Source organism: Oncorhynchus nerka, linkage group LG17 (assembly GCF_034236695.1).
Source record: "Oncorhynchus nerka isolate Pitt River linkage group LG17, Oner_Uvic_2.0, whole genome shotgun sequence".
In the NCBI taxonomy this organism is placed as follows: Eukaryota; Metazoa; Chordata; class Actinopteri; order Salmoniformes; family Salmonidae; genus Oncorhynchus; species Oncorhynchus nerka.
Window position 1 is genome coordinate 51,601,320 of NC_088412.1, and position 140,989 is coordinate 51,742,308.

Consider the following 140,989-nt stretch of genomic DNA (forward strand, 5'->3'; position numbering starts at 1 on the left):
AGAAGCTATACTGTTACACTAGCAACATCAAGCTAGCTAAATAGAACAAATTAGCTAGCGACCTCAAGCTAGCTAGCTAAATTGCCATACATGTTTATTGCTCTTTGAGCTGTCCCCAAATTATATAATTGGTTCAGAGTTTGTTTTGATATTTAAACCTGCGTGTCCTGATCACGTTTGGTGTGGGAGGACAAAATGCACGATGGTGCACGCAGACTCAAGTACGTGTCCGGTTTGGGTGTAAGAAAGATGTTTTCCTCCCTTGTGTGACCGGAGGAGTGGAAACGTCTCTACTGTTTCCTGCCAGTAATCTCAATGGCCGACCCATTAGCCAGATAGCCAGTGACTCAGGAGTCTAGGATGGCATAGGCTCACTGGTGAAGGAACTAATAAATACAGAAAATACTTTGTATGTGTGTGTCCATATTTGGTCCAGGAAGGATCGTCCCACGTAGGAGGTTGAGAGCAAAGTCATGGTCTTCAGGACCACAGAGAGGATGTGGTGGTGAGGGTCAAGAGTGGGAGAGACACAGAGACTAGTCTTCTCTCTCTCTCTGTGTCTCTAGCTGTGTCCAGATGACAAGCATAGGAGTGAAAGCAATATAACGAGTAACGGGGTACAGTGTGCTTTTCTCTCAGCCTTGTTCACTTTCTCTCTTTCTCTCCCATACACAAACAGAGACCCCCACACACACCACAGGCACAGTGTATACACACTTCACTTTATTTCCCACACATACAGGCACAGAGAGAGTGGTTCTTTGTGTTGTCCAGATCCCAGTGAGGCTGCAGAGGCAGACAGGAGGTGGAGGCATTACACAGGGATCTCCAGGGATCCACTGGAGGAGATTGCCAACAAAAGGGACATTGTGTCACAGACACAAACACAGACACACACACACACATCCAAGAACCACAGCATCCTGCCTCATCCACCCCAATATCCTCTACAGCACCGATTCCCAATGTATATGTTCTTATCTACACATGTAGCAGTCAATAGAAACTGAAGAAATCTGAGTTATAGTAAATCTAATTCACAAAGGGAATCTGAATGCACCACGCCAAAATTCAGGCCTATTTGTACTGTGCTCGAACAAACGTGAGGAATGTTTCAGCATCTTTTACCAAAGACTACAGCAGAGAACATCCTCTTCCTACCCTCTTCCTACCCTCTTCCTACCCTCTTCCTATCCTCTTCCTACCCTCTTCCTACCCTCTTCCTACCCTCTTCCCACCCTCTTCCCACCCTCTTCCTACCCTCTTCCTACCCTCTTCCCACCCTCTTCCTACCCTCTTCCTACCCTCTTCCTATCCTCTTCCTACCCTCTTCCTACCCTCTTCCCACCCTCTTCCTACCCTCTTCCTATCCTCTTCCTACCCTCTTCCTACCCTCTTCCTACCCTCTTCCTACCATCTTCCTACCCTCCTCCTACCCTCTTCCTACCATCTTCCTACCATCTTCCTACCCTCTTCCCACCCTCTTCCTACCCTCTTCCTATCCTCTTCCTACCCTCTTCCTACCCTCTTCCCACCCTCTTCCTACCCTCTTCCTACCCTCTTCCTACCCTCTTCCCACCCTCTTCCTACCCTCTTCCTATCCTCTTCCTACCCTCTTCCTACCCTCTTCCTACCCTCTTCCCACCATCTTCCTACCCTCTTCCTACCCTCTTCCTACCCCGTGCTGAACACACACTTATTACACATAGAATGAGTCCATGCAACTTATGTGACTTGGGAAGCACATTTTTACCAGTGATCTTATTTAGGCTTGCAATAACAAGTGGGATGATTACTTATTGACTTAAGACATTTCAGCTTTTCATTCATAAATCATTTGTACAAAATGTCTAAAAAGTTAATTCCACTTTGGCATTATGAGGTGTTGTGTGTAGGCCTGTGACACAAATCTCATTTTAACACATTTTAAATTCAGGCTATAACACGACAAAATCTGGAAAAAGTCCATTCCTTTCTGAAGGCACTGTTTATAGGGATATGGGAGATGGGGAAGGATCATTTTTGGAGATGGTATTGGACCTAATGAATCAAGACTGAAACAGGAAAATGAGAGTCTGAACAGTAGCCTCCACTATGGCTACTTTGATTATACCAATCTTTTCAGTTTGTCTCTAGTTTCTGGTGTTGATGCTGTGTCTCATTCACTGTAATACTGACTTTGTTTCAAATTGAATGGTGAAAAATGCCATTTTTGTGTTTATATTGAGATAAATGTCACATTAACATAAAAAAAACAGACATTGAGTTTGGCTTTATAGCGCCAGCTGTGTGTAGATACTTTTAAGGTGAAGAGCCGTTTTCCTCTCTGTGATCTCTCTGACAAGCATTCAGATTTCAGTTATTTCAAATCCTCAGAACACTCAGACAGAGGTGATTGGTGAAACCTGACAGCTGTTGATGATGTTACTATCCGCCATTTTATCTTCAGTTACTGTAACAAACATAACAAAAAAATTAAATTGACATCTGAAATCCCTCTCTCTGTCATGACTGTGCTCTTTTCATTTGGTTCATGGATTTGACCTACGGACTGTGTATTATCATCATAAACAGTATCTATTAATTATGTGAATCAGATCGGTGAGTATCAATAGTCTTTGCCCAGATCAGAAAAAACTCCATTGAGAAATGTTTCAATGTATCCAGTGCTTGAATCCAGTCTTAAAGGGATACTTTGGGAATTTGTCAATTAAGTCCTTTATCTACTCCCCCTCATGGATACCGTTTGTATTTGTCCTACATCCAGTATGAAGGAAGTTAGAGGTAGTTTCCCGAGCCAATGTTAACTAGCGTTAGCGCAATGACTATAAGTCTATGGTATCTACTAGCATTCTAGCAGTTACCAGGACTTCTAGTCATTGCGCTAATGCTAGTTATCAATTGCACTAACGCTAGTTAGTAACTTCCTTCAAACTGCAGGCAAATAAATGTTATCCACAAGTTCATCTGACTCTGGGGAAGTAGTTAAAGTGCCTCATTGCCAAAATCCTGAAGTATCCCTTTAATATAGACCACATGAATTATCCCTTCAATGTAAATGACAAGATTCGCTCACCACATTACCGTAACATCAAGCCCGAATGGCCACTCAAATGATCTTCCCGCAAGCATAATATCGTTTATAACCGACTTAAACTGTTGATCTTTTACTCAGGTGTGAGCCCAGAGCCACGTCAAGGTAGGATATCTATTATCTACAGACACAATGCTATACAGTAGACTTTATATACACCATGGCCATGAAGACCAGGGAGGTGTTCCATTGCTGCGCAAAGAAGGGCACCTATTGGTAGATGTGCATAAGAACTGACATTGTATATTTGAGGTGAAGTTTTTAATTAGACTTTGGATGGCGTTTCATAAACACAGTCACTACAAAGATACAGGCGTCCGTCCGTCCTTCCTAACTCAGTTGCCGGAGAGGAAGGAAACCGCTCAGGGATTTCACCGTGAGGCCAATGGTGACTTAAAAACAGTTACAGAGTTGGCAGTGACAGGAGTGGCTGTGAAAGGAGAAAACTGAGGCTGGATTAACAACTCCACAATACTAACCTAAATTCCAGAGTAAAAAGAAGGAAACCTGTACAGAATTTTTTAAATCCAAAACACTTATCCTGTTTGCAGTTCAGGCACTAAAGTAAAACTGCAGAAAATGTGGTGAGGAAATTCACTTTATGTCCTGAATACAGTGTTATGTTTGGGGCAAATCCAACACATCACTGAGTACCACTCTTTATATTTTCAAGCATGTTGGTGGCTGCATCATGTTATGGGTATGCTTGTCAATGGCAAGGACTAGGGAGGTTTTATGATAAAAAAGAAATGGAATAGAGCTAAGCACAGGCAAAATCGTAGAGGAAGACCTGGTTCAGTTGGCTTTACAACAGACACTGCTTACCAAGACAGCATTGAATATTCCTGAGTGGCCTAGTTACAGTTTTGACTTAAATCAGCTTGAAATTATATGGCAAGACTTGTGTCTCTCTATCAATGATCCACAACCAACTTGTGGACATTTTTAATAGAATAATGTGAAAATATTTTACAAGCCAGGTGTGCAAAGCTTTTAAAAGATTTAAAAGACTCACTGCTGCCAAAGGGGATTCCAACATGTATTGATTGAGGGGTGTGAACACTTAGATAAATGTGATATTTCTGTACTTTATTTTCAATTGATTTGCCCCCCCCCCAAAAAAAAAAAAAAACATGTTTTCACTTTGTCATTATGGGGTATTGTGTGTAGATGGGTAAGATTTTTTTTAAATCCATTTAGAATTCAGGCATGGACTTTACAAAGTGTCTAAAGTGTTCCACACGGACGCTGGCCCATGTTGACTCCAATGCTTCCCACAGTTATGTCAAGTTGGCTGGATGTCCTTTGGGTGGTGGACCATTCTTGATACATACGGGAAACTGAGCGTGAAAAACCCAGCAGCGCTGCAGTTCTTGACACAAAACCGGTGCGCCTGTCACCTACTACCATATCCCGTTCAAAGGCACTTACATTTTTGTCTTGCCCGTTCACCCTCTGAATGGCACACATACACAATCCATGTCTCAATTGTCTCAAGGCTTAAAAATCTGTATTGAACTTGTTCGTCAATACTCATCAAGTGACATAAATAAGGGCTCATAGCTTCACCTGGATTTACCTGGTCAGGCTATACCATGGAAAGAGCGGGTGTTCTTAATGTTTTGTATACTCAGTGTATATGTGAAGGTTGGGGTGTTGGCTTTGGGAACGGTCTGGTGTTCTGGGGCTGCATAAGAAGCACTGTTGTGAATGAGATAACTGGGGACCACTTTACTGAGAGGACACTGTGTCCTGACCTCCCTTCCTTTATTCACTCTCCACTTCCTGCCTGCCTGTCCAACCCTCTATCATCCCCCCTCCCAACGAGTCCCCAGTCTGAAGCCTGGAGCAGGGCCACCTTCTGTGGTGCCTGAAGGCACTTCCTGTCCACTGTGGGGGCAGCAGGGCTGGTATGACAGGGGCGAGTCTTTTCTTTCGAGCACTGATTGTGCAGACGTCGGCTATTTAGAAGAAGGATTTACTTGCAATGACGGTGATACTGGATGTGGTCTTAACCTCCCATCTGCTAAATGACTTATGTAAATGTAAAAAAAAAACACCCAGGGGAAATGAAATCATTAACATGGAGAGTGTGTGGGTATTTGTGTCTGTGTGATTGATGTAAATGCATTTTAAGAAGTCACAGAAGTCTCATTATATCACCACAAGAGTGTTAGCTACATACTCATATTCAGTCAGCAGCACCCTGTGGAAATGTGTGGCCATGTGGACTTCCTGATGGAGCTGTGCTTCTGTGTAGCAGCAGAGGGCGAAAGTGATGAATGACCTCACTCGGGGTCGTATAACACAGTGTTCATTTCGTCAACAAAAATTGTCACTGCCGATTACCAACATCACTATATAAATGACTAAACCCCCCCCCAAAAAAAAACTATAACTAAGGGAAGGATGTGGCACACCCAACACACACAACCTAGACTACATCAGCTGCAATGAGTGTGGGCAGAAGGGATAACCAGTCACCACCAGTACAACTAGTTAGATACCCTTTGGCTGGTTAAGAAACACAAGCTGCTTTATTTAATTAAAAACAATAGCAGCATTAAATGTAATAGTAAATCAACAGTCTATGGCTTTTCTCCCTTCAATATATCCTTTTTTTGACTTTGTAGTCTCGCTCAACCCTCGCACTTTCCCTACTGCATTTCATAGCCAGTGGTCTAACTGCATTCTGCCCCCTATCCACTTTCCCTACTGCATTTCATAGCCAGTGGTCTAACTGCATTCTGCCCCCTATCCACTTTCCCTACTGCATTTCATAGCCAGTGGTCTAACTGCATTCTGCCCCCTATCCACTTTCCCTACTGCATTTCATAGCCAGTGGTCTAACAGCATTCTGCCCCCTATCTATTTATTTAAAAACTTTTGGTGCCAGATAGAAGGACCCAAGAATGTAGTCAAGACGACTACCTTGAATAAGCTCCTCCATGTACAGTATATCTTAGTAGGTCAGGATTTTTATACCTCCATATATCCACCAGTTATAATGTGTCCATGATGGTCGTAATTTGTGTATGAGGGTGATACTTTGTATTGTGATTTTCTCAACGGTCCATTGAGGTATTTAAAACCTTATTATAATCTCCCACCGTAATAATTGTAGCTTGTGAGCTTGTTATACATATATGTGTGTGTGTGTGTGTGTGTGTGTGTGTGTGTGTGTGTGTGTGTGTGTGTGTGTGTGTGTGTGTGTGTGTGTGTGTGTGTGTGTGTGTGTGTGTGTGTGTGTGTGTGTGTGTGTGTGTGTGTGTGTGTGTGTGTGTGTGTGTGTGTGTGTGTGTGTGTGTGTTTGTGTGTGTGTGTGTGTGTGTGTGTATATATATATATTTTTTAAGAATTGTGGAATGTGGATCATTCCACATCATTATTTGGACTGCATAGATGAACTAGATCAATCTGTTTATGGTCCAATGGCAGACATGTTACCTCATTAGCTAGCTATAGCTAATAACCTGGTGCACGTTCAGCAGGACGCAATGTTTTGGAACGTTAAGATAGCATATTTCTATGTAGAACAAACATCATTTTTTTTGCACCTGAACGTGGCCGTGGTAACATTGCCAATAGCCTACAGTGCATTGCAAAAGTATTCACCCCCCTTGGCAATAGTCCAAATTAATGAAGTGAAATTTAAAAATGTACTTGTTTCAAAAAATTCAAACACAAAAGCGGTGCGTGCATATGTATTCACCCCCTTTGCTATGAAGTCCATAAATAAGATCAGGTGCAACCAAGTACCTTCAGAAGTCACATAATTAGTTAAAATAAAGTCCACCTGTGTGCAATCTAAGTGTCACAGTTTCTGTCACATGATCTCAGTATATATACACCTGTTCTGGGTTATAAAAAAATATCAGAAACTTTAAACATCCCACGGAGCACCATTAAATCCATTATAAAAAAAATTGAAGGAATATGGCACCACAACAAACCTGCCAAGAGAGGCCCTCCCACCAAAACTCACAGACCAGGCAAGGAGAGGCAACAAGAGAGGCAACAAGAGAGGCAACACAGAGGCAACAAAGAGACCAAAGATAACGCTGAAGGAGCTGCAAAGCTCCACAGCGGAGATTGGAGTAACTGTCTGTAGGACCACTTTAAGCCGTACCCTCCACAGAGCTGGGCTTTACTGAAGGGTGTCAAGAAAAAAGCAATTTCTTAAAGAAAATAAAAAGCAAACACGAGTGATGTTCACCAAAAGGCATGTGGGAGACTCCCCAAACATATGGAAGAATGCACTCTGGTTAGATGAGACGAAAATTGAGCTTTTTAGCCATCAAGGAAAACACTATGTCTGGCACAAACCCAACACCTTGATGGAATTATGGATGGCGCTAAATACAGGGAAATTCCTGAGAACCTGTTTCAGTCTTCAAGAAATTTGGGACTGGGCCGGAGGTTCACCTTCCAGCAGGACAATGACACGAAGAATACTGCTAAAGCAACAGGGGAAACATTTAAATGCCTTGGAATGGCCTAGTCAAAGCCCAGACGTCAATCCATTTGAGAGTCTGTGGTATGACTTAAAGATTGCTGTATACCAGCAAAACACATCCAACTTGAAGGAGCTGGAGCAGTTTTGCCTTGAAGAATGGGGAAAAAAGCCCAGTGGCTAGATGTGCCCCAAGATATGTGCAGCTACAATTGCTGCAAAAGGTGGCTCTACAAAGTATTGACTTTGGGGGGTGAACAGTTATGCACGCTCAAGTTTTCAGTTTTTATGTATTATTTCTTGTTTGTTTCACAATAAAACATTTTTTGCATCTTGATAGTGGTGGGCATGTTGTGTAAATCAAATGATACAAACCCCAAAAATCTATTTTAATTCCGGGTTGTAAGGCAACAAAATAGGAAAAATGCCAAGGGGGTGAATACTTTCGCAAGCCACTGTATATGCAAACATTTGGTGGCATAGAAAGAAAGGAACATGTATAGCAAACAATTTATTGGTTAAAACCCTCGTCACAACATTATATCTGACTGGGTAAATAACTTTATTTTGCGTTAATGTGGACCCAGTGACTCAAACTTGAGCACATGGACCAGGACTTGAGCACATGGACCAAGACTTGAGCACATGGACCAGGACTTGAGCACATGGACCAGGACTTGAGCACATGGACCAGGACTTGAGCACATGGACCAGGACTTGAGCACTGGGACTCAGACATGAGCCATAGGGACTCATGACTCGACTCAACCATTGATGACTCTGACTCAACCATTGATGACTCGACTCAACCATTGATGACTCTGACTCAACCATTGATGACTCGACTCAACCATTGATGACTCTGACTCAACCATTGATGACTCTGACTCAACCATTGATGACTCTGACTCAACCATTGATGAAACGACTCAACCATTGATGACTCTGACTCAACCATTGATGACTCTGACTCAACCATTGATGACTCTGACTCAACCATTGATGACTCTGACTCAACCATTGATGAAACGACTCAACCATTGATGACTCTGACTCAACCATTGATGAAACGACTCAACCATTGATGACTCTGACTCAACCATTGATGACTCTGACTCAAACACAGGGGTTTGCTGCTCCATTCGGACTTGAGGTTTAGTGACTAGACTACATCACTGGGCAAAACAGTCATCGGCTCCCGTTCAAAGTCATTAGCCCCCATTCTGCTTTTGGACATCAATGTGGCTGCTGCGACTGTGAAACGTTGATAAAGTGCAACCCTTACTACTACCATCTGGTGATTGTGCTTATCTCTCTCCCTGGCCCAGGAAGGATCATTCACATACTGGAGGAGGTTGAGAGCAAAGTCATGGTCTCTAGGACCACAGAGACTGTCTGTCTGTCTGTCTGTCTGTCTGTCTGTCTGTCTGTCTGTCTGTCTGTCTGTCTGTCTGTCTGTCTGTCTGTCTGTCTCTCTCCCTGGCCCAGGAAGGATCATTCACATACTGGAGGAGGTTGAGAGCAAAGTCATGGTCTCTAGGACCACAGAGACTCTGTCTGTCTGTCTGTCTGTCTGTCTGTCTGTCTGTCTGTCTGTCTGTCTGTCTGTCTGTCTGTCTGTCTGTCTGTCTGTCTGTCTGTCTGTCTGTCTGTCTGGAAGTCATTCTGTCTGGAGTCTGTCTGTCTGTCTGTCTGTCAAAGTCTGTCTGTCTGTCTGTCTCTAGTCTCTCTCCCTGGCCCAGGAAGGATCATTCACATCTGTCTGTCTGTCTGAGAGCAAAGTCATGTCTGTCTGTCTGTCTGTCTGTCTGACTCTTAGTCTCTCTCTCTCGGAATTTACATGGCCAGATAACTGTTATATATTCTTATATATGTTTGTCATATTTCTGCTGGTGGTAAGATAAAACACATGTTGGTAGAACAAGGCTATGTACTGTATGTTTGTGAAAATGAAAGCCAGTTATTTATGTTTACTATACTGTAGTTCAGTGGTCACCAAACTACGGCCCGCGGGCCGGATACGGCCCGTCAGCACATTTGGCCCGGCCCTCTGAACAATACCAGAGACGCTATCTAATTTTTTTCCTATTTGGCCTCCAGAAAAATAATCCTAGGCCCGGCCCTGTCAAAGAGAGAACGGAATAATGGCGAAAAGGTTAGGTAAGAGAAAAATTGATTCAGAATGCAGGGTATTTAACCTGCAGTGGACAAACAATTTTTTTTTTGTTCAATGCAAAGAAAAGGCTGTTTGTCTCATCTGTCAAGAGACGGTGGCGGTATTCAAAGAATACAATCTTCGCCGACACTATGAATCCCGTCACAAAGACAAGTACGATAGCTTGCAAGGCCAAATACGAGCAGACAAACTCTCAAAGCTAAAAAGTGGACTACTATCTCAGCAGAATACATTTGTACGCCAAGCTCAGCTGAACCAGGCATCCGTTCGGGCCAGCTTTCGGGTTGCTAAACTGATAGCAAGAAGCGGTAAGCCTTTCACTGACGGAGAGTTTGTTAAGAAATGTATGGATGCTGTCGCGGAGGAGGTGTGTCCCGAGAAGAAAGATGCATTTAATGCCGTAAGTCTGTCGGCGAGTACAATCACCAGACGCGTTGAAGAAATCGGGAGTAATGTATATGCCCAGCTGCAGCAGAAGACGAAAGAATTTGACTTTTTTTCATTAGCACTGGATGAGAGCACGGACGTGCAAGACACAGCGCAACTGCTCATTTTTATTCGTGGAGTTAGCGCAAACTTTGAGATATGCGAGGAGCTGGCAGCCCTCCAAAGTCTCAAAGGGACTACAACGGGAGAGGATATTTTTGACAAAGTGTGCCAAACCATGGAGAAGTTGGACCGGGACTGGTCAAAGCTAGCTAGCATCACGACTGACGGGGCTCCTAGCATGGTGGGCGAAACTCGCGGTCTAATAGGACGCATGAACCGGGAGTTGGAAAAAAGGGGTCTCACCGCCCCGCTACGAGTCCACTGCCTAATTCACCAGCAAGCACTGTGCTGCAAAGTGTTGAAGTGGGATTCTGTAATGAAGGTCGTGCATAAACTTCATCAGAGCAAAGGGACTTAAACACAGGCAGTTCCAAGAATTCCTGTCTGAACTGGAGTCTACGCACGGAGATGTGCTGTACTACACAGAGGTCCGATGGCTGAGCCGGGGCAGAGTTTTGAGGCGTTTTTACGAGCTGCTACCCGAAATTAACGCATTTCTTCATTTAAAAGACAAAACGGTCCCAGAGCTGATCGACCCAGAATGGAAATGGCACCTCGCATTTTTAACAGACGTGACAGAAATACTTAACAGCCTTAACTTGCAGCTACAAGGCGAGGGGAAACTCATTTGCGACATGTATTCACACATAAAAGCATTTGAGGTGAAATTAGCGCTGCTTTTGGAACAAGTGAAAAAGCGCAACTTCGTCCATCTTCCTGCTACCCAAAACCTGTCGACAGAGAACCCAGCGGTCCCGTTCCCAGCTGAAAAGTGCGTGGAAGCACTGGAAATGCTGAAGGCGGAGTTCGGTGTGCGATTCAGTGAACTACATGTTCATGCAAAAGAAATCCGTCTTTTTCAGAACCCCTTTGTTGCCGACATTGATGAAGCCCAGCCTTCATATCAGTTTGAGTTGGCTGAGTTACAGAACTGTGATGTTCTGAAAGACGCATTCAAGCCCAACAGTCTCATTGACTTCTATGCCGCCCTCCCAAACGACACATATCCAAACATCAAAAAACACGCAATGAAAATGTCCACAGTTTTTGGCAGCACGTATATCTGCGAGAAAACCTTTTCTCGCATGAAACTGCTGAAAACCCCGATGAGATCAAGATTGACAGATGTACATTTGCATCAGTGCTTGAGACTGGCTGTAACTAGAATGGAACCTGATATTCAACTTCTCACCAGCCAGATGCAGGCCCACAGTTCACACTGATGAACATACATAGGTAAGCTCACTTTTCTGACTTGAATGAGTCATTCTGAGCATAAACAAATATAATCATAATAAAATCTACTGGGATAAAATCCATCTTTACAACCATACTGGTAGTGAAATGTATTGTGCTGTGTAGGTGCTGTATCACTTAGTTCAGTTTCTCAACCTGCTTCTTTTGTGGTTTTCACAGGGAAGTTGATGAGAGAGCTGCAAACAGCGGTGTCTACAAGCCTACTGGAACCTACAAAAGGATTATAAGGAAGGAACACAAGAACTTTAAGAGACTGCTCATATGTGTCAGAGAGATTCTGCTCTGACAACTGAGCTGAACTTTTATCTGTTAAGATTGTGCATGGCACGACAGAAAGTTAATGTTCCATGGCTTTTTTTTCTATGAAGAACCCAGAGAGAGTTATTTAGTTATTATTTATTTCCTGTTTTTTCTGTGAAGAACTCAGAGAGGGTTATTTAGTTATTATTTATTTCATTAATAGTGTTATTATTTGTTTCCTGACTTTTTTTCTGTAAAGAACCTGGAAAGGGTTATTTGGTTATGTGTGGCTTTCTGGAAAACAATAAATTTTTTAAGCTCCCCTACGATCGTCACACTTTTTCTGTTACAAACTGACACCGGCCCCCCATCAGAGAAGGGAAAAGTTATGTGGCCCTCACAGGAAAAAGTTTGGGGACCCCTGCTGTAGTTTAATGAAGCAATACAAATGTGATGTGACTAAAAAAATAAAAATAAAAATTTCCCACTGTTTTCATAATTTTGACAATAACTAGACTAAATCCACATTCAAATGAATTTTTAGTAACTAAGACCTAATTATATTTGAGTCAAAATGACTAAGACTAGACTAAATCTAAAAAAGAGTGTCAAAGTTCATTAACATTAACAGCACTTTCCTGGTTAACACCGCTGGACCTCGATGGACTTCAAGCTAATTCTTTCTGCAACCTTCTAACAGTGTAATTATTATATTTCATATACAGTATACCATCACAAAAATAGTCATTTGGTTGTGTTTATTATTAAGGCCTTGGGTAACATTAGAATATTGATTTGATTTGATTTCAAATAACACAATAGCATTTTCATTAGTTTATGTTACTGTAGGCTATATGTAAAAAAATATATATATATTTTTTTTCTAAGAAAGAAATGCCAAAATTCAAGTGTTCAGTCAATTTTATTCGTGGAGTGCCTTTGTTACAACTATGAAACAGAAAGCATATGTGTTAAAACACGGTAACAGCTTATTTTTATAACAATTAAAATACCCCAATCACCAAGAAGAACGGTCAAAAGACATGTGGTCAAATGATGAAAACAGCAGTAGCCTAAACATCATTACAAGCACCAAGTGGCCTTGATAAATAGTGACACTCAGCACAATACCAATAACGGCACTATAATGAATATAAGTGTTGATATGACAGCAGTTAAAAATAGTCAAATATTGTCAGCTCATATATTGTGTGCATCATCACACAATGGCATCAGTTGGATTTCATTTAGCTATTATTCCTGGTCAAAAGAGTTCATTTCCATAACTTTCACTTGCTTGACACACTTTGACACACATTTGTTAGTGTCATGACTTTGGCCTGGGGGTAGGTTTATGAATACCTCTTCTCCCCTTTTTCCTCTGTCTACCCTACTGATGTTACATTTGCCAACCCCTTGGTTAACATAGAGATTCTGGGAACATCAGTAGGTGGGGGGAAATGAACTATATTCTGGTAATCCAACCAATTGAACATATGCAGTGGTACTTAATGAATATGATGTCAGTTCGGTTGTCATCTGAGACATTCTCATCAATGATAAGATGACATAAACTCTACAGTGGAAAGTCTACACATCAGAGTTATCGGATTCACATGGAATTGTTGTTCAATTTAAATGTTTGAATATGAAATTATTCGTGATGGGATGAAATGTGATTTTAGCTTCTAAAATGTGAGATTTGGGTTTTCATACGGTAGGGCTCTGCTCAATCTGTGGCCCGCCCCTGTGAAGGGACATGGGCTATAAAACTTTTCAAACACGCCTTCCTCTCCCTTCCTATATAAATCCTTGATGACAATATAACCTCCTGTTCCGAGGATGTGAGGACGACGGTCCGATGTCAGAATGGTTCAGATAATAACTTCTGAACGAAGCCAATGTCAGCGTGAGCTTTGGTTGCGAATGGTATGAACTTTGAACTCTTATTCACTACAGAAGTGATACCTCCTAGCCCGTTGTGTTAGCAACAGCAGCTGCAAACGCAGGTTAGGAAGGAACAGACAGAGTATCCCGTCTACCACACAACAACATTACTACAACGTATCCAATTTACCAGTAAAGACATTCTTCAAAGGACAAAGGACTCGGTTGGACAACACAGCCTTCCATCTACCACCAACCTACCGAAGCGCAGCTCAGAGTAAATATTTATTTTACTTTTACTTTTCCAAATGGGCGGTAATTTAGAATGCATAAGATACTGTATGATGAAAATTACAGGCCTCTCTCATCTTTTTAAGTGGGAGAACTTGCACAATTGGTGGCTGACTAAATACTTTTTTGCCCCACTGTATTTTACCTCTTGGTGATGTCATTTGGAAACATGTTAACTTTCACTGCTATGCAGACGACACACAGCTGTACATTTCAATGAAACATGGTGAAGCCCCAAAATTGCCTGAAGCCTGTGTTTCAGACATAAGGAAGTGGATGGCGGCAAATGTTCTACTTTTAAACTCAGACAAAAAAGAGATGCTAGTTCTAGGTCCCAAGAAACAAAGAGATATTCAGTTGAATCATACAATTAATCTTGATGGTTGTCTCGAATAAAACTGTTTCGCCGTTACTCTGGACCCTGATCTCTCTTTTAACGAACATATCAAGACTGTTTCAAGGACAGCTTTTTTTCCATCTACGTAAACATTGCAAAAATCTGAAACTTTCTGTCCAAAAATTATGCCAAAAAATGTATCCATGTATCCTTTGTCACTTCTAGGTTAGACTACTGCAATGCTCTACTTTCCTGGCTACCCAGATAAAGTGCTGAATAAACTTCAGTTAGTGCTAAACACATCTGCTAGAATCTTGACTAGAACCAAAAAATGTGATCATATTACTCCAGTGCTAGCCTCTCTACACTGGCTTCCTGTTAAGGCAAAGGCTGCTTTCAAGGTTTTACTGCTAACCTACAAAGCATTACATGGGCTTGCTCCTACCTCTCTTTCCGATGTTGTCCTGCTGTACATAACAAGACGCAGGCCTCCTTACTGTCCCTAGAATTTCTAAACAAACAGCTGGAGGCAGGGCTTTCTCCTTAGAGCTCAATTTTTTATGGAATGGTCTGCCTATCCATGTGAGAGACAGACTCGGTCTCGACCTTTAAGTCTTTATTGAAGACTCATCTCTTCAGGAGGTCCTATGATTGAGTATAATCTGGCCCAGGAGTGTGAAGAAGAATGGAAAGGCACTGGAGCAACGAAATGCCCTTGCTGTCCCTGCCTGACTGGTTCCCCTCTCCACTGGGATTCTCTGTCTCAAACCCTGTTACAGGAGCTGAGTCACTGGCTTTCTGGAGCTCTTCCATGCCATCCCTAGAAGGGATGCGTCACTTGATCGGGTTGAGTCATTGATGTGATCTTCCCCCCTTGGGTTTGTGCCATGGGGAGATCTTTGTGGGCTATACTCGGCCTTGTCTCAGGATGGTAAGTTGGTGGTTGAAGACATCCCTCTAGTGGTGTGGGGGCTGTGCTTTGGCAAAGTGGGTGGGGTTATAACCTGCCTGTTTGGTCCTGTCCGAGGGTATAGTCGGACAGGGCCACAGTATCTTCCAACCTCTCCTGGCTCAGCCTCCAGTATTTATGCTGCAATAGTTTATGTGTCGGGGGGCTAGGGTCAGTCTGTTGTATCTGGAGTGTTTCTCCTGTCTTATCCTGTGTCCTGTGTGAATTTAAGTATGCTCCCTTTAATTCTCTCTCTTTCTCTCTTTCTCTCTCTCTCTCTCTCTCTCTCTTTCTTTCTTTCTTTCTTTCTTTCTTTCTTTCTTTCTTTCTTTCTTTCGGAGGACCTGAGCCCTAGGACCATGCCTCAGGACTACCTGGCCTGATGACTCCTTGCTGTCCCCAGTCCACCTGGTTGTGCTGCTGCTCCAGTTTCAACTGGAACCCTAACCTGTTCACCGGACATGCTACCTGTCCCAGACCTGCTGTTTTCAACTCTCTAGAGACAGCAGGAGTGGTAGAGATACTCTGAATGATGGGCCGACCAACCAGTGCTCCTGCACATTGGCTAACCGGGCTATCTGCATTGTGTCCCACCCACCACCCACCAACCCCTCTTTAACACTACTGCTACTCTCTGTTCATCATATATGTATAGTCACTTTAACCATGTCTACATGTACATACTACCTCAATCAGCCTAACTGATGTGTCTGTATCTAGCCTCGCTACTTTTATAGCCTCGCTGCTGTCTTTTTACTGTTGTTTAATTTCTTTACTTACCTATTGTTCACATTTTTTGCACTATTGGTTAGAGCCTGTAAGTACGCATTTCACTGTAACACCTGTTGTATTCAACGCATATGACAAATAAACTTTGATTTGATTTGATTGGCTAACTGACATTTACTCCTGAGGTGCTGATCTGTTGCACCCTCTACAACCACTGTGATTATTATTATTTGACCCTGCTGGTCATCTATGAACATTTGAACATCTTGGCCATGTTCTGATGTTCTGTTATAATCTCCACCCGGCACAGCCAGAAGAGGACTGGCCACCCCTCATAGCCTGGTTCCTCTCTAGGTTTCTTCCTAGGTTCTGGCCTTGCTAGGGAGTTTTTCCTAGCCACTGTGCTTCTACACCTGCATTGCTTGCTGTTTGGGGTTTTAGGCTGGGTTTCTGTACAGCACTTTGTGACTTCAGCTGAAGGGCTTTATAAATAGATTTGATTGATTGATTCACCGACCCTGCCATGACTAACAAGGTGAAAAGGACGACAGAAAGGACCACTCTTTTACTGAAACACGTTCCTGTGGGCGTTGTGTGTGTGTGTGTGTGTGTGTGTGTGTGTGTGTGTGTGTGTGTGTGTGTGTGTGTGTGTGTGTGTGTGTGTGTGTGTGTGTGTGTGTGTGTGTGTGTGTGTGTGTGTGTGTGTGTGTGTGTGTGTGTGTGTGTGTGTGTGCGTGCGCACACATTTGCATGACTGTGTGTGTTTGGGAGTGTATGTGCACCCTCTCAATAAGGTCTTGTTCCCTCTCAACCATGTAGCCTAACTTCTCTTCTCTTTTTCCCCCCTCGGTCTTTTCCAACCGCACATTGTGGAACATTCCGAACCAGTCATGGCATTACCTTTCCCCAACCTCCACCCCATTCCCCTCCACCACCCCAACACTTCTTCTCCAGGTCTGGGGGTGATTTGGCCACAGATCTCCAGTTCTCCAGACCAGAAGGGGAACAAGGGAGACAGAAAGTGGGAAGAGACACATATTTCAGTCTACCAACTAAAGCCAAGCCTTGTTCGAGGAACCTGGTCCCAGATCAGTTTGTGCTGTCTTGCCAACTCCTAATGACAACACCTAAGCCATGTTCAGAACCCTGACCCTGTTAAAGCCTTGGCCTGTAGAAGAGATCTGACCATTATGCTGAGTGTCTGCTGTAGGCTATGCCTATTGGATGTGTTGCCTGTCTGCGCCCTACTGGCACGGGGGTGAGGGGTATATGAGGCAACGGCCTGATATAGACTCCATGGGAGAATGGACAGTATGAGGAGCTCTGACATAAGCGTAGAATTAGAATGAATGTACCGGTCAAACTGCTAAGGTCAGAGGTTCCAAGGCTGTTGTAACGGTTGTCGTCTGGAGGAAGAGAGGAGGACCAAAGCGCAGAATGGTAAGTGTTCATCATTATTTTAATAAACTGAACACTAAATACAACAAGAAACAAAAGAAACAACCGAAACAGCTCCGTCAGGTGCAAAACACACTAAACAGAAAATAACTACCCACAAAACCCATGTGGGCAAGAGCTACCTAAGTATGGTTCTCAATCCGAGACAACGACAGACAGCTGTCCCTGATTGAGAACCATACCCGGCCAAAACAAAGAAATACAAAAACATAGAAAATAGAACATAGAACGCCCACCCAAATCACACCCTGACCAAACCAAAATAGAGACATAAAAAGCCTCGCTATGGCCATGGCGTGACAGCTGTGCTATTCATTTCTATGGTCCACCACTCTAGTCAGAGGGATGTCTAGCTCATTCTACCATACTGTCCAAAGAGAGCCATATGGACCCTCATACTCATTGTGGGCCACCATAGTCCAGAATGAACCAGTATGGTAGAATAGAGTTCAGTTCAGTGGGGGCTCTAGTCAGAGGGATGTCTAGCTCATTCTACCATACTGTCCAAAGAGAGCCATATGAACCCACATACTCATTGTGGGCCACCATAGTCCAGAATGAACCCGTACGGTAGAATAGAGTTCAGTTCAGTGGGGGCTCAGTGAGGTTGCAAGTGCGTAAATCCATTTGAATTCAATCACCTTATTGACAGCATCCCTTTTGATTTAAACAAAACCTTCCGTACACTTTTAGCATTCGTAGAAGTGCTCAGAAAGTGACTTTTTGGACCTGAATGCCAAAATATTCAGTAGATAAAAGTGCTCAAAGTGGATGCCTTTTGCATACTCCACCATATCATGAGACATCCAGGTCTTCATTACTGGAAAAGATAACTGGTTGACATTTATCTCATTTAAAAGCTTACAAACAGGTTTGTTAAAACTATTTAATATTATCAACAAAAAAACTAAAAAAGATCTGTTTTACCATTAACGTAAATTATCTAAAAACGTGTTAACTCCGATTATTTTCCTATTCGCATATGTTGTGGCCATTTTTAGATAATTGGTTAAAGGTTGAAATACAGTAGTTTGAGAACTCTCTGTGCTTTTAAATTAAATCAAAATCAGCTGTTAATATTTTCCAGTGATGGGTGTATTCAAAATGTGTCAGCGTTGAGTACCTTTATCTACTGAATATTTTGGCATTCAGGTCCAAACAGTCACTTTCTGACAACTTCTTCCGTAGGCTAACATGTCCGGAAGGTTTTGTTTAAAACAAAGGGATGCTGTCAAAAAGTGATTGAATTCAAATTGATTTAACCAAGTGGCTCTGGTCACCACACAGCTGGAGTATGAGGGACTAGCTATATTAGCCCCCCTCTTGGGTAAGGAGGGTTCATTTAGGCTCAGGAAGTTGACTCTGGAGGTGGCTCTGGTCACCACAGAGCTGGAGTGTGAGGGACTAGCTATATTAGCCCCCCTCTTGGGTAAGGAGGGTTCATTTAGGCTCAGGAAGTTGACTCTGGAGGTGGCTCTGGTCACCACAGAGCTGGAGTATGAGGGACTAGCTATATTAGCCCCCCTCTTGGGTAAGGAGGGTTCATTTAGGCTCAGGAAGTTGACTCTGGAGGTGGCTCTGGTCACCACAGAGCTGGAGTATGAGGGACTAGTTATATTAGCCCCCCTCTTGGGTAAGGAGGGTTCATTTAGGCTCAGGAAGTTGACTCTGGAGGTGGCTCTGGTCACCACAGAGCTGGAGTATGAGGGACTAGCTATATTAGCCCCCCTCTTGGGTAAGGACGGTTCATTTAGGCTCAGGAAGTTGACTCTGGAGGTGGCTCTGGTCACCACAGAGCTGGAGTATGAGGGACTAGCTATATTAGCCCCCCTCTTGGGTAAGGACGGTTCATTTAGGCTCAGGAAGTTGACTCTGGAGGTGGCTCTGGTCACCACAGAGCTGGAGTATGAGGGACTAGCTATATTAGCCCCCCTCTTGGGTAAGGAGGGTTCATTTAGGCTCAGGAAGTTGACTCTGGAGGTGGCTCTGGTCACCACAGAGCTGGAGTATGAGGGACTAGCTATATTAGCCCCCCTCTTGGGTAAGGAGGGTTCATTTAGGCTCAGGAAGTTGACTCTGGAGGTGGCTCTGGTCACCACAGAGCTGGAGTATGAGGGACTAGCTATATTAGCCCCCCTCTTGGGTAAGGACGGTTCATTTAGGCTCAGGAAGTTGACTCTGGAGGTGGCTCTGTCTCTTCGGTTCTTTCTCTGGAGGAACTGAAGAACGACTGACACCAGCCTGACTGAGTCGGTCTTGGTACCAAGAGAGAGGTTAACACTGCCAGCCTGGTACTACACCATGTAGCCTCTCCCTCCCTGTTCAATGAGGCCCCGTCAAAAGTAGTGCACTATATATGGAATAGGGGGCCATTTGGGACATACCCCATAACTCCGTAACCTCACGGCATTCAAACCTCCGGCCCCTGGGTCCTGTCATATTTTCCTGCCCCAGTGCCAGGGTCAAACCTCGACGTGCCAAATTAATTATTGGAAAAAAACATAAAGACTTGGTTTTCTTTTTGAAAACAAGAGGCTCTTTTGAGGCTGTTTCAGCCCATAAACCCTGGCCTCACCTCTCTGTTTCCTGTTACGGGGAGCCAAGGGAGGGTGGGGAGACACAAACATGCATGCATGCACAAATCCAGGCACACGCACACAGACACAAGGACACACATGCTTCAGCAACTAAACTAAACAACAATTCCATTGGTCAGAGAGGTGACAGGTCAGAGCTAATGGGATTGGAGCATCTGACTGGTCTGTCACTGATATCTTTCCTTCCGGATTTGAAACTAAGGGAATAACAGATATGTATCTGTGGTAAGTCTGATTAGTTCATTACAATACAGTACATTCTGTTCTCGGGGTACAGTGTGTGAGATACACCTGCAGTAGGAGTCAGAGCCATGTAGAGCAACCCTAACCTAACCCTAACCCTAACTGAATGTTCAGACATGGGATTTGGCGCTCTCTAGATTTGGGGCCCTCTAGATGTCTGTAGACCAAGTTGAAGAGAGTAAGAATAGCATCAACTCCTTTGCAAACTGAAAGGGGTCTAGTAACTGCTTGGTGGCGCAGAAGATATGACTTTAAAACAATTTTATCAAAGCATTTCGTTACTAAGAATGCCAAGGCGACAGGACGGTAGTCATTCTGCACAGGGATTAGATCAAATCTAATTTAATTTCTTACATGCGGGAAATGCTTAATTACATACAAGCCCTTATTAACCAACAATGCAGTTCAAGAAATAGAGTTAAGAAAATATGTATTAAATAAACTAAAGTAAAAAAATAAGAGGCTATATACAGGGGGCACCGGTGCCGGGTACAGGATGCTTTAGGAATGGGCATAATTGTTGAGTTTTTCAACAACACTGATACGTGTTCCTGGCTGAGTAAGGGTTGAAAAATGTCTAACACCAGCTAATTGTTCAGCAGAGTGCTTTAACACAAATCCACTTATTTTGTCTGGGCCTGGGCTTTTGTGTACATTATACAACCCCTGAACAATTTCGAAACATCAGCCTGAGTATGGCTAATGAACAATGTATTCTTCTCACGATTTGAATCAGTCGACTTGGTTGGATGTACAACAAATGAAAGTGTCATTACAAATGTCAGAGGATTGTTGTGAAAAACAGGCTGATGTTTTGAAATTGTTCAGGGGTTGTAATGTTCATGATCCAGAGTTCACAGCAGGTCAAGGTGGGTCCCCACATGTCGGACAAATGCACCACCAACAGGGATGTATTTTGTCCCCACTCCTGCACATCTTGTACACCAACAGTTGTGCAAATTCCCATCCTGAAAGACATGTTCGCTGATGACACTGCCCTGATCAGCCTGTTGCATGATGATGAGGAAAACCATGGCCCAGTCTGAAATGACTTTGTAGAGTGGTGTGATGAATCACACTTGTTTCTCAGCACCAACAAATAGATGTGTATAGACTTCAGGGAGCAAAAAACTCAGACTTCTGCAACAGCTATCAGAGGTCAGAACATAGATTGTTGAGGAATACTAATATCTGGGTGTCCTCTTGGACAATACGCTTCAGTAGAGTAAATGTACAGACCTCATCTACAATAAGCGTCAGCAGAGACTGTACTTTGGCAAAAACCTGGGATATTTTAATTGTTGACTGTACGATACTGACTGTTTTACACATATTTTATTGAGAGTATTTAAACTTTTTGTTTGTTGGTTTGGTAATGCCGCTCTCAGCCAGAAAAATATTCTGGGGATTATCACCACAGCAAGCAAGGTACTTGGAGTCAAACAGACAGGCTTAGATTAGATATTTAAGGTCAGGGCCCTCTGTAATGCTCACAAGAAAATGTAAGACACCCCCTGTGCCTGGATTTTGAACTACTCACCTCTGGGTGCAGGTATAGGGCACTGCCCAGCAGATAAAAGAGAACTAGACAAGAATTTGTGCCAGGTGTGATATCTCTCAACAGCTCAGGTTAATATTCCTATGTCTCTACTACACAGTTCTTGTCTTTGTACAGTCGTGGCAAAAAGTTTTGAGAATGACACAAATATTAATTTTCACAAAGTCTGCTACCTCAGTGTCTTTAGATATTTTTGTCAGATCTTGACACCAGGCCATTCTCCAAAAGTCTTCGCCTCGCTATGCGTGCAGATGCACTCACACCTGCCTGCTGCCATTCCTGAGCAAGCTCTGTACTGGTCGTGCCCCGATCCCGCAGCTGAATCAACTTTAGGAGACGATCCTGGGGGGGGTTTCAGTTAATTTGCATGGCAAAGGGGAACTTTGCAATGAATTGCAATTAATCTGATCACTCTTCATAACATTCTAGAGTATATGCAAATTGCCATCATCCAAAATGAAGCAGCAGACTTTGTGAAAATTAATATTTGTGTAATTCTCAAAACCTTTGGCCATGACTGTACATGCTACTGCAAAAAAAAATCAAAACAGCGACAGTAGTCAATAAAGTAAGGATGTGACTGTCATGAATTTTGGATGACGCTAATAATTGCAGTGCGTTCAGTGTTCAGACTTTTTCCACATGTTGTTTTACGTTACAGCCTTATTCTTTTTCCTTCTCGTCAATTTACATACAGTACTCCATAAAAACATTTTTTTATAAATGTTTGCTAATTTATAAAAAAATAAATAAACATTTACGTAAGTAAATTGTCTTAAGGTGAACGCACCAATTTGTAAGTCGCTCTGGATAAGAGCGTCTGCTAAATGACTTAAATGTAAATGTATCAGACAGGTCCAGGTGAGATATACAGTGCCTCACCTCAAACTACACACCAGAGAAAGCAGCCAGCCAATCACAAGCCCCAGGTGTATGCTACTACGCACGTACAGTGACAATGAGACAATAATACATGTGAATGCTGAACTGAGGCTATTTTAGCACAGGGGGAGAGTAGACCTGCCAGATGTACTTTCCATGGTCCTCTGGCAGTGGAATCGAGGTCTACATCCCAAATGACAAACTATTCCCTACATAGTGCACTGCTTTTGACCAGAGCAATATGGACCCTGGTCAATAGTCGTGCAATATACTGTATATGAAATAGGGTGTAATTTGGGAGGAATCCTCCCTTTCTAGTCCAGGACCAGGGATATATAGTACATACCTGAACCTGATGATGTGTTATACACCTTCTACTGTCCAACAATGGGATACAGAGGAGCACGTTTCCCTTTACAGACACAGAGGCACATGTTCTATAGGGACAAGTTGTGAAGACGCGTGCCTGTGTGTGTTGTCCCACCAAAGATTCAACAGACCACCACAGCTTAACGAACAATCTCTGCCCTAACGAACAACGCCGAGGCTTGCTACACCAATCCAAATGTATTAAGTATGTTTGCTATGTTAGCTCATCAGAAACACCCCCAAGTCCATCATTAGATCCAATCATCAGAACCATCATCATCACCACATTGTATGGTTTCAGTTAGTGAAAGCATTGACTTGGCATCGATGGGCATAGTGAAGGTGAGTCAATCAATCAATCAATCAAATGTTTTTATAAAGCCCTTCTTACATCAGCTGATATCACAAAACCCCAAACAGCAAGCAGTGCAGTGGAAACGTTTGGTAAGAACAGACAAAACACACTACATTGTCTTCTAAAGGTTTCATATTATGGTAAAGCAATCCTTACTCCCATCTCCCGACATTCTTTCCAATAAGGTATCCAGTATCCACAACACTGCTTACATCTCAGTCTAGTGTTACTGTTGTACTGTGGGAAAATGTGACGTATCAGCAAGACACAGTGATTGTGTTTATTATTCCTATATAAGCATGGCCATGCCTCAGTAGAGAGAGAGAGAGAGAGCGAGAAAGGGGGGGGGGGGGGGAAGAACAATATGTGACAGAGCAGAACATTTGGGATGATAGACATAATAAGCGATGTGCCATAGAAAGCTAATCTGGCGCCCCCTGCTGGTCTAAAATTGAAATGACAGGGTATTATTGCATGCTCTCAGTGACTGGATTTTATTTCAAGTCGAGGGTATTTATTCACATGATATTTGTCTTTATGCTTGAGTGACACATATATTGGGGATGTAGAAGAACAATCTATACAGAGACAGCTGAAATGTGTGTGTGTGTGTGTGTGTGTGTGTGTGTGTGTGTGTGTGTGTGTGTGTGTGTGTGTGTGTGTGTGTGTGTGTGTGTGTGTGTGCATGCGTGCGTGCATGCGTGCGTGCGTGCGTGCGTGTGCGTGTGTGGGTGTGTGTGTGTGTGTGTGTATTAAAAACGCGATGCTTGTGTGTTTCAGAGTGTGTACGTACTGAGCGTGCTTATTTGTCAGTGTGTATAAATTAATCAATGTAATGTGCTTTCTTTAGACCACAGAGAGAGGATTCCAGGCACACAACTAGGCGTAATTAGAGCTGATAGAGTTTAACGAAGCCGCAATCAGAGACCACAGAATACATACAAACACATATACAGCGTAGCACACAACCACACACACACACACACACACACACACACACACACACACACACACACACAAGCTCAAAACCACACACACACACACACACACGCACACACACACACACACACACACAAACACACACACACACACACACACACACAAGCTCAAAACCACACAAACACACAACCACATACACATAGACTAAAATAACATTATAAGTATACAGCATTCTCTTGGAGTGAGCACTCGTAATCTAACCCTCTCCTTTAGCCCAAACCAGGCATGTCACTATAAAAAAAAGTGAATGACTGAGCATGTGCAGAATCCCTCACATATTCCAATGTGAGCTCTGAGGGGATTTCCTGTCCACACAGGAAATACATCACGACTTCTCACAGTGGAGAGTGACATCGCACACACACACAGCTACTGTTCACACACACCACCACACACACACACACACACACACACACACACACACACACACACACACACACACACACACACACACACACAGCTACTGTTCACACACATGTTTGTTTTACTATCCTTGTAAGGAACAAAAAATGTATTCCCATTCAAATTCCTATTTTCCCTAACCCCTAACCCTAAACCCTAACCTTAACCCTAAAACGAAACCTTAACCCTAACTCTTAACCTTGACCCCTAAGCCTAAAATATCATTTTTCCTTGTGGTGACCGGCTAAATGTCCCCACTTGTCTGAATGTTCCTTGTTTTACTATCCTTGTGAGGACTTCTGGTCTCCACAAGCATAATAAAACCAAACCACACACACAGAAGGCTCTATTTGAACAAAACCCTAAGCACTAGCAGTAGCGCTATAGGTCAGGGGTTGTGTTAGAAATTATTGTTTTGTGTTCACAGACATAATTATCAGTGCAAAAGCTGGCGGTGGCGTGAAAGCGCTGCGTTTGATGAATAAAGTTTTAGGTGTGAGGAGGACTTGGCCACTCACTGGCCAATCAATGTGTCCCATGGCTTAATACTACATGCGTTTGTCTCAGGTTCTGTAGGTTATTGACGGTCTTTGCATTGTTTGTCATCAACTCATATTCGGCTGCGGGCACTGAATATTCTCTTCCTGGTCCATTGTGGTTTGGAGTTGATTAAATCAGAGTATCTGTGGTTCCAGATTTTTTGGAACCCGACTTGCTGTTGCTAAAAATACGATGATTTCTGCACATGCGGGATCCACTACCCTTCCTCCTTTCAGCTGTTGCTCCGTTGAACAATGTGGTTATTTGTCTGTTGTAATAGTAGGCTATTGCAAACATAAGCGCAACACAAACAGGTTGTCTAGCAATTTGATGTTCTTTTTTCAGGAGGGGAGTTACATGCAGCTATTTAGGAATGCTATATGTAGCCTACACAGCATGTTTTTTTAAGGACACACCTCAAATATTCCCCCCCCCCCCCCCCCACCCACCTCAGCGCAAGTGAGCTGATGTCAGGCAGGTAAATTGCCAAACCTGGCATTAGGGCTAGAAAATGCCAGTGCACCATTTTTTTTAATGACGTAATTACAAAGTAATGTGCGTTTGACACTTGCGGGTCTCCTTAGCGGCAGCCGAAAATAGAGCCTACAGAATCTGCTACTGTTCACACACACAGTCTCTCTTATTTACAGTATACCTCTACTTTACAGGAGGTTGGTGGCACCCTAATCGGGGAGAACGGGCTCGTGGTAATTACTGGATCAGTGGAATGGTATCAAATACTTTCCAGGTGTTTAATGACATTTGCTCTGTTCCGGTCATTATTATCGGTCATTATTATCGGCCATTTGCTCTGTTCCCGGTCATTATTATCGGTCATTATTATCGGTCATTATTATCGGTCATTATTATCGGTCATTATTATCGGCCATTTGCTCTGTTCCGGTCATTATTATCGGTCATTATTATCGGCCATTTGCTCTGTTCCGGTCATTATTATCGGTCATTATTATCGGCCATTTGCTCTGTTCCGGTCATTATTATCGGTCATTATTATCGGTCATTATTATCGGCCATTTGCTCTGTTCCGGTCATTATTATCGGTCATTATTATCGGTCATTATTATCGGTCATTTGCTCTGTTCCGGTCATTATTATCGGTCATTATTATTGGTCATTTGCTCTGTTCCGGTCATTATTATCGGTCATTATTATCGGTCATTATTATCGGCCATTTGCTCTGTTCCGGTCATTATTATCGGTCATTATTATCGGTCATTATTATCGGTCATTATTATCGGCCATTTGCTCTGTTCCGGTCATTATTATCGGTCATTATTATCGGTCATTATTATCGGTCATTATTATCGGCCATTATTATGAGCTGTTCTCCCCTCAGCAGCCTCCTGTGGTCTACTTTTGTTTTATTACAGCTCAGATTCAGTAGGATATAGGAGCAGACACATATAGGGGCATTAGCTCATACTTGATTAGCTTAGCACTAGACTCACTACCATAGTAGTGATTAGCTTAGCACTAGACTCACTACCATAGTAGTGATTAGCTTAGCACTAGACTCACTACCATAGTAGTGATTAGCTTAGCACTAGACTCACTACCATAGTAGTGATTAGCTTAGCACTAGACTCACTACCATAGTAGTCTCACAGGGAAAATATCTGTCTGGGAGAGACTAGCGCCAGATTCACACTATACGGCCGACCCGAACCGTACTGTGCTGGCTCTGATGTTTTATTTTTACATCAAAAAGGGCTCGTAGGGCATTTAAGTCCTGAATGACACCTGACAGACAGCTCTGTCTCCAAGGCTCCATGTCGACCACAAGACCAGAGACAATTGCATGCAAGGAACAACACAACTGCAGGGTTGCTTAGCAAGCTGACCTAGCTAGCTAGTCTTTTGAGCTAGCTACTGTAGATACTCAGCTAGGTAGTCCTGTTAGCTAGCTAGCTAGTTATCTATGCTGGAGGTTAGAATTATACACATATCAGTTCTGGGACACTTCATGTTTTGTGGATAGTACTTAAAGCTCCATTGTTGACAGGCTGAACAGATGAAATTTCAACCACAGAGCTTGATCCTTACAAAAAAAAAGATCTCTGGCTGCAAAATCTGTTTTCATAAGGGGATTCAATAGCAGTCTCATGGTCTGATAAATCAGGATGCTGCAATCTGTTTTCATAAGGGGATTCAATAGCAGTCTCATGGTCTGATAAATCAGGATGCTGCAATCTGTTTTCATAAGGGGATTCAATAGCAGTCTCATGGTCTGATAAATCAGGATGCTGCATTGGTGCCTGTTTCATGAGCAAAGTTTCTTGCAAGCATAGTATCTCTCAAAGTGCCTTATAGGCTAATGCATATGATCCAGCTCTGCTATTGAATGTGCTCAGCCTGTCAGGAATGGAGCTCAACCACTCTGTAAATTGTAATATTATCCACAAAACAAGAAATGTCTCTTGTAATTATACACATATCAGTTAAGCAAGCAAACAACCAGCATACATAATTTGCTAGCTTGCTAGCTAACTAACTAGTTAGCTAGCTAACAAGAATAGCTAGCCAAGTTAGCATGGTAAGCAGCCCTGCAGTTGCCGCTGTTCATGAGATTTGCTCTGGTCTTGTTGTCGGCATGCAGCCTAGGAGGCAGGACTATGTCATGCCTCATTCAGGGCTGAAATACCCCACAAGCGTAAAAAGGTGATGCTATAACTTTCCACCAATATGAAGTTAAGGTTTAGCCTCTTTGGATCGGCTCCAAACAGAACCTTTTTCTTATTTATTGAGTCCTGTTGGATCTCCAGATAGATCTCATCTCAAGGCAGAATCAGCCTTGGAGGGGCGATCAGGAGCGATTACGAGCAACGGAGGAGAGATCACAGAGGATATGTGCACGGATTCTTAGTTTTATGATTATTATTCCTGGCATTCCAACAACTCTGTCTCCCTTGTGTGACCACTACTGAATGCAGTCTGTGGAACGGAGGGAGGGGGGAGCGGATAGGAGCAGTGTAGAACTCCAACAAAGAGTTAAGGAGAGAGGTTGTAGGTTGCACATCAAATAGGTTGGGGGTGTATCAAAACACAGTGTTGTTTTCCTAGCAAGACCAGTTAAAGAGAGCAGCGTAGTGGAGTAATACCCTAAAACAAAATAAAGGCCCATTTTACTGCTGACCAGAGAAGAGGGGGGCTGAATCAGGCCTTTTAAGTCCTCACCTTCCTCCCCCTCCCTGTCCTGATACTAAGACAGCCAGCAGAGAACAGAGCACAGAGTGGTCCCCCAGCTCTTTGACTCCTGCAGCTCAACCAACCACAGTAAGCGGATCCTGCAGCTCAACCAACCACAGTAAGCGGATCCTGCAGCTCAACCAACCACAGTAAGCGGATCCTGCAGCTCAACCAACCACAGTAAGCGGATCCTGCAGCTCAACCAACCACAGTAAGCGGATCCTGCAGCTCAACCAACCACAGTAAGCGGATCCTGAGGCCACCACAAGACAAGCAGCCTAACGGATCTGCCCAGTCACTATTTTTTAACGGTAGTTGGCCTGGCGATTTATGGTATCCCCTCTACCTATCGCCACGCTGGTGTTAGAGAGCCACCCCCTGAGTCTGAGATGGTATATCCAGATGGTATATTCCTGTATGGAAATTCAACAGCAGGGACTAGGGGCCTCAGCATTCTACTGCTTTGTTAGGGGGGAGATATATCAAAGAGACAGAAGGGCAAAATAAAAAATGTTATAACACTGGAGAGAGGGAGGGGGAAGAGGGAGAGGGAGAGAGCCAGTGGGGGGGGGCCACAGGAGTAATCTGGTGTTCCGAGCAGAGGGTGGCATGTGAGAGGTTGGAAATTACTTTTCAATATCAGGGAATGGTTAAAGGGATGGCTCTGTCTCCAGGGAGGGCTTCTAGGAAGGAATATCTGGGCCAGATGACATGTTCGTTTGTTCTCTCTCTCTCTCTCTCTCTCTCTCTCTGCTAATAACCCATCCGCAACTACCCGACTATATGTGAGGCCCACACCCGACCTTAACCAATAAATATAGAAAATGTGCTGTAGGCTACAATCAGAGAAGACATAACCATTTTTGGGGGGTGCCTAATTTAGATATTCTGTTTATAATATCCAACATCTTGCCCTAAGAACTGCAGGGGCCTTCGACTCTACAAGGTGCCAAAAGTGTTCCACAGGGATGCAGGACCTTGTTGACTCCAATGCTTTCCACGGTTCTGTCATGTTGACTGGATGTACACCACAGTTCAAACGTTTGAGGTCACTTAGAAATGTCTTTGTTTCTGAAAGAAAGCACATTTTTTCTCCATTAAAAGAACATCAAATTGATCATAAATACAGTGTAGACAATGTTAATGTTGTAAATTACTATTGTAGCTGGAAATGGCTGATTTTTAATGGAATATCTACATAGGAATACAAAGGCCCATAATCAGCAAACATCACTCCTGTGTTCCAATGGCACATTGTGTTAGCTAATCCAAGTTTATCATTTTAAAAGGCTAATTGATCATTAGAAAACCATTTTGCAATTATGTTAGCACAGCTGAAAATTGTTGTACTGATTAATTTTTAAAGAATCAATAAAACTGGCCTTCTTTAGACTTGTTGAGTATCTGGAGAATCAGCATTTGTGGGTTCGATTACAGGCTCAAGATGGCCTATTTTGAAACTCGTCAGTCTATTCTTGTTCTGAGAAAGGAATGCTATTCCATGCGAGAAATTGCCAAGAAACGGAATATCTCGTACAACGCTGTGTACTACTCCCTTCACAGAACAGGGCAAACTGGCTCTAACCAGAGCTTCTTTCACGGAGCAAAGATCTTTAAAGATTTTCTGTGCAAAATGTCCAAATTACATCCATTTGACTGATTGTAAGGGAGCGTGTAATTGGCATGCTGACTGCAGGAATGTCCACCAGAGCTGTTGCCAGAGAATTTGATGTTTAGATAATTTGGCATTATTTCCAACCGGCCTCACACGTGTATGGTATTGTGCGGGCGAATGGTTTGCTGATGTCAACGTTGAGAACAGAATGTCCCATTGTGGTGGTACGGTTATGGTATAGGCAGGCAGGCAATCAGGCAGGCAAGCAGGCAGGCAGGCAGGCAGGCAGGCAGGCAGGCAGGCAGGCATAACTTAGGGATAGTGGCATGTGTCAAGATCACAGATTTTAGAGAAACAAAAAATGTCGGTACATATAAGTGTCTTATATCGGCTGAAGGCTTAATTTCTTGTCCAATTTACAGTAGCTATTAGTGCAACATAATGCCATACTATTGTTTGAGGAGAGCTCAAAACAACAAAACACTTCATTCAACGCGACAGGTTTGATAAATTCACCTCTGAAGGTGAAATGTGAACTCTGAAATCTTGCTCTGATTTATCTTCCAAAGGGTCCCAGAGATAACATGAAGTGTCGTTTTGTTAGATAAAATCCTTTCTCATATCCTAAAAAGGTCCATATAGCATGCATGATCGATTTTGTATTTCCACTCGTTCAATTTGCAAAGAAAGGAATCTGTGAAAATCAAACCCTAAACGTTGTTTCAACCAGACAAATCACGTTCGTATGTATTCCTCAGAGATCCTAGAACGTAAGCAGACTTCACTATATCATTAGGGGTGTAGTATATCCTATAGGACACCATATCAGAGATCCTAGAAGGTAACCAGACTCCACTATATCATTAGGGGTGTAGTATATCCTATAGGACACCATATCAGAGATCCTAGAACGTAACCAGACTTCACTAGATCATTAGGGGTGTAGTATATCCTATAGGACACCATATCAGAGATCCTAGAACGTAACCAGACTTCACTAGATCATTAGGGGTGTAGTATATCCTATAGGACACCATATTTGGTCAGAGAGCGACGCCTCCATGGCACTCCGATGACACGGGCGGTCTTCACTTGATTGATTGTACCTTTGTCAAATAAGCACCAATCAGGATCAAACAAAGCTAGCTAGATAGCAAATGAGCTGGGAGTATCGGGAAACCCTGTGTCTGTCACAATATATAGCTGCTAACCTTGTGCGACAGCAAGCCTTTCCTTTTGGACAAAAATTGAGAGTTATGAAGTTATGAAAACAGGGTATTTTGCAAATGTTGAACTAATAACATGGCTACTTATACTGGAAAAGTTCAATCAAAGTCCAAGTGTACAGATTTGACTAAATTCTTCGAGAAAAATGTAATGTGAATGTAAATGTCTCCTTCACGATTTGCCCAAATGTACCTGGGTGACGTCACACTAAATGTCATGTAGTTCATTCATACTTCAAGTTATCCGTCTGAAACGTTGCACTGCTGCCATCTTGTGGACACCATCAGAATTACAACCAGAGTGATGGCTAAATTTGGGACCTTTCTGTTGCATTTCAAAGATGGTGGTGGAAAAACAATTGTTGTATTTTTCTTTGTATTTTCTTCAACCAGATATATTGTGTTATATTCTCCAACATTTAATTCACATTTCCACAACCGTCAAAATGTTTGCTTTCAAATGGTACCAAGAATATGCATGTCCTTGCTTCAGGGCCTGAGCTACAGGCAGTTAGATTTGGGTATGTCATTTTAGGTGAAAATTGAAAAAAAGAGGGCTATCCCTAAGGTATGGACAATGAACATAATTACATGTTATCGATGGCAATTTGAATGCACAGAGATACTGTGATGAGATTCTGAGGCCCATTGGCGTGCCATTCATCCACCGTTCATCATATTTCAGCATGATAATGCATGGCCCCATGTTGCAAGGACATGTCACTGACCCTGTACACAATTCCGGGATGCAGAAAAAGTCCCAGTTCTTCAATGGCCTACATACTCACCAGACATGTCACCCATTGAGCATGTTTGGGATGCTCTGGATCAACATGGACGACAGCGTGTTCCAGTTCCCGCCAATATCAAGAAACTTCCCACAGCCATTGAAGAGGAGTGGGAAAACATAACCATTCCAACTCTATACAAAGGATAAGATATATATATATATATCTGTACTCCCAGTCATGTGAAATCAATAGATTAGGGCCTAATGCATTTATTTCAATTGAATGATTTCCTTATATGAACTGTAACTTAGTAAAATCTGTTTTATATATGTATCACTATAATTTGCAAATAAATAAATTAAAAATCCTACAATGTGATTTAACCCTGGATTTTATTTCTAATTTTGTCTGTCATAGTTGAAGTGTACCTATGATGAAAATTACAGGCCTCTCTCATCTTTTTAAGTGAGAGAACTTGAACAATTGGTGGCTGACTAAATACTTTTTTGCTTCACTGTATACAGTACCAGACAAAAGTTTGAACATACCTACACATTCTGGGGTTTTCTACATTGTAGAATAATATTGAAGACATCAAAACAATGAAATAACACAAATGGAATCATGTAGTAACCAAAATAGTATTAAACAAATTAAAATATATTTAACATTTGAGATTCTTCCAAGTAGCCACCCTTTGCCTTGATGACAGCTTTGCACGCTCTTGGCATTCTCTCAGCCAGCTTCATGAGGTAGTCACCTGGAATACACTTCATTTAACTAGTGTGCCTTGTTAAAAGTTAATTTGCTGAATTTCTTTCCTTCTTAATCAGTGTGAGCCAATCAGTTGTGTTGTGACAAGGTAGGGGTGGTATACAGAAGATAGCCCTATTTGGAAAAAGACCAAGTCCATATTATGGCAGGAACATTTCAAATAAGCAAAGAGAAACGACAGTCCATCATTAATTTAAGACATGAAGGTCAGTCAATGCATAAAATTTCAAGAACTTTGAAAGTTTCTTCAAGTGCAGTTGAAAATACCATCAAGCGCTATGATGAAATTGTCTCTCAAATAAATGCTTCACAGAGTTCAGACATCAACTGTTCAGGGGAGACTGCGTGAATCAGGCCTTCATTGTCAAATTGCTGCAAAGAAACCACCACTAAACGACACCTATAAGAAGAATAGATGTGCTTGGGCCAAGAAACACGAGCAATGGACATTAGACTGGTGAAAATCTGTCCTTTGGTCTGATGAGTCCAAATTTGATATTTTTGGTTCCAACCTCCATGTCTTTGTGAGACGCAGAGTAGGTGAACGGATGATCTCAGCATGTGCAATTGGGTCCTGAACTTTCTGACGGGCCGCCCCCAGGTGGTGAAGGTAGGAAACAACATCTCCACTTCGCTGACCCTCAACACTGGGGCCCCACAAGGGTGCGTGCTCAGCCTCCTCCTGTGTTCCCTGTTCACCCACGACTGCGTGGCCATTCAATCCTCCAATTGTGAGAATCCTGTCGGGCTGTATCACAGCCTGGTTATCGGAAACTGCATCACCCTCAACCGTAAGGCTCTCCAGAAGGTAGTGAGGTCTGCACAATGCATCACCGGGGGAAAACTACCTGCCCTCCATGACACCTACACCACCCGAAGGAAGGCCAAAAAGATCATCAAGGACATCTACCACCCGAGCCACTGCCTGTTCACACCGCTACCATCTAGAAGGCGAGGTCAGTACAGGTGCATCAAAGCTGGGACTGAGAGACTGAAAAACAGCTTCTATCTCAAGGCCATCAGACTGCTAACCAGCAATCAGTAACTCAGAGAGGCTGCTGCCTACATTGAGACTCAATCACTGGCCACTTTAATAAATGGATCACTAGTCACTTTATACAATGCACTCTATGTAATGGCACTTTAATAATGTTTACATATCTTACATTACTCATATCACATGTATGTACTGTATTTTATACCATCTATTGCACATTGCCTATGCGTTTCGGAGGACGCATGGCTTTCGACTTTCGTCTCTCCCGAGCCCGAACGGGAGTTGTAGCGATGAGACAAGATACTAAAAATTGGATACCACAAAATTGGGGAGAAAAAGGGGTAACATTCTTTTTAAACATTGTTAAAAAAATAATTATGTTGATGGCGGTTAATTGTAGAGAAATAGACATTCAATTTTCTGGCAAGAGCTCTGGTGGACATTCCTGCAGTCAGCAAACCAATTGCTTCCTTGAGACTGTGGCATTGTGTTGTGTGACAAAACTGCGCATTTTTGGGCAGACTTTTACTGTCCCCAGCACAAGGTGTTATGATCATGCTGTTTAATCCCCTTCTTGATATGCCACACCTGTCAGGTGGATGGATTATTTTAGCAAAGGAGAAATGCTCACTAACAGGGATTTAAACAAATTTGTGCACAACATTTGAGATATATAAGCTTTTTGTGCGAATGGAAAATGTCTGTGATCTTTTTTTTTCAGCTCGTGAAACATGGGACCAACACTTTACATGTTCCATTTATATTTTTGTTCCGTATATATAGATTCCACAAAGGTCTCGGCTCCACGCCATTAGTGAAGTTCATCATAAACTTCCTTCACCATGGAGTGGAGTTTGGTCCTCTAGGTGTTAACACGACTAACCACCGAGCCACGGAGATTTGATGAAAAATGTCTGTATGAACATCAAACACTGCTTTTTATTGCTGACCAGCCAATGTCACTATTGTGCATTGAGTTTTTTTGATGTGGATACGCAGACCTGCAATCAACTGCGGCCCCTCATGATGAGTTCAGATTTTTTGTGGCCCCCACCCCCATCAAAGTTTCCCATCCCTGTTATAGATGGATATCCACTGATCTCCGAAGGCAGAGAGAAACCTGCTGGTGAATACACACACATGTATGCACACACACGCACACACACACAAACACTTATGGTGACTGTTCTCTAAAGGAGAGCCAAGTGTGTAGCTATGGCCAGTCATCTCACAGGGGATAGCAGCATGTGTGTGTGGCTAAAGTGCATGGATAGACGCAGGCCTACTCTAAATGAGCCAATGAAAGCCAATAGAGCCCAAAACCCCCCACTCTGGGAAGAATAGTGATGCACTGGAAATAATGCAAGTCAGTAAACGTCTTTTTGTGTGTGTGTGTGTGTGTGTGTGTGTGTGTGCGTGCGTGCGTGCGTGCGTGCGTGCGTGCGTGCGTGTGTGTGTGTGTAATGTGTCCGGTATTCAAATCCTGTAACAGTGTGTTCCCGGATGCGGCCACGGATTCAGAAACCTTGGCAATGGTAATTCCGTCTGACGACCCTCTTCTCGGCAAACCCTCTGGCACAACAATAGTTCCCGGCAGCGTTGAGCAAACATCTGGTCAGTTACGGAAACTACCCAGTAAGGGCCAGGCACGGCAATATTGACACAGTGCTTTATTGATCGAGATCAGGTATTCCCAAAATGGGGTACCCCCAAGGGGTGCACACAATGCCGTCGGGGGTACGAGCAATTCTGTCGGGGTTACGCCAAATAAAAATGTGATTCTCATTCGTTTTTTTTATTTGTACTTTTTTCACATTTCCAAACGGAGCTATACATCTGGGTGAGGTTTTTTCTCGCCTGAGTAGCGTCGTTTCACTGGCAAAAATAAAATTAAACCATCTAGTGTTCAGGGAAATAACAGCACAATGTCAAATTCAGGTAGCCTCGTCAAATAATGAACATCCAATCACATTAACCGTTACTCTCTCGCGGGAATTCCACTAAGTAGCCAAATGTAGCTGCTGTTCATGTTGGTATCTGTACTGATGGAGCAAAAGCCATGACAGGGAGACATAGTGGAGTGGTAATGCGAGTGCAAGCAGTTGCTCCCGACGCCACTTGGATACACTGCAGCATCCAGCGAGAGGCTCTTGGGTACACTGCAGCATGCACCGAGAGGCTCTTGCTGCCAAGGGAATGCCTGACAGCTTGAAATACGTTTTGGACACTACAGTGAAAATGGTTAACTTTGTTAAAGCAAGGGCTTTTAACTCTCGTGTATTTTCTACACTATGCAATGATATGGGCAGCGACCATGTAACACTTTTACCACATACAGAAGTGCGCTGGTTATCAAGGGGCAAAGTATTGACACGTTTTTTTGAATTAAGAGACGAGCTTAAAGTTTTCTTTACTGACCTTAATTTTCACTTGTCTGACCGCTTGCATGATGACAAGTTTCTCACACAACTGGGAAACTGGCCTCTCTGGGTGATGTTTTTTCTCCCCTGTATGAGCGTAATAAATGATTTCTGGGACTCTCTGCAACTATATTCAACGTTCGGGATGAAATTGAGTCTATGATTAAGAAGTTGGAGCTCTTCTCTGTCTGCATTAACATGGACAACACACAGGTCTTTCCATCATTGTATGATTTTTTTGTGTGCAAATGAACTCAAGCTTACGGACAATGTCAAATGTGATATATTAAAGCACCTGAGTGAGTTGAGTGCGCAATTACACACCCACTTTTCCGAAACGGATGACACAAACAATTGGATTCGTGCCCTGCCTCCTGTCCACTTACCGATATCTGAACAAGAGAGCCTCATCGAAATTGCAACAAGCGGTTCTGTCAAAACTGAATTCAATCAGAAGCCACTGCCAGATTTCTGGATTGGGCTGCGCTCAGAGTATCCTGCCTTGGCACATCCCGCTGATAAGAAACTGATGCCCTTTGCAACCACGTACCTATATGAGATGAAAACTAAATGCAGGCACTGGCTGTGTGTGGAAAATGATTTAAGACTGAGACTCTCTCCAACACAACCCAACATTGCAGAGTTATGTGCATCCTTTCATCACACCCTTCCCATTAACCTGTGGTGAGTTATTCACCATTTTTGATGAACAAATAGGGTTTTATATGTAAGATGGTTAAATAAAGAGAAACATTATTGATTATTATTATTTGTGCACTGGTCCTATAAGAGCTCTTTGTCACTTCCCACGAGCCGGGTTGTGACAAAAACTCACACTCCTGCTTATGTTTAATAAATGTATAAATGTACAGTGTGTGTGTGGCAGGCTTACAATTATGGCAAAAAAACAACAGTTGAGAGTACGCTGACTCTGGTGCTAGAGGGGGTACAGCTGACTCTGGTGCTAGAGGGGGTACAGCTGACCCTGGTGCTAGAGGGGGTACAGCTGACCCTGGTGCTAGAGGGGTACAGCTGACCCTGGTGCTAGAGGGGTACAGCTGACCCTGGTGCTAGAGGGGCTGACCCTGGTGCTAGAGGGGTACAGCTGACTCTGGTGCTAGAGGGGTACAGCTGACTCTGGTGCTAGAGGGGTACAGCTGACTCTGGTGCTAGAGGGGGTACAGCTGACCCTGGTGCTAGAGGGGGTACAGCTGACCCTGGTGCTAGAGGGGGTACAGCTGACCCTGGTGCTAGAGGGGGTACAGCTGACTCTGGTGCTAGAGGGGGTACAGCTGACCCTGGTGCTAGAGGGGGTACAGCTGACTCTGGTGCTAGAGGGGGTACAGCTGACTCTGGTGCTAGAGGGGGTACAGCTGACCCTGGTGCTAGAGGGAGTACAGCTGACCCTGGTGCTAGAGGGAGTACAGCTGACCCTGGTGCTAGAGGGGGTACAGCTGTCTCTGGTGCTAGAGGGAGTACAGCTGACCCTGGTGCTAGAGGGAGTACAGCTGACCCTGGTGCTAGAGGGAGTACAGCTGACCCTGGTGCTAGAGGGGGTACAGCTGACTCTGGTGCTAGAGGGAGTACAGCTGACTCTGGTGCTAGAGGGGGTACAGCTGACCCTGGTGCTAGAGGGAGTACAGCTGACTCTGGTGCTAGAGGGAGTACAGCTGACCCTGGTGCTAGAGGGGGTACAGCTGACCCTGGTGCTAGAGGGGGTACAGCTGACCCTGGTGCTAGAGGGGGTACAGCTGACCCTGGTGCTAGAGGGAGTACAGCTGACTCTGGTGCTAGAGGGGGTACAGCTGACTCTGGTGCTAGAGGGGGTACAGCTGACCCTGGTGCTAGAGGGAGTACAGCTGACCCTGGTGCTAGAGGGAGTACAGCTGACTCTGGTGCTAGAGGGGGTACAGCTGACCCTGGTGCTAGAGGGAGTACAGCTGACTCTGGTGCTAGAGGGGGTACAGCTGACCCTGGTGCTAGAGGGAGTACAGCTGACTCTGGTGCTAGAGGGAGTACAGCTGACCCTGGTGCTAGAGGGGGTACAGCTGACCCTGGTGCTAGAGGGGGTACAGCTGACCCTGGTGCTAGAGGGGGTACAGATGACCCTGGTGCTAGAGGGAGTACAGCTGACTCTGGTGCTAGAGGGGGTACAGCTGACTCTGGTGCTAGAGGGGGTACAGCTGACCCTGGTGCTAGAGGGGGTACAGCTGACTCTGGTGCTAGAGGGGTACAGCTGACCCTGGTGCTAGAGGGGTACAGCTGACTCTGGTGCTAGAGGGGGTACAGCTGACCCTGGTGCTAAAGGGGGTACAGCTGACCCTGGTGCTAGAGGGGGTACAGCTGACCCTGGTGCTAGAGGTGGTACAGCTGACCCTGGTGCTAGAGGGAGTACAGCTGACTCTGGTGCTAGAGGGGGTACAGCTGACCCTGGTGCTAGAGGAGTACAGCTGACTCTGGTGCTAGAGGGGGTACAGCTGACCCTGGTGCTAGAGGGAGTACAGCTGACTCTGGTGCTAGAGGGAGTACAGCTGACCCTGGTGCTAGAGGGGTACAGCTGACCCTGGTGCTAGAGGGGTACAGCTGACCCTGGTGCTAGAGGGGGTACAGATGACCCTGGTGCTAGAGGGAGTACAGCTGACTCTGGTGCTAGAGGGGTACAGCTGACTCTGGTGCTAGAGGGGGGGGTACAGCTGACCCTGGTGCTAGAGGGAGTACAGCTGACCCTGGTGCTAGAGGGGGTACAGCTGACTCTGGTGCTAGAGGGGTACAGCTGACCCTGGTGCTAGAGGGGGTACAGCTGACTCTGGTGCTAGAGGGGGTACAGCTGACCCTGGTGCTAGAGGGGGTACAGCTGACCCTGGTGCTAGAGGGAGTACAGCTGACTCTGGTGCTAGAGGGGGTACAGCTGACCCTGGTGCTAGAGGGGGTACAGCTGACTCTGCTAGAGTGCTGACCCTGGTGCTAGAGGGTACAGCTGACTCTGGTGCTAGAGGGGTACAGCTGACTCTGGTGCTAGAGGGGGTACAGCTGACTCTGGTGCTAGAGGGGGTACAGCTGACCCTGGTGCTAGAGGGGGTACAGCTGACCCTGGTGCTAGAGGGGGTACAGCTGACCCTGGTGCTAGAGGGGGTACAGCTGACTCTGGTGCTAGAGGGGGTACAGCTGACTCTGGTGCTAGAGGGGGTACAGCTGACCCTGGTGCTAGAGGGGTACAGCTGACCCTGGTGCTAGAGGGAGTACAGCTGACCCTGGTGCTAGAGGGGTACAGCTGTCTCTGGTGCTAGAGGGAGTACAGCTGACCCTGGTGCTAGAGGGAGTACAGCTGACCCTGGTGCTAGAGGGAGTACAGCTGACCCTGGTGCTAGAGGGGTACAGCTGACTCTGGTGCTAGAGGGAGTACAGCTGACTCTGGTGCTAGAGGGGGTACAGCTGACCCTGGTGCTAGAGGGAGTACAGCTGACTCTGGTGCTAGAGGGAGTACAGCTGACCCTGGTGCTAGAGGGGGTACAGCTGACCCTGGTGCTAGAGGGGTACAGCTGACCCTGGTGCTAGAGGGGTACAGCTGACCCTGGTGCTAGAGGGAGTACAGCTGACTCTGGTGCTAGAGGGGTACAGCTGACTCTGGTGCTAGAGGGGGTACAGCTGACCCTGGTGCTAGAGGGAGTACAGCTGACCCTGGTGCTAGAGGGAGTACAGCTGACTCTGGTGCTAGAGGGGTACAGCTGACCCTGGTGCTAGAGGGAGTACAGCTGACTCTGGTGCTAGAGGGGTACAGCTGACCCTGGTGCTAGAGGGAGTACAGCTGACTCTGGTGCTAGAGGGAGTACAGCTGACCCTGGTGCTAGAGGGGGTACAGCTGACCCTGGTGCTAGAGGGGGTACAGCTGACCCTGGTGCTAGAGGGGTACAGATGACCCTGGTGCTAGAGGGAGTACAGCTGACTCTGGTGCTAGAGGGGGTACAGCTGACTCTGGTGCTAGAGGGGGTACAGCTGACCCTGGTGCTAGAGGGGGTACAGCTGACTCTGGTGCTAGAGGGGGTACAGCTGACCCTGGTGCTAGAGGGGGTACAGCTGACTCTGGTGCTAGAGGGGGTACAGCTGACCCTGGTGCTAAAGGGGGTACAGCTGACCCTGGTGCTAGAGGGGGTACAGCTGACCCTGGTGCTAGAGGTGGTACAGCTGACCCTGGTGCTAGAGGGAGTACAGCTGACTCTGGTGCTAGAGGGGGTACAGCTGACCCTGGTGCTAGAGGGAGTACAGCTGACTCTGGTGCTAGAGGGGGTACAGCTGACCCTGGTGCTAGAGGGAGTACAGCTGACTCTGGTGCTAGAGGGAGTACAGCTGACCCTGGTGCTAGAGGGGGTACAGCTGACCCTGGTGCTAGAGGGGGTACAGCTGACCCTGGTGCTAGAGGGGGTACAGAAGACCCTGGTGCTAGAGGGAGTACAGCTGACTCTGGTGCTAGAGGGGGTACAGCTGACTCTGGTGCTAGAGGGGGTACAGCTGACCCTGGTGCTAGAGGGAGTACAGCTGACCCTGGTGCTAGAGGGGGTACAGCTGACTCTGGTGCTAGAGGGGGTACAGCTGACCCTGGTGCTAGAGGGGGTACAGCTGACTCTGGTGCTAGAGGGGGTACAGCTGACCCTGGTGCTAGAGGGGGTACAGCTGACCCTGGTGCTAGAGGGAGTACAGCTGACTCTGGTGCTAGAGGGAGTACAGCTGACCCTGGTGCTAGAGGGGGTACAGCTGACCCTGGTGCTAGAGGGGGTACAGCTGACCCTGGTGCTAGAGGGGGTACAGAGGGGGTACAGCTGACCCTGGTGCTAGAGGGGGTACAGCTGAACCTGGTGCTAGAGGGGGTACAGCTGACTCTGGTAAATAAATAAGTAAGGCCTATTCTACCCTTTTGTTATGGCAACTATGTTATAACTTGTTATGGCCTAAATAAGTTCAGGAGTATACGTTTGCTTAACAAGTCACATACTAAGTGTCATGGACTCACTCTGTGTACAATAATGGTGTTTAACATTTTAGTTTATCATTTTTGAATGACTACATCATCTCTGAACCCCACACATACAATTATCTGTAAGATAATTTCAAGTACAGATTCAACCACAAACACATGGTTTTCCAATGCCTCGCAAAGAAGGGCACTAATTAGCAGATGCTTAAAAGTAAAAAAGCAGACATTAAATATCCCTTTGAGCATGGTGAAGTTATTAATGGTGAAGTTATTAATTCCACTTTGGACGGTGTATAAATATACCCAGTCGCAACAAAGTTACAGGCCTCCTTCCTAACTCAGTTACCAGAGAGGAAGGAAGTGGCTGAGGGATTTCACCATGAGGCCAGTGGTGACTTTCAGTGTCGGAGTTTAATGGCTCAGATAACTGAGGATGGATCAACAAAATTGTACTTACCTCCGCAATACTAATTGACAGAGTGAAAAGAAGGAAGCCTGCACACAATACAAAATATTCCAAAACATGCATCCTGTTTTTCAATAAGCCACTAAAGTAAACAGCAAAAAATGTGGCAAAGAAATGAACTTTATGTCCTGAATACAAAGTGTTTTGTTCGGGGAAAACACAACACATCACTGAGTACCACTCTTCCTATTTTCAAGCATGATGGTGGCTGCATCATGGGTGTGCTTGTCATTGGCAAGGACTAGGGAGTTTTTTTTTATACATATATAAAGAGACGAAATAGAGCTAAACACAGGCAAAATCCTGGATGAAAACCTGGTTCAATCTGCTTTCCAACCGACACTGGGAGACAAATTCACATTTCAGCAGGTCAATAACCTAAAGCACAGCGGTGGAAAAGGTGGACTATTGTCATACCCAGCAAAATACTACTTGAGTAAAAGTCCAAAAGTATTTGGTTTTAAAAATACTTAAGTGTCAAAGGTAAATGCAATTGCTAAAATATCAAATGTAAAAGTATAAATCATATTGTATCCTTGAAATATTCACCTGAACTCCTTTACCACCCCACTAAATACAGGCGATAGGTTACCTCATTCACCTCATTCTGCATCAGAAAGTAGGCTGGCCCTCTCTTCTTGTAGATCAAATACAGGCGATAGGTTACCTCATTCACCTCATTCTGCATCAGAAAGTAGGCTGGCCCTCTCTTCTTGTGGATCAAATACAGGCGATAGGTTACCTCATTCACCTCATTCTGCATCAGAAAGTAGGCTGGCCCTCTCTTCTTGTAGATCAAATACAGGCGATAGGTTACCTCATTCACCTCATTCTGCATCAGAAAGTAGGCTGGCCCTCTCTTCTTGTAGATCAAATACAGGCGATAGGTTACCTCATTCACCTCATTCTGCATCAGAAAGTAGGCTGGCCCTCTCTTCTTGTAGATCAAATACAGGCGATAGGTTACCTCATTCACCTCATTCTGCATCAGAAAGTAGGCTGGCCCTCTCTTCTTGTAGATCAAATACAGGCGATAGGTTACCTCATTCACCTCATTCTGCATCAGAAAGTAGGCTGGCCCTCTCTTCTTGTAGATCAAATACAGGCGATAGGTTACCTCATTCACCTCATTCTGCATCAGAAAGTAGGCTGGCCCTCTCTTCTTGTAGATCAACGCACTGCTATTCATCTGAGTAAAATGTGATCTTGTCTGAAAACATCTATTCCCACAGTTAGTCGGTGTCTTGGACTGTGTCCAAAATGATAACCTATTTAGTGCACTGCTCTGGTCAAAAGTACCACATAGGGAATAGGGTGCAACAGTTGGCAGGATGCAACCTCAGTCTGTCGGTAATATTATGAAAGCGCTCACTCTGACTTCCCAGAGTGCATTGCACAGCGTGATGACCGATACAATTCCATTACACCTAAATGTAAATACCATCTCATTGGCTTTCCAAATAAAAACCACCTGCCTGGGGTCCTGAGAACCACCGAGGCTGTCCATCCACCCTTTTCCTGTGGTTTGATCTTTTCATCTCACTTCCTGCCTGTGTGTGTCTCACTGTGTGTGGCTAGGTATGTGAACCTCACTGTGTGTGTTTCATTGTATATCTGTTGGTATGTGAGTCTGTGTGTGTGTGTGTGTGTGTGTGTGTGTGTGTGTGTGTGTGTGTGTGTGTGTGTGTGTGTGTGTGTGTGTGTGTGTGTGTGTGTGTGTGTGTGTGTGTGTGTGTGTGTGTGTGTGTGTGTGTGTGTGTGTGTGTGTGTGTGTGGTGTGCGTGTCGTGTGTGTGTGTGTGTGTGTGTGTGTGTGTGTGTGTGTGTGTGTGTGTGTGTGTGTGTGTGTGTGTGCGTGCGTGCGTGTGTGCGTGTGTGTCGTGTGTGTGTGTGTGTGTGTGTGTGTGTGCGTGCGTGCGTGCGTGCGTGCGTGCGTGCGTGCGTGTGTGCGTGCGTGCGTGCGTGCGTGTGTGTGTGTGTCGGTGTGTGTGTGTGTGTGCGTGCGTGCGTGCGTGCGTGCGTGCGTGCGTGCGTGCGTGCGTGCGTGCGTGCGTGTGTGTGTGTGTGCGTGCGTGCATGTTTGTTTGTGTTTGTAACTGTGTTGGCCACCCAAGTCTTCAGGCAGATCCTCCTAACCGCCCTCAGCTGCTAAAATATTTACAACCCTCACCTCATATCAGACATATGATAAACTACCACGTATACTCACATTTTCAGCTCAAATCAATTCATGCTAACTTTAATGAACAAAATATCAATAGTTCTAATGCTAAAAATGTTACACAAGAGGGAGTGCTGCTATTGGTAATGACATGTGACAAGCACGCCCATGTTCTGTGGTGGTCTCTTTCTGTCTCCTTCAGAGAGAATCCCCATGCTCTCTGTTTGTTGTGCTAAGCTCCAGCAAGTCCAGCTGGTTTTGATTCCACTCTATAAGATCGCAGAGTAAAAGAGTGTGTGTGTGCACGTGCGTGTGTGTGGGGGTAGAGGATCTCTCTTTTTCTCTCGGGTCTCAAATGTAGTTTCTCACCAATTTGGCGTTGGGCCCCTGACAAGTGCTGGGTGTGGGTGTTCTGGGCGGCTGTCACACAGATATCCAGTAAGCCCTGCCCCCTAAAGCCTCAGACTCCTGAGGGCCGATGGGAGAAGAGAGGAGAGGGGAGGGGAGTAGATATGTGCTGGACTGACATGAATGCGTAATACCCCACTGTGCACTCCACATCAATTCAGCATGGAAATGTGGGTCATATTTGGTAGAGGCGTTGATCAATGAGATGTTTTATTCATTATGCACCAGATAGGTGCAGTAAAATGTGTTCTTTTACAGGGTAGTACGGGGCGCCCCTCCAGCAAATTAGGGTTAAGTGGCTTGCTCAAGGGCACATTGATCGATTTTTCACCTTTTTATTCACCCACTAAAAAAGACAGCGAGAGGAATGTTTTTGGTTTTAGTTGTCATCAACACGTGTTATCACTGCGCTTTCAACCAATACACTTTGATTTTAATTTGATTTAAAAGCTTAGCAAAGGCCTAGATCAGATCAAGAGTTAACAGACGATAGCCGACACCCGCATAGCTGGTACTTTGGTGGTGTGGGAGGTGTAACAGCTGTCAAATCAGAGCGGCTGCTCGTGTGGTCATTGCCATAAAGCCACGCCCGCCCCAATCCCAGCCACTTGTGTTAAAAGTTCAGAATGAGAAAGTGTAGGCTATGTGGAAATAATGATGCTCAAATTGGAAGTCATTAAACAAAATAATGAGGATTTCTGTCAGCCTAATCGGGGGTGTAGATTGATGTAGATCTGTTCGAACTTGCAAATAAAATCAAACAAAATCACATGTCACATGTGCCGAATACAACAGTGAAATGCTTACTTACAAGCCCTTAACCAACAATGCAGTTTTAAGAAGGAATAAGCGTTGGGACTTAATTAAACTGTAAACAATAAATTTACATTTAAATTTAAAAAATGCTTTTTGGGGGTAAAAATAACAAAAAACTAAAGAGCAACAATAAAATAATAGTAATGAGGCTATATACAGGGGGTACCGTTACAGAGTCAATGTGTGGGGGCACAGGTTAGTCGAGGTAATTGAGGTAATATGTGCATGTAAGTAGAGGTAGAGTAACTATGCATAGTTTTTGGACCATGACAGTTTGTTGGTGATGTGGACACCAAGGAACTTGAAACTCTCAACCTGCTCCACTACAGCCCCATCGGTGAGAATGGGGGAGTGCTCGGCCCACCTTTTCCTGTAGTCCACAATCATCTCCTTTGTCTTGATCACGTTGAGGTCTCTGACCTCCTCCCATTGGGCTGTCTCATCGTTGTCGGTGAACAGGCCTACCACTGTTGTGTCATCTGCAAACTTAATGATGGTGTTGGATTTGTGCTTGGCCACGCAGTCAAGGGTGAACAGGGAGTACAGGTAGGGACTGTGCACACACCCCCGAGGGACCCCATGTTGAGGATCAGCAAGGCAGATGTGTTGTTACATACCCTTACCACCTGGGGGCGGCCCGTCAGGAAGTCCAGGATCCAGTAGCAAAGAGAAGTGTTTAATCCCAGAGTCCTTAGCTTAGTGATGAGCTTTGAGGGCACTGTGGTGTTGAACGCTGAGCTGTAGTCAATGAAAACATTATCACATAGGTGTTCCTTTTGTCCAGGTGGGAAAGGGCAGTGTGGAGTGCAATAGAGATTGCACCATCTGTGGATCTGTTAGGGCGGTATGCAAATTGCAGTTGGTCTAGGTTTTCTGGGATAATGATAATGATAATGGTGTAAATAAGGCTGCATGGGATTTCTCTTAATACGATTCTGTGCAGCCAATGCCAATGTCTACATTAGGTATAATGCTGGCAGACTCTCTAAAGCAGTTCCCCCTCAGACACCCAGACTCTCTAAAGCAGTTCCCCCTCAGACACCTAGACTCTCTAAAGCAGTTCCCCCTCAGACACCCAGACTCTCTAAAGCAGTTCCCCCTCAGACACCCAGACTCTCTAAAGCAGTTCCACCTCAGACACCCAGACTCTCTAAAGCAGTTCCCCCTCAGACACCCAGACTCTCTAAAGCAGTTCCCCCTCAGACACCCAGACTCTCTAAAACAGTTCCAACTCAGACACCCAGACTCTCTAAAGCAGTTCCACCTCAGACATCCAGACTCTCTAAAGCAGTTCCCCCTCAGACACCCAGACTCTCTAAAGCAGTTCCCCTCAGACACCCAGACTCTCTAAAGCAGTTCCACCTCAGACACCCAGACTCTCTAAAGCTGTTCCCCTCAGACACCCAGACTCTCTAAAGCAGTTCCCCCTCAGACACCCAGACTCTCTAAAACAGTTCCAACTCAGACACCCAGACTCTCTAAAGCAGTTCCACCTCAGACATCCAGACTCTCTAAAGCAGTTCCCCTCAGACACCCAGACTCTCTAAAGCAGTTCCCCCTCAGACACCCAGACTCTCTAAAGCAGTTCCCCCTCAGACACCCAGACTCTCTAAAGCAGTTCCCCCTCAGACACCCAGACTCTCTAAAGCAGTTCCACCTCAGACACCCAGACTCTCTAAAGCAGTTCCCCCTCAGACACCCAGACTCTCTAAAGCAGTTCCCCCTCAGACACCCAGACTCTCTAAAGCAGTTCCCCTCAGACACCCAGACTCTCTAAAGCAGTTCCCCTCAGACACCCAGACTCTCTAAAGCAGTTCCCCCTCAGACACCCAGACTCTCTAAAGCAGTTCCCCCTCAGACACCCAGACTCTCTAAAGCAGTTCCCCCTCAGACACCATCACATCAACCGTTATTCGGGTGTCGGGTTAGCACGGATCTGATACAATCTAGCCCAAAGTTCAAATGGGAAGACAATGTCAGATATTTTGTATTTATACAACAACGTAATGCCATCACTGTACTTCATCTAATAGCACAACAAAACCCGGATTGCAGTTGAGATCACATGAAAAGTACATAGTGCAAGTGATCAATGCTGTTTGAGATTCTGGGCATATTATAATAGAAATGGTGGTGATCTCCACAGACCTGCAACTTTTGCATTCTATCTCGAACATGCTTTATATGATTACATAAGAAGACATTATAGTTACAGTAACCTCAAAATGTGAGTTTGTCACTATTTCTAAGGTTGAATAAATACTGTTACATTAGTTTGAGAGCCTTCATTTTACTGTATATCACAAGTAGTAATGAATTGTGTTTTGGTTGACATCACAACCAGCAATCTAAATGTAGAAAATAAGACAAAATCAAATTAAACTTCATTTAAAGTGAATTTAAAGTTTGATTTGATTTAGTGTTATTCTTTAACTTAGATTTTTGGTTGAGATGATGATGTGAATCCAACATACCAGACTGGGTCAGTAGCACAAATGGAACTATCCAAGCAGAAGATACATCTCCTTCAAATGTTGACATTTGGTTGTATTGACAACCAAACACAATTCAATACCCAGTTTGTCTACAAAAAAATAATAACTAATATGATGGATTGATGTCATATATAAATCTATTTTTTTTCTCCATCAATCTACACACAATACACCATAATGACAAAGCAAAAACTGTTGATTTTTTAGTTTTTGCTACAAGCTTAGCCATGCGTTATAACTGTTTATGCTTTGTCATTATGGGGTATTGTGTGTAGATTGATGAAAATAAAATAAAAAATCTAAACCATTTTTAGAACAAGGCTGTAACGTAACTAATGTGGAAAAAGTCAAAGGGTCTGAATACTTTCCGAATGCACTGTATGAGTTGTAAAGGATGGTAACATTTCATTTGGTCCATTAAACCGACCCTTTGGAATGACTTCAATAGCAACAGTGAATGTTATTACTATACTATTATTATAGTCAGTCACAGATTTCAAAGCTAAGCAAGGCTTGGTTAAAACCTTGGCTGGGAGATCAAATGAATAGATCTAGAAAGATCAACTCTGCAGTAGGCTGCCCAGCCTATTGTTTATTTTTCTGATATTGTATGTAACGTTGAAAATATGACTTTGTTTCAAAGGTACAAATTTAACATACACCTTACTGCTATTAACCCATACAACACATTGAATCACAGGTTGCAAGTTCAAACCCCCGAGCTGACAAGGTACAAATCTGTCGTTCTGCCCCTGAACAGGCAGTTAACCCACTGTTCCTAGGCCGTCATTGAAAATAAGAATTTGTTCTTAACTGACTTGCCTGGTTAAATAAAGGTAAAATAAAATAAATAAATAAACATGTTCACTGCAAGACATGTAAAAACAGATCGCACCATAGACAGTTAGTGAGTTTCACGTTTGGGGAAGCTTACAATTTATCCCACTATTTCAACCTATCTGCGTGCCAGTTACGATTATTGGTATATGCGTATGTCCATGGAACACCCATTTCAATATTAGCGTTTTCTTTTCTCTAAAGTATTAGTGTCTCGTGTAGGTAGTAGGCCTATAACTTCTCTCCTCATCTAAGTAAAATACATAGGCCTAAAGCTGACAAATTAAAAACAGTATAAAATATTCTGATCACATGAATCTCTCTAAGCCCCTTTCTATCGGCAACATTATATCAATTTAGCAGATTGGGGTGCTCACGCGCTCCCTCAACTGTATCAGGGCTGAGAAACCAGACACGTGCGCATCAATTTACTTTAGGGGAAGCCAGAATCCGAACAGTGCGCTGTGCACCCGCCAACTTTCCTTTCCAAATCGCAAAGGTCCGAAACCAAAGATCCTTATGTTATGACGAGATTGTTTATATTTCCACCCTAACAATGCGAGTCATTGTCCCAAAGCCAAGTGACAAGCTTAGGTCTGCATATTATGCCCATAGAAACACATTGGGCTCATTCAGGACAGAATTTGGCGAGAGTGAGAGCTCTTGATTCGCCTCTTCCTCTTTGCTGAAACTGTGGAGAAAAACAGCGCCCCTCTGTTTTACCATATGTAAGACATATATCTGATGCTTTCTGTCCAGAAAAAGTATGACACATACGGGAGGCGCTGTTTCGCTCACTCGGATGATTTATCTGATATTGATGCGTCTTTCTGTTGGTGCGCACCTCGGTCAAATGATCAATATTTCATTAAAGGAGTGGTGGTTCTTTTGTCCTACAGACCCTGGAACTAAATGTGAGTGTAGGTACAACATGTGATTTATTTTGCTTCTCCTGAGTCCTCTTCTCACCCTGAAGAAACTGCTGTGTGTAAAGCCCCGCTATATCAGGCTCTATGGACCGCTATGGACACTCATTATACGTCAATAAACACATCAGGTAGATTTCATTCAAATCAATTAGAGTTCATTTGTTTATGTTTCAAGAGACTGATTTCGTTTTTGATGTCGGTAGAAATAGATCAGATTCCACAGTTTAGCTATAGGCATATTGGAACCTCTCACACTGCTGGTTGACCACAGGGTGACCGACCAGCTCTGTTCTATTCTTTGACCTACCAAATACTCTCTCTCTCTCTCTCTCTCTCTCTCTCTCTCTCTCTCTCTCTCTCTCTCTCTCTCTCTCCCTCTCTCTCTCTCTCTCTCTCATCAAAACGCCCCCATCAATCCCGCCATCCCTTCAGAGTTTATTTGTTCAGGTGAGCGTAGTGAAGTGAATATATTGGCTTCTCAGTTGGAGGGCCTAATTACGTCTAGAACCTGCTGCTTTCATCTTGCTCTGCGTGACACGCATATCCCGCCGCCGCATCGCTCAGGGCCTGGTTTTAAGGTAAATACCTGGAGGCAGGGCACAAGGAGCACTAGCAGCACACCCATGGTAAGAAGTCAGGTCCTGCGGTCTAATCATGAGCCCACCACAGGCATCAAGCAGAGGTTAGACCTGTAGGTTTGTTGTCTAGGCTCATCAACCTTTGAATATTTGAACCAGTTGCGTAGTGCCAGGGCAAAAAAACTAAACGTGTACCCAGGAGTGGCCCCAGGACCGAGTTTGGGAAACTATATGTTTCACAATGATGACGTCTGTGGGGTGAATAAAAACATCTAAATAGGCATTGAAGAAGTAGTGTTAATGGTTTTGTTATAGCCCCTATCCAGAGAATATGTATAGGGTCCATAAACAGCCCATCCAACTACCTCATCCCCATACTGTATTTATTTATCTTGCTCCTTTGCACCCCAGTATCTCTACTTGCACATTCACCTTCTGCACATCTACCATTCCAGTGTCTAATTGCTATATTGTAATTTCTTCGCCACCATGGCCTATGTATTGCCCTAACTCCCTAATCTTACCTCATTTGCACTCACTGTATATAGATTTTTATTTGTTTCTACTGTATTATTCTGTATGTTTGTTTATTCCATGTGTAACTCTGTGTTGTTGTATGTGTCAAACTGCTTTGCTTTATCTTGGCCAGGTCACAGTTGTAAATGAGAACTTGTTCTCAACTGGCCTACCTGGTTAAATAAAGGTGAAATAAATCTCCATATTCAGGCAACTTGTCTTACTGTAGCCTATGTCGTCTTCAAAAAAGATATAAAATACTAGAAATATGGTGTTGATTCACCAGGGACTATCAAAGCAATATGATGTCAGTATGAGGGTTGATTGTTGCTGTCTAATACTGAAATATGGGGCTGCCTCAGTCAGTATGAGGGTTGGTTGTTGCCGTCAAATACTGAAATATGGGGCTGCCTCAGTCAGTATGAGGGTTGGATGTTGCCGTCTAATACTGAAATATGGGGCTGCCTCAGTCAGTATGAGGGTTGGTTGTTGCCGTCTAATACTGAAATATGGGGCTGCCTCAGTCAGTATGAGGGTTGGTTGTTGCCGTCTAATACTGAAATATGGGGCTGCCTCAGTCAGTATGAGGGTTGATTGTTGCCGTCTAATACTGAAATATGGGGCTGCCTCAGTCAGTATGAGGGTTGGTTGTTGCCGTCTAATACTGAAATATGGGGCTGCCTCAGTCAGTATGAGGGTTGGTTGTTGCCGTCTAATACTGAAATATGGGGCTGCCTCAGTCAGTATGAGGGTTGATTGTTGCCGTCTAATACTGAAATATGGGGCTGCCTCAGTCAGTATGAGGGTTGGTTGTTGCCGTCTAATACTGAAATATGGGGCTGCCTCAGTCAGTATGAGGGTTGGTTGTTGCCGTCTAATACTGAAATATGGGGCTGCCTCAGTCAGTATGAGGGTTGGTTGTTGCCGTCTAATACTGAAATATGGGGCTGCCTCAGTCAGTATGAGGGTTGGTTGTTGCCGTCTAATACTGCTCTCTGGTGGCCAGTATCAGACATAAACAAAAGTCTCCAAATTATTACTGATTGATATGCCCTGTCCAACAGGGATCCCACAGGGCTACAAAAGAGGGGAAATTTGGTTGTGATTCAGCAGTTTTTCTCTTGTTATTTCAGTCACTCAAATAGCCCATGTCAGCAAAACATTTTTAGATTCATAAATTAGTCTAGCGGCCAGCTATCTAAACTTGGTCAAATTACCGACCCCCCATTGATTTTTTTACTCACTCAAATATCCTATTAAAAACTGTAAACATTTCCCTCAACCCTATGGCAAAATTTGCAAAATTGCAGGAAATTAACTCTAAACCTATATTTTTTCTCTCCGCTGTTAAAAGGGGGATGCTAAAATGTTTTGCTCGCAAGGTGGGGGAAACACAAGTTGCCCATCCCTGTTGTAGACAATAGGAGGATTCTACTGCCTCACGGTTTTCCATAACTCATTTCAATTAACTTTCTCTATACTGTCAATTAAAGTATTGTTCACATTGTAGAGTAAAACCAGGAATAAATCATGTCAGGATTTTTATTTATTTATCTTTCTACATTTCTATCTAGGACTCATCACAGGAAAAACAATTCACATATTTTGTAACAATTCACAACGCTTTTCCACTTTGAAAGGGTATAAAGAGAACAACTTGATATCATGGAGGGCACATCTGACCAAGAAATAATCTGACAATCAATCAATATCTGACCAAATAATAATCAACCCACTATCCATAGTTTGAGAATAGCGAGGCAATAATACACACATCGTTATTTTATTTAGATCTACAGTCTCAAACACTTCAAATGTTATCAGTAGAACACAAATAAATAAATCAACTCTTCTTTTATGTGTTTTATTCTTTCCTGGGTCTTATATACTACTATATACCCTTCTCATGGACGCTAAGCCTTGCGTTTCAAGTCAAATCTGTTTAGGAACCAAGACAACTCATGAACATGAATTCTAACTTCATAGCCTGGTCCCAGATCAGTTTGTGCTCTTGCGAACTTCATTGCTGTCAGTGTCAAGCTAATTATAATTGACATGACAATGAGTGACAAGAAGTTGGTGTGAGAGCACAAATAGACTGGCACTGGTTGAATCAGCGTTGTTTCCATGTAATTTAAAACCCAAAAATCTATGTGATGATGTTGAATAAACATGTAAAACTATATGGAACAAAAACGTGCAAAAAAATGTCAACAATTTCACTGATTTACAGTTCATACAGGGAAATAAATTCATTGAAAATAATAAATTAAACCCTAATCTATGTATTTCACATGACTGGGCAGGGGGGCAGCCATGGGTGGGCCTGGGTGGGCATAGGCCCGCCCACTGGGGAGTCAGGCCCAGCCAATCAGAATGAGTTTTTCCCCACAAAAGGCCATTATTAAAGACAGAAATACTCCTTAGTTTCATCAGCTGTCTGTGTGGCTGTTCCCAAACAATCCCGCAGGTGAGGAAGCCAGATGTGGAGGTCCTTGACTGTTACATGTGGTCTGCGGTTTTGAGGCCGGTTGGACATACTGCCAAATTCTCTAAAATGACGTTGGATGTGGTTATGGTAGAGAAATTAACATTCAGTTCTCTGGCAACAGCTCTGGTGGACATTCCTGCACTCAGCATGCCAATTGCACGCTTCCTCAAAACGTGAGACATCTGTGGCATTGTGTTGTGTGACAAAACTGCATATTTTAGAGTGGCCATTTACTGTCCCTAGCACAAGGTGCACCTGTGTGATAATCTGGGATGTAACTTTGGTTTTAACAACAGCCTACCCGACCGCTCGGAGGCGTCTGCATGGTCCTAAAGCACACCGTTGCCTCGTTTAGTATCACATTCCAATGATAAAACTGAGGGGGGACAAAAATGCAATTTCAGAATGTGGGGGGGGGGGCCTGCCCCTTGTTTCAGCTCATGAAACATGGGACCAACACTTTACATGTTGTGTAAATATTTTTGTTCAGTATAATTGGATTTACGTTATCAACGTGAGGGCATTTCGTCTTTTTTCACCCAACTTTTAACATAAATCTTTTAACCTAAATAATTATTGAATTCACGTTAGTTGACAACTGAACCAAATGTAAATCAAAACTAGACGTCGAACTGACATCTGTGCCCAGTGGATGGCGACTAACTTCAGTGATAAACATGAATTATTCAATCATATAGGTAGTGTTCAGTAGTATGCCTTCATGGAAGGTGAGAGGGCTACTCCAAATGGCCAAAGCAAAGCAGGGTCAAAGGTCAAGCCAACAGCATGCAAGCACAGAGGTGGTTTTTATAGTAAATTCACACCTGTGGTGCCAGGAGAAAGTAACGTTAGCAGCAATGGGAAATACTAAGGAATAATCTGTTAATGTTCCAATTTCAATCAATTAATACAACCAACTTCAATGGGGCAAATGAAGAAGAAATGGTATTGTCAAATGTAAAGAAGAAAAAAAGCACTCCTAACTAGAAACTATGCTAGGAAAATACGAGGACAAGAAATGCTCCCACACCAGACTTCTAATTCAAAACCTCTGAAATAAATAAAAAAGCACTGGTATGACAAGACTTGGTAAACTAGACCTATGATAAGGTATTTCACATCCACAGTATGCTGAAAATGTACATAAATAACAGGATGGGGGTTCCGTTTGTACTCGATAGTGATCCATTAAAGTTCAGGGCATGATGCTTATAACATGTGACTGTGCAAAATACCTTTATTAATTACACAAAACTATTATGACGGTAGCCATCATATTAACACATACGTTTCTTTATCAAGTAATGTCAAGTTTTAGGTAACCGTTACTCCACATCCATTGCAATATAATAAATACTACATCAATACTGGATACAATTTCTACTGGGGGAAAACGGGCACTCCGCTATTTCACGCCACGCCTCATCTTTCATTCAGCAGGATGATGCCTTACTGGGTCCGAGGGGCTGTGCATGATGTCCTCTCAGACTAGAAGCCCTCCTCCTAAACCTCAGCTCGGGGGCTGCACATGTCCGCTCTGTCCCAACGGGGTTCTTTCAGTTACCCAACTGAAGCTAGGAGAGCAATACACTGGCCCATAAGGGACATTCAGCTGCTGAACAAACAGTTGTTGGCCACCCCACCTGCAATCCCCTCTTCCCTTGTCATGGCGAAGGTTCCTTCTTCTTGTGCTTGCTGGACTGAATGATCGCATGGTGAACCGCGCGCCACTGTGGACATTGTTAGCTGGGTTGTTAGCTGAGAGTCTTTGGTGATGTTGTGGCCAGAGTAACAGAGTGGGAGGGGGCTGGGTTTGGAGGTAGAAATGCAACCCATTAACTTCCTGCCGGCCTCACACCCTCCCATCTGTGGCGAGAGCTATAGCGAGCCGCGGTGCAAAGATAACGAATGCGAGGATGTGAGGCAGTGCAGAGAGTAGTGATCGAATAGCCATACAGGTACAGCAGTGTTGGTCCAGGTTGGGCCCCGCCCCTGGCCCCAGTGTCAACGATAGGCACCTGCCCGTGTCATCATAAGGTGCCCACAGGGTCTTGGGAGTCCTTTTGGAGGGGAGACTCATTCTGGATGGGGGACTAAACCAATAGAAAAGAAAGACTGAATAAGCCCCTAATGTTTGGCACCTACAGTATATTTGTGAATATAGATGAAAGGAAAGTCAAGAATGTTTGTGAGCTGGTTGGCTGGGTGGTTTTGAGGGCTTACCGGTCTAGATTTTCGGGGAGGGTGAGGATGCGTTGAGTGGCACTTATTTTTCTGTAAGAAAATGTACAGTGTGTTTACCATGTTAATGTACTGTGATACAAATGGGTTAAATGCATCATACCAAACAAATCTCAAGGATGGAAAGTAGTGTGTGTGTGTGTGTGTGTGTGTGTGTGTGTGTGTGTGTGTGTGTGTGTGTGTGTGTGTGTGTGTGTGTGTGTGTGTGTGCGTGCGTGCGTGCGTGCGTGCGTGCGTGCGTGCGTGCGCGTGCGTGCGTGCGTGCGTGCGTGTGTTTTACCTTCTGATGCAGGCGGTAGTGAAGATTACGGTCCGACAGCCAGGAATGTTTCAGTGACTGTGAGGCACTCATCCTCCAACTAGGGAACACACCCACAAACACATGATTGAAACACACACTATCACAGGGATACACAGGTCTACAACTGAATAATAATACAACCCTAGGCACAAAAAGTAACGCACAGTAACTTTTACCTATTGCTCTTGATCAGCAGGCGCGCAATGAAGTCTTTGGCCTCCTCAGAGATGTCGGTGAACTCCTCCTCCTCAAAGTTCCACTGACAGGCAAGGATGTTGTTCAGTGTCTCGTTGTCATCGTCACCAAGGAATGGAGACAGACCAGTCAGCCTGGAGGCACAGCGAGAGAGGTGAGCCACAGTGATGGCATTGAGGATAAGTGATCACAAAAGCTCTGACAAAGGCTAGGAGGCTGAAACGTTAGCTATTAATACCTTGTTCCCTTTCCCTTTGAATAGTGTTATTTAGGTGTCAGCACGTTGAATTAAATCCATGTCGCTGGAAATGTTATTGTTTATGAGGACTCACAGCATGTATGTGATGACCCCCAGACTCCACATGTCTGTGGGGAATGAGACAAATTCATAGTTGATGACTTCCGGAGCTAGGAATTCCGGCGTTCCAAAATTAACCCTCAACTTTTCCCTGGGCTTATACCTGAGACAGGGATAGAGGAGGGAATGAAGAGAGAAGAGTGTTAATAAGAACATGTAGAGAATGAGAGAGACAGAGAAATTGACCATATATACTGTAGATATGTGTATCGTACCTTCTTGCAAGCCCAAAGTCTATTATTTTGATTTTGTTTGTAGCTCTGCTCACACACAGAATGTTCTCCGGCTAGGAAAGGACACAAGAGAGTGAGACGAAGAAACTAGCTACCTATTCTAAGACAATGACCGAAAGGTGGCGATACAGGCAAGGTCTTCAATAAAGATAAATAGAGAGAAGTGCACAGGTGGAGGAGAAAATGGGAAAGAGATGGATCCTCAAAACGTTCTACAGCTGCACCATCGAGAACATCCTGACCGGTTGCATCACCGCCTGGTATGGCAACTGCTCGGCATCCGACCGTAAGGCGGGGCGGCAGGGTAGCCTAGTGGTTAGAGCGTTGGACTAGTAACCGGAAGGTTGCGAGTTCAAACCCCCGAGCTGACAAGGTACAAATCTGTCGTTCTGCCCCTGAACAGGCAGTTAACCCACTGTTCCTAGGCTGTCATTGAAAATAAGAATTTGTTCTTAACTGACTTGCCTAGTTAAATAAAGGTAAAAAAATAAAATAAATTAAAGGCACTACAGAGGGTAGTGCGTATAGCCCAGTACATCACTGGGGTCAAGCTTCCTGCCATCCAGAACCTATATACTAGGCGTGTCAGAGGAAGGCCCCAAAAAATTGTCAAAGACTCCAGTCACCCAAGTCATAGACTGTTCTCTCTGCTACCGCATGGCAAGCGGTACCGGAAAGCCAAGTTTAGGTCCAAAAAGCTCCTACCCACAAACCCATAAGACTGCTGAACAATTAATCAAATGGCCAGCCAGACTATTTACATTTACCCCCCTCCCCCATATATAGCCTCGCTATTGTAAATGTATTGTGTTACGTTTTATTTTAATTAGTACTTCAGTTTATTTAGTAAATATTTTCAAAACTATATTTCTTGAACTGCGTTGTTGGTTAAGGACTCGTAAGTAGGCAGTTCGCAGTAACTTCTACACCTGTTGCATTCGGGCGCATGTGACAAATAAAATGGGTTTCGATTTGAATGGCAAACGAAGACCTAAAGTGTGTGTCATATACCTTGAGGTCAAGATGTAAGATGTACATCTTGTGCATGTACTGTAATCCCTCACAGATCTGTTTGATGAACAGCACCGTATCCAGCTCTGTCAGGTTGTAGTTCTCGTCTATGATCCGGTCAAACAGCTCCCCTCCATCCACACTGTGTAGAGGTGAGAAATACAGTCACACACACATTCTGGGTGGTAGAGCGGAGAGAGATCCAGTCACAAACACATTCTGGGTGGTAGAGCGGAGAGAGATCCAGTCACACACACATTCTGGGTGGTAGAGCGGAGAGAGATCCAGTCACACACACATTCTGGGTGGTAGAGCGGAGAGAGATCCAGTCACACACACATTCTGGGTGGTAGAGCGGAGAGAGATCCAGTCACACACACATTCTGGGTGGTAGAGCGGAGAGAGATCCAGTCACACACACATTCTGGGTGGTAGAGCGGAGAGAGATCCCGTCACACACAGGAATATAGACCGGTGATATATGGTGTAGCGCAAAGAGGAGAAATACACACACTTTAGATACTTTATTTGAATCTTCAAAATCACACCACAAACGGAAGGATTCAAACATTTCAAAGGCCACAGATACAAACTCATACATATACCTGTATATATACAGAGAATAAGAGAGAGAGAGAGAGACCCACTATTCCATGACGAGGATGATGTCGTGGTGTGACTCGAAGGCAGCGTAGAGCTGGATCAGGTTGGCGTGATTGAGTTGGTTCATCACCTGGATCTCATTCTTCACCACGTCCTGGGAAACAGGACAATACTTTAGACAGACGGACGGACGGACGGACGGACGGACGGACGGACGGACGGACGGACGGACGGACGGACGGACGGACGGACGGACGGACAGACAGACAGACAGACAGACAGACAGACAGACAGACAGACAGACAGACAGACAGACAGACAGACAGACAGACAGACAGACAGACAGACAGACAGACAGACAGACAGACAGACAGACAGACAGACAGACAGACAGACAGACACCCAACAGGGTCCGTTTTTGAGACCTACAACACCAGACAGAAACTTGAGCCAGCTACGGCTTTGAGCCTGGTTAACTACACTTTATGAATATCTGAAATGACAACGTAGCCACTCAGCGATGCACTGCCACAGACATCTGATGGCTATCTCATCTCACATGTCACACTAAGCTGAGATGAGACTGACTCATGTGCCGTGAGTATTAGGGGGGGATTAAGCTTATATCTATTTAAAAATGTTTCTCTATTCTTCATGGCGTTGTGCTATTATAAAATATCTTTCCATCTTCATGGATGGGACATTGGACACATACTGTACAACTGACATAATGGCCCCTTTCCAAATGGCACTGTACTCCCTATGTAGAGCATTGCTTTTGACCAGGGCCCTGATCAAAAGTAGTGCACTAGATAGGGAATGGGGTGTCATTTGGGATATACGAATTCTTTACGACATATGCCATCGATGTGTGAAATATATACCTGGGAGGCCTCTATTAAAGTATCTGTTTCAGGTGTAATATTTAGATCAAGGTCTTTACCTTCTCTTTCTGGCTCCTGGCTTTGATAATCTTGGCAGCCAGCTTCAGTCCAGAAGAGTTCTCTACACATTTATGGACTTGTCCAAAACGTCCCCTGTTGAAGAGAGAGTGACAGATTGATGGACCCAAGGTCACAAACAGAGAAACACGTTCATAAATAGTGATGACATCTTTTTGTTTAATTAGTTTAGTTTTTGATTAAGGATAGTATGGTAATAACCTTATAGTAATGTTTATTTTCTATATCAGGCTTTTGGGGTTGTCATTGTAGGGCGTAGGCATGGCAAACACACCCTCTCTCTCTCTCTCTCTGTAATGACGTCAATCAGTAATATAAATTATGTGTCACCATTGCAGCTATCTGGGAGATGTGTTAGCGTGCAGAGCAGTAATACAGTAATCAGCAGATACAGAGCCTGGGTTTAACACTGGCGGACTGGCTGGTTGCATCAGAAAGGCCTGTCTCACACACACACACACACACACACACACAGGCTTCAACACTGGCTGGTTGCATCAGAGACCCCTGTCACACACACACACAGTGGTGTAAAGTCCTTAAGTAAAAAATACTTTAAAGTACTACTTAAGTCATTTTGGGGGGGTATCTGTACTTTACTATTATATTTTTGATTACTTGTACTTTTACATCACTACATTCCTAATGACAATAATGTATTTTTTACTCCATACATTTTCCCTGACACCCAAAGTACTCGTTACATTTTGAACGCTTGTAAAAAACGCTTAATTTGTAAATTATGTCTGAGTCTTGGAGCCCCTGGCTAAACGTCATTTTAAAAAAGAAGAAAATTGTGATGTCTGACATGCATAATATTAAGGAATTTAAATTATTTACACTTTTACTTTTGATACTTAAGTATATTTAAAACCAAATAATTGTACTTGGTGTACATGGTGACTTTCACTTTTACTTGAGTTATTTTCTATGAATCTTAAATGTTTCTCAAGTTTGATTGGGTACTTTTTCTACCACTGCGTGCGCGTACTCACTCACACACACACACACACACACACACACACACACACACACACACACACACGTCTAATCATCTGCCATTGAGAGGGCATTTAAAACAGCTCTGGAAAATACTGGCCCCACCACAAGTGTGAGATTTCCCCTGATTTCATTCCAACTGAGGGGGGTTGTTTTCACATACTGTGGAGTAAAAATCCATGGCCTGACTGTGATGTTATGAGAGCTGAGGTTGGGGGTTTGAGGGTCTAATTGAACTGTGAGTGTATTATGGATCCCCTGCCTGGGCCTGCCATCCTCTCTCTCTCCATGTCTCTCTCTTTCTCTCTCCCTGTCTCTCTCCATGTCTCTCCCTGTCTCTCTCTCCATGTCTCTCACTCTCTCTCTCCCATGTCTCTCATGTCTCTCTCCATGTCTCTCTCCATGTCTCTCTCCATGTCTCTCTCTCTCTCTCTCTCTCTCCTCCCAACTCACCCTCCTAGGACCTCCTCTCTGTTAATGGTGTAGAAGGTAGTAACCTGGTGAGGTTTCGGAGTCACGATGCGGTGGTCAAAGGGGGCTGCTGGCGGAGGGCTAGAGTCTGGAGAGAAGAGAGAGAGATGGAGGAAAGGGATAAGTAACACAACAGATCATATGGCGTAATGCCAGCATTTCATAATCCAATATGCCAGCTGTGTCATGTGTGTGAAGTACATGCCTGGTGTTAAAGGCAATCCATTTCCCCAGAGTCAGATGAACTCGTGGATACCATTTTTATACCTCTGCGTGCAGCTTGGAAGAAGTTGCAAACTAGCATTAGTGTATAGTCTGGAAGTCTACAGGTACAGTTGAAGTCAGAAGTTTACATACACTTAGGTTGGAGTCATTAAAACTCGTTTTTCAACCACTCCACAAATTTCTTGTTAACAAACTATTGTTTTGGCAAGTCGGATAGGACATCTACTTTGTGCATGACACAAGTCATTTTTCCAACAATTGTTTCCAGACAGAATATTTCATTTATAATTCACTGTCACAATTCCAGTGGGTCAGAAGTTGACATATACTAAGTTGATGGCTTTAGAAGCTTCTGATAGGCTAATTGACATCATTTGAGTCAAATGGAGGCGTACCTGTGGATGTATTTCAAGACCTACCTTCAAACTCAGTGCCTCTTTGCTTGACATCATATGAAAAGCAAAAGAAATCAGCAAAGACCTTAGAAAATTGTAGACCTCCAAAAGTCTGGTTCATCCTTGGGAGCAATTTCCAAATGCCTGAAGGTACCACGTTCATCTGTACAAACAATAGTACGCAAGTATAAACACCATGGGACCATGCAGCCGTCGTAACGCTGAGGAAGGAGATGTGTTCTGTCTCCTAGAGATGAACATACTTTGGTGCGAAAAGTGCAAATCAATCCCAGAACAACAGCAAAGGAGATGCTGGAGAAAACAGGTACAAAAGTATCTATATCCACAGTAAAACGAGTCCTATATCAACATAACCAGAAAGGCCACTCAGCAAGGAAGAAGCCACTGCTCCAAAACCGCCATAAAAAACCCAGACTAGCGTATCGTAATTTTTGGAGAAATGTCCTCTGGTCTGATGAAACAAAAATAGAACTGTTGGGCCATAATGACCATTGTTATGTTTGGAGGAAAAAGGGGGAAGCTTGCAAGCCGAAGAACACCATCCCAACCGTGAAGCACGGGGGTAGCAGCATCATGTTGTGGGGGTGCTTTGCTGCAGGAGGGACTGGTGCACTTCACAAAATAGATGGCATCATGAGGGTGAAAAATTATGTGGATATATTAAAGCAACATCTCAAGACATCAGTCAAGAAGTTAAAGCTTAGTTGCAAATGGGTCTTCCAAATGGACAATGACCCCAAGCATACTTCCAAAGTTGTGGCAAAATAGCTTAAGGAGAACATAGTCAAGGTATTGGAGTGTCCATCACAAAGCCCTGACCTCAATCCAATAGAACATTTGTGGGCAGATCTGAAAAAGCGTGTGCAAGCAAGGAGGCCTACAAACCTGACTCAGTTCCACCATCTGTCAGGAGGAAATGGGCCAAAACTCACCCAACTTATTGTGGGAAGCTTGTGGAAGGTTACCCAAAACGTTTAAAGAAAACAATTTAAAGGCAATGCTACCAAATACTAATTAAGTATATGTAAGTATATATATGTAAGTATTAAGTATATGTAAGTTTACATAAGTATATGTAAACTGAGAATGTGATTTAAGAAATGGAAGCTGAAATAAATCACTCACTATTATTATTCTGTTATTTATGATGTATGATATTTATCATGTCAAATTCTTAAAATAAAGTGGTGATCCTAACTGACCTAAGACAGGAAACCTTTACTAGGATTAAATGTCAGGAATTGGGAAAAACTGAGTTTAAATGTATTTGGTTAAGGTGAATGTAAACTTCTGACTTCAACTGTATCTACTAGCATACTAGCATTGGCTATTAATGTCCTGTATTCTGGACACGGAGACATTAAACATGTTATACACGAGTTCATCTGGCTCTGGGAATGTAGTCAGAAGTGTAATGTAATGTGATCTGTGGTGTGAGTGACTGAAAGTCTAATGTCCCTAACTAGAAAGACAGTAGTAGTTAGAGTTTCTGAATGTTTTTCAGACTGCTTGCCTATCCAGGGTAATATCAAGATACTTAACTTAATTTACAGATAATATCTCACTACCCTATTTTATTTTATGAATGTTGCCAGAATGGCAACAAAAGTCCAAATTAGCTTTGTTTTCAAACATTTGCCAGTTTCTGAAAAATGATGAACCTTACCAATGATGTACTCTTTTGGCTGTCCATCATCCACCTCCTCTTCCTTCTCCGTCTTCTCTGCCTCTGATTGGGCAGCCTGAAGCTCTGAACCCTCAGGAACTCCCTCCTCTTCCCCCTCTTTCCTTTCCTCCACTCGACTCTTCTTCAAGTTATCTTTCACCCAATACTCCTCTTTGATTCCACGTTTACTGCAGGCAGCCACCTCACCTAACTCCGCAGAACTAAATAACCAACAAACATCAAAACAACTATCAATTGTGTTAAGTAAGTAACTGCCAGTAGTTATTTTGGTAAGAGAATACAGAAGTTGAGATTTACAGTCATAGTAATAATGTCATAAGATGGGTTGAGTGTCGAAAGGTACCTTTCTAGAGGTTCTGATGACTCTTTCTCCCCTCCTTCCCCTCTCTTCTCCCCGTCTTCTTCTTGAACGTGCTCCACCTTAATCTTCAGTGCCTCTCCCTCTCTTCCCTCCTCTTCCTCGGGGTCAGATTCACCAAATATATCCCCCTCCCCTTCCTCTTCTTCTCTGGCCCTCTGCTCTTCCTCCTGCTCAGGGGTTTTCCTCTTCTCCTCCCCATTCCCCTCTAGCTCTTCCATGTATTGGACAACAGGGATGTGGGGCATGTCCAGAACCACCCCATTACCATGGGAACGCTCAGCATTATGCCTGTTGAGCTTCTCTACCTGGTCTAGAAGGAGGGCCTCTACAGAGTCTGAGGAGGGACAAACAGAGCAGACAACATCATGCTTTGGGGTAGATTCACCCCATCAACATCTTCATTTTCCTGAAACAATCATCCTTACTTTCAAAGAGCAGCCTTCATTGGATGTGTATTACCAAAGAGCACTCCTGCTCTAGTTCATTTACATTTATTTGACTGCTTCATTGTGTTAAAAGTTGAGGTGAAGTTTGTGTGTCTATCTCTGCTACCTGATGCATCTGGAGGCTTCTTCTTCTGGGCTTTCAGGCACTTCAGGCTGAGCTTGGCCTTGTCCTTCCCATCCCTCATCCCGTTGCCCTTCAGCTGACAGGGAGAGAGGAGGAGACATAAAAACATTAAACTCACATAGCAAACCGAAGAAATCCCCATGAAAAGCTGTCCGTTTAAGCTAGAGATATTTGTTTTTTTTTGCATGGGCTGCGTTTCAATCCCCCACATCCTCCAATGTCGGCCAACTTCTGTTTGTAACGTCCGAACAGTATGGGCTACACACTAATATGACCCCTCTATGGAAAAGGTGAGTCTTGTTTTGCTCTAGGACACCCACCAGCCTCAAGACTCGCCTGAAGGCAGCCTGGTACCACTAAAAAAAACATGTGCGAAGTATACAGCGCCTTCAGAAAGTATTCACACTTCTTGACTTTTTCCACATTTTGTTGTGTTAAAACAAAACAATTCAAATTAAATCAGATTTAATTGTCTTTTTTTTTGTCGACGAAAATGTCAAAGTGGAAGAAAAATAGAAACATCATCAAACATCAAAAAATCATGAAAACACTAATATATCTTGGTTAATGCTATGAAGTATTCAAACTGCTGAGAATCACCTTTGGCAGCAATTACAGATGTGGAAAGCTCTTGGAGACTTACCCAGAAAGACCCACACCTGGAATGTGGAACATTTTCCCCATTTATAATTTTCAAAATGTTTCAAGCTCTGTCAAATTGGTCATTGCTAGACAACCTTTTTTCAGATCTTTGACATAGATTTTCAAGCAAAGTTAAAAGTTAAAAAGTTAACTCTGTAACTGTTTTAAAGTCACTATTGGCCTCATGGTGAAAATCCCTGAGTGGTTTCCTTCCTCTCCTGCAACTGAGTTAGGAAGGACGCCTGTATCTTTGTGGTGACTGGATGTATTGATACACCATCCAAAGTGGAATTAATAACTCAGAACTTCATGGTCAAAGGTATATTCAATGACTGCTTTTTTTTTTCACCCGTCTACCAATAGATGCCCTTCTTTGCGAGGCATTGGACTCCCTGGTTTTTGTGGGTGAAATTCACTGCTCGACTGAGGGACCTTACAGATAATTGTATGTGTGTGTGGTACAGAGATGAGGTAGTCATCAACAAATAATGTTAAACCCTGTTAGTGCACACAGGTTGAGTCCATATAACTTATTATGTGACTTGTTAACCTTTTGTGACTAGGGGGCAATATTTTCATTGTTGGAAAAAAAACTGTCAGGACAAGATGCTAGAATATGCATATAATTGACAGCTTAGGATAGAAAACACTCTAAAGTTTCCAAAACTGTAAAAATATTGTCTGTGAGTATAACAGAACTGATGTTGCAGGCGAAAGCCTGAGAAAAATCCAATCCGGAAGTGCCTCATGTTTTGAAAGCGCTGCGTTCCAATGAGTCCCTATTGAGCAGTGAATGGGTTATCAACCAGATTACTCTTTCTACGTATTCCCGATGGTGTCTACAGCATTGTGACGTAGTTTTACGCATTTATGTTGAAGAATACCCGTAGGCGGCTACATTGCGCAAGTGGTCACCTGATGCTCCCAGAGAGATTCTCGCGTAAAATACAGAGGTAGCCATTACTCCAATCGGTCCGACTGAAAAACCAATTGTCCCGATGGATATATTATCGAATAGATATTTGAAAAACACCTTGAGGATTGATTATTAACAACGTTTGCCATGTTTCTGTCGATATTATGGAGCTAATTTGGAATATTTTTCGCCGTTTTCGTGACTGCAATTTCCGGGCGATTTCTCGGCCAAACTTGAAGAACAAACGGAGCTATTTCGCCTACAAAAAGAATATTTTTTGAAAAAAGGAACATTCTAACTGGGAGTCTCGTGAGTGAAAACATCCGAAGCTCATCAAAGGTAAACGATTTAATTTGATTGCTTTTCTGATTTCCGTGACCAAGTTACCTGCTGCTAGCTGGACAAAATGCTATGCTAGGCTATCGATAAACTTACACAAATGCTTGTCTAGCTTTGGGTGTAAAGCATATTTTGAAAATCTGAGATGACAGATTAACAAAAGGCTAAGCTGTGTCTCAAGCTGTGTTTCACTTGTGATTTTCATGAATAGAAATATTTTCTAGTAATATTTATGTCCGTTGCGTTATGCTAATTAGTGTCGGATGATGACAACGGTCCCGTTCACGGGATGGGGTGTCACTAGAGGTTAATGCTCTGATAGTGAATATAAAGAGAAGGGAGTGATGGAAAGAAATTTAGAAGGGAAAGATTTGAGACTCCAAAAGTGTTGGCACATTCATTTGCACCTCCCATTACCAACAATTTGCACATATGGCCAGAGTGCTTTAATTATCTGTGAAAGCTATTAGTTCAGATTCCATGCATGTATTATATAACAGAGTGTGCATACAGCAGCACATTTCCGTTAGCAACAGTTAAGTTGTATCTTTCACTACTCATAAACAGATGCAGGTGTTTGTAGCCTTTGCTATGGTTGCCATCATAACTGAAGCATGGTTGTCATGTCATGGTGGACAGATCATCTCCTCGACAGGAACAGTAGAGGGCTATCATGTCATCTCAGTGTGTGTGTGTGTGTGTGTGTGTGTGTGTGTGTGTGTGTGTGTGTGTGTGTGTGTGTGTGTGTGTGTGTGTGTGTGTGTGTGTGTGTGTGTGTGTGTGTGGCGTGTCTAACTAGACTTATGGGGACCAGAAGTCCCCACAAGAATAATTAACACAAACAGAAACTGGAAAGGGTTGAGGTTAGGTTTTGAGTTAGGGTTAGAGGTTAGGGGAAATAGTATTTTGAATGGGAATCAATTGTGTGTCCCCACAAGGTTAGTTAAGCAAGACTGTGTGTGTGTGTGTGTGTGTGTGTGTGTGTGTGTGTGTGTGTGTGTGTGTGTGTGTGTGTGTGTGTGTGTGTGTGTGTGTGTGTGTGTGTGTGTGTGTGTGTGTGTGTGTGTGTGTGTGTGTGTGTGTGTGTGTGTGTGGTGTGTGTGGTGTGTGTGGTGTGTGTGGCGTGTGTGTGTGTGTGTGTGTGTGTGTGTGTGTGTGTGTGTGTGTGTGTGTGTCAAATGTTATGTTATTGTATTAGTCACATGTGTTGAAAAACAACAGGTGTAGACTAGCAGTGAAATGCTTCACTCTGGTCCTCCCCAACAATGCAGAGAGAAAGAAAATAGAGAAATAATAGAAAAGTAAATACGTAATAATAAAAAACAATATGAGTAATGAGAACATGGCTTTATACACAGGGTACCAGTCAGTGGTGGTCGGTGTCGTTAAAGATGAGGTGAGAACAATATTTTTTTTATGACCACGGCCTTATTTCTATTACAGCTGGATGACTGTCCTTCATATTCCGTTCACCCAGTTCAATGTAACATCGAGTTACAGGTTACTATGTGATACTCAAACATTTCCTATACCCATCATGGGGTTGCTACAACATATGTTGGTGACACACAGGTTGAGAGAAAAATGTGAGGTGACAGACGGTGACACATGGACAGACAGTGACACATTCAATGCCACTTTGCACACTCTTGCCTGCATCTAGCTGATATAGGGTGTAATCACTAGTTGCAGTTGCAAACAAGAGTTTCTATTGGACAAATTTAGGTATGTTTATCCCAATTTCATTCCACTTGCTTCCGTTTAAGAAATGTTTTTCAACAAAATCGGCAGGATGAATAGACCCCTGATCACACATAAGCACAGTTCACTTTCAAAGCAGCCATCTACGCACTCTCCTCCTCTCACCTTTTCCATTCATTTGTGGACTTCAATGCAAAATACATCAGCGGTCTGGGACTAGGCAAAAAGAAAATCCAACAAAAACCTTGATAACGTAACCGCTAACCGCTACACACAGGCTACATCATTGTCTCCACATTAGTTAAAGTAACGTCATAGTCAACACAGCAAATAGAACTAATGCGTTAGTCAACCCGCTACAATCATGCAGTACTGTTACAGTCAGTAAGCGGTTAGACCGGCAACCGTTAGTCAACCCGCTACAATCATGCAGTACTGTTACAGTCAGTAAGCGGTTAGACCGGCAACCGTTAGTCAACCCGCTACAATCATGCAGTACTGTGTACAGTCAGTAAGCAGTTAGACCGGCAACCGTTAGTCAACCCGCTACAATCATGCAGTACTGTTACAGTGTAGAGTCAGTAAGCAGTTAGACCGGCAACCGTTAGTCAACCCGCTACAATCATGCAGTACTGTTACAGTGTAGAGTCAGTAAGCAGTTAGACCGGCAACCGTTAGTCAACCCGCTACAATCATGCAGTACTGTTACAGTGTAGAGTCAGTAAGCAGTTAGACCGGCAACCGTTAGTCAACCCGCTACAATCATGCAGTACTGTTACAGTGTAGAGTCAGTAAGCAGTTTAGCAGTTACACCAGCGGGCCCCGGTGGAAGTAAATTAGTATAACAAAAGCTTACCTTGACTTGGAAGAGTTCCAGTGTTGGATAGTCATAGCCAGCTAGCTAACATAGCATCCCGTCTGTTTGAGCCGGGTGTTTGAATATTCTAAACTAGCAAGCTGCATTAGCTAGCTAAGAAAATGAAAGTGAAAAGAAATATTGCTAGCACCCTCTCGCTCTCGCGCTCTCTCATCTTCTTAATTTCTGAAGAAATTGATTTGTTCAAAACTATTCAACTATTCTCTCTCTCTCTCTTTGAGTCAACTACTCACCACATTTTATGCACTGCTAGCTAGCTATAGCTTATGCTTTCAGTACTAGACACATTTTCTGATCCTATGATTGGGTGGACAACATGTCAGTTCATCCTGCAAGATCTCTGATAGGTTGGAGGACGTCATCCGGAAGTTGTCATAATTACTGGGTAAGTTTATGGAATGGAGGGAGAACCATGAGCATCCTAGGTTTTGTATTGAAGTCCATGTACCCAGAGGAGGACGGAAGCTAGCTGTCCTCCGGCTACACCATGGTGCTACCCTACACAGTGCTGTTGTGGCTACTGTAGACCTTCATTCAGCTCTTTTGTCTTGCTGACGCTGAGGGAGAGGCTGGGATGATGGTGTTGATGTGAGCCCTGACTTTCAAAGCATTTCATGGCTACAGATGTGATTGCTATGGGGAAATAGTCATTTAGACAGTGTACCATGGCATTCTTGGGAACAGGGACTATGGTGGTCTGCTTGAAACATGTAGGTATTACAGACTTGGTCAGAGAGAGTTTGAAAATGTCAGCGAAGACACTTGCCAGCTGGTCAGCGCATACTCTGAGTACATGTCCTGGTAATCCATCTGGCCCTGCAGCCTTGTGTATGTTAACCTGTTTAAAAGGTCTAACTCACATCGGCAATGAGCGTGATCGCACAGTCACCCGGAACAGCTGGTGCTCTCATGCATGGTTCAGTGTTTCTTGCTTCAAAGCGAGCATGAAGGCATTTAGCTCGTCTGGTATGCTCACGTCACTGGGCAGCTTGTGTCTGGGTTTGCCTTTGTAATTCATGATAGTGAGCAAGCCCTGCCACATCTGACAAGAGTCAGAGCCGGTGTAGTAGGATTCAATCTTTGTCCTGTATTGATGCTTTGTCTACATGATGGTTTGTCGGAGCAGGATTTCTTAAAAGCTTCTGGATTAGTGCCCCGCCCCTTGAAAGCGGCAGCTCTAGCCTTTAACTCGGTGCTGATGTTACCTGTAATCCATGACTTCTGGTTGGGATATGTACGTACGGTCACTGTGGGGACAACGTCGTAGATGCACTTTTTAATGAAGCTGGTGACTGATGTGGTAAACTCCTCAATGCCATTGGATCAATCTTGGAACATAGTACTTCCGGTTTGAGTTTTTGCTTGGAAGCGGGAATGAAGAAGATAGACTTATGGTCAGATTTGCCAAATGGAGTGTGAGGGAGAGCTTTGTATGTGTTTCTATGTGGAGTAAAGGTGAGCTAGGGTTTTTTGCTTCTAGTTGCACAGGTGACATGTTGGTGGAAATGAAGTAAGACGGATTTCAGTTTTCCGTAATTAAGATCACCGGCCACTAGGAGCACCACATGAGCATTTTCTTGTTTGCTGATGGCCCTATACCACTCCTTGTATGCGGTTTTAGTGCCAGAATCAGTTTGGGCAGTGAATAAAAAATGGATGAAAACTCTTGGTAAATAGTATGGTCTACAGCTTAACATGAGGTTTTCTAACTCAGGCGAGCAGCACCTCGAGACTTCCTTAATATTAGAGATTGTGCACCAGCTAATGTTAACAAAGAGACACACACCTCCCCCCTTGAGATTACCCGACGCTGCCGTTCTGTCCTGCCGATGCATAGAAAAACCAGCTAGATGTACAGTATATTAAACATGTCCGTGTTCAGCCATGACTCTGAGAAACATAGGATATTACAGTTCTTCACGTCCAGTTGATAGTCTTGAATGAAGTGTGTTCTCCAGTCGGTGTGTTTGCCAATAGAACGGGAGGGTGGATGCGGTTTATGTACTCGCCGATGTAGTTTTGTCAGGGTGCCTTCACATCGACCTCTCTAACGCCGCCTTCTTCTCTTCCGAGTCTTGGGGATTAAGGCCTGGTCCCGGGTGATATATGTATGTCCTGGGCCTCTGATTCGTTGAAGTAGAAATCTTCATCCAAATCATAGCTATTCTGATGTCCAGACGCTCTTTTCGGTCATAGTAAACAGTGTCAGAAACATTATGCCCAAAAATAAAAAATCATGATCAATGCAAAAAAAAATACAAAATAGCAGAAATGTTCAGGAGCCCGTAAAACGGTTGCTATCAATTACAGGGGTCCCGACAAGAGCTACTGAATCAGCAGAAAGCAGGTATAAATGATACCGGACTCATGTGTGCACATCACGCACACAGACAGAGTACAGTATTGTTCAGTTCACACAAGCTTACAGACACACATGAGTAAATATGAAATTAGCCTGAATACATAAGCACAAAGAAAACAGACACACGGTTCAACATTGGTTAAACCTAAAATATGTTGGCTGCTTCTAAAGTGTTAATAAAATCAACACCAGTCATCTAAAAAACCCACCAGTTGCCTTTAGTTCTAGGTTGGGGCAATATTATCTCAGCCTTGAGAATAGGACTTCCATAAAAACCCACCAGTTGCCTTTAGTTCTAGGTTGGGGCAATATTATCTCAGCCTTGAGAATAGGACTTCCATAAAAACCCACTCCAGTTGCCTTTAGTTCTAGGTTGGGGCAATATTATCTCAGCCTTGAGAATAGGACTTCCATAAAAACCCACTCCAGTTGCCTTTAGTTCTAGGTTGGGGCAATATTATCTCAGCCTTGAGAATAGGACTTCCATAAAAACCCACTCCAGTTGCCTTTAGTTCTAGGTTGGGGCAATATTATCTCAGCCTTGAGAATAGGACTTCCATAAAAACCCACTCCAGTTGCCTTTAGTTCTAGGTTGGGGCAATATTATCTCAGCCTTGAGAATAGGACTTCCATAAAAACCACTCCAGTTGCCTTTAGTTCTAGGTTGAAGCCTTGAGAATAGTTAAAAACCCACGAGCACTCCAGTTGCCTTTAGTTCTAGGTTGGGGCAATATTATCTCAGCCTTGAGTATAGGACTTCCATACAACGGTTGAAGGATAGTTAAATGACTAAGCATGGTTGACATGCACAGTGTAATGCTGGATATGTGGAGATGCCTCCACGAAGCCAACTGTCCAACTGGTAGACTGATGAATCATGAGAAGTCATGTCACACATTCAGAGATTTATCCACGAACACAAGTATCCTCTATAAATGCTCAGTCTCTGACTTCTGGACTCCTTCACTGGACACTGAATTTAGCTCACATAAGGAACCCTAATATTAACTCTCAGAGACCAATCATTTTTTTCTCATTTCACAGACACTATAGTCCTCTCCAATGCTGTGTAGATGATATGACCAGGGTTGAATATGGACATTCAAAGTTTTGAGTGGAGATTCAAGCTAGCGAAGCCTCTAATGAAGATACAAAGAGGACCAGCAAATGGCGTGTGTCAGCCCTGATATTAAGTTACAGAACCCTGGCTTCAATATGCAATGGCGTGTGTCAGCCCTGATATTAAGATACAGAACCCTGGCTTCAATATGAAAATGGTCAGCACTCACGTGATTATGATTTACAATTGAAGCTTTTAATTCTCTTTCATTGCAACGTGTCTTTATAGACACTGGCATGCGTTTCAGCTAACGCCTTTCTCGGGGCGTGTGTGGTGTGTGTAGTGTCCCATACAAACTCACCTTCCTGGCTTGTTTGGCCTTAGCCCCCTTACAGCCTCCAGGCTTATTAAACAGTAGCTCAGCCAGCAGAGAGCTCTTCACCACCTCTCCGATGAAACCGATGACCTGATGCATTCCCTCCATCAGCCTCTCCACTCCCTCCAGCCTCTTCCCCTGCTGCTCCACTCGCTGGCTGGCCTCCTGCACCACCCCCTGGAGCACCCTACAGGCCACAGCCACCTCCTGGGCCTGACCCTCCACCTCCACCCCCTGGGTCTGGGTCTTACCCTGGGTCTGGCCCAGACCTCCAGCCGACCCCCAGGCCCCGGCCCGGAGAGATGCCACCTCCCTCCCCACGCCCCCCAGGTCCCGGGACAGGCCATCCAGCCGGGTGAGGACGGTCTCCTGGATGTTAAGCAGACGCTCCATCTGGCTGCTTAGAGAGTCCATGCGGCTTTCAGTCTCAACGCACCATGTAACAATGACCGGAGAAGAGGATGAGGAAGAGGGTGAGGAAGGTGTCTGGGGTTGTTTGTCAGGTCCAGTGGGTGAACGTATCAGCTTTGTCCCGGCCAGTTTCTGACCATGAAGAGGGTTGGGGTCGTACACCTTGGCAAGAGAGTTGACCAGACTGGAGCTCATGGTGGGTTCCGCAGCAGAGCGGTCAACCATGGTCAATGGCTGGTTAAACCGTAATGTAACCACCTGTGTTCTTCACGCACAGCAGCTACGGTAGGCCTTCCCTGCTCTTCTCAAACACAAGCAACTTCCATCCTTGGTTAAACAACAGTCAATTGTTGGTTGGTTGAAATGAAATGTAACCCTCCTCGCCCTGTACTTCCTCTAAATGGGAACTCAGGGTGATTGTTCCTTTTCCTTATCTTAAACCAACACCTCTTTCTGAGTCCAGTCCACTAATTACAAGATGATACTCTTTCACTCCTTCACTCAGCAGCTAGCTCGTCTCTTCCCTGCTCTCCTCAAACACAGAAAACTCCCTCTGTGGTTATAGTCCAACCAGAAAACCGTCAGATCGTCCAACCAATTGACTGTTTGACCACTGAACCCTCTTCACAATGGGAATAACGTCCAATATGTCCAGTTCCAGCTTGTTAATGAAGAACAATGAAATTAAAATAATTTCCCAAAGACATAAATACAGTCAGAGGAGACTGTGAAGAGAGACAGAGAACAGAGAGAGGTGCCAGTATGTCCTCTTTTCTACACAGCTCAACAGAGGTGGAGTTTTATGAATAGAATGGGGCAGAGAGGGTGTCCTCCGAAATACAGTGCAGCATCTGACGTCAGGACCTCACAGTGGTGAGTGGCTAGTGATGGGCACTAGAGGCTGGGGGTTGAGCACTGGTGGGTGTGGAGGGGGATGCATGGGATATCTGTGTGACATCTGAGATGCTTCAAAAGCTTCCAGTCAGATGTAACGGTCCGGAGAATGTTCTTTTGAAACACAAGCCACGTCTAAAAGACAAATCAGCCAACATCCAAAGACAAAAAAATAGAAATAAAAAGCCGCTGCAGTGAAGAGTGAAAAAAGCGAGGGACCATTTGAACCCCGTTGGTTTGAACACAGGAACTTGATTCTTGAATGGCTTGGTGTGTGTGTGTGTGTGTGTGTGTGTGTGTGTGTGTGTGTGTGTGTGTGTGTGTGTGTGTGTGTGTGTGTGTGTGTGTGTGTGTGTGTGTGTGTGTGTGTGTGTGTGTGTGTGTGTGTGTGTGTGTGTGTGTGTGGAATGCATGTGACAGGTGGGAGTGCATGCAAGGCCACTAAGACTCTATTAACTCTTCTGAACCTGTGTTACAAACACAACACATCGGGAGTATTTCTGAACCTCTCCAAATGCCAACCGGTCATTTCCAGGGTCAAATATTTCCTGGAGAGCCTGCCTTCCACTGCAAGTCTCGAGGCCTAATTCACGTTGACATTAAAAGTTCTCAATTAGCGACTACGATGAGACGGATAGTATAATTGCTGAGTGAATAAAAAAAAATGAATAAGAGACAAGAGGGGTTAAGTCAACTTCTTTACTTAAAGTGATAGTTCACCCAAATTACAAAATGACATATTGGTTTCCTCAGTTTGTAAACAGTCTATGGACAAGGTATGACAGTAATCAATGCTTTGGTTTAGTTTTCCTGGCATTGTTTCCACATGCTAACGTTTGAGCATTCGTGGCACAAATCCCACTGTAAGTCAAGGGATGGGTATTAGCATTTTTCGCGTATCACATTCACATGATCTAAAAGTGACTTTGTTAAGCTTCACTGTCAATTTGAGATACTTTTTGGATGATTTAGACATGTGCGAAAAATGTCATATCGGTCTGGTGACTACAATCGGATTTGTGCCACAAATGCTAAAATGTTAGCATGTGGTAAAAGTGCCAGGGAAACTAAACCAGGGTTACTCATCAACTAAACCAGAAACAAGGTTGCTCATCAAGACCAAGTCAATACACAATGGTTATTTTAATCCAGATCATCTGTATTCTGCACACCATCCTGTAACACTATACACCATCAACTCTCCCCTCCGTCAGCCCACGGTAATAGACTGACTTCACAACATAGGAGGAGGGACTGGGAGCATACCTCAGCCTGAACACAAGGCTACAATAATAGCCTCAGATGAAGAGGAATAGAATTAAGCTGCGCTAGCTAGTCGTGCTAAAATAAAGGTATCTGTTACATTGCATAAAAGGTTCAGACTACACCGTATGAAATAGCTTAGCATAGCCACTTGCTACATAATTAGAATTCAGTTTCGGGTCACATATAGAAGATAGTGTAGCATAGCTTAGCCACTAGCTACAATACATGAATAGCCATTGTAGATTACTTATCAGGTTGATGACTTGTCTAGAATGTGAAGGTAGAGAAGGAGAGACATCCGTAAGAGTGGACAAATGATCAGAATATTAACAAACACACCCCACACACACAAGCCTAACATGTTCTGTACACTAGCCTCCTCAACCCACAGCCCGTCTCTCAAGCCTGACCGTATGTGTCACTGGCTTGTTTATCTTTGTCACTAGTATGTACCGGTATGTCCTTTCATGGTCACTGGACTGTGTCAGTGACGTCCAGATATGACACGTTCTTCATTCTGAATGACCTCAGAATCTGATTTAGTTGAGAGATTGTTTCCATGCAGAGGTAGCTAGTGATGTCAGCTTTGTGAGCTGCTCGCTGACCGACGGGCTACACACTAAATTGGCCACTCATGCGGACACACACACATTAACACACAAACATAAACACACAACGACCTGGTTCCCAGGATTATATTATGTAACTTTGCTTATGCCTTCAAGACAACTTTTTCGGAAAAGAAGTACCCGTATGCCGGGTATTCTGGGTAAACGGTGCCCTCTGACCCTGTGGTATGAGCAGTGGAACTGACTTCTCCTCCTAGCCGACACACGCATGCACACATGCGCATACACACACAGACCAAAGCCACACTGAGAAGGCCAGGGTGTTAAAAGAATAATAACTCCAGCCATCCTCAGTTACCCCTGGTGAAACTTGAGATACTTAAAAACCAAAACTCATAACAGGATATTATTTAGAAACGTACTGCACATACCTAATTTTACAAACTACCGCCAAGCTCAAAGGACAGTCCAATGCAAGTCAGCATACTCTATCCTGGTTCTCACCTGTAATTAAATCTTAAGTGTCAATCAAACAGTAGCTAATTAGCTGGATTAGTCAAGAACCATCACTCATCTTTCGCTCCAACTGGAGTCAGAGAGGGTTACGCAGAATTAGAAATCAGATTATATTTTAATGGAGTTACTCCTGTCCTTCCTTCCCCGACCACTAGAGATCAGGAGAGACACACAAACTCTCCAGGATGCTACAGAACTGGCCAGTCACGCAGACTGAATCATTTAAGTACATGGTAATCCATTGGTGTCCCTGGAAATGTTGTTAACTAATCATACATCAGAGGGTTATAGTTGGCTCTGTAGTCAAGTGGTTGAATAAGAATAGACTACAAACATGCCACTGGGTACAGACGTCAACATCTAGTTTTGATTTACATTTGGTTGAATTTAAATGTGAAATTAACAAAAAATTGGTTAAACCTAAAATATGTTGGCTGCTTCTAAAGTGTTAATAAAATCAACACCAGTCATCTAAAAAACCCACCAGTTGCCTTTAGAACATGACTTAAAAAAATGTCACCATGTCATTGGATTTAGGTTAAAAAAAACAGGGTAAAAAAAAAACGATCGAATAAATGCCCTTGCATTAATGACTTTTTGAAATTCCAATCAGTTTTCCACATTGATTCAATGTCATCACGTTGAATTTTTAGGTCGAAATAACGTTGAAACAACATTAATTCAACCAGTTTTTCCCCCAGTGGGATCGCTTGTCCATGTTCACTGATGTCTTCTTGTATATCCCTGTCCTCTCTGAATTCTCTCTGTCTCTATCTATCGATCTGTCTCTTTCAAATCTAGTCATCTATCCGTCTTTAAAAGCCCAACGTGCTGACAGCCCATAAAGTGGGACTGCAGTAGAATAGCTCTTTAACTACCTACTGTAATCGTGTGTCAGTCAAAAGCTCAATTCAACCGTTTTCTCTCCTCCCTCTCTCTCTGTACTTCCTCCTCCCATCATCCCTCCTCTTTGTCCAGTGCTACATGGGTGATGTAAGAAATAGACACTCTTCTGCCCCTTTGACACTCACCTTCCCTCCCTCGAAACCCTCAAAATGTCTCCCTAGCTTCTACTCCTCCCACAATCTCGCTCTCCTTCACACTCACTCAACATGTCTCCCTAGCTTCTACTCCTCCCACAATCTCGCTCTCCTTCACACTCACTCAACATGTCTCCCTAGCTTCTACTCCTCCCACAATCTCACTCTCCTTCACACTCACTCAACATGTCTCCCTAGCTTCTACTCCTCCCACAATCTCGCTCTCCTTCAAACTCACTCGGTATGTTTGCCCATCCTCCATCCCTCCCTTCCCATCTAATCTCGCTATCATTGGCCTTAGGGAGACATGGGATGCGGCTGGGCTGGTCACATGACTCCGGGTTGTTGGGGAGACACACACACACACATACACAAACACACACACACACACACACACACACACACAGACGACATACATAGTAAGCGATAGAGGCACCTGTTTCTATGTGTGTGTGTGTATACGATTTCTTGTATGTGCATCTGCACAGGGTGCATCTGTTTGTGCTCTGAGTTCTGACTATGTGTCAAGCAGCAAGCCAAGTAGGTGCCAGGCTGATCTGCGCTAGTAATGAGTTACACAAACGTCCCATTACCAGACACCAGAGACACACTGGCGTAACACAGTTACTCTGGACCCCCGCAAGGTTGGAGTTCGAGTCCTCCACCCCTCTCCCCCCTCCACAAGGTGTAGACTACCAATCACTGTCTATGGTGCTGAAATTGGTTGGAGTTCGAGCCCTCCACCCCTCTCCCCCCTCCACAAAGTGTAGACTACCAATCACTGTCTATGGTGCTGTGAAATGTCTATGCGGGGGCATATCTATTGAATTCATAATATGGTTTCTTTAGTGCCCGGGCAAGTACAGCTTTTCTTTAGCTAATGGATAAATGTTGATTAACAGGCCTATTTGGTGGTCATATTCTTATGTTAAGCCTAACATTTCACAAAACTACAGTGGCTTGCGAAAGTATTCACCCCCCTTGGCATTTTGTCTTTGTTGCCTTACGACCCGGAATTAAGACTTGGTTAAAACCAGTGAAGATCAACACAGTAAGACCGCCCTCACACAGTGTAGGAACATTTTGTCTGGCTAATAGCCTACGCAAATGAGATGCATTATTCAAGGTAAATTAAATCAAATTAAATCTATCTTGAGAGACTCCCCTGAAGTCCTCAGGAGACTAGATCCAGGTTGCGACCCTCACTGTTTTCTATACTGAATATTGCCAAGCCAGACAGTCTTTCCCGAGACATTGTGCTACACACTATTTAAACTTAGTCTTGAATAATGCAGGCCAAGATATACCAGAGATAAGGAACTGTTTAAAGCCTAAAGAATCAAACACTTCCTCGCGCATATGGAAATGTACAAGTTTTATGAATTACTTTTTGCGCAGGTGTCCAGTACACCAGTACACACAGAGAGAGAGAGAGAGAGAGAGAGAGAGAGAGAGACAGAGAGAGAAGAAGCAAGCGAGAGAAGAAGCGAGTGAGAGAGAGAGAGAAGAAGCACGCGAGAGAGAGAGAGAGAGAGAGAGAGAGAGAGAGAGAGAGAGAGAGAGAGAGAAGAAGTGAAAGAGCGAGTGCGTGAGAGAATCGTGTCGTTTTGGGGTCCCCATTTTTTTCACAGGACCTTGCAAATACACATGTTCTATGGGCTTAATAGTAAAGACATGTCATTTAACTGTATATTTTTTTATACCTTTTAATTTAACCAATCATGATGTTTCATCATATTGTCAAACAAAATCAATTCAAAAAGTAGGCTACGTGAGCGTAACACCTGAAAAGGTGCTGAGATTCGTCCCGGGATGACAAGTGCAGCAACGTCGATATAATTTTCTTTTAACATGACACAGAGGTGGGGTGTAAACATTTTATTAATGTTTACCACTGTAGCAGTACACAACTTAAACAAATAGGAGAATGGTTTAATTAGCATTATTTAGAGATCCAATGTTTGACCCCCGTAATTCACACTGGCTGTAGATGAAAACGGACTCTTCATAGAGAGAGTAGAAAAGAGAGAGGCAGACAGAGATCTTCGCATCTTCTGGGTACAGCGATAGAAGTCAAGCTTGTCCTTTAACTAACGTATCTGTGGTCACGCTGTATTACCGGACAGACTAATGACATAGACCTCACAGGACCACATGATGACATATTAAGCTGTGTTCTTTCGCCACTGACACATACCAACCACATACCCACTCAGTTCTCTGACATACACAGACACGCTCTCTTTCTTTTAACCCTTCAGCTCCTGTCTCTATACTGTAGCTGTTGGCCACCCTTGACAACCCAAATTGGATATCTCTTTCTTAGAATTCAGCCATCTTTTTGTTGATCACACTACCCATGACTGTGTCCTTCTTCCTTCCTCGCTCTCATTCATTTCTGAGTAAGCTAAATCTGTCCACCCAATGGGGAGCCAGACCCACCCAATCAGATTGAGCAAAACAATTCAATAAATGTACATCTAATTTATGATTTTTGGGGTATTTCCTGATTCTACCTGGATTATGTTGGAGAGGCTTCCATTAAAAGAACACCCTCTGTGTTCAGTTAGACAGGTAACTCTTTATCCACAATATAGCAGGGGGTGTAAAGCCATAACACCCTCTGTGTTCAGTTAGACAGGTAGCGCTTTATCTGCAATATAGCAGGGGGTGTAAAGCCATAACACCCTCTGTGTTCAGTTAGACAGGTAACTCTTTATCCACATTATAACAGGGGGTGTAAAGCCATAACACCCTCTGTGTTCTGTTAGACAGGTAACTCTTTATCCACATTATAACAGGGGGTGTAAAGCCATAACACCCTCTGTGTTCAGTTAGACAGGTAGCGCTTTATCTGCAATATAGCAGGGGGTGTAAAGCCATAACACCCTCTGTGTTCAGTTATCCACATTATAACAGGGGGTGTACAGGTAACTCTTTATCCACATTATAACAGGGGGTGTAAAGCCATAACACCCTCTGTGTTCTGTTAGACAGGTAACTCTTTATCCACATTATAACAGGGGGTGTAAAGCCATAACACCCTCTGTGTTCTGTTAGACAGGTAACTCTTTATCCACATTATAGCAGGGGGTGTAAAGCGGTAACACATGTTTTTCCAGCAGCAGACTATGATCGATAATGTCAAAAGCCTGAAGTCTCACAAAACAGCCCCCCACAATCTTTTAATCATCAATTTCTCTCATCCAATCATCAGTCATTTTGTGTAAGTGCTGTGCTTGTTGAATGACCTTCACTATAAGCGTGCTGAAAGACTGTTGTCAATTTTTTTACTGTAAAATAGCATTGTATCTGGTCAAACAGAGTTGGTTACTGGCTGATTGGTTGGCTCTCCTATTCTTAGGTAGCGGAATTACTTTTGCTTCCTTCCAGGCCTGAGCACACACGCTTTCTAGTAGTAAGATAATGGCAAATAGGAGTGGCAATATGGTCCGCTGTTATCAACAGTAATTCTCCATCCAAGTTGTCAGACCCCGCGAGTCTGAGTCAGGCTTATAACTGGGAGCATGTAAACAGTGTGCAGCAACACACTTACTACCTCTGAATTGGACACCATGTCTTTGTCGTGGTTTTGATCCTCACCAGATCTGTAGCTGCACCATAGAAGCAGAACCTTTTTCTCAGATCTCTCTGAGAGAAAGCTGTGTGTAACTAAATGCAGCCACGGCCACCCTCAGGTCACATGGACATAGTTCAGATGAGAGATGGCCAGGTCTTCTTTCCAAGGCCTGTGACATGATCAATCAAACATATCACAGTCTACCGAGGACGTTGTCTCGCCTGGCAGTTTGGGCATAGTTGTCTTTCCAACATGGTCTCAGAGCATTTTGTATTATTCTGTACGTAAATCTGAGAAACTCCATTTAGTATGATATGTTATATTTCGTATGGTATGTACAGTGGGGCAAAAAAGTATTTAGTCAGCCACCAATTGTGCAAGTTCTCCCATTTAAAAAGATGAGAGAGGCCTGTAATTTTTATCATAGGTAGTACACTTCAATTATGACAGACAAAACCAGAAAATCACATTGTAGGATTTTTTATTAATTTTATTTGCAAATTATGGTGCAAAATAAGTATTTGGTCAATAACAATATCTCAATACTTTGTTACATACCCTTTGTTGGCAATGACAGAGGTCAAACGTTTTCTGTAAGTCTTCACAAGGTTTTCACACACTGTTGCTGGTATTTTGGCCCATTCCTCCATGCCAATCTCCTCTAGAGCAGTGATGTTTTGGGGCTGTTGCTGGACAACACAGACTTTCAACTCCCTCCAAATATTTTCTATGGGATTGAGATCTGGAGACTGGCTAGGCCACTCCAGGACCTAGAAATGCTTCTTACGAAGCCACTCCGTTGCCCAGGCGGTGTGTTTGGGATCATTGTCATGCTGAAAGACCCAGCCACGTTTCATCTTCAATGCCCTTGTTGATGGAAGGAGGTTTTCACTCAAAATCTCACGATACATGGCCCCATTCATTCTTTTCTTTACACGGATCAGTCGTCCTGGTCCCTTTGTTGAAAAACAGCCCCAAAGCATGATGTTTCCACCCCCATGCTTCACAGTAGGTATGGTGTTCTTTGGATGCAACTCAGCATTCTTTGTCCTCCAAACACGACGAATTGAGTTTTTACCAAAAAGTTATATTTTGGTTTCATCTGACATTCAGCCAATCTTCTTCTGGATCATCCAAATGCTCTCTAGCAAACTTCAGATGGGCCTGGACATGTACTGGCTTAAGCAGGGGGACACGTCTGGCACTGCAGGATTTGAGTCCCTGGCGGCATAGTGTGTTACTGATGGTAGGCTTTGTTACTTAGGTCCCAGCTCTCTGCAGGTCATTCACTAGGTCCCCCGTGTAGTTCTGGGATTTTTGTTCACCGTTCTTGTGATCATTTTCACCCCACGGGTTGAGATCTTGCGTGGAGCCCCAGATCGAGGGAGATAATCAATCGTCTTGTAAGTCTTCCATTTCCTAATAATTGCTCCCACAGTTGATTTCTTCAAACCAAGCTGCTTACCTATTGCAGATTCAGTCTTCCCAGCCTGGTGCAGGTCTACAATTTTCTTTCTGGTGTCCTTTGACAGCTCTTTGGTCTTGGCCATAGTGGAGTTTGGAGTGTGACTGTTTGAGGTTGTGGACAGGTGTATTTTTATACTGATAACAAGTTCAAACAGGTGCCATTAATACAGGTGGAGGACAGAGGAGCCTCTTAAAGAAGAAGTTACAGGTCTGTGAGAGCCAGAAATCTTGCTTGTTTGTAGGTGACCAAATACTTATTTTCCACCGTAATTTGCAAATAAATTCATTAAAAATCCTACAATGTGATTTTTCTGGATTTTTTTTCTAATTTTGTCTGTCATAGTTGAAGTGTACCTATGATGAAAAAATTACAGGCCTCTCTCATCTTTTGAAGTGGGAGAACTTGCACAATTGGTGGCTGACTAAATACTTTTTTGCCCCACTGTATTACTTGTAGATGTCCATTACCTATTTCGTATGATATGTTACGAATTCAAATTCATATTATACACTAAATTACCAAAAGTATGTGAACACCTGCTCGTCAAACATCTCATTCCAAAATCACGGGCATTAATATGGAGTTGGTCCCCCCTTTGCTGCTATACCAGCCTCCAATCTTCTGGGAAGAATTTTCACTAAATGTTGGGACATTGCTGAGGGAACTTGCTTCCATTCAGCCACAAGATAATTAGTGAAGTTGGGCACTGATGAGGGGGCGATTAGGCTTGGCTTGCTGTCTGCATTCCAATTAATTCAAAAGGTGTTTGATGGGGTTGAGGTCAGGGCTCTGTGCAGGCCAGTCAAGTTCTTCCACACAGATCTCGACAAGCCATTTCTGTGTGGAGCTCGCTTTGTGCCCGGGGCATTGTCATGCTGAAACAGGAAAGGGCCTTCCCCAAACTGTTACCACAAAGTTAGAAGCACAGAATCATCTAGAATGTCATTGTACATCCATTTTATATGCCAACCCAAACACCCTCTTTTCATTTTTGCCTTATATAAACATCTGCCTTATGTAACCATACCAAATGTAACATATCATACTAAATGCAGTATCTCGGATTTACATACAGAATAATATCAAATGCTCTGAGACCAGGTTGGTCTTTCCTAGCCATTAGGGCCTAGAATTGTATAAACTGATCCTGCAAAACCAGAGAGCTCCCAATCCAGCATGGATTTTAAAGCATGCTCAATTGAGAATCTTCATTGAATGTAATTTTTTTGTCCAGGACTAGGCTTATTCTGTGTGTACAGGAAACCGGTTCTAAGTCTCTTTCACGTAACGACTTAGACTACAAACTATCACTGTCTTTACACATGTCAAGCCATTTGAGTATGCATTTCAAAGTCACTATGGATTAACATGTCTGTTAAGGTGATAATGTGTCATCTTTCAAGACATCACTTCCTCCTACAGGCCAACTGGTACTCTCACTTTCTGTCTCTCTATCCTCTACCATCTTTGAATTATGACAGGATGATGAAGAACATGAAAACTGCCTGTGTAGAACTTGCTTCACTAACAAAAATGTCCAATTCTGATGGGTCAAAAGGTGAACAGAAACTCACCTCCGCAAAAAGATTCTACCAGTCACACCTGCACTACCTGAGCACAAAGCCCCACCCTTTTTACTCTATCATCCTAAACTATACCATTTTATTTTTGCAGCAACAATAGTGGATGCATAAACCAGTCAGCACAGTTCACTTTGGCTCAGCTCAGTAGTATGAATGAACCCATTAAGACAGCAAACTAGTAGTACCTGTATGTCTGGGGAGGGTGTTCCCCTCTTCCTCTTGTAGGTGAATAAATTCCAGATCCGTTGCCATAGGAACGATGCCACTAGACACATGCTGCCTACTATCCAAATATCCTTATCCCTCAGAAAGTTCTCCATGGTAACTGCTGCTCTTCCTCTTCCTCCTGCTCCACTTTATAGTCTCAGCTCAGGGCTGGATTATTTCAATCTGTCGCTCTCTGGTCGACGGCGGCGACGATCGGGTCTCGTGGGGCGATCGGCAGCAGGTTGGGGCTGTTGACATGGAAACCACAGCGGGCGCCAGCAGTTACGAAATAGTGAGGCCTATCTTTGTCGCTCTCTGACTGATCTGATCGCACTGTCATTCAGACACTCCCCCCCACTCAGAACGACAGGCACGTCTCTGTCCAGTCACGCTGTGCCAACCCACCCCCCATTGACCATGTTACCCTGACCCCCGACCCTCCACCCCGCCTGCCAAGGGACCTAAAAGGAGAGAACATGCTGTCTCAGAGACGAGAGGGGGACAGGTGTGTGTGTGTGCTCCGTTGGCTCTATCCCAAATGGCACCCTATTCCCTGTAGAGTGCATTACTTTTGACCAGAGCACTTTGGGACGCATCTCATGCCTGGTATCCTTTAACTTTGTCCACAGCACTTCATGCCTGGTATCCTTTAACTTTATCCACAGCACTTCATGCCTGGTATCCTTTAACTTTGTCCACAGCACTTCATGCCTGAAGAGTATATTCTCCATACTCTCTTGCCTACATCCACAAGGCACTAACTATTTCTGTTGTTGTGGAGTCGCTTGCTCCTCAGCTCTATATCTTTCTCTCCCTTCCTCTCTCTCTCTCGCACACACACACACACACACACACACACACACACACACACACACACACACACACACACACACACACACACACACACACACACACACACACACACGTGTGTTGGCAAGGTGCTAAATACATATGTTGGGCACCTCTCTCTCTCTCACTGACGCACGCTCAGACAACACATACAGTGCCTTCAGAATGTATTCATACACCTTGACGTATTCCACATTTTGTTGCGTCAGTCCCGGAATTAAAAATGGATTAAATATACTGTAATCCAAAGAACATAAATAAGACAGCACTCCTCAGCGTGCAATGTCACAACATTTCAATTGAAGTTCATTTACCGGAGTGCTATAGTTTCTGCTCTGACCTGCACTGTCAACTGTGGGACCTTATACAGATATGCGTGTTTCTTTCTAAATCATGTCCAATCAACTGAATTGGTCACAGGTGGTCTCTAATCAAGTTGTAGCAACATCTCAAGGATGATCAAAGGAAATTGGATGCACCTGAGCTCAATTTGGAGTGTCACGGCAAAGGGGTGCCAGAATGATTGTCTATCGCACAATATCAAGGGGGGGAAGACTTGTGTAAATAAAATAATAAACAATTCCGAACTGCATTGTTGGTTAAGGGCTTGTAATTAAGCATTTCACAGAAAGGTCTACACCTGTTGTATTTGGCGATTATGTCAAATGTGATATTTCTGTATTTAATTTTCAATCATTTTGCAAAAATGTCTAAAAACATGTTTTCACTTTGTCATTGTGGGGTATGAATTCAGGCTGTGAGACTACAAACTGTGGAATTAGTGAAGGTGTATCGATACTTTCTGAAGACACTGTAAAACGGTAGGCAAAGCGATGACTTTGGGGACAGCATATTGAGACAGGTCCACTGTCACTGATATCGCCACCCTATCTGGACTGGGGTCTCTGGCACCTATCTGTCTGGCCAGAGGGGTTGATTTACGGTCAACCGTGCGACGCCACCTCTACACACTGTGAACCAAATCCCAGCGATGGTCGAAACCTGGTCTCCTGGACCTTTAACAGGCAACAGCAGGTGGGAGAGCATAGAGCAGGTGTTCTCCCCACATGACACCCTATTTCCTATATGGTGCACTATTCCCTATGGGTCCTGGTCAAAAGTAGTGCAGTATATAGGGAATAAGGTTCCATTTAGGACCAGGGGTTAGAGAGCAATACCTCTTAGATGTGGAAAATAATCTGACCTCAGTAAGGAACAGGGGCCTCATTTGTCAAAGGTACGTGTGCACAACAACAAAAAATACTCTAAACCTAGCATGTGCCTGTTTTCCCACAAAGGTTGGTATTTATAAATGTTGAACTTGCACATATGCACAACTTCTAGTGGTTGACCAATTGCATTACAAGCATATTTGGGGGGAAATGGAGGTGTTTGATGCATGGGAACCATTTATCCACTGCTCATTCAATAGCCAGCTTGAAAGTAAATAGACTGCTACAGAGGACACTGTCATTTATCTCATAATAATATTACTGTAGAGCCGTGGGAGTAGTTTTGGGGGTGGAGGGGGCTTTGACTTCATTCATTCATTTCTTTTTTTTAATCCAAAATGCTATTTGGAGAACAGCAAAAAAAACGAAAAAAATGACCCCAGACATCAATTATTGACTGCAATATTAGGTTCAAAGGTTCAAAGGTCTGCAGCATGGCGTGTAAAATGTACTATACTCAACCTCATCATACATCGGCTCCATTGACTCATTTACTTGTGGAACAGGCATGCAGTGCAACATGAAATAGATGAATAAAACACGCTATCAAGGCCGACCTCAAACACCAACCTCAATGTGAAAGTAACCAGAGCATAAAACAACCGACTGATTGCAAACGGTGCCAGATAAATCCTACACATTACAATAAAAGGCCTACAATCGACAAGGACAAATAAAGACAAACAAATCTGACCAAGGAATTAAGAAAATCACGAAATACAGCTGTTTTCAGGTCTCTCCAAAGTCCAGGCTTTGGCTGGGCAGCTCAAGGACATTCAGAGACTTGTTCTGAAGCCACTCCTGCGTTGTCATGGCTGTGTGCTTAGGGTCATTATCATGTTGGAAGGTGAACCTACGCCCCAGTCTGAGGTCCTGAGCGCTCTGGAGCAGTTTTTCATCAAGGATCTCTCTGTACTTTGCTCCGTTCATCTTTCCCTCGATCCTGATTAGCCTCCCATTGCCTACCACTGAAACACATCCCCACAGCATGATGCTGCCACCACCATGCCTCACCGCAGGGATGGTGCCAGGTTTCCTCCAGACGTGATGCTTGGCATTCAGGCCAAAGAGTTCAATCTTGGTTTCATCAGACGAGCAAATCTTGTTTCTCATGGTCTGAAAGTCTTTTGGTGCCTTTTGGCAAACTCCAAGTGGGCTGTAATGTGCCTTTTTACTGAGGAGTGACTTCTGTCTATCCACTCTACCATGCTGCAGAGATGGGGGTCTGAATATTTTCTGAATGCTCTGTATCTCCCCTGACGTGGGCCTGTTTTCAATACCAACTCCTTTTGTCGTACAGTACTCCATGTAAGGCCTCCAGACCTTTTGAGAGTTACACAGTGTCCCTCTTGTAATAAATCAAATCTAGTGAAACATGACTTTTCTGCCATCCATTGTGACATTGTGGGAGGATAACCAACCATCTAATTAATGGCAAAGCATTTCTCAGCTGCGATAAGTGCAAGGTTACATAGTCTCTTCTGTCAGTCTCCAGTATCAACATTTCCAAGCAAACAAAAACAGGGAGAATCTGTACACATGCTGAGATGAAAGAACATGCTCTTTACCCAGAATGCACTTTGCCCTTTATTCAGCCAGCCTTCACGTGAACATAACATATGCAAATATGTCCCCTTTACCCAGAATTCAGCCAGCCTTCACGTGAACATAACATATGCAAATATGTCCCCTTTACCCAGAATTCAGCCAGCCTTCACGTGAACATAACATATGCAAATATGTCCCCTTTACCCAGAATTCAGCCAGCCTTCACGTGAACATAACATATGCAAATATGTCCCCTTTACCCAGAATTCAGCCAGCCTTCACGTGAACATAACATATGCAAATATGTCCCCTTTACCCAGAATTCAGCCAGCCTTCACGTGAACATAACATATGTCCCCTTTACCCAGAATTCAGCCAGCCTTCACGTGAACATAACATATGCAAATATGTCCCCTTTACCCAGAATTCAGCCAGCCTTCACGTGAACATAACATATGTCCCCTTTACCCAGAATTCAGCCAGCCTTCACGTGAACATAACATATGCAAACATGTCCCCTTTACCCAGAATTCAGCCAGCCTTCACGTGAACATAACATATGCAAACATGTCCCCTTTACCCAGAATTCAGCCAGCCTTCACGTGAACATAACATATGCAAACATGTCCCCTTTACCCAGAATTCAGCCAGCCTTCACGTGAACATAACATATGCAAATATGTCCCCTTTACCCAGAATTCAGCCAGCCTTCACGTGAACATAACATATGTCCCCTTTACCCAGAATTCAGCCAGCCTTCACGTGAACATAACATATGCAAATATGTCCCCTTTACCCAGAATTCAGCCAGCCTTCACGTGAACATAACATATGTCCCCTTTACCCAGAATTCAGCCAGCCTTCACGTGAACATAACATATGCAAACATGTCCCCTTTACCCAGAATTCAGCCAGCCTTCACGTGAACATAACATATGCAAACATGTCCCCTTTACCCAGAATTCAGCCAGCCTTCACGTGAACATAACATATGCAAACATGTCCCCTTTACCCAGAATTCAGCCAGCCTTCACGTGAACATAACATATGCAAATATGTCCCCTTTACCCAGAATTCAGCCAGCCTTCACGTGAACATAACATATGCAAACATGTCCCCTTTAGCGTTTTACACCTCCAGCAGAATGACATTTCTGAGTGCGTGATATTCAGTATAACGGGCCTATAGTATGTTCTATAGATGGTCTTAAACTGCAGTCATTTATGTCTGAGATGATATGAACATGACCGGGCATTCAAACACATCTGTATCCGTTCATCATCATCAATTGTGTCTCCCAGGTCTTCCTCACATTTTTGGTTCACATATTTTGTGTCATCAGGAAGAGCCTTGATACATGTCAGACTGCCTTAAAATAGTTTCAATCTTATATCCAGTGTTTTCTGCACAGAGAGACAAAACTGTGTCACAAAACTGCACGTTTAAAAGTGGCCTTTTATTGTCCCCTGCACAAGGTGCACTTGTTTAATGATAATGCATTTCTTGATATGCCACATCAGCCGGGTGGATGGATTATATTGGCAAAGGAGAAATGCTCAATAACAGGGATGTAAACAAATGTGTGCACAAAATGTGAGATAGATAAGTGTTTTGTGCACATGATACATTTCTGGGATGTTTTATTTCAGCTCATGAAACATGGGACGTGTGAAGTACTTAAGTAAAATACTTTAAAGTACTACTTAAGTTGTTTTTGGGGATATCTATACTTTACTTTACTACTTACATTTTTGACAACTTTTGCTTTTACTCCACTACATTCCTAAAGAAAATAATTTACTTTTTATTCCATATGTTTTCCCTGACACCAAAAAGTACTTGTTACATTTCAAATGCTCAGGCAGGACAGTAATATGGTCCAATTGTCACACCCTGACCATAGTAAGCTGTTTATTCTCTATGCTGGTTGGGATAGTGACTAGGGTGGGTCATCTAGGTTTTTTGTATGTCTATGTTGGCCTGACATGGTTCCCAATCAGAGACAGCTGTTTATCGTTGTCTCTGATTGGGGATCATATTTAGGTAGCCTTCTTCCATCAATGTATTTGTGGGCTCTTGTCTACGGATAGTTGTCTGTGTGCACCAGTAGCGTGCTGGTTCGCTTGTGCTGGTTCGGTTGTGCTGAGTTTCGATTTATTAAAAATATGTGGAACTCTACTCACGCTGCGCATTGGTCTACTCCTTTCAACGAACGTGACACCAATTCATGCACCTATCAATATAACGCGTTGTCATCCCTAGTGCCTCTGTTCTGGCGGACTCACTAAATACAAATACTGTGTTTGTAAATAATGCCTGAGTGTTGGAGTGTGCCCCTGGCTGACCATAAATGTAAAAGATTGTGCTGTCTGGTTTGTTTAGAATAAGGAATTTTATGTATAGTATTTACCTTAACTTTACTTTTACTCAAGTATGACAATTGAGTAAAAAAAAAAGCAAATAATGCAAGCAGAGCAGAATTAAGCCGAGACCCACTAAAATCCAGGAAAGGGAGTTAAATTCTACAATTTAATAGAATACAGACCTGGCTCTCGAGAAGACAGGCTATGTGCACACTGCCCACAAAATGAGGTAGAAACTGAGCTACACTTCCTAACCTCGTTCCAAATGTATGACCATATTAGAGACACATATTTCCCTCAGATTACTCAGACCCACAAAGAATTCCAAAACCAATCCAAATTTGATAAAATCCTATATCTATTTGGTGAAATACCACAGTATGCCATCACAGCAGTGAGATTTGTGACCTGCTGCCACAAGAAAAGGGCAACCAGTGAATAACAAACACCATTGTAAATACAACCTATATTTATGCTTATTTATTTTTCCTTTTGTACATCGTTACAACACTGTATATAGACATATGACATTTGAAATGTCTTTATTCTTTTGGAGCTTTAGTAAATGTAATGTTAACAGTTTAATCTTTTATTGTTTATTTCACTTTTGTTTAACATTTATTTCACTTGCTTTGGCAATGTAAACATATGTTTCCCATGCCAATAAAGCCCCTTAAATTTAAATAGAGAGAGAGAGAGAGAGAGCAGTCTGATTTAAATAGCCAGGAATCTTGAGTTACACTTACATGCAGCCCAGAGTCTAATTGGAACCTTTCCCTGGGCTCTCATTGGCTGTTGCTTGGGCAAACAGTGGTATAAATAGAAAATGAAAGCAGAGCACAGTTCATTTGCTGCTCAGCCTGCAAAAGAGAACCCACTTCTGCTGTGGTGCACAAACAGCTATTTTGTAAGGAGATTTTACTTGAAATGATATGGATAATTTTGCCTACTTTAGTTGTATGCACTGACAAAAATACATCGCTGTGATGAGACCACTTCGTTTGGATATCTGACCTCTTTAAACCCACACTTATATGGACACATGTAAAAAAATATATATATATATATATATATATATATATATAATCAACACAGATACAGTATAGCGGAAACACAATTATGGCATGTTCAGTAGCAGCTCATTACTGTGGTTTTCTGGTTAACTATTGTGAAATATTTTACTCCATCCCTAGACACCACCTTGCGGCTCTAAGTAATTATATGCTGGATTCAGTGCCGTCCTCACCATAGTTCCACTGTAGCGTGTGAGAGGGGCTCTCAATGCAGATTCACAGAGCCATAGCCTCCACTAGTGTTAGAAGTGAGATATTACATCAGCCCACGTGTGCTGTGTTGCATGTTCGGCCTGTTCCACATAGCGAACGTGCATGTAAACTTGTGAGATCGGGCAGCTTGCGAGGCTAGAATAGATCCTGCTATGTCCCAAATTGGTCCACATTCACAACTTTTGACCAGGACCAATCGGGTGCCATTTGGGATGCAAATCCTGCCTGGACTAGAGGAGCTGCTTATTTAAAGCAGCTGGGATCCTACGTCAAACAAGCTGGTGATACTGAAGGTTGTGTAAAACGTAGCTCTTCAAACAACTAATAAAGGAGAGACTCTAGGAGCTCAGATGCAAAAATGTTATGTCCAACGTTTCGACAGACAAGATGTCTTCATCGGGGTAAATGTAGCTGCCATTTTTCACCAACAGAGGGCGGTACAACACCACAGTAAGAAAGCACCTGTGCCTTTACAGTACAGAATACATAGAGAAATAAATGCACATCAGTGGAGGCTGCTGAGGGGAGGACAGCTCAAAATAATGGCTGGAACGGTGTTTGTATCAGTATCAAACCATGTCTTTGATATATTTGATACCATTCCACCTATTCAGCTCCAGCTATACCACAAGCCCGTCCTCCCCAACTAAGGTGCCACCAACTTCCTGTGATGCACACATACACAGAAAAACACACACACACAAAGAAACACATACATAACCACAGGCTAAAAAAAAGCTCTGAATAGGTGAGTGAACACACGGTTTAATGCTTGTCCTCAACAGGGCCACTTTTAGGGCCACTTTTAGGTTGTAATGGTGGTGAGGGTGTAAAGATAGGGGTAATAGTCCCAGTGGTTTTGGCAGAAATACTTTGATTGGCCGTAGGGCCAGACAGATTACCAGGACGTGTACTCCGAACATGCGCTGACCAACTGGCAACTGTCTTCATTGACATTTTCAACCTGTCCCTTACTGAGTCTGTAAAACCAACATGTTTTAAGCAGACCAACATGGTCCCTGTGCCCAAGAACACTAAGATAACCTGCCTAAATTACTACTGACCTGTAGCACTTATGTCTGTAGCCATAAAGTGCTTTGAAAGGCTGGTAATGGCTCACATCATCACCATTATCCCAGAAACCCTAGACCCACTCCAATTTGCATACAACAGAACCACAGATGATGCAATCTGTATTGCACTCCTCACTGCCGATTCCAACCTGGACAAAGGAACACTTATGTGAGAATGCTGTTATTAATTGACTACACTCAGCGTTCAACACCATAGTGTCCTCAAAGCTCATCACTAAGCTAAGGACCCTGGGACTAAACACCTCCTTCTGCAACTGGATCCTGGACTTCCTGAAGGGCCACCCCCCACAGGGCCCCCTCAGGGGTGCGTGCTCAGTCCCCTCCTGTACTCCCTGTTCACTCATGAATGCATGGCCAGGCATGACTCCAACACCATCATTAAGTTTGCCGATGACACAACAGTGGTATGCCTGATCACCGACAACGATGAGACAGCCTATAGGGAGGATGTCAGAGACCTGATCGTGTGGTGCCAGGACAACAACCTCTCCCTCAACGTGATCAAGACAAAGGAAATGATTGTGGACTACAGGAAAGGGAGGACCGAGGGTAGTGCGTACGGCCCAGTGCATCACTGGGGCCAAGCTTCCTGCCACCCAGGACCTCTATACCAGGCGGTGTCAGAGGAAGGCCCTAAAAATTGTCAAAGACTCCAGCCACCCTAGTCATAGACTGTTCTCTCTGTTACCGCACGGAAAGCAGTAACGGAACACCAAGTCTAGGTCCAAGAGACTTCTAAACAGCTTTAACCCCCAAGCCATAAGACGCCTGAACAGCTAATTAAATAGCTACCCAGACTATTTGCATTGCGCCACCCCCCCCAGCTAATTAAATAGCTACCCAGACTATTTGCATTGCGCCCCCCCCCCCCCCCTATACTCTGCTGCTACTCTCTGTTTATTATCTATGCATAGTCACTTTATTAACTCTACCTACATGTACATATTACCTCGACTAACCGGTGCCCCTGCACATTGACTCTGTACCGGTACCCCATTATATAGCCAGCCTCGTTATTGTTATTTTACTGATGCTAAATGATTTGTTACTATTTTTTTTAAATATTTTACTCATCTATTTTTGACTTAACACTTATTTTTTCTTAAAACTGCAATGTTGGTTAACTTTTTCAGCATACATGGCAGTGTTCGGAATTTCGATTGGCTGACATGCCCAAAGTAAAATGTCTGTTACTCAAGCCCAGAAGCTAGGATATGCATATGATTGGTAGCATTGGATATAAAATACTCTGAGGTTTCCAAAACTGTTACAATAATACCTGTGAGTATAAAAGAACTGATATGACAGGCAAAAACCAGAGGAAAACCCATCCAGATTAGTTTTTTATGAGGTCACAGGCCCTTTCAATGCTAGCCTATGGGATATACAAATGGGATATACAAATAGATAGGACACAGATTGCGGTTCCTATGGCAACAGTCTTTGGAAGGGGTTTTAGGCTTGTTTCTTGAAAAATGAACAAGTAGTTGTAGTGTCTCTCATCAGAAAAGTAGTCTCGGCGCGTGAATGAGATGCGCACTCTTCGTTATTTATCTTCCCTATTGAAGATACTATTCTCTGTCTTAAATATTATTGTTCATTTTGATATTAGAGTACTTGAGGATTAATTAGAAACATAGTTTGACTTGTTTGGATGAACTCTACCTGTAACTTTTTGGATTTGTTTGTATGCAAGTTGTACGAGTGGATTACTGAGATCATTGGTGTCAACTAAACTTTTTGGGATATAAGGAAGGACTTTATCAAACAAAACAACCATTCATTGTGTAGCTGGGACCCTTGGTATTGCAAACAGAGGAAGATATGCAAAGGTAAGTGATTTCTGAACCTCAGATAATCGCATGGTATGCTTTCGCCGTAAAGCCTTTTTGAAATCTGACAACGCGGTTGGATTAAGAAGAAGTTAGGAAGAAGTTAGGCTTTTAATGGTGTAAGACACTTGTATTTTCATGAATGTTTAATATTACGATTTTTATATTTTGAATTGTTCTGTAATTTCACCGGATGTTGTCGTAGGTGTCCTGTAAGGTCTACTACATTGTATTTGGCACAAGTGACAAATAACGTTTGATTTGATTTAGTAGGAAACAACTTTGCCAACATTATCATGTCATCAAATGTACTTTAAACAGATGGAAATGTTACAGTATCATGAGCTATGTTGTTGATGTAAATTGAGAAGAGCGTGGGGCCTAGGATTGAGCCTCGGGGTACTCCCTTGGTGACAGGCAGTGGCTGAGACAGCAGATCTGATACATTGCACTCTTTGAGAGAGGTAGTTAGCAAACCAGGCCAAAGACCCCTCAGAGACACCAATACATCTTAGCCGGTCCACAAGAATGGAATGCTCCACTGTATCAAAAGCCTTGACCAAGTCAATAAAAATAGCAGCACAACATTACTTAGTATCAAGGGCGATGGTGACGTCGTTGAGGACCTTTAAGGTTACAGTGACACATCAATAACCTGAGAGGAAACCAGATTGCATACCAAAGAGAATACTATAGACATCAAGAAAGCCGGTCAGTTCATTATTGACACTTTTTTCCAACACTTTTGATAAACAGGGCAAAATAGAAATAGGCATATCACAGTTAGGATCAGCTTGATCTCCCCTTTAAATAAAGAACTAACTGTGGCTGCCTTCCAAGCAATGGGAACCTCCCCAGAGAGGAGAGACTCTCAAAAGGTCAATCGATAGGCTTGGCAATGATAGGGGCAGCAACCATAAAGAAGAAAAGGGTCTAACCATCTGACCAAGATGTTTTTTGGGGCTCAAGTTTAAGGAGCTCCTTTAGCACCTCAGACTCAGTGGCCGTCTGCAGGGTGAAACTTTGTTACTTCTTTGGGAACGGGGGGCAGTATTGAGTAACTTGGATGAATAAGGTGCCCAGAGTAAACTGCCTGCTACTCAGGCCCTGAAGCTAGAATATGCATATTTGGATAGAAAACACTCTAAAGTTTCCAAATCTGTTAAAATAATGTCTGTGAGTATAACAGAACTCATATGGCAGGCAAAAACCTGAGAAAAATCCAACCAGGAAGTGGGAAATCTGAGGTTTGTAGTTTTTTAAGTGATTGCCAATCCAATATACAGTGTCTATGGGGTCAGATTGCACTTCCTAAGGCTTCCACTAGATGTCAACAGTCTTTAGAATGTTTCAGGCTTCTACTATGAATGGGGAACGACCAAGAGCTGTTTGGACCAGGGGTCTGGCTGAAAGACATTAGCTAAGTCTCTCGCGCGGCCGTGAGAGCGAGCTCCGTTCCCTTTCATTTCTAAAGACAAAGGAATTGTCTGGTTGGAATATTATTGAAGATTTATGATAAAAACATCCTAAAGATTATATACATCGTTTGACATGTTTCTATGAACTGTAATGGAACTTTTTTGACTTTTTGTCTGGACTTATTGCCCGCGCCTTGTGCATTTGGATTACTGGACTAAAAATTTTTAATAATAGATTTAATGGTGCTCCGTGGGACATTCAAAGTTGCAGATGTTTTTTTATAACCCAACCGTGATCTGTACTTCTCCACAACTTCGTCCCTGACCGGTTTGGAGAGCTCCTTGGTCTTCATTGTGTTGCTTGCTTGGTGGTGCCCCTTGCTTAGTGGTTTTGACGACTCTGGGGCCTTTCAGAACAGGTGTATATATACGGAGATCATGTGACAGATCATGTGACACTTAGATTGCACCCAGGTGTTCTTTATTTAACTAATTATGTGACTTCTGAAGGTAATTGGTTGCACCAGATCTTATTTAGGGGCTTCATAGCGAAGGGGGTGAATACATATGCACGCAGTACTTTTCCATTTCCACTTTTATTTTTTATTTTTTTAAAGTTATTCTGTTCATTTCACTTCTCCAATTTGGACTATTTTGTGTATGTTCATTACATGAAATCCAAATAATAACCTATTTAAATTACAGGTTGTAATGCAACAAAATAGGAAAACGCAGAGGGGGATGAGTGATTTTGCAAGACACTGTAAGGGACATGGGCAGCTGTGAGGAGGGTTTATTCTCCAGGTCTTTAATCGTTTTCCAGAACTTCTTGGGGTTAGACCCACAGGGAGAACTGCTCTTAAGGTAACTAACTTTGACCTTCCGGATAGCCTGATTGCATTTATTTGTCATTTGCCTGAACGAGAGCCAGTCAGCCTGAGTATGTGTGTGCCGAGCCTTTCGCCAAATGCAATTCTTGAGGTGGTGTATCTCTGCCAGATCACGGTCCAACCAGGAGCTAAACCTGTTTTTAATTCTAATTTTCTTTATGGGGGTGTTTGTTAACAATACCAGTAAATATTATTTTTTTAAATGTCCAAGCGTCTTCAACAGAGGAGATCAAGCTGATTCTATACCATTTTACAGAGCCCAGTTCATGTAGGAAGGCTTGCTCATTAAAGTTTTTTAACAAGCGTCTATGACAAATCAGGACAGGTCATTTCACTGAGCAGCCATCACGAACAAGCTGTAAAAACAGTGATAACTAAGGTCATTACAGAAAACACCAGACTGATATCTATCAGGATTATTTGGGGTGGCAGGGTAGCCTAGTGGTTAGAGTGTTGGACTAGTAACCAAAAGGTTGCAAGTTCAAATCCCTGAGCTGACAAGGTACAAATCTGTCGTTCTGCCCCTGAACAGGCAGTTAAACCACTGTTCCTAGGCCGTCATTGAAAATAAGAATTTGTTCTTAACTGACTTGCCTAGTTAAATAAAGGTAAAGAACAAAAAATTGTGAGGAGTCAATTGGTAATAATCTGAGAAAAATTTAGGGGGTCCCATTGCTTTAGGACTTGGTCAGGTGATTCAAACATGTCCCAGTTTAGGTCATCTAGCAGGACAAATTCAGACATAGGGTCAGGAGAGAGCTTAGGGCAGGTTCTGATGGAGGACGATAGCATCCGACAACAGTCAACAAAGAGCTATTTGAAGTTTAATGCTTAAAACCAGTCAATCAAATTGTTTGGGGACAGACTTGGTGGAGACAAACAAGCACTGAAGGTGGTAAAGATTGCCACTCCCCCACCTTTTGAAGATCTGTCTTGCTGAAAAAGGTTATAACCAGAAAAATGTGTATTTAAAACATTCTTCCTTAACCATGTCTCAGTAATGACCGACACATCTGGATTGGAGGTGTGAACCCACACTTTCAATTGATCAATTTTAGGTAATAATCTTCTAGTTTTAACCTGCAGAAAACCCAGGCTTTTACGAGAGCAGAAATCAGTAAAGCAGATATCAGAGCACAAGTCAGAATTGGGGCTAGCAACAGTAGATGGGCCAAGGTGTACATGCACATTTCCAGATATCATCAGAAGTAATACAATCAAGGCACGGCAGAGGACAGGGAGAGCTTAGCAGTGTTGATTTATGACATTTGAATGTTCATTAAATGGCAACAAGATCATATTGCAATTTCATCAGGTAACATGAATACAAAGCCGGCGAGAGGTGGTTAGAATAGGATGGGAGAACAAACGTCTGTATAACCAATAGAGAGCCAGAGTCCCGAGTGTAGGAACAAACATAGTCTGTCCCATGGTTGGGTAACAAAGAAAGTTCATAGTCAACAAAGCAGGTAGGAGTCATGAAGCAAATAGAAAAATGTCAAAATGCACTTTTTAAAAAAAATATAACAACTTGGGGCTAGCCATTGTAAGTTCAGAGTCACTCGCCCCAACAGTGCGTACGTGCTGGAGGCGAGCGAAAGATTGGGAGAGAGGGGGGAGTGTGGTGGGGGTACCTGTGCCAGACATGGGGAGACAGGCCAGGGCAGATGGTGAACAGATGGAATCCAAGCAGCAGGCAACGGGAGTAGGTGCCACACCCTCTTGAGAGAAGCTTTTATTTCTGGAGGCAGATTTCTTGTAGAAAATGCCAGTGGATGGTCTCTGAACAGCGGAAGGGGGCTTCAAAGGCCTCTGGATTTGGGTGGGGCAGGCTGCGAGAGACTACTGCCACTTGTTGGGCCCAAAGGCTTCGACACCCCTCACTTCACACCTCAGTGCTAATTGAAGTTGTATATTGTCTGTCCTAGCAAGCCTGGCAGCCTTAAAAGGATCTGACCCTATTTTTAAATTTTAGCCTAAAATGACATACCCATATCTAACTGCCTGTAGCTCAGGACCTAAAGCAAGGATATCTATATTCTTGATACCATTTGAAAGGAAACACTTTGACGTTTGTGGAAATGTGAAATGAATGTAGGATAATGTAAAACATTAGATCTGGTGAAAGAAGGAAAGGAAAGGAAAAAAGTCATCTTTGAAATGCAAGAGAAAGGCCATAATGTATTATTTCAGGTTAGGTACAAATTAAGAGTATATGTGCAAAGTTTTAGACTGATCAAATGAATCACTGCATTTATTTTCAAGTCTACCCAAATGTGCCTAATTGGTTTATTGATACATTTTTTAAGTTAATAAATGTGCAATCTCCTCAAACAATAGCATGGTATTATTTCACTATAATAACTAGATTAACAGTTAGATTTACACAAATGTAAGCTTTCGGACCATGTAAGATATGTCTATGTCCTGGAATGTTTTCTTGTTACTTACAATCTCATGCTATACACATTAGCCTACATTAGCTCAACCATCCCGTGCGGGGGGGGGGGGGGGAACACAGAGGAATGTACTTTACTTTATTTTAAAAAAATTCTTCTTCTTCTTGGCTTTCAAAATAGCATCAGACCAAACCATTTTGGCCCATTCCTCCTGACAGAGCTGGTGTAACTGAGTCAGGTTTGAAGGCCTCCTTGCTCGCACACGCTTTTCAGATCTGCCCACACATTTTCTATAGGAATGAGGTCAGGGCTTTGTGATGGCCACTCCAGTACCTTGACTTTGTTGTCCTTAAGCCATTTTGCCACAACTTTGGAAGTATGCTTGTGGTCATTGTCCATTTGGAAGACCCATTTGCGACCAAGCTTTAACATGTCTTGAGATGTTGCTTCAATATATCCACATAATTTTCCTCCCTCATGATGCCATCTATTTTGTGAAGTGCACCAGGCCCTCCTGCAGCAAAGCAGCCCCACAACATGATGCTGCCGCCCCCGTGCTTCACGGTTGGGATGGTGTTCTTCGGCTTGCAAGCTTCCCCCTTTTTCCTCCAAACATAACGATGGTCATTATGGCCAAACAGTTCTATTTTTGTTTCATCAGACCAGAGGACATTTCTCCAAAAAGTAAGATTTTTGTCCCCATGTGCAGTTGCAAACCGCAGTCTGGCTTTTTTGATTGGCGGTTTTGTAGCGACCCACTGGAATTATGATACAGTGAATTATAAGTGAAATAATCTGTCTGTAAACAATTGTTGTAAAAATGATAGATAAAAAAGTAGATGTCCTAACCGACTTGCCAAAACTATAGTTTGTTAACAAGACATTTGTGGAGTGGTTGAAAAACGAGTTTTGTTAATGACTCCAACCTAAGTATATGTAAACTTCTAACTTCAACTGTAGACTAGGCTATGGCTGTGAGTCAAAATGCAAGCTGAGTGCAATTCTCTGCTGGGTGTGGGAAATCATATGCGCAATGTATTGTCTGACATCAGTTACATGATCATTAGCCTATAGTGCCTAACTATTGCCTGTCGTGCCTCCTACTCAGTGGGGTAAAGTACTTAAGTAAAAATACTTTTAGTAAAAAGTAAAGTAGTTTTTGGGGGGTTACTTTACTTTTTATATTTTTTGCAACTTTTACCTTTACTTCACTACATTCCTAAAGAAAATGATGTACTTTTTACTCCATACATTTTCCCTGACACCCAAAAGTTCTCATTACTTTTGGAATGCTTAGTAGGACAGGGAACAGGTCCAATTCACACACTTATCAAGAGAAAACCCCTGGTCATCACTACTGCATCTGATCTGGCGGACTCGTTAAATTATGTAAATTAGGTCTAAGTGTTGGAGTGTGCCACTGGCTATCTGTAAAATATACTTTTACTTTTGACACTTAAGTATATATTTTAGCAATTACACGTTCTTTTGATACTTAAGTATATTTTAGCAATTACACATTCTTTTGATACTTAAGTATATTTTTAACCAAATACTTTTTGACTTTTACTCAAGTATTGATGGGTGACTTTCACTTCAGTCATTTTCTATTAACTTTACTTTACTTTTACGCAATTGTGTACTTTTCCCACCATTGCTCCTACTGGCCCTCCAACACCACTTCCAGCAGCAGCTGGACCAGGACCAAAGCTGCTTAGCTTCAGAGGCAAGCCAGCAGATGAATTGTGTACTTTTCCCACCATTGCTCCTACTGGCCCTCCAACACCACTTCCAGCAGCAGCTGGACCAGGACCAAAGCTGCTTAGCTTCAGAGGCAAACCAGCAGATGAGAGGTACAGGTGAGGATTTGGTTGCAAGACTTACCTGTTGGAGAGGGATATAGGTGAGGATCGGGGGTGATAGCCTTACTTTTTACAGGACTGTTGGAGCTAGAAACACAAGCATTTCGCTGCACCTGCAATAACATCTGCAAATCTGTGTAGGCGACCAGTAAACTTTGATTTGATACAGTTGAGGAATGGGGTGAAGACCCTACCTGTCGAGGGTAAAGGGCAAGAGGATGGACGGGTATAGGTTAGTGGATGAGTATATAAGAGGGTTAGGGTATGAATGAGGTTTAGGGGTATAGAGAAGAAGATGAGGAGTACAGGTAATGAGTGTTCGGGTGTAAGGCCTACCTGTTGTGGGTCTCCCTCCAGCTCCACATGCTTCAGCTCCCAGAAGCTCCTCATGGTCTCCACCTTCTCCAGGTGTCTGAAGAACGCCAGACGGCCCAGACGAAGGCTGTTGCTATGGTTACGGATCACCTTTAGCCGCTCCATCTTGTCCCCAGCAGGGGAGGAGTTGGAGCAGGGCTGGGACCATGGCGGCCCCGACGTCTGGGTCTGATGGACTCTTCCAAATTGCTTCCTGCTTCCTGAGGTCGACTCACTACCACAACCCTCAGAGCACGGAGAAGGCTTCTTATCTGACCTACAACAGCAACGTCAAACAAATAAAACAAAATGAGATCAGTTTGAAATAGAATCAAATATTATACTATTTTATTGCTCCTGAGAGGGAATTTTTTCTCATCTGATTCTGAATTGCAGATTTACAGGTCCTAATACAGTATCATTCATCCATCAGTTTCCAGCTCTATTGAAGCAGTCTATATCTGGAGATGATGGCAGTGCTTTGAAATAACGGTAGCTGTAAAGCTCTCCCTCACTAATCTTGCTAATCCTCCATGCCAGTGGGACCATTTTACAATCTAACTCTGTTGAGTGATGATACGGAGGAGGAATCTATACTGATACACCCTCTGAATGACACACATACAATTCATGTCTCAATTATGTTACATCAACAAGGGATCATAGCTTTCAGTTGGAATCACCTGGTCAGTCTATGATCATAGTCAGGTGTTGCTAATGTTTTGTACACTCATTGTATGTAACTGCATAGCGGCATTGGTGTTCCCAGTTTTTACAATTACAAAGGTAATCTCAACAAGTGTATATAGCATGACAAATCCTTTGGGGTGAGTTTCTATAAAGCTTCAAAACACTAAGTAGCATCATTTTTGTCTGCTGCCTATAATAGATGTAAGATGATCTTAGTGCTTTCAAGGAAACCCAATTCTGTCTGGTTTTGATGATTTGGGAACTTGACTGTGCCAAACAACAACTTAATAGTTCCTAAAACTGTATGAGTCTGTGAGACACTTATATCACCAGATCAGCAAGTAGTCAGCAGGCTCAAGTTAGTATTGTGCTGACCCTAATCATACTGGTGTGGATATTATCTTATTACACTGTCCTGTCCAGCAGGGTTTCAGCAACTACAGGGATTCGTGGCCAAGTCAGAACAGTGCAGCTTGGCTCGGCTCATTAGTGTTCATAAAGGATTTTACAGACGTCATCAAGGGCCAGCGGTCTGCAGGCACAAATCCTACCGCCTCCGTCCCGTCCTAAACCTCCCCCTCAAGGTCCTATTTCTTCTTCCTCAGAATCAAGGGACTATTTCTCAGTGTTGGATTTCAAGACAATCTCAGTCAGCAATGTTGAAAACCACACAGCCTGTCAGGAACACACCTGTTCTTCCTGCCTATTTCTGTCCTGTTCCACACACGGTTTATTTCTCAACATTTAAAGCAACTTCTACATTATATAAGAAGCCACAGGCCTGGATACTATTCCTGCAAGGTTTCTTATAGATTCTGCTGAGCAAATTGAACACGGCTTCTTTCCCAGGGACATGAAACAGACAAAAGCTATACCTCTGTATTAGAAGGGGATAGAGTCTGACCCTGGGAATTATAGGCCTGTATCCATCCTCAGTATAACATCAAAGATCCTGGAGAGATTTGTACATGAGAAAATGTATGAATTATGTCAACAAACAAAGTCTAATGTATGATTTTCAGTCAGGTTTTAGTAGAACATACTCCACTGATTCATGTCTTCATGTTATGGTGTCCATGTCACCAACAAAATATCATGCTCCAAACACACCAAGACAGTCTTGAAGAGGGCACGACAACACCTATTCCCCCTCAGGAGACTGAAAACATTTGTCATGGGACCTAAGATCATCAAAAAGCTATACAGCTGCACCATCGAGAGCATCCTCCTGACTGGTTGCATCGACAACCTGGTATGGCAACTACTCGATCTCCGACCGCAGGCACGTCAGAGGGTAGTGCGTATGGCCCAGTACATCACTGGCCCAGTACATCACTGGGGCCAAGCTTCCTGCCATCCAGGACCTCTATACCAAGCGGTGTCAGAGGAAGGCCCTAAAAATTGCCAAAGACTCCAGCCACCCCAGTCATAGACTGTTCTCTCTGCTACCGCATGACAAGCGGCAACGGAACACCAAGTTTAGGTTTTATCCCCAAGCCATAACACTTCTGAACAGCTAATCAAATGGCTTCCCATACTATTTGCATTACCCCCCACCCCCATCTTTACACTGCTGCTACTCTCTGTTTATTATCTAAGCATAGTCACTTTACCTCTACCTACATGTACATGTTACCTCAATTACCTTGACTAACCTGTGCCACCCCCCACATTGACTCTCTACCAGTACCCCTTGTATATAGCCTACACTTATGTTATTTTATTTCTGCTCTTTAATTATTATTATATTTTTTTTATTATTTTTTTACTTCAGTTTATTTTAGTAAATACTTAACACTTATTTTTCTTACAACAGCATTGTTGATTATGGGCTTGTAAGTAAGCATTTCGGCGAATGTGACAAATAACTTTTGATTTGATTTGATTCATCTGGAAAGAGATTCATGAGAAAAATCTCTGTGGAATGGTACTGTTTGACCTACAAGAAGGCCTTTGATACAGTTAACCACTGTAGTCCTATTTATCAAGTAGGGAGCAAGTAGGTTAATGGTTCACTGTGTCAGGCAAATCCAATGAGTTGTGGCGTTCCGCAGGGGAGGGTGCTTGGGCCTCTACTGTTTCTACTGTAGATTAACAATATGAAAGATGCTTGTTCTTGCCGTCTTTGCCTTTATGCGGATGACTCTACACTTCTGGTGTCTCACAAAAGTAAAACTATGTTGGAGAGAATACTTAGCGCAGAGCTTACTAAAATTAACAAATGGATTGGAGATAATACGCTATCTCTACACTTAGGTAAATCTGAGGGAATTGTTTTTGCATCATTTACATTTACATTTAAGTCATTTAGCAGACGCTCTTATCCAGAGCGACTTACAAATTGGTGCATTCACCTTATGACATCCAGTGGAGCAGCCACTTTACAATAGTGCATCTAAATCTTTTAAGGGGGGTGAGAAGGATTACTTTATCCTATCCTAGGTATTCCTTAAAGAGGTGGGGTTTCAGGTGTCTCCGGAAGGTGGTGATTGACTCCGCTGTCCTGGCGTCGTGAGGGAGTTTGTTCCACCATTGGGGGGCCAGAGCAGCGAACAGTTTTGACTGGGCTGAGCGGGAACTGTACTTCCTCAGTGGTAGGGAGGCGAGCAGGCCAGAGGTGGATGAACGCAGTGCCCTTGTTTGGGTGTAGGGCCTGATCAGAGCCTGGAGGTACTGAGGTGCCGTTGCCCTCACAGCTCCGTAGGCAAGCACAACGGTCTTGTAGCGGATGCGAGCTTCAACTGGAAGCCAGTGGAGAGAGCGGAGGAGCGGGGTGACGTGAGAGAACTTGGGAAGGTTGAACACCAGACGGGCTGCGGCGTTCTGGATGAGTTGTAGGGGTTTAATGGCACAGACAGGGAGCCCAGCCAACAGCGAGTTGCAGTAATCCAGACGGGAGATGACAAGTGCCTGGATTAGGACCTGCGCCGCTTCCTGTGTGAGGCAGGGTCGTACTCTGCGGATGTTGTAGAGCATGAACCTACAGGAACGGGCCACCGCCTTGATGTTAGTTGAGAACGACAGGGTGTTGTCCAGGATCACGCCAAGGTTCTTAGCGCTCTGGGAGGAGGACACAGTGGAGTTGTCAACCGTGATGGCGAGATCATGGAACGGGCAGTCCTTCCCCGGGAGGAAGAGCAGCTCCGTCTTGCCGAGGTTCAGCTTGAGGTGGTGATCCGTCATCCACACTGATATGTCTGCCAGACATGCAGAGATGCGATTCGCCACCTGGTCATCAGAAGGGGGAAAGGAGAAGATTAATTGTGTGTCGTCTGCATAGCAATGATAGGAGAGACCATGTGAGGTTATGACAGAGCCAAGTGACTTGGTGTATAGCGAGAATAGGAGAGGGCCTAGAACAGAGCCCTGGGGGACACCAGTGGTGAGAGCACGTGGTGAGGAGACGGATTCTCGCCACGCCACCTGGTAGGAGCGACCTGTCAGGTAGGACGCAATCCAAGCGTGGGCCGCGCCGGAGATGCCCAACTCGGAGAGGGTGGAGAGGAGGATCTGATGGTTCACAGTATCGAAGGTGTCCATACCTAAATTGAGTAGGTCCTCTGAAATCAGAGTAGAGCTAGGGTTGAGGTGCTGACTACTAAAACCTCTGATAGCTACTTGGGATATATCCTTGATGGAAGCTTGGGAGATGTGAGCATGGCCACTAAAGTGCTAGGGAAGGTTAATGCCAGGACTGTTGGTCTAGAAAGTCCAAGCTGCTTGATAAGGACTCCATGAACGTGCTAGCCACTGCCCTCATTCAATGACATTTTGACTACACTAGTACTTCTATCTAAACTAATGAAGGGGAAGCTCCAGATAGCCCAGAATAAGCTGACCAGGGTAGTATTAAAGGTGAGTTCACATACCTACATAGGCAGGAGCTGCTTTCAGGAACTCAACTGGCTGCCTGTTGAGCCTAGGGTGTCCCCTAGCCTCAAACCTAGACTGGGTTTGGTTTACAGGACTATTTATGGTTCTGCGCCCAGATATCTAACTGATTTACTTTCCCTGTGTTAGGAATGCACACATTCACAGCACCAGATCAGGTGTTTCTGATGTGTGCTTATACAGGTTCCGGTATAACGCTGGGAAAGGTCATTTATTGGATACTGGAGCCTCAGAGGGGAATGAGATGCCTCTTCCCATAAAAATGACGTCCTCTCTGGGCAGATTTAAAAAATAAAGTAAAAAAATGGTATTCTGTGCCCATATGAATGACCCCTATGATGTAACTACAATGGTGAGATAGATGTTCTTCTTTGTTTTCTGTTTTATTATCTCGCTGTCATACTGTGTTCAACCGTGTTCGATCTTACCTAGCCATCTTGCTTCAAGAGGACCACAATGGAAATAAGTCCCAGACTTTATTGTGTGTTATCCTCAATGGCTTTACTCATGTGTTCCTGGGTCACTAGTCTTTTCAGTTCGCTGCAGCTAGCGACTGGAACGAGCTGCAACAAACACTCAAAGTAGACAGTTTTATCTCCATCTCTTCATGCAGACTCAATCACGGACACTCTTACTAACAGTTGTGGCTGCTTTGCTTGATATATTGTTGTCTCTACCTTCTTTGCCCTTTGTGCTGTGGTCTGTGCCCAACAATGTTTGTGTTGCTACCATGTGGTGGTCATGTTGTGTTGCTACCATGCTGTGTTGTCGTGTGCTGCTGCCATGCTGTGTTGTCATGTGCTGCTGCCATGCTGTGTTGTCATGTGCTGCTGCCATGCTGTGTTGTCATGTGTTGCTGCCATGTGCTGCTGCCATGTTGTGTTGCTACCATGCTGTGTTGTCATGTGTTGCTACCATGTGCTGCTGCCATGTTGTGTTGCTACCATGCTGTGTTGTCATGTGCTGCTGCCATGCTGTGTTGTCATGTGTTGCTACCATGTGGTGGTCATGTTGTGTTGCTACCATGCTGTGTTGTCGTCTTTATGTAGTGTTGTGTTGCTACCATGCTGTGTTGTCATGTGTTGCTACCATGTGGTGGTCATGTTGTGTTGCTACCATGCTGTGTTGTCATGTGCTGCTGCCATGTGGTGGTCATGTTGTGTTGCTACCATGCTGTGTTGTCGTCTTTATGTAGTGTTGTGTTGCTACCATGCTGTGTTGTCATGTGTTGCTACCATGCTGTGTTGTCATGTGCTGCTGCCATGCTATGTTGTCGTCTTTATGTAGTGTTGTGTTGTCTCTCTTGTCGTGGTGTGTTTTGTCCTATATTTTTATTTTTAATCACAGCCCCCGTCCCCGCAGGAGGCCTTTTGCCTTTTGGTAGGCCGTCATTGTAAGTAAGAATTTGTTCTTAGCTGACTTGCCTAGTTAAATCAAATGAAATCAAATAAAAATTAATGTATGGCTTTTTCAAGTTATGTGTGCTTGTTTATTTTTTTTAAATGGTCGAATTAGTCAACTAAACCAAAAAAGAAAAGGACGTTTTCCAAAATAGGGGAGGGTTGTCAAACTTTTTTTTTTTGCTTTTGGGATGGTTGTGTTGTTTTTTATTGAGCACGGGAAAGGGTTGTACGTTTTTTCACTAGTTTACATTCGCTCTTTTGCAGGTTTTACTGGATCATTTCTTCCATCATAGCCACATTTCCTCATCTGCTTGCATACGCCTCCCTTATATCAAGCTGTTTTGGCACTTGCCTTATGTACTACGCATTTTCACTCTAACTTTCACTATACCACAGGTCAATATAGTTTACCAGTCTAACTGTCTATCCTGCCCTCTATCCACCATTCATAGTGAAAATAGTGGTAGGTGGATTGTTTGTCCAGATATGCAATAGGCCTACTAGCAGTCATAGCACACATTTTTAAAAAAGCATTCAATGCTACAATTTTCAACATGAATCCACAAGAACAAATTAGGATAAGCTGAGAGAGCGGAGAGTGCATGTGCATCTCATGAAAGAAAAGCGAAGATGTGAGACAAAAAGCTCCCCTAATGATCTTGCTTTGAGACAATATCATTTTCAAATGACCCTACCTAGACTACCCTATAACACCACAATGTAATGAATAATTGCATTATTGTTTCAAGTGAGTACAAAACTCTACTCTAGGCTTCAGTGAAAATGTCATTTGAATAATGGTGTAAAAGCCCTGTTTATACAGCTGCAAATGGAATGTTTCATTCCATTTGCATTAGTTCGTCCTATAATAATGTGGCCACATATACTACAAGACCAAAGGTATGTGAACACCTGCTTGTTGAACATCTCATTCCACAATCATGGGCATTAATATGAAGTTGGTCTCCCCTTTGCTGCTATAACAGCCTCCACTCTTCTGGGAAGGTTTTTCCACTAGATGTTGGAACATTGCTGCTATAACAGCCTCTACTCTTCTGGGAAGGTTTTTCCACTAGATGTTGGAACATTGCTGCTATAACAGCCTCCACTCTTCTGGGAAGGTTTTTCCACTAGATGTTGGAACATTTCTGCAGGGACTTTCTTCCATTCAGCCACATGAGCATTAGTGAGGTTGGGCGCTGATGTTAGGCGATTAGGCCTGGCTCGCAGTCAGAGTTCAAATTCATCCAAAAAGTGTTCAATGTGGTTGAGGTCAGGGCTCTGTGCAGGCCAGTGAAGTTCTTCCACACCGATCTTGCTTTGTGCACGGGGGCGTTGTCATGCTGAAACAGGAAAGGGCCTTCCCCAAACTGTTGCCACAGAGTTGGAAGCACTGTCTAGAATGTATGTATTGTATGTAGAATGTATGTATTGTATGATGTAGCGTTAAGATTTCCCTTCACTGGAACTAAGGGGCCTAGCCCGAGCCATGAAAAACATACCCATACTATTTTTCCTCCTCCACTAAACTTTTCAGTTGGCACTATGCATTCAGACAGGTAGCGTTCTCCCGAGGCGAAAGAAATGCACTCCTATTTAGGCAAGGTGCTGGCTAGCGGAGTAGAACACTTCAAAAATAAACGAGAGCCACACACTCTAGGAGCTCAGATGCAAAAAGTATTATTGTCCAACGTTTCGACAGACAAGATGTCTTCATCAGGGTATATTTTTTTAGGTAGCGTTCTCCCGGCTTCTGCCAAATCCAGATTCGTCCATCGGACTGCCAGATGGTGAAGCGTGATTCATCACTCCAGAGAACGTGTTCCCCCTGCTCCACAGTCAAATCATGGCGAGCTTTACACCACTCCAGCCAACATTGGCATTATGCATGGTGATCTTAGGCTTGTGTGCGGCTGCTCGGCCATGGAAACCCATTTCATGAAGCTCCCGAAAGACAGTTATTGTGCTGACGTTGCTTCCAGAGACAGTTTGGAACTCGGTAGTGAGTGTTGCAACCGAGGACAGATGATTTTTACGCGTTACGCGCTTCAGCACTCGGCGGTCTGGTTCTATAAGCTTGTGTGGCCTACCACTTGGCGGCTGAGCCTTTGTTGCTCCTAAACGTTTCCACTTCACAACAATAGCACTTACAATAGAAAATCTTTGGAGGGAGCTGAAAGTCCGTATTGCCCAGCGACAGCCCTGAAACCTGAAGGATCTGGAGAAGGTCTGTATGGAGGAGTGGGCCAAAATCCCTGCTGCAGTGTGTGCAAACCTGGTCAAGAACTACAGGAAATGTATGATCTCTGTAATTGCAAACAAAGGTTTCTGTACCAAATATTAAGTTCTGCTTTTCTGATGTATCAAATACTTATGTCATGCAATAAAATGCTAATTAATTAATTAAAAATCATACAATGTGATTTTCTGGATTTTTGATTTTTTAGATTCCATCTCTCACAGTTGAAGTGTACCTATGATAAAAATTACAGACCTCTACATGCTTTGTAAGTAGGAAAACCTGCAAAATCGGCAGTGTATCGAATACTTGTTCTCCCCACTGTATAATGTATGTCCCGGCAGGCCAAGTTATTCTCTGCCTGCCTCTTCTCCAATCCGAGCGGCTATTCACCGCAAACCTAGAACCTAATGCTTCAATATATCTTAAATATGTATCATTTAACTTTTTAAATGTATTAGCTTTTATATGTGGCATAAATACAACCAGTCACAATGTTTTAATCTAAATAGGCTACTACAAAGGACTCCTGTAGGCATGCATACGTTTGTCCAAAATATACTGAAGAAGAATATAAACACAACATGCAACAATTTCTAAGATTTTACTGAGTTCCAGTTCACATAAGGAAATCAGGCCCTAATCTATAGATTTCACATGACTTGGCAGGGGCACAGCCTGGGAGGGCATAGGCCCGCCCACTGGGGAGCCAGGGCCCAGCCAATCAGAGTGAGTTTTTTTCCCACAAAAGGACAGAAATACTCCTCAGCAATAACTACAAATGAAATAAACATTTTGGGATGGAATTTTCTTTGCTGGACATGAGACTGTGAAAACACCAGGAAATCAGCTAAAATGTATTTTAATTTAAGATGTTCTGAAGTATTCCTATGCAAAATAGAGAGACACGTCATTGTAATCAAATGCAAGGTTTGAAATGATTATGTTTTAGTGAAATATCATATCTATTTGGGCTTTTTGTGGTCAATTTGCAGTCTACAAATGATTCGTAATTATGTTCCGGCACCCCGACCATCCGTTTAAGAACAAAATTGGCTGAATCTGGTTGATGATCCCTGATCTAAAGAATAAGCTACAGACAAGCCAGAACAAACTTGTTAGAATTGTACTTTGGCACTGAACAGTCTAAGCCCTGTCTAAACCAGGGGAGAGGGGTTCTAGTAAACCATATAGATTTTTTTAAGAAGGTTATACCGAAGGATAATTTTAAGATCCCTTGAAGTATAACTAAAAATAATATTTAAAAAAATATTTGATGAAACATTTTATTTGGCCTTAGTGCTATTAACCCATACAAACGCATTGAATAACAGATTCAATACTTGGAACAACAGATAGCCCCCCCAAAAAAAAAATCTAAAGGAAATTTGTTCTGAAGTGTATTTCCTATTTCTATATTTAACCCCTTATTTTTTATATAATAATATATAATGTACTTCCATTCATTTTTTTTCAACTAGTACCGGGGGTTAGGGTTAGACAACTAGTACCGGGGGTTAGGGTTAACCAACTAGTACCGGGGTTAGACAACTAGTACCGGGGTTAGGGTTAAACAACTAGTACCGGGGGACTAGACAACTAGTACCGGGGACCGTTAGACAACTAGTACCGGGGTTAGGGTTAAACTAGTACCGGGGGTTAGGGTTAGACAACTAGTACCAGGGGACCGTTAGACAACTAGTACCAGGGGACCGTTAGACAACTAGTACCGGGGGTTAGGGTTAGACAATGAGTACCGGGGTTAGGGTTAGACAACTAGTACCGGGGGACCGTTTTCAACTAGTACCGGGGGACCGTTAGACAACTAGTACCGGGGGTTAGGGTTAGACAACTAGTACCAGGGGTTAGGGTTAGACAACTAGTACCGGGGGTTAGGGTTAGACAACTAGTACCGGTGGTTAGGGTTAGACAACTAGTACCGGGGTTAGGGTTAGACAACTAGTACCGGGGTTAGACAATTAGTACCGGGGGACCGTTAGACAACTAGTACCGGGGGACCGTTAGACAACTAGTACCGGGGGACCGTTAGACAACTAGTACCGGGGTTAGGGTTAGACAACTAGTACCGGGGTTAGGGTTAGACAACTAGTACCAGGGGACCGTTAGACAACTAGTACCAGGGGACCGTTAGACAACTAGTACCGGGGTTAGGGTTAGACAACTAGTACCGGGGTTAGGGTTAGACAACTAGTACCGGGGTTAGGGTTAGACAACTAGTACCGGGGTTAGGGTTAGACAACTAGTACCGGGGTTAGACAATTAGTACCGGGGGACCGTTAGACAACTAGTACCGGGGGACCGTTAGACAACTAGTACCGGGGGACCGTTAGACAACTAGTACCGGGGTTAGGGTTAGACAACTAGTACCGGGGGTTAGGGTTAGACAACTAGTACCGGGGTTAGAGTTAGACAACTAGTACCGGGGGACCGTTAGACAACTAGTACCGGGGTTAGGGTTAGACAACTAGTACCGGGGACCGTTAGACAACTAGTACCGGGGACCGTTAGACAACTAGTACCGGGGTTAGGGTTAGACAACTAGTACCGGGGGACCATTAGACAACTAGTACCGGGGGTTAGGGTTAGACAACTAGTACCGGGGGTTAGGGTTAGACAACTAGTACCGGGGGTTAGGGTTAGACAACTAGTAGCGGGGGTTAGGGTTAGACAACTAGTACCGGGGGTTAGACAACTAGTACCGGGGGTTAAGTCTTATGAGGCCTGTGAATAGGGAGCCACTTAGAACGCAGACCAGAACAGACCGCAGAGAACCTCAGGGACCTTAGTACTTCTCAAGGGGGCTTTGGGTCACCCCAGGGGGAGGTGACTGGGGATCACCTGCTTTAAAGAGGGTTATTTTGGGGCATCAGAGGGGCAGAGTGGTGGCAGGTCAAAGGTTGTGGACAGAGGTTAAAGGGGTTAAAGGAAGGCATGCTATCACCAGAAATGGAAAACTCCATTGGCAAAAGACAGTTTGTTATAAAACAGTCTGGGAGAATGTGGGATAGCAACAAAGTGCTAAATATAGGATTGACATACAGAGAAGAAAAATGTGAGACAATGCTTTTCATAATGTGTGTATGCGTGGTAAATGTTTGTGTGTGTGTGAGCGAGAAATAGAGCGCGCTAGACGGAGAACAAGAGAAAGAGTCTAGAGACTTTGAAGGGGTCTATGAAGCTCTGTGCTTAACGATGGGATCTTAAGCACAACAAACACGTATCTGTATTTGTAAACTTAGCAAAAAAAGAAATCGCTTTTTTCAGGGTCTTGTCTTTCAAAGACAATTCGTACAAATCCAAATAACTTCACAGATCTTCATTGTAAAGGGTTTAAACACTGTTTCCCATTGTTGCTCAATGAACCATAAGCAATTAATGAACATGCACCTGTGGAACGGAGCTTGCAGACGGTAGGCAATTAAGGTCACAGTAATGAAAACATAGGACACTAAAGAGGCCTTTCTACTGACTCTGAAAAACACCAAAAGAAAGATGCCCAGGGTCCCTGCTCATTTGCCTTAGGCATGCTGCAAGGAGGCATGAGGACTGCAGATGTGGCCATGGTAATAAATTGTAATGCCCGTACTATGAGACGCCTAAGACAGCGCTATAAGGAGACAGGACAGACAGCTGATCATCCTCGCAGTGGCAGATCACTTGTAACAACACCTGCACAGGATCGGTACATCTGAACATCACACCTGCAGGACAGGTACAGGATGGCAACAACAACAACTGCACAGGATTGGTACATCTGAACATCACACCTGCAGGACAGGTACAGGATGGCAACAACAACTGACCGAGTTACACCAGGAACGCACAATCCCTCCATCAGTGCTCTGACTGTACGCAATAGGCTGAGAGAGGCTGGACTGAGGGCTTGTAGGCCGGTTGTAAGGCAGGTCCTCACCAGACATTACCGGCAACAACGTTGGCTATGGGCACAAACCCACCGTCGCTGAACCAGACAGGACTGGCAAAAAGTGCTCTTCACTGACGAGTCACGGTTTTGTCTCAACAGGGGTGATGGTCGGATTTGTGTTTATCGTCGAAGGAATGAAGCGTTACACTGAGGCCTGTAATCTGGAGCCGGATCTATTTGGAGGTGGAGGGTCCGTCATGGTCTGGGGCGGTGTGTCACAGTATCATCAGACTGAGCGTGTTGTCATTGCAGGCAATCTCAATGCTGTGCGTTACATGGAAGACATCCTCCTCCCTCATGTGGTACCCTTCCTGCAGGCTCATCCTGACATGACCCTCCAGCATGACAATGCCACCAGCCATACTGCTCGTTCTGTGTGTGATTTCCTGCATGACAGGAATGTCAGTGTTCTGCCATTGCCAGCGAAGAGCCCAGATCTCAATCCCATTGAGCATGTCTGGGACCTGTTGCATCGGAGGGTGAGGGCTAGGTCCATTCCCCCCATTAATGTCCGGGAACTTACAGGTGCCTTGGTGGAAGAGTGGGGTAATATCTCACAGCAAGAACTGGCAAATCTGGTGCAGTCCATGAGGAGGAGATGCACTGCAGTACTTAATGCAGCTGGTGGCCACACCAGATACTGACTGTTACTTTCGATTTTGACCCCCCCACCCCCACCCCTTTGTTCAGGGACACATTATTCCATTTTCTGTTAGTCACATGTCTATGGAACTTGTTCAGTTTTTGTCTCAGTTGTTGAACCTTGTTATGTTGATACAAATATTTTTGTACCCAGTTTTGGCCCTGACTGGCAGCTCCCAGGCTTTTAACCCAGAGTCTAATGTGTAGATCTGATTAGCAGCTCCCAGGCTTTTAGCCCAGAGACTAACGTGTAGATCTGATTAGCAGGTCCCAGGCCTTTAGCCCAGAGACTAATGTGTAGATCTGATTAGCAGCTCCCAGGCTTTTAGCCCAGAGACTAACGTGTAGATCTGACTGGCAGCTCCCAGGCCTTTAGCCAGAGTCTAATGTGTAGATCTCCAAATACCCCGGACTAATTGACGACACTATCCAAACATGAACACAGTTTTACCAGAAAGATCCCAAAGGAGGCCAAGTAGATTGTTTGTCCCTTAGAGGCCCTCAAAGAGAGGATGTGTGATTGCGTGACGTTATCTCTCTAACTGACACTGTGACAGAGTCCACTTCACTAATTAATAGTAGGTTAATGCCAAATAAATTGAATATAATATGTGAGCCATCAGCAAGTTTATTTTCTCCATTCAAGCCAACAACATTCCTCCACACACGCACGCACGCACGCACGCACGCACACACACACACACACACAGAGATCAGAGTATCACAGTATCATCACCATTACTTTTACTGAAAGGCTGGACTGGGGGTGTATACGATTACAACACCTAAATGCTTGATAACCTAACCCCAAGTCTATAGGAATGCATGTATGCGGCAAACAAACATGAAGGCACATGAAACCATCTGAAACCATCTTCAAAGAGTATCTTAAATCATTCCACAGCAAGCCCCCCCCCCTCCCATTTTGTGAACTAACACTTGCACTTGACTCTTTCCCTCTTGGTAGCTCTTACCTTGGTAGCTCTTACCTTGGTAGCTCTTACCTTGCTGATAGCTAAGTCTCTTTCTTCTCTCTCTACCTATCTCTTCTATCTCGCTCACACACACACACACACACACACACACAAACACACTCGTTCCTCAGCCTTCACGAAGGCGACTGCCAAGCAACCTTGCGGAAAAGTGTAACTGTACCCGTCTCCTCCCAACCAATGTACTTTTCCATTCCACGGCAGAGAACAAAGCAGAGTGTCCTTATTTTAGTATGCAGCAGATGGACTCACATTCGGCATTACCAAAAATAATCACGATGGAATCTCACATTCAGATCTGTTGTGAAACTGTTGCAGTTGTAGGTGTTGATGTTGTTGTTGTTGTTGTTGTTGTCTGCATTATACTGTAACTGTTATAGCACTCATTTGCTCCATTATTATTTGCAGTACAAGTAATTATATTGACAAAGTAAAAAAAGCGAGGTATATTGAACTATAAGAGGTGGAGAAGTAGATAATATAGCATCTGTTATCATTGCATTTCAAAGGTTCAATTCAGCAAGGGTTCAGTACTGGCAGTTGAATAATTATTAGCTTCAAATATTCAATGATTTGTGTTGTCATATAATCTTAAAGGTGAATTCCCTCAAATGTATATGTGTCTTTCCTGTCAGTGTGGCCTGCTGACTACCTTCAGAGTACCGTGTTACAAACAGCAGAGCCTTCCCGATTGGTTTTTGTTTTTGAGTTGAAATGTAAATTATATAACAAGAGGTCACATGCATGCAAATATTTTTGGGGGGTTCATAACAAGGTTAATATTCCTCACTAAGGGCTATACTGTGTGCCAATAGTTTTAAAAATCGATTAAATGTTCCTTGGGGCACCATTAAATCTACAAACTGTGAATGTTCCTGTGCAGAGTTTATTGTTAGCTTCACCTTGCAGGGGATGAAACCAACACCGGAGGGAAATAGGTCCCAGCTAGCGCATTTGGTTCCTTTGAAGTTGTGGGAATGCATGTTTTTGGTTTCACTTTGGTTGTAGGGACGAAGCCATACATTTGCTGACGGGTAAAACTGAAAGAAAAGATCCCGCACATCCATCCTACATCCGTCCTACATCCGTCCTACATCCATCCTATTTCCCAAGTAAAAATAGCTTTTCAATGACCAAAACATTATAATATTTTTATGCTATTAAAATGTTCCGAAATTAAGAAATTGTACCTTTTCTCTCATCTCTAACTATCAGGAAGACGGGGAGCTTAAATTCACGAGCTCACCTTGACTGATAGCTCTTTGAAACGCCCATGTGGTCGTTGCCAGGCAACAAGGTAAACAATGGCCACATGGAATTGAAGACAAGGCTAACAATGGGCGACATGTCACTCCGAGCTTAAATAGTATGCCTCAACAAATGTTCTCCTCAAAATAATCTCATGGTCAACAGAACTGATCATGGACTGTTGGATATCAGGTAAAAAGCAGCGATACACAACTGCATTTCTATTGTTTTGTAACTCATTACAGAATACAGTTCAGTGATACCTAGCTTCATAAGAATTAGTAAAGCCCGGGCCACCTTAAAAACTTAGACATTGAGGGAATGTACATGAAAACAGTATACAATTAGTGTCCTCGACAATATATTGGTGCCTCTGCCATAATTATCATTATAAATTACAATTTGTTCAGAATTGTATTCATTGATCAGACATTTATTTGATCATTTACAATTGGCCAGCATAGCTGAAATATTGATCAACATTAACACTAATGATAAATAAAGTTGAGAAATAATGGTGAGATATAATTTGACATAAAATTATTTTTAGAGGCATTAAGCCTAATATAGGTACCCGGCCGGCCTACAGTATGCAGGACCCATTGATTTGTATCATTTGTAACACTCATCTCCCATCCGAATGCTTGGGGGAAAAAACTATACAAAGTCATATTTTTTTTACCCTTTATTTAACTAGGCAAGTCAGTTAAGAACAAATTCTTATTTGGCCTAGGAACAGTGGGTTAACTGCCTTGTTCAGGGGCAGAACAACAGATTTGTACTTTGTCAGCTCGGGGATTCAAACTTGTAACCTTTCGGTTACTAGCCCAATGCTCTAACCACTAGGCTACCTGCCACCTCTACACTCTAACCACTAGGGTACCTGCCACCTCTACACTCTAACCACTAGGGTACCTGCCACCTCTACACTCTAACCACTAGGGTACCTGCCACCTCTACACTCTAACCACTAGGGTACCCTGCCACCTCTACACTCTAACCACTAGGGTACCCTGCTGCCCGTATCGTATCATATCACATAAAAGTGAATTACTTAGGCTTTATGAGATGCAACCAACTACAGAGATTGAAGGGGGGAGGAGAGGGATAGGAGGGGGACCCATATACCCTGCTTCAATCAAGCAGGCTTCAGTCACCCACTTGGCTTCAGTAAACCCCAAAATTTAAGTGGGAGGCAAATCCAACGATGGCCTCCTCCTTATCAGTCCTCTCACACTGGGCAGCAGGAGTGACATGCACCCCGAAAATATGAGGAAGTACAAAGTATGTGAGGATGGCTGGGGGGTGGTCAGGAAGGCGACTAGGCCCCCTACTGGAAGTTGGATGATTTGGCATTTTTCAAAGTAGGGGGGTTACCTGTTGAACATGGCATGTGTGTATTATAACTCAGGCTGATCTGAAATCCCGCAGATGCAGCCTTGGACTGATTCATGTAAATTCCAGAAGTTATTTTCGATAATGGATTTTACTGTAACTCCGGCCTTTCAAACCAACGTGGACGTTCTGGTTAAACTGAATCTTGGCTAAAGAAGTCTATTAAGGACTCTGATGTGTATCTGATTGGTTATAATGTTTTAAACTGAATCTTGGAGAAGTCTATTAAGGACTCTGATGTGTATCTGATTGGTTATAATGTTTTAAACTGAATCTTGGAGAAGTCTATTAAGGACTCTGATGTGTATCTGATTGGTTATAATGTTTTAAACTGAATCTTGGAGAAGTCTATTAAGGACTCTGATGTGTATCTGATTGGTTATAATGTTTTTAGATTATAGAGTTGGCAGAGGAGGGGGTGTCGCCATATACATAAAGAGATATTTAAATGTGTTGGTATCCATCACAAACTCTGTCCCTAAGCAATTCGAATGTCTAGTCCTACATGTGGGACTTGGTAAAAATGGCAATCTGAAGCTAGTGGGAATTTATCGCCCTCTCTCTGCCTCCATACTGAGTTCTTAGAAAATACAATTGTGTGACCTGCCGTCTAACCATGCTCAATCTGATTTACTGATAGTGAGTGATCTTAATCTAGATTGGTTGATGCCAGCATTTGATGAGCTGAAATATATTTGTACCTAGCTAAATCTAACTCAGCTGATAACTCAACTAATTCACCCCAACTTTAAACACGGCTAGATGGACTGATTCTATGTCTGATTGGCAGTCCTTCAGAGATTTGAGAAATAGACATCTATCCCTGGTTAAAAAGTAAATCAACAAATGCCTTGAGTTGTGTCTCAGAGAGTGGTGGTAATCCAGCCAATTTCTGGAGAAGTGGTCAAATATTTGAAACAAAACTCCAACCCCTCATTGCCCCAGCAGGTTTTGACAGCCTGTGGTCCCTAGACAAAAATGGAGCATTGTAATGCTTTTAATAGCCATTTTGCTTCAGCTGGCCACCGATTTATTTTCATTTCAACCCTTTCATGTCTATGATGTATGAAGTGCTGTGTTAAAAGATTGATGTAAAAAAAAAAGCATAGGGGCTGATACACGTGATCCCTTCTCACTGCAGCTCTCTTCCCCACTTTGTACAGAACCACTGACCTAGATGTTTAACTTGACAGTTGTTTCCGGTCCCTAGGATCTGGAAAGCGGCACATGCCTTCCCCCTACATAAAGGAGGAAATCCTCCCGTACATAGATAACTACTGTCCAATTTCCTAACGATCTTGTCTTTCCAAAGTTTTAGAATCCCGGACTATCTCTCAGTTAAGAATGTGCACCAATCCAGTTTTAGACCAGGACATAGTACAGTTTCAGCTGCTACACTTTTAGATTAGGTTTTAAATTGCTTGGATCATAACAATCATTGTGCCGCCTTATTTATAGACCTTTCCAAGGCTTTCGATACCATTGACCATCACATTCTCATCCAAAGGTTGACTGATATAGGCTTGCGTCAGGCTTCTTGTAAGCGGTTGGAAAAGTATCTGTCAGACAGGCTATTTGAAGGTAATTAAATAGCATTCTGAGAACATTCTCTCAATGTTGCGGAAAATGTGCTATGGTTATTATTGAAAGTTTTCTTCACACTCAAATTTTATTTTTATTACACTGTTATCTTATTTGGGGTAAACATCTTTGAAGTCTAAGCACAGTAGGACACATGGACATTCATTTAGGCATTAATCATGGAAAACACATATTTTGACAGAGTGAGATTCAAACCTATGATCTTCTGTTCTCTACCCCAGGAATTAGACCACTGCACCACCAGGATGGAGCTACTATGCCATGTTTTTTTATGCATACAAAGCTGTTCATTTTAGCACACCTGAACATACTTAACAAGAGAGAAGTTAGAGATAGTTTTGTTGACACTGAGAACGGAACATATATGTTTTTAAATAACATTCTTAGAACGTTTCCTGAACGTTTTCTTGTGATTTTTATGGAAAATTCAAAGATGGAATTGAAAGCTTTTTGATGTTAATATGTAGAGTTCCATTTTCTTTTTACATTTCCAAAATATTACCAAGAACTGCCATAATAGACAGCCATATATTCTCTGGACATTTTGAGAACATCGCTTAAGTTACACAATTTTTGAGCACATTTCCAGAATGTAGTAAAAATATTACCATAAATAGAACTACTTGTGGAATGTTCTGTGGAAGTACTGAAACTCCCACAGAAGAACGTTGTTTCTTAACATTCACGGAATCATTTGAGAATATTACCTAAAATAGAACCATGAGGAAACATGTAGGAAACGTTAGGCAGTAGTACTGACTTTAAATAGAACCATGAGGAAACCTGTATGAAATGTTATCCTTAAGTACTGAAAATCCCACAGTACTTTTCTTAACTATTTTAGAAACTTCAAACCAATTTAAACGAAATGTATCCATGTTGAAACTTTTAAGAAATGTTCTGTTAACGTTAAATGTGCTGAGAATGTTCCGAAGACAAGCAACTGTCCTGCACCATTCCAAGAAAGTTGTGAGATGGTTGTATGCAAAATAATCATAGGACAACGACACTCTCACCAAGCTCTAAGAAACCCATGGATTTCAGAACGTTATTTGCTAGCTGGGGTGTTAACGTTCATAGCATTGTTATTGTGCATGCATGGGATTGCACAGAACCTCTGTAGAATAACAGAGACCAACACAGAAACAACAAAAGCTAACAAGAGTTTAAACCTAAAGGGCTCTAATCTATTTCCATACCAGAATGCAAATATGTTTAAAAAAAAGTCAGACTGAATTATTGTTTGGCATTATCAACGTCTTCTTTTTCCAGTTATCACAGCCCATTTGTAAAAGCTGGATTGAGTGACACTCACCCCTGGTATTTCGGAACATCAGTAATGCCCAAAATCTTCTTCTCCTTCCCTCCCATATCTCATCGATATATGGAGTTCCTCTTTCTCTTCTGTCCACTGTTTCTGTCCCTCTCTCCTGGGATGAGCAGTGGGCACAGTAAGATAAACTTCCCAGCTCAGTTGAGCACTGGGGTGACGGGTAATAGAATAGTATTTGTCCCGTTTGTGTGTTTAGTAAGACAACTCGATGTACAGGGCTGGAGTTAGTGTGATCTGTAGTGGCCCTGAAGGGATAAGAATCAATACTATGGAGGGGGTGAGGAGGAATATAGTGGGATGATGAGGTTGGGGGGTGAGAAGGAGGGGTACAGAGGAGAGGAGGGGCAGGAGAGGTATATAGAGAGAATAGGGGTTAAGAGGGGGAGGAGGGGTATAGAAGCAGGAGGTGGAGAAGGAGTGGTATAGTGGGAGTAGGGGGGGCAGGAGGCATACAAACTAGAGGAGGGTTTATATATCTGCACCCCTCCAGGACCACAGGAACAGATGGGAGTGAGGAAGTGTTCCAGGGAATGTGGCTTGTTATAATGGAATGCCTGGAATGCTGTAGCGCCATGTGTCTCCCAATGGGGGAGAGGGGGACAAGGCGGGGGGGGAATGAGGAGAGAAGAGCGGAGACGGATGAAAGGGAAATAAGGGTAAGAAAGGGCTGACAACTAGGACTTTGGGGGTTTAAAGAAGGGACAGAGGATTTATTTTTTATTTTTATTTAACTTTTATTTAACCAGGTAGGCAAGTTGAGAACAATTGCGACCTGGCCAAGATAAAGCAAAGCAGTTCGACACATACACAACACAGAGTTACACATGGAGTAAAACAAACATACAGTCAATAATACAGTCGAAAAATAAGTCTATATACAATGTGAGCAAATGAGGTGAGATAAGGGAGGTAAAGGCCACAAAGGCCATGGTGGCGAAGTAAATACAATATAGCAAGTAAAACACTGGAATGGTAGATTTGCAGTGGAAGAATGTGCTAAGTAGAGATAGAAATAATGGGGTGCAAAGGAGCAAAATAAATAAATAAATACAGTAGGGAAAGAGGTAGTTGTTTGGGCTAAATTATAGATGGGCTGTGTACAGGTGCAGTAATCTGTGAGCTGCTCTGACAGCTGGTGCTTAAAGCTAGTGAGGGAGATAAGTGTTTCCAGTTTCAGAGATTTTTGTAGTTCGTTCCAGTCATTGGCAGCAGAGAACTGGAAGGAGAGGCGGCCAAAGGAAGAATTGGTTTGGGGGTGACCAGAGAGATATACCTGCCGGAGCGCGTGCTACAGGTGGGTGCTGCTATGGTGACCAGCGAGCTGAGATAATGGGGGACTTTACCTAGCAGGGTCTTGTAGATGACATGGAGCCAGTGGGTTTGGCGACGAGTATGAAGCGAGGGCCAGCCAACGAGAGCATACAGGTCGCAGTGGTGGGTAGTATATGGAGCTTTGGTGACAAAACGGATGGCACTGTGATAGACTGCAGCCAATTTATTGAGTAGGGTATTAGAGGCTATTTTGTAAATGACATCGCCGAAGTCGAGGATCGGTAGGATGGTCAGTTTTACGAGGGTATGTTTGGCAGCATGAGTGAAGGATGCTTTGTTGCGAAATAGGAAGCCAATTCTGGGATGGGGGTTTAAAGGCATGAACACAGGGGTAAAGGGAGGAACAACAGAAAGGGGTTGAAAATAGAATAGAAGAATATACTGTAGTTCATTGTTTATGGGTGGAAGATGGCTGACCAAAAAGATACGCATATAGTTTACCCATAAGGTTTAACAGTCGGTTAGCCATAAGGCTATGAGTGGGAAGGCCCTCTCCACCTGCATATATAGACTTTTATGGTCCAGCTGAACAACTCGTAACCCCCAAGGGTCACTGGCACTCACTGCTCTAATCCCCCAAGTCTGTTCTTCTATATGGGTTGTTCCACAAAAACTGTTTCTACAAGACTTTCTATTGGATAAATGCAGGTAGGTTCCTACCTCTTTTCTTCTGTTTGCTCTAATTTCTTCTGTTTGGTTCTTAAAACGGTAAATGGTTTCCGTTGCAAAACATAATGAATACACCCCTGTTGACGCTGAGAATGGAATGAATATGTTTTTAAATAACATTCTTAGAACGTTTTCTGAACGTTACTAAAGTTTTCTTGTGGTTTCTATGGAACTTTTTCTCTATGTTCTGAGAACGGAATTGAGAGCTAATTGATGTTGATGTTAATGTGTAGAATTCTTGTTTTTTTTACATTCCCAGAATATTGCCAAGAAATTACATAAAGGAGAACTGTATAGTCTCTGAACGTTCTGAGACCATTGCTTAAGTCACACATTGTTTCATTGTTTTTTACATTCCCAGAATAAAAATATGTAAAAAAGGACATTAAATAGAACCACATGGGAACTTGTTCTGTGGAAGTACTGAAATTCCCACAGAAGACCATTGTTTCTTAACATTCTCTGAACAATTTGAGAACATGACTTTAAATAGAACCATGAGAAAACCTGTAGGAAACATTATGCTGAAGTACCCACATAAGAACGTTTGTTTCTTAACGTTCTCTGAACTATTTGAGAACACTCCCAGTGTCACATCTGTTGGAGAACGATGCTAGAGCATTTACCAAAACATTTATTACATTTAACCATGTTTCAACTTTTAGGAAACGTTTCGTTAAAGTAACGAAATTCCAAGAAATACCAAGACCTAAGAAACATATAGTTCTTGGAACATTTGGTACTAGTTGGATTGCTAAAGTGCCAAAATTCAGCATTTTGACATGTCCCTCCATCAACCCTGTGTCACTTCCAAGTTTTCACAATTTCACATTTACGTCTGTCCCTCGTTTTAAGGTTAACCTTTGAACGTGAGCTGAACTCTTTTTAACATGGAAAAAGTACTCCTAAAATATTTTTTCAGAAGAAACACTGAACATCTAATAGTCAAATCATAGCGTAAAAGCAGGTGAGCTGGTTCTACTATTTTAGGAAATGTTCTGGTGTTTTGTGGTAGAAAACTGAGCCAGTCGAGGATAACACGTCAACCGTGTTACTCATAGATAGACAGGCTAGAAATGTTGTATCAACGTTAAAAAATATATGTTTTGTGAAGATTAAATTCAATTGCCACTCCCTGTTGCACAGAACAAGCATCCATTCCTCCTGTCACAAGGGGATTTAAATCGTTGACCCTATTATGGTCAACCCTGTTACTTTATTTATATATTTTATATAATAGGCACTTACTATAGTCTGTTTTTTATTCAACCGCTTGAGATGGGAAAACACTAGGCAAAACAAACTTAAAAAATGTAACGACAGTATCAAGTTTTAATGACTTAGTATCTCATTTAAATGACTTAGTGAACAAATAAAGATTCAAAAACACTTTGACATTTGACGTTTGGAGAAATGTGGATAAACGTCAGAATCTGAAGTCAAATTGGTAAAACCGTGAGATAACCATAGTCCACATACATGCTGTGGCATTCAATAGCAGCCCTATCAAACAACTATCAATGAATAATCATATCAATGGATGGAGTCAGTGACTATATGGCTGCAGCAACGGTCTGAGAAGCATAACTGCATAACCAATGAGAAGCATAACTGCATAACCAATGAGAAGCATAACTGCATAACCAATGAGAAGCATAACTGCATAACCAATGAGAAGCATAACTGCATAACCAATGAGAAGCATAACTGCATAACCAATGAGAGGCATAACTGCATAACCAATGAGAGCATAACTGCATAACCAATGAGAAGCATAACTGCATAACCAATGAGAAGGATAACTGCATAACCAATGAGAAGCATAACTGCATAACCAATGAGAGGCATAACTGCATAACCAATGAGAAGCATAACTGCATAACCAATGAGAAGGATAACTGCATAACCAATGAGAAGCATAACTGCATAACCAATGAGAGGCATAACTGCATAACCAATGAGAAGCATAACTGCATAACCAATGAGAGGCATAACTGCATAACCAATGAGAAGCATAACTGCATAACCAATGAGAAGCATAACTGCATAACCAATGAGAAGCATAACTGCATAACCAATGAGAAGCATAACTGCATAACCAATGAGAAGCATAACTGCATAACCAATGAGAAAAAACAACAAGTAAGTTGTTCAAACGACTTAGTATCTCGTTGGAACGATTTATCTCTTTTGAATGACTTAGTAGTTCAAACGAGATACTAAGTCGTTCAAACAAAATACCAAGTATTTGCCTTGGGCTTCAGGGTATTCTCTTTATGATAGAATGTTAAAATGAGGTTAAATCAACATTTTTTACCAATTTACACTTATGAAAAGGCACCTACATACTCGAGGAACGACCCATGTATTCTCCCTTTACCTCTACTCAATATCCCCTCCTTCGCTCTTGCTCTCCTCTCACGTACCTGTCTCCCTTTCTAAACATTTGTTCTACTCTCTCTTTAGCCCAGCTCTGTCTTTCCCTCTCTCTTTCTCGCTGCGCTCCCCTCACTCTTCATGCCTCTTTTCTCCATCACTCTCTTTCTCGCTGCGCTCCCCTCACTCTTCATGCCTCTTTTCTCCATCACTCTCTTTCTCGCTACGCTCCCCTCACTCTTCATGCCTCTTTTCTCCATCACTCTCTTTCTCACTGCGCTCCCCTCACTCTTCATGCCTCTTTTCTCCATCACTCTCTTTCTCACTACGCTCCCCTCACTCTTCATGCCTCTTTTCTCCATCACTCTCTTTCTCGCTGCGCTCCCCTCACTCTTCATGCCTCTATCACTTTCTTTCTCGCTGCGCTCCCCTCACTCTTCATGCCTCTTTTCTCCATCACTCTCTTTCTCACTGCGCTCCCCTCACTCTTCATGCCTCTTTTCTCCATCACTCTCTTTCTCACTACGCTCCCCTCACTCTTCATGCCTCTTTTCTCCATCACTCTCTTTCTCGCTGCGCTCCCCTCACTCTTCATGCCTCTATCACTTTCTTTCTCGCTACGCTCCCCTCACTCTTCATGCCTCTTTTCTCCATCGCACTCTTTCTCACTGCGTTCCCCTCACTCTTCATGCCTCTTTTCTCCATCGCTCTCTTTCTCACTGCGCTCCCCTCACTCTTCATGCCTCTTTTCTCCATCACTCTCTTTCTCGCTGCGCTCCCCTCACTCTTCATGCCTCTTTTCTCCATCACTCTCTTTCTCGCTGCGCTCCCCTCACTCTTCATGCCTCTATCACTTTCTTTCTCGCTGCGCTCCCCTCACTCTTCATGCCTCTTTTCTCCATCACTCTCTTTCTCGCTGCGCTCCCCTCACTCTTCATGCCTCTATCACTTTCTTTCTCGCTGCGCTCCCCTCACTCTTCATGCCTCTTTTCTCCATCACTCTCTTTCTCACTGCGCTCCCCTCACTCTTCATGCCTCTTTTCTCCATCACTCTCTTTCTCACTACGCTCCCCTCACTCTTCATGCCTCTTTTCTCCATCACTCTCTTTCTCGCTGCGCTCCCCTCACTCTTCATGCCTCTATCACTTTCTTTCTCGCTACGCTCCCCTCACTCTTCATGCCTCTTTTCTCCATCGCACTCTTTCTCACTGCGCTCCCCTCACTCTTCATGCCTCTTTTCTCCATCGCTCTCTTTCTCACTGCGCTCCCCTCACTCTTCATGCCTCTTTTCTCCATCACTCTCTTTCTCGCTGCGCTCCCCTCACTCTTCATGCCTCTTTTCTCCATCACTCTCTTTCTCGCTGCGCTCCCCTCACTCTTCATGCCTCTATCACTTTCTTTCTCGCTGCGCTCCCCTCACTCTTCATGCCTCTTTTCTCCATCACTCTCTTTCTCGTTGCGCTCCCCTCACTCTTCATGTTTCATGGGAACGTTGCAAGAACATTCATGTGTCCAGTTTTCTGAGGGTTTGGGGAATATAACATCAAAAGTCACACCAAACATACACAGAACATGGTTCTCATGTTCTCAGAATATGAGATACTAATGTTCTAGACACGTTTCATGGGAACGTTGCAAAAACATTCCTGTGTCTATGGACGTTTACAGCACAGGACGTTCTGTATTGGTCCACAGGACGTTCTGTATTGGTCCACAGGACGTTCTGTATTGGTCCACTGGAGGTTTTTGTCTAGTTCCCGGGCTTGTTCCGAAAATGTCCCTAAAGATGTTCTTAGGACGTTGCCTGGTGGTCCCAAAGAAGAAGAAAAAAGACCTGATTGGTGAACCAGACATTGCTCGCACTAATATTTATTTATTTATTAATTCCATTCTTTTACTTTAAGATGTGTGTGTATTGTTGTAATTTGTTAGATACTACTGCACAGTTGGAGCTAGGAACACAAGCATTTGTGTGACCAATAAAATTGGATTTGAGTAATCCATTCAGAGCACTTTGTCTGTTGGCATGGTTAGGGACGCCCACACACAGTTCTTTCATCTGACATACATTATTTGGATTATCATGATTCCATTGTTCATTTATACAGTGATTATTATCATTATTCAACATGTCTTCTCCTGGGATTTGAACTCACAACCTCTTGGTTCACAGCATTCCGAGCTTCCTGTTAATGTATTGCTACACTTTGCACTTTGAAATAAATCTCAGCTCTGTTAAAGTTACACTCAAGAAAAAAGTATTTTATTTATCATAGTGATTAAGAAGTAGCATTAAAACATGAAAATGCCCCACCAAAATGAGGCAACTACTGTATAGTTATAGTTAAACCCTAAAATTGCTGTACTAAGTAAATTAAATAAATGATGAGAAAATAGTCAGATTAACTGATACCTGATGCAGACATGGTGGCGTAGCAGGAAGATCAGATTGCTGTGAAACTAGAGTTGTGAATAATAATTACTGTATAAATAAACATGCATAATGGAATCACGTATGTAAGTTGAAACATTGGGGTGAGCTGTAAATGTATCAGTGGTTCACCAATCAGTGTCACGTTCTGACCTTAGTTCCTTTGTTATGTCTTTGATTTAGTATGGTCAGGGCGTGAGTTGGGTGGGTTGTCTATGTTCGTTTTTCTATCATTTGGGATTTCTGTGTTCGGCCTAGTATGGTTCTCAATCAGAGGCAGCTGTCAATCGTTGTCCCTGATTGAGAATCATACTTAGGTAGCCTGGTTTCACTTTTGAGTTGGGGGTGTTTGTCTTCCGTGTCAGTGTTTGTCGCCACACGGGACTGTTTCGTTTATTCACGTTTATTGTTTTGTTCCAGTGTTCTGTTGTGTTTTGATTAAACATTATGGACACTTACCACGCTGCGCATTGGTCCTCCGATCCTTCTCGCTACTCCTCCTCAGAAGAGGAGGACGAGATCCGTTACAATCAGGGCACTGATGGGCTCTGCAACAGTAACAAGAGGTGTGTAAAGAAGCAAGTAGTTTCTTGGGGGATAGCATCTCTTTGGGATAATCAGGCAACCTCCTAAAAAGTCTTTAGGGATGTCCCCGGAACAAACTGGGAACTAGACAAAAACCTCCAGGGGACCATGACAGAACGTCCTGTTTTAAACGTCATTGGACACAGGGATGTTTTTGCAATATTCCCATGAAACGTGTCTAGAACATTAATGTCTTATATTCTGAAACCATATTCTGTGTGACGTTGAACTATTCTCCTAACCCTCAGAAAACTGGAATATTCTTGCAATGCTCCATTGAAACGTGTAGAATATTAATACTGAATATTCCGAGAAGATAGTAACCATGGTAACCAATGTTCCATTGAAACGTGTAGAATATTAATACTGAATATTCCGAGAAGATAGTAACCATGGTAACCAATGTTCCATTGAAACGGGTAGAATATTAATACTGAATATTCCGAAAAGATAGTAACCATGGTCTGTGTAAGTTTTGTTTGACATTTAGGGAATGGTCTCTTGGAAACAGTCCTTGCACATCACTGGAACTTTCTAGGAAAACATTAGGTAACGACCTAATGAGACTCTTAAGGGAACGTTCTCTAAAGTTACTTACTTACTTTAAATACTTATTTTCCACCATAATTTGCAAATAAATTCATTTAAAATCCTACAATGTGATTTTCTGGATTTTTTTTTCTCATTTTGTCTGTCATAGTTGAAGTGTACCTATGATGAAAATGACAAGTGGGAGAACTTGCACAATTGGTGGCTGACTAAATACTTTTTTGCCCCACTGTACATGTCTGTCATTTAACAACCCCATGACATGTTCTGTAAAGAAATGGGATAAAACTCTTCAGGCTCTATTCAATCCACATTGCGGAAGTTAAGGCCATACAGCGTGATTGAAATTTTAAGGCAAGGTTTCCGCTTTAGCGGAGAGACTGCATTCACGGTAAATACTGCATATGTCGGCTCAATCGGAAAATAACTTTACATTTTCTATTGAGGAATCTATAATGCTTCAGCTTTACAGATTTAATAGAGCCTTTCGTTTTTATTGAATGATACGTCTTGTGTTTTCAAGTTTGTCTTCTAAATCCTTTTGAAGTCAAGTCCTAAAGGGCTGCTATGACAGATGGGTTACATTTCTCTGGAGGACTTACTGTAAATGATACAGGAACACTAATTGGAGAGAGTCCTATAACCTTGTTGTCCAGCTCTGAGATAGCAATTCTCAGGCCCACTCCTATTGTATTTTCTGTTTATTGGATAGGATAGCTGAAGAGGAAAGATAGTGGCAAGAGGTGTTGAAATAGCAGTAGGCTGTAGGTTTAAAACCCATGATGCAGTATTCCAGAGATAGCAGCTTAAGACTGCTAGACCGACCTAGGCCACAGCAAATATGTAAAGGCAAGCGGCACCAGCAGCAGAAGACATTGTGGCCTTCAAAGGGATGGTCTGTCCTGGGCTGTGTAGCCTACAATTAGTTAGAGCAATTTATAGATCTCCATATAAACTGTACGGTATTCTGGAAGCATGCATAGCCTGAGATGGTGTGTAAACTGCGATAGATAAATCACTACATTTGAATGATTATACTGAGTGTGTGTGTGTGTGTATGTGCGTGCGTGTGTCTGTGTGTTGACAGATGATAAACAGTATAACCTGACACAGTTTACTAGCAGTTTAATAGGGCAGATTCCTGTGGGATCCCTCAGAAGGTCACAGCTGTTTGTGTGTGCGTGTGTGTCTGTGTACGTGCGTGCGTGCGTGTGTATGTGTGTGTATGCGCCCATGCGCATGTGTGCGTGTGTGTTGGATACACTGGGCTGAGTCTGAGCATGAAAGCTGTCTGACCATCATGTGTAATCTTTTGTGGTTGCATGCAGGGACTAGGGTTTGCCGCTTCCACAAATGCCAAAATTCCAGCCACCATCGTTTCCCAAAGAAATGTACACACAGCACCTTAACCCTATTCAGCAAATAAATATATATATATAATATAATAAATACCATGCCAGACATATGCCAGATGTGGCACACTGCCCTTTGCCTCAATCCCTTCATATCTTTCCTGTCATCTCTACCGTGTGTGTGTGTGTGTGTGTGTGTGTGTCTGTGTGTGTTGGTAGATAAATAACTAAAACAAGGTAGAATCCCTTGTGCTTTCCATGATAAGCTGGCTTCCTGACAGGCCTGAACTGTATGTAACTCAGAAGGTTCATGGATAAGCCATACTAGCAATGAGGACTGTTTTAAAAGGTCAGACATTATTTGAGAATGGACATGTGTTAAAGCCTGTTGAATTTTCACTTCTATCCCTAGTAACATGTCCCTAGTAACATACTAGACTGATCGCAGATGTTTTGGTAATGTCACTCCTTGTCACGAGTGCAGACCGTGTAAAACAGAACTGGGATCAGGCTAGCAACATACACTACATCTATCAGGAGCTGATTAACTAGCCATCCCCCATTATGCATCGTTTGAGAAAACATACACCGTAATCACATTATTACAAATCAAAAAGTGTTTCCGGGTATTTTCCAAACTGTACACATTTTGTGAAATTTGAGCAGTAAGCTGTAAGCCGATCGCTGCATACTCCTGATCACGCACGGACACAAGTATTTCTGGGATTGGACACTCCCAATTACAAATTTAACAAGGATTTCTGGGATCGTGCACACCGATTATTGTGCATTAACGTTTTTTTTTTTTTTTTGGTGTGTAAACTGCGTGACACTCGCGTTTGGAAAGAGGAGACATCGTAGTGTCATGTCAGCTTGCTAGTACAACTCATGTTGAGGTGGGGATATTATAATTTCAGTGTCAGTTTACTTTTTAGTCGTTTAGCAGACGCTGTTATCCAGAACGATTTACAGTTAGTGCATTAATCTTAAAATAGCTAGTTGGGACAACCACACATCACAGGCATAGTAAGCACACTTTTCCTCAATAAAGTAGTTATCAGCAAAGTCAGAGCTAAAAAGGGAGGGGTCAAGTGAAAGTGTTGGGGGGGTCGAGGAGAGGAGGGAAATTATTTAAAATATTATTTGAAGAGGTAGGGTTTCTACTGTCCTAGCTTCAGGGGGGAAGCTGGTTCCACCATTGGGGTGCCAGGACCGAGAAGAGCTTGGACTGGCTTGACTGAGTGGGAGCTACCTTCCCGTAATGGTGGGAAGGCCAAGAGACTAGAGGTGGCAGAATGGAGTGCTCATGTTGGGGTGTAGGGTTTGAGCATAACCTGAAGGTAGGGAGGGGCAGTTCCTCTTGCTGCTCCATAATCAATCACCATGGTCTTGCAGGGGATGCGAGCTTCGGCTGGAAGCCAGTGGAGTGTGCGGAAGAACAGGGTGACATGGGTGATCTCGGGAAGGGCTGCAGCATTCTGGACAAGTTGCTGGGGTTTGATGGCACAAGGGGGGAGCCCAGCCAACAGTGAATTGCAGTAGTCCAGGCAGGAGATGACAAGTGCCTGGATTAGGACCTGTGCCGCTTTCTGTGTGTGGTAGAGTTGCCCTCAACAGATGTTGTAAAGCATGAGTCACTGCTTTGATTTTGCAGAGAATGACAGGGTGTTGTCCAGGGTCACGCCACAGTTCTTTGCACTCTTAGGGGGCGACACTGTGGAGTTGTCAACCATGATGGAAAGGTATTTGAGCGTGCAGGATTTCCCCGGAAGGAAGGGGTATCTCTGGCTTGTCAAGGTTGAGCTTAAGGTGGTGGTCTGACATCCAAGCTGAGATATCTGCCAGGCACGCAGTGATCCCCTTCCGCTTTTGAAACCCAGGTGGCGACATGCATCACTGCGTGTCGCCACCTGGGTGTCAGCAGGGGGGAAGGAGAAAAGTAGTTGAGTGTCATCTGCATAGCAATAATAGAAGAGACAACGTGAGTATATGGCGGAGCCAAGTGACTTGGTGTATAGAGAGAAGAGGAGAGGGCCTTGAACCACAATAACATACCATTTTAGAGGGCCTTAAAAAAAATCAAGCCTGTCCTCAATAGCTGTGATTTTAATGAGAAGACTTCAACAAGACTTTCAACAAAGTCGACTATGAAGGACTTTAACTTCTTGGCGCACCCATCCCGTTAGCGGGATCATTTTCGTCAACATCCGCTGAATTGCAGAGCGCCAAATTCAAATTAAATTACTAAAAATATTTAATTTTCATGAAATCACAAGTGCAATATAGCAAAACACAGCTGAGCTTGTTGTTAATCCACCTGGCATGTCAGATTTCAAAAAAGCTTTACAGCTAAAGCAAAGCAAGTGTTTATGTAAGGACATCTCTCTCAGCAGACAAAACATTACAAACAGCTAGCAGCAAAGTAGATTGGTCACGAAAGTCAGAAAAGCAATAAAATGAATTGCTTACCTTTGATGATCTTCGGATGTTTGCACTCACGAGTCTCCCAGTTACACAATAAATGTTCCTTTTGTTCCATAAAGATTATTTTTATATCCAAAATAACTCCATTTGGTTGGAGCGTTTTTTTCAGAAATCCACAAGCTCGAGCGGTCACGACGGGGCAGACAAATTTCAAATAGTATCCGTAAAGTTCGTAGAAATATGTCAAATGTTTTTTATAATTAATCCCCAGGTTGTTTTTACAATGAATAATCAATAATATTTAAACCGGACCGTAGCTTTTTCAATAGGAGAGAGAGAGAAATGTCTGCTCCAAGCTGTTGCGCATGCAAAACTTTGCTTGCACCCAGCCATCCACTGAAGCGATGTGATCGTTCTCGCTCATTTTTCAGAATAAAAGGCAGAAACTATGTATAAAGACTGTTCACACCATGTGGAAGACATAGGAAAAGGAATCTGGTTGATATCCCTTTAAATGGAGGGAAGGCATGCAATGAAACAGGGAGCTTTCAAAATAAGAGGCACTTCCTAATTGGTTTTCGCCTGTAATATCAGTTCTGTTATACTCACAGACAATATTTTGACAGTTTTGGAAACTTTAGAGTGTTTTCTATCCTAATCCGACAATTATATGCATATTCTAGCTTCTGGGCCTGAGAAATAGGCCGTTTAATTTGGGTACGTTTTTCATCCAAACATCAAAATAATTGCCCCTACACTCAACAGGTTAAAAGAACCGAGGTAAGGGAACATTTTACACAGTAGGTCTAACAGTGTAGTGTCTCAACATCAAATGCTTGCTAGTTAACATTAGTCAGCTGAATGAAGTACCAAAGATTAACGGGGGAATTTCACCCTGGTTCTGCCACAACATATAGTCATTACTATATCAACAACATTACGTTTTTGGTCAGAAACATCAAAATTAGTGAAACCACAAGTTAGAACGAGCGCATTTTTATTTCACTGGTAGAATCGGGAAGTTTCGACTTTCTGTGTTTTCGGCTGCACATAGTGAACCACAAAGTCCAGCATTCATAGCTAATGCAGATGCCGCCCCGCTAGGTAGATGGGTCTGCCCAAAAACTTGATGGCGTTGTTTACTTCGGACAACCAGTACACAGTAATCTCAGAACTTCTCTAGGCAAGATTTGTTTGAAAACATTTGTTTTTGACTAATGTTTCTCATCATGCCCGTGTGGTGTTCTGTGTCTGGCTGTGATAATTACAAACAAGTGTGAAAATGAGTTATCTTTCACTGTTCTACCTACCAGAGATGTATCCCAATGCTGCCACAGTGGCTTGCCGCTATCAAAAGTAATGCTTACAGTGACCAAATATTAGAGGGATTTTTAGGGTGAACTGATTTTTATTTATTTAACCAGGCAAGTCAGTTAAGAACAAATTCTTATTTACAATGACGGCCTACTCCGGCCAAACCCAGACAGCGCTGAGCCAATTGTGCGCCGTCCTGTGGGACTCCCAATCATGGCCGGTTGTGATACAGCCTGGAATTGAACCAGGGTCTGTAGTGACACCTCTAGCACTGAGATGCAGTGCCTTAGACTGCTGCGCCACTCGGGACCCCCATCCAAAGGATGGGGAATTCATTTGGACGGTAGCAGTGAAGTAATGCGAAACCCAATTTTTTTCCTTCACAACAAAACATAAGATTCTTGTTTAGGGATAACATAACATTAGCTAGCATGCTAGCCTAGCTGGAATAGATAGCTAACATTACAGTCCTGTATTGAACTCTGAAAGCCATCAGCTAAATCAAATAGCTAGCTAGCTATCTTTTGGATACACACTGTCAATCAATTTTGCCTATGCCATGGTAGTCACTGCTAGACGGGTACCTTCAGCAGAGTAAACATGTTTGTTTGTTCGTTCTATTTTTTACTAACATTAGCTAACATAAGCTAGCTAACATTAGCAAATAAGAGTAGCTCAATCTAGTAGCCATCTATCCCACCCTGGTTTGGAAAACACTCTGTTACTAAAAATATAATTGTCGATATAGCTTACTCACTCTCTAGTGATACTAGTGATATTAGTGATACTAGCTAACAGCAAGCTGACAATATTGAAATGTCTATGTTAGGTGTGCTAAGCTTGCCAGTCTAATTAAGATCAACACAATTAGTGAGGTGATTCAATTGTGTATTGTTGTGTATTTTGTTGTGGGTGGTATAGAATCTGCATGTGCCTTCAAAGTAAGCATGGCAATGAATGGATTTCTGCTTGTGTTGTGTGATTACAGGTGGTTAAATGTAACCTAAAGACCACTGAAGTATGCTAGACTTTTGATGTCATTGATCTTAACCTATTGCTGATAAAAATGTAGGTGTTTTGGATTTGCATCCTCTGCCTTACTATCGTTTGCGAGTTACCTATCTAATAGAACACAGAGGGGTTTCGTTAATGGAAGCCTCTCTCATGCAAATTCAGTTGAGTGTGGTGTACCGCAGGGGAGCCGGCTAGGGCCATTATTGTTTTCTGTTTTTACTAATTACCTTCCACTGTCCTTGAATAAAGCCTTTGTGTCTATGTATGCTGACAACTCAACATCATACACGTCGGCTGCAACAGTAAAATAACTGACACCCTTAACATAGAGCTCCAGTGAGTTTTGGAATGGGTAACTAGCAATATGCTAGTGCTAAATATCTCAAAAACAAAAAGCATTTTGATGACAAAAAAGCATTTTGGAAACAATATTTTCTCAATGCTAAACCTCATTTAGATATATTATTGAATAATGTTGTGATTTAGCCAGTTGAGGAAACTAAACTGCTGGGTGTAACGCTAGATAAAAAGATGTCATGGTCAAAACATATAAATTCAATGATTGCTAAAATGGGAAGAGGTCTGTCCATGATAAGGCGTTGCTCTCCCTTCTTGACATTTAAGTCGAGCAAGGCCCTAGTTTTGCCACACCTGGACTACTGCCCAGCTGTGTGGTAATGTGTGGCAAAAAGGGACACAGATAAATTGCAATTGGTCCAGAACAAAGCAGCATGTATCGCACTAGATGTACATGGAGGGCAAGTGTCAGTAACATGCATGTCAATCCCTCCTGGCTGAAAGTTGAGAAGCGAATGACTGCATCACTATTGGTCTTTGTGCAGGTATTGATGTGTTGATGATAGAATAATTTGTATGTTTAAGATAATGACTAAAGTATTCCACCCTGAAACCATATAATTGTATGGAATGTGTTAGAGTCATAATCCAATAATGTGTGTGACTAGACTTTTTAAGACTAGGCCATTGTGTTACTATTTCGCAATATGAGCAGGGTAGAGTTGAGACATTCAAGGATAACTGAACTGTCAACTTGTGATAACAATGAAACTAATAACTGGAAAGAGGAGAAAACCTGTTAGAAACGGCTAGGCTTGCAGAAGATAATGAAACATGTTGCAGAAGTGTGATAAACAATGTATGTGTGTAGTGGAAAAGAATAGACTGTCTGAGGTAGGCATAGTTTAAGATGTGACCTTGTTTGTGTGTGTGTATAAAAGATTTGCTCTGCACTTGAAGGGCAGAGCGCTCTCTGAAAAAAGAATTGATCTATTGCAGGCTGAGAATGTCTATTTCTTAGAACTGGAGATTTACAACCTTCAGGAATTAGACAGAGATATAAAATAGTTCAGTTAGAACATTGGGATAGAAATTCCCGTGGCAGTTGAAGATACCGAAGAAAAAAAATAAAGTAGTTAAGTAAAAATAATTTAAAGTACTACTGAAGTTTTTTTTTTTTATATCTGTACTTTACTTTACTATTCATATTTTTGACAACTTCTACTTGTTAAAAATAATCAATGTTTTAATCCATACATTTTTCTTGACACCCAAAAGTACATGTTACATTTTGGATGCTTAGCAGGACATGAATATGGACCAATTCACATACTTATCAAGACAGCATTCCTGGTCATCCCTACTGTCTCTGATCTGGAGGATTCACATAACACAAATGCTTAATTTGTCAATTATCTCTGAGTGTTGGAAAATTGTGCCAACTGGTTTGCTTAATATATGGAATTTTAAATTATTTATACTTTTACTTTTGATACCTAAGCATATTTAGGCATTTACATTGACGTTTAATAATTAAGTATATTTAAAACCAAATATTTTTTTACTTTTACTCAAGTAGTATTTTACTGGGTGACTTCAGTTTTACTTGAGTCATTTTCAGTGGCGATTTTAGCATGTAAATCTTGGTGGGACAAACTCCCCAAATTGTTAATAGATGCCACGAAACAAAACAACGCAACACAACGCTCAACAATACATTCATTGGACTATAACGGTGACCACAAACTGTTAGGGCCAAACAGCAGTCCCAACAACTTACCACTGTTACACCTGGCTATCAGCTGAGCCTTGTCTGGCAGTGAAACAGTTCATTCAGCCTCATTTACTGTCTTTAAAAAAAACATAGCTGATATGGCTGACTTTCTTAAACAAATGTGGTTTCTACTGACAATTGAGAAGTACAAACTGTGATATAAGGGGACGATGAGTGCATAAGAAGAAATCCGTAATTTTGATTAAGACGTGAATGAGCAAGCTAGGACAGACAATATAGCTAGGACAGTCAACATAACTATTTGTTATGCACTATATAAATGTACAGCGAGAGAATTCAGAACATGGGCCGTTCTTACCGTATTCTCCCTGTATACCAAGTCAGCACCATAGAATAAATAAAGGGGGTAGAGTTTTAAGTCGGAAGTTTCCATACACCTTAGCCAAATAAATTTAAACTCAGTTTTTCACAATTCCTGACATTTAATCCTAGTAAAAACTCCCTGTCTTAGGTCAGTTAGGATCAACACTTTATTTTAAGAATGTGAAATGTCAGAATAATAAGAGAGAGAATGATTTATTTGAACTTTTATTTATTTCATCACATTCCCAGTGGGTCAGAAGTTTACATACACTCAATTAGTATTTGGTAGCATTCCCTTTAAATAGTTTAACTTGGGTCAAACGTTTAGGGTAGCCTTCCAAAAGCTTCCCACAATAAGTTGGGTAAATTTTAGCCCATTCCTCCTGACAGAGCTGGTGTAGCTGAGTCCGGTTTGTAGACCCCTTCTTTGGACGCGCTTTTTCAGTTCTGCCAAACACATTTTCTATAGGCTTGACGTCAGGGCTTTGTGATGACCACCCCAATACCTTAACCTGTTGCTTCTACTCGGGACGCTTGCGTCCCAACTAGAGCTCTGGAAATGCAAATGCGCTACGCTAAATGCTAATAGTATTAGTTAAAACTCAAAAGTTCATTAAAATACACATGCAGGGTATCGAATTAAAGCTACACTCGTTGTGAATCCAGGCAACAAGTCAGATTTTTAAAATGCTTTTCGGCGAAAGCATGAGAAGCTATTATCTGATAGCATGCAACACCCCAAAAGACCCACAGGGGACGTAAACAAAATAATTAGCATTTCGGCGTTACACAAACCGCACAATAAAATAGAAAACATTCATTACCTTTCACCATCTTCTTTGTTGGCACTCCTAGATGTCCCATAAACACTATTTGGGTCTTTATTTCGATTAAATCGGTCCATATAAAGCAGGGGTGTCAAAGTCAAATGGACGGAGGGCCAAATAAAAAAATCAGCTACAAGACGAGGGCCGGACTGTTCGAATGTTCATTGAAAAATTTTTAAATGACGCATATAGTCTAGTGAACCTAATTGAACCTACTGAAAACCTAACAAATATATTACAATATGATCAGATAAATAAAGCAATATTTTCTTATGGCTCTGTCAGTAATCTTTAATTTTCAACAGACACAAAAGACAAATTTCCTTTATATAAATATCCCCATAACATGAACATTAAATGAAAGAAACCGGTATTCAAGGCACCATCAGTAGACTATATTTTCTATTTTAGCAAAAGTGGGCTAAATTTACTTCAAAGAAAAAAACAATAATAGCAATTTTCTATCATCCACTCAACTGAAATATTTTTAAAATATAATTGGATTGAAATACAAAAAAATAAAGTGCAAAAATCTATTAATCAAAAACAACACTTTGTTTAAGGAGAAGTAACATGCAGTGAAAACAAATATTAAATTTTAACTTTTAAACTTGAACTGAGTAAAAACTCTAAATATGTGATTGCACAGTAATGTTCACTTGTTTGAGGTTGAGGGTGATACTTGGTGGTGTCCCATCTTTTCCACAAGTTCATCAATGTTCGGGGTAAGGCTCTGAGCTGAAGAAATCCTCAGAATTGAGTGGAGGTGTTCAGCAGTAAGTCGACTTCTGTGTGATGTTTTGTTCAGGTTCATCAAAGAAAACAGTTGTTCACACAGGTATGTGCTGCCAAACATAGACAACGTTTGAGCAGCCTGGATGCGCAGCTGGGGCATTGTGCCGGGAGGAAACGGGCGAACTCCGCAGCACCCACTGCCGCATATTTTGCCCTCAGTGCATCATTGCATTGGAGGTCAATCAACTCCATTTGGAGGTTTGGTGGTGAGCTTTCCACGTCAACAGCAAATGGGTTACCGAGCAGTTCCAACCTGCTTTTTTGTGCTTCAAAGTCAGCAAATCGGCGTCGAAAGTCAGCGGCAAGCATACCTATTTTATCAGCCAACTGTGTGCTCGGGAACGCACTGGTAGAGAGCTTCTCTTTCATGGTCTGGCAGCTGGGAAAGTGGCTCAAACTTTCTTTCCGCATCTGCGTCTCCCACAGAGTCAGTTTGGTTTTAAATGCCTTCACTGTACTGTACATATCAGAGATGACACGATCCCGACCCTGCAGCTGCAAGTTTATTGCATTCAGATGACTCGTAATGTCACACAGAAAAGCCATTTCACACAGAAACATTTCGTCTCGGAGTTGTGTTGTGTCTTTCCCTTTGCTGTCCAAGAACAGACAAATCTCCTCACGAAGCTCGAAACATCTTTGAAGCACCTTTCCCTGGCTTAGCCATCGCACCTCTGTGTGATAAGGCAAATCACCATGCTCCGTTTCTAACTCCGTCAGAAATGCCTTGAACTGGCGGTGATTCAAACCTTTGGCTCTGATAAAGTTAACTGTGCGCGTGATGATGCTCATTACATGCTCCATTTTCAAGGCTTTACCGCACAACGCTTCCTGGTGTATGATACAATGATAAGCTGTCAGCTCACCTGTCGCGTTTTCCTCTTGCATCTTTTCCCGTATCTTCGCCACCAGTCCGCTCCTGTGTCCACACATCGCAGGTGCTCCGTCGGTTGTCAAACCCACGAGTTTTTCCCAAGGCAGCTCCATCTCATTTACACATCTTGACACCTCTTCATACAAATCATGCCCCGTAGTTGTGCCATGCATAGGACGTAAAGCCAAAAACTCCTCTGTCACGCTTAGGTTGGAGTCCACTCCGCGGATGAAAATTGACAACTGGGCAATGTCAGAAATGTCGGTGCTCTCATCCACAGCCAAGGAATATGCAATAAAATCTTTTCCCTTTTTCACAAGCTGCTCTTTTAGATTGATGGACAACTGGTCTACTCTCTCGGCAATGGTGTTTCTGCTCAGACTCACATTTAAAAAGAGTTGCCTTTTTTCTGGGCAAACTTCGTCACAAACTTTAATCATGCAGTTTTTGATGAAATCCCCTCCGTAAATGGCCGGGCTGATTTAGCGATCTCTTCTGCCAAAATAAAACTGGCCTTGACAGCAGCCTGGCCTTGTGATTTGGCTTTTTTGAACAGAGCCTGTCGAGATTTGAGGCCTCGTTTTAATTCCTCTGCCTTTTGTAGCCTTTGTTCCATGTCCATATTCTTGTTTTTGTCCGCGTGTTTCGTTTCATAATGTCGTCTCAGATTATACTCTTTCAGTACCGCCACACTTTCTCCACACAGAAGACACACAGGTTTTCCAGCTACCTTCGTGAACATATACTCCGACTCCCACCTTGTTTGAAACCCCCGGTTCTCAGTATCCACCTTCCGTTTTGCCATTTTTGATGGGTATCTGAAAGTTAATTTTACTGTGATGCTGACGACTGCTGTGCCAATAAATATTGAAATGAAGCAGCCTACTGCTCGGTGCGTCACCTTTGCATTGTGGGAAATGTAGTATTGGTGCGTGTAAAAGATCTGCGGGCTGCCGGCTTGCTGCGGGCCCGGTTCTAATAATAAATCAAGATCATCCCAGGGGCCGTAAAAAACCTTCTTGCGGGCCGGATGTGGCCCGCGGGCCTTGACTCTGACATATGTGATATAAAGCCTAGATATCGTTATATGTAGACTGTGTGATAAACGAAAAAAACATTGTTTCAAAACGTAACGTCATTTTTTTAAATTCAAAAAGTCGACGATAAACTTTCACAAAACACTTCGAAATACGTTTGTAATGCAACTTTAGGTATTAGTAAACGTTAATAAGCGATAAAATTCATCAGGAGGCGATGTAAAGATCATTAGCTGTCCGTCTGGAAAAATGTCCGGCTAGAAACTCAACGAAAATATCCGGTCCTAGACCTAAGGAAATACGGTGCCCTGCATGTGTTTGACCAAGAAAAAACTCGAAGGGAAATGACAAGACTCTAGACACCGTGTGGAAGCTGTAGGTACTGCAACCTCAGTCAATTAATTGTGGTTCACCTTTATCAATGGGTTCAAGTAGCGCATGGATATATTTTCCCATTTTCAGTGATCAGTTTTTCCTGTGCTTTTCGATGTAAATGCCGTTCTGGTAAAGCCACAGCAGTGATTTAACCAGTTTTTTAAACGTCTGAGTGTTTTCTATCCACACAGACTAAGCAAATGCATATACTATATTCCTGGCATGAGTAGCAGGGCACTGAAATGTTGCGCGATTTTTAACAGAATGTTCAAAAAAGTAGAGGGTCGACTTAAGAGGTTAACTTTATTTTCCTGAAGCCATTTTGCCACAACTTTGGAAGTATGCTTGGGGTCATTGTCCATTTGGAAGACCCATTTGCAACCAAGCTTTAACTTCCTGACTGATGTCTTGAGATGTTGCTTCAATATATCCACGTAATTTTCCTCCTCGTGATGCCATCTATTTTGTGAAGTGCACCAGTCCCTCCTGCAGCAAAGCACCCCAACAACATGATGCTGCCAACCCCGTCCTTCACGATTGGGATGGTGTTCTTCAACTTGCAAGCCTCCCCCTTTTCCCTCCAAACATAACAATGGTCATTATGGCCAAACAGTTCTATTTTTGTTTCATCAGAACAGAGGACATTTCTCCCAAAAGTATGATATTTGTCCCCATGTGCAGTTCCAAACCAT

General features: G+C 43.2%; 1 protein-coding gene across 2 annotated transcripts; it reads right to left on the bottom strand.

Annotated features, from left to right (window-relative positions):
* Positions 1-52,042: 52,042 nt before the first annotated feature.
* On the bottom strand, positions 52,043-120,238 carry LOC115145396 (myosin light chain kinase family member 4-like). Of its 2 annotated transcripts, XM_065003222.1 has the most exons (15): positions 119,931-120,238; positions 100,550-100,844; positions 63,616-63,709; positions 63,046-63,397; positions 62,682-62,902; positions 60,357-60,462; positions 58,886-58,979; positions 57,987-58,096; positions 57,340-57,481; positions 56,311-56,381; positions 56,070-56,198; positions 55,719-55,871; positions 55,522-55,600; positions 55,224-55,274; positions 52,043-55,093 (listed from the first exon to the last, which is right to left on the bottom strand). In XM_065003222.1, exons 1-15 carry the CDS (start codon positions 119,984-119,986, stop codon positions 55,031-55,033), a joined length of 2,016 nt encoding a protein of 671 aa, XP_064859294.1. In that variant the 5' UTR covers positions 119,987-120,238; the 3' UTR covers positions 52,043-55,030. The 2 variants fall into 2 exon arrangements, with proteins under 2 accessions (XP_064859294.1, XP_029542787.2); XM_029686927.2 differs by lacking the exons at positions 100,550-100,844; positions 119,931-120,238 and adding an exon at positions 71,892-73,109.
* Between the last annotated feature and the right edge of the window lie 20,751 nt (positions 120,239-140,989).

Coding starts and splice junctions, on each gene's coding strand:
- LOC115145396 (XM_029686927.2), bottom strand. CDS start 72,542: ATGGTTGACCGCTCTGCTGCGGAACCCACCATGAGCTCCAGTCTGGTC. Junction 56,199..56,310: donor GACTTTGGGCTTGCAAGAAG/GTACGATACACA, acceptor TCCCTGTCTCAG/GTATAAGCCCAGGGAAAAGT. Junction 55,275..55,521: donor ACTACCGCCTGCATCAGAAG/GTAAAACACACG, acceptor ATTTTCTTACAG/AAAAATAAGTGCCACTCAAC.